At 45.3% G+C, this 144179-nt stretch overlaps 1 long non-coding RNA gene across 2 annotated transcripts; it reads left to right on the forward strand.

The window, feature by feature from the left end:
* Positions 1 to 7389: 7389 nt before the first annotated feature.
* LOC309871536 lies at positions 7390 to 109729 on the forward strand. 2 transcript variants are annotated; one of them, XR_014315333.1, is made up of 5 exons: positions 7390 to 7942; positions 10064 to 10197; positions 17831 to 17890; positions 18570 to 18635; positions 108598 to 109729. It is a non-coding gene; the product is annotated as an uncharacterized lncRNA (long non-coding RNA). The 2 variants fall into 2 exon arrangements; XR_014315334.1 differs by having other exon boundaries at positions 7390 to 7705.
* Positions 109730 to 144179: the final 34450 nt, after the last annotated feature.

Consider the following 144179-nt stretch of genomic DNA (forward strand, 5'->3'; position numbering starts at 1 on the left):
GTTCTGAGGAACCAAGATTCCTGTTTACAGGTCTAAAACCACCAAACTCACACATGACAGAACAGAATTATAATGAGTTCAGACCAGATAGGTCTCATAAAGTTTATCTCTGACACGTCTGTATTAGTTTCTCTGTTGCTGCTGTAACAAATTGCCGTAAACACTGAAGCTTGAAACAACACAGATTTATTCTCTTGCAGTCTGGATATCTGAAGTTAGTCTTAGGGGGTTAAAAATCAAGGTGTCAGCGGGGCTGTGTTCCCTCTGGAGGCTCTAGAGAGTCTGTTTCTTTGTTTTTTCAGCTTCTGGGCACAGTCCACATTTTTTTTTTTTTTTTTTTGGGCCAGGGGCCCCGTCCTCCATCATCAAGGTGCATCACTGCAACATTTGTTTCCACCGTCACATGGTCTCTCTCCACCACTGTCATCACATAGCCTTCACCTTCCTTCTGCCTCCCTCTCAGAAGGACCCTTGTGAGGACTTTGGGCCCACCTGGGTAATTCAGGCAACTCTCCCATCTCAAGACCCTTACTTCAGTCACCTTTATGAAGTACATTTTGTCATGTGAGGCAGTATATTCACAGGTTTGGGGGGTTGGGATGTGGACAGCTTTGCAAGCTCAATATTCTGTCAATTGCATATCACTTCCATATAATCATTTGCAGGTTATGTGATTGTTTACATTGAAAAAGCCAAGATAATTTACAGATCATTAGGATTAATATGAGACTTTAACAAGGCAGTTCTATGGTTTTACTATGGTTTAGACACAAAGAGTTGGAAAGTATAATTTTAAAAAGATGTCATTTACCAAAAAAAAAAAAAAGATGTCATTTACAACTTTAAAAAAGAAATTATACCTCAACAAATCTAGAAAAAATTGAATTCTAAAGAAAATAACATTTAAAAGGACTCTAGTAAAAAGTATAAAATACTTTCCAATAAATCTACAAAATGTTTAAAACCTTATGAAGAAAATTATAAAAATGATAGAAAAAATCTTAAAGATGAATTAAATAAACAGGAAAATATATTGGGACATGGGCAGAAAAAGTGAATATGATAAAGAGGTCAATTCTCCACAGGAACATGTGGATTTTCTTGAACTCCAGTAGAAATCCTGACACGTTTCTTCGGGAATGGGATAGGACAAGCTGAATCTAAAATGGGAGCGGAGGGGCGCCTGGGTGTCTCAGTTGGTTGAGCACCTGCCTTCAGCTCAGGTCATGATCTTGGACTCCCGGGATCAAGTCCCGCATCAGGCTCCCTGCTTGGCGGGGAATCTGCTTCTCCCTCTGACCTCTCGCCTCTCATTCTCTCTCTCAAGTAAATGAATAAAATCTTTAAAAAAAATAAATAAAATGGGAATGGAAGGGTCCAAGAATAGTAAAACACACAAACACACATGAAAAAGCAGCAGAGGATGGCAGACTCATTGTAGCACACAAGACTTATAACATGTGGCCATTAAGACTGTGGCATTGAAACTGGGGCAGAAATTGAGACCACTGGAGCAGAACAGAGCTCAGGAACACAGCCATAGATGGACCGCAGATACAAATGACAGAGTGGCTTTGCAGATCAGTGGAGAAAAGACAGTTAAAACAATGGTAATGAGTGATTGGTTATTCACAGAGGAAAGAATAAAACAAAATTGGAACTCTTGGGGCACCCGGGTGGCTCGGTTGGGTGTCTGCTTTTGGCTTGGGTCTTGGTCCCAGGGTCCCGGGATTGGGACCCACGTTGGGCTGCCTGCTGGGGGTGGGTTTGCTGCTTCTCCCTCTCCCTCTGTCCCTCTCTGCATTCATTCTCTGTATCTCTCTGTCTCTCAAGTAAATAAATGGAATCTTTACAAATAAAATAAAATAAAATTGGAGCTCTTCTTTGAGTGAAATTAAGAAAAAGAAAAAAAAAACCCAAGTGGAATTCAAGAACCTAGAAAGAAAGGAAAACTTCTAGAAGAAAATATGAGAGCATATCATATGATCTTTGGCTACAGCACAGATGTAATAAAATACAAAAGGCACAACCTAAAAAAAAAAAAAAAAGAAGCACAACCTAGGGAAGGAAAAATAAAATAAGATGAAAACAGAAAGGGACAGGACGGGAGGCAAACCATAAGAGACTCTTAAGCCTCAGAAACAAACTGAGGGTTGCTGGAGGGGAGGCAGGTGAGGGGATTGGGTGATAGGCATTAAGGAGGGCACTTGAAGTAATGAGCACCGGGTGTCGTATGCAACTGATGAGTCACTAAATTCTATCTCTGAAACTAATAATACAGTATATGCTAATTAAATTGAATTTTTAAAAAAAGTACAACCTATACAGAAAAAAGCCGATAAAGTCAACATTATTTAAAATTAAAAATGTCCGAGTTTGAGAGGGAAAGTGGGGGTTTGGGGGGATAGGGAAGGAAAAAATGAAACAAGATGGGATTGGGAGGGAGACAAACCATAAGAGACTCCTCATCTCACAAAACAAACTCAGGGTTGCTGGTGGGGCAGAGGGAGAGGGTGGTTGGGTTATGGACATTAGGGAGGGTATGTGCTATGGTGAGTGCTACGAAGTGTGTAAGCCTGATGATTCACAGACCTGTACCCCTGGGGCTAATAATACATTATATGTTAATAAACGTAAGTCCTTATACAAGCAGAAAAAAAATTAAAAATGCCCAGGTATCAAAAGACATTATTAAAAAGGTGAAAAGACAAAGTGCAGACTGGGGGGAAATTTTTTGCAAAAATACGTAATTGACAAAGGATTCAAATACAGAATATAAAAATAGCTAATAAGTCAATAATTTAAAAATTCAATAGAAAAATGAATAAAAAATAAACAGGTAAATCACAGAATAAGACACCAGAATGGCTAATACATGCATGAAAGGTTGCTCAACCTCATCATTAATCAGAGAAATGCAAACAAAACCATAGTGAGGTACCATTTAAAATCCATCAGGTTGGGAAATTAAAGTCGACAGTTTCAAATGTCGGTGGTCTTATGGAGAAATGGGAACTCTCCGACCCTGATGAAATAAGTGTGAATTGGACAAGCACTTCAGAGACCAAGTAGACAATATTTAAAGGTGGAGATGTATAAAGATGCATATACCCTTTGACTCGGGATTTCACTCACCAGTATATGAATCACATAGGTTGACATAGGTCTATATCCTAGGTTCCCGCACTTGTGTTTGAGGAGATATTTATAAGAATGTTCATTGCAACCCTGTAATGATGAAAATGGGAAACAATCTAAATTTCTATCAACAAGAACAGGGGTAGATGCATTTAGGTATATTCAAATAATGAGCTCCAGGACATCAGAAGAAATTAATGAACTGCAGCAATGCATGTTATTGTGGACGATTTTTTAAAAAGAATTTTTAAAATTTTTATTTATTTGACAGAGAGAGATCACAAGTAGGCAGAGAGGCAGGCAGAGAGAAAGGGGGAATCAGGCTCCCCGCTGAGCGGAGAGCCAGATACAGGGCTTGCTCACAGGACCCCGAGGTTATGACCTGAGCAGAAGGCAGAGGCTTTAACCTACTAAGCCAACCCAGGCGCCCCTGTGGATGATTTCCAAAAACATAATCTTACGAAAAAAAGTTTTAGGAAGTATTGTGCCATTTTTATAAAACTTAAAAACATGAAAAGGCAATATATTTGGCAATACTAGATATGTCTATATCTAGTAACAATATTTAAAAATGTATGGGAATAATAAACACTGATAAAAAACACATATGTTGGGGTGCCTAAGTGGCTCAGTGGGTTAAAGCCTCTGCCTTCGGCTCAGGTCATGATTCCAGAGTCCTGGGATTGAGCCCCCCATTGGGCTCTCTGCTCAGCAGGGAGCCTGCTTCCCTTCCTCTCTCTCTGCCTGCCTCTCTGCCTACTTGGGATCTCTGTCTGTCAAATAAATAAATAAATAAATAAATAATCTTAAAAAATGTTTTTTCTCTGGCAGGGGAAGTGAAATCAGGGAAGGTAACACAGATCTTCAGCTGTAAATGCGATGCTTTATTTTTTAAGGTGGGTGATGGCTATTCACTATCAGTTATCTTAGATTGAAATACGTCACTTAAGTAGCACTGTATGCTTACTGTTCAGAAATATGGACAAAGAGGAAATAGGAATTGGGAGGAGGAGGTGAAGGAAGGTACAGAAGACTTTTTTTTTTTTTTTTTAAAACCTTGCACTCCTGGTTGACCTTTTAAACCATACACAGTTGTGGCTTCTATAAGAGTTGACATTAAAAAATAAAAACAGTTTGAGTCAGGGAGTGATATGTGATATATCTCTGTAAGATTTTCATTTGTAGATGCTTTATCTCAGTGCTATTCAAATATGGTCCTTAGACAAGTGTGGGTTGGTGATCTAGTCTGCCATGAACTAAATATAAAATCAAGCCTAAGTGTTTGGAAGCTATTACAGCAATTTTATTTTGTTTTATTTTTATTTTTTATTTTGTTTCATTTTTTAAAGTAGGCTCCATACTCAGTGTGGAGCCCAATGTGGGGCTTGAACTCATGACCCTGAGATCAAAACCTGAGCTGAGATCAAGTGTCAGATACTTAACTGACTGAGCTACCCAGGTGCCAGCTTTTACATCAATTTTACGGAGATTTTATGTATGTTAAATATAATAATTAAAAATGGGATTATATTCTATATTGCACTATAATTTCTTTTTTTATTTCTAGAAATAAACTCTTATTTTACAGAAGTGTTGGAGGGCAGTGAAGTGAAAACAAACCGGTCCTGCACAAATAATTGAAGATCCATTGCTCTGCCTTAATGAAAATTGATATCTACATGATTTCTTTTTCTATAATGTGTAACTTTTCTTGTTCATTGGGGATCTTGTGCTCTCCTCGTGAAATATTAATGTTCAGTGTGGGAGTCCAGAATTGTTTGGTTTGGTTCTGGATATGTGCCTTGCATATAAAGATGTGGCTATTCTCTGCATGCATTTCCCCCAGAGGCACACATATATATAGTTGTAACTTCCTGTTAGTAAACAGTAAGTCTTTAAATTTAGAATTAGGTGGGGAGGCTGGCAGGCAGAAGGGTAACAAACTGGATGGCTTTCAAAGTCGTGTCTTTTCTGGTTAATTGTTAACTCCCCCCTGGGCTGCTTTTCTTTTATCAAATATCACACAGTGTATGAAAACACTACAGATAGGGTTTATGGCAGTTCATGGAGTTTTTGCATGACAAATGGACCTTATACTACAGGGGAATGAAAGATATACATTAATAAAACATTATCGGAAGAGAACAACACGAAACCAAATCTCTTCACCAGTGCTTGACAGCAAACCTCCAGAGAACTTTCAGGCTGTGTGTGGCCGCTAGCCTGGGATCCAAAATCTGCATAATGGCTTGTGTAGACAATAGGAATCCAGTCTCCATGGGATTCTGTCTGCAAGGTGCGGCCGGGAGTCAGGGGTGGGGTTGTGAAATGTCCAAATATACCTGGTTTAGATCTCCTTTTCCCCTCAAGAAAGACTCCTTTTTTAAAAAATTACTTTTTCTGAAGCCAGATTACTCACTTCCAGGGTTCTCTTACACCTGCCACTTTCCAAGGGAATTTTTTGGGTATAAGCCCTTAATCTTTCTGGAAGGCTAACAAAACATTGCATACAACTGACTTTCGCCTCCGAAACACCCTATTCTTTTCCATCATAAGGGTTTTTAAAGGACTTTATTGTTCTCTGAGTTCATTTAACTCTATTAACATATCCATTTAGCATCTTTGCTCTGTTTTCTTGTTATTTCTCATTGCATTCTTTACATGTTACTTAGGACTTCAGTGTGAGTATAATATCTTCCACTCTCATACCAAAGTGCCATTCTAGGATTCTCATAATTAATATTTAGCTTGGCTTTGCATTTCATTCTCATGCTCTCTTAATTTTTTCCTAAAGCTCATTTGTTTGTCCCTACACCCAAGGTGGGACTTAAACTTGGGACCCCAGCTCAAGAGTCGCATGCTCCACGGACTGAGCCAGCCAGGCACCCCTTTCTCCCACTTTTAGAAGGAGGAAAATAAGGTGGAAATCAACAAAGATAGACCTTCGAAAGCTTTGTACTACCAGAGGTCTCGGCAGCAGATTCCCTGCTTCTGCTTTTTCAAAGCCTCCTCCCCTCAGGGCTATCCCAACCCACGGAGTTTAGTTTAACTGAGATGGGAGACGTTGATGATGGTGTCACCAACCCGAAAGGTTAGGGGATGTAGCCCCCCTCCCACATCATGTTTCTGAGGCGACACGGTCATGGGTGAAGACCAGGTGGTAGAGGGAGAACAGGTAGTGGAAAACGTTCCCAAAGATGATGGGTTTCAATAGCCGATTCATGGCTTATTCACTAAAGCTCTGGAGCAACTCGAGTGGCTCAGCTGGGCGGCTGCAGAGGCCAGGGTAGAAGAGCAGGATGACGTCCTACAGCGCCTGCAAGTTGACACGAGGTCACGGAGAGCCAGGACGAGTTTAAGTATATGCAAACATGCTGGCGGCGCCGCGTCGGGCCAACGGGGACAGCTCAGGACCTGAGGAAGCCAGTCCAGAGGTCGAGACCAGGCGCTAGCAGGAAAGCCTGCCCACAGCTCGGAGTCCCTCCTCCAGCAGGTGAGAAACGAAGCCCCAGAACGGCTGACAGCAAAGGTCACGTGACGGACCCCAGTTCGACTCTAATTGGCTATAGTGGCTCACGGCCTCTCCCGCGGTTGTCACGGTCCCTTCGGAAACTACATTTCCCAGAAGGCCCCGCAGGGCTTAGCTCTTCCTAGCTGGTTAGATGCGGGCCGTACCCGGTGTGCCCAGCCTCTACGGGGCTTTGAGAGGCAAGGAAGAAGGAGCCCGGGGGGCGAAACCTTCTGGATTAGAAGAGCCCGCACGCTGGAGGCAGGGAGCAGAGTCGGGGCTCGGCTCCCCTCCTTTTGCGCACAGACCTTTGGGAAATGTAGTAACACCTAGGTTTCTGGGGCTTGTGGCTCTCCCCTCTCCCCGGGGTCGTTCCTAATGGAGCGGAAACCAGTGGGAAGGCGGAGGGTCGCGGCGAGCCTTCCACACTGGCTCTTCCTTCTCCGCCAGGTGGCACAGCGCGCGAACGTCTGCCCATCCACCTCCTGGTTATCCCATGCTGGGATACCCTTCTACACTATCGCCCTGAGAATTCTGCAAGCTTAGATTTCCACGAAGTACTGTTTAGAGGGATCTGCTGAGCAATGGGAAGACTATTTTAAAAAGAAACAAATGATGGCGGCCCTACATTACTCCCCCCCCCTCTGTGTTGCTCCCCGGACGCGTTATGAGGGGACGCTGAACCATGGCGCTACGCGTATGGGGGATCCATTTTATGTTTGGACTTCCCATCGGGCGCTGATTTCCGCTCCCCGGGGAGGGTCAGCTGGTCCTGCCGGTGTTCTCAACTCCGGGCTGCCCTCTTTTGGGCCACCACGACCGTCGGCTGTAGCCCAAGCCTGCCTTGGGGGGCATTCGTTCTGCCAGCTGCGGGGGTGACGGTCTTATTTTCCTGAAGGGAAGCCTGAGGGTGTGGTGGGTAAAAGGTCGTTGACGGGTCGGTACGGCGAGTCGTGCCGTCCGCTCGCTGCGGCTGGAACGAATTCTGACTGCTGCCTCACGCCTGTCCTGTCCGCCTCGCGTGGTGGTGATCCCCTTTTCTCGGTTTTGCTGCCTCAGGTTAAGTCATAATCATGCCGGCCATTCGAACGGTCCCATCCCGCCAGTGTTTATTGGGAGTGTGCTTAGTGCCGGGCATTGCGCCTGGGGACCTTGGGGTTGAAAGGGGGTGTGGGGGCGACGCGCGGCCCCACCGGTGGGGGAGGGGGACACGCGGCCCCACCCTCACGGAGTTTACCGTCTAATGGGGAAGACAGTGGTTACAGCACACAGATAGGAGTAAAATGTCAAATTGTGGTAAGTAGAAAAAAAGAAACAGGGTGCTACGAGAGAGAATGATGGAGGGAGCCCTAAGTCAGACTGGGAGATTCCGGAGAGGAAGAAATACCCGATCTGAGACCTGGAAGCCGAGAAACAGGAAGCTCTGTGACACCCAAGAAACGAGTAATGTAGGCGAAGGGAACTGCAAGTGCAAAGGCCCTGGGGTAGAACTTAGTGTTTTGTGATTTGGGGAACTGAGAGGGGGGCACCTCTCAGTTGGCTTAGTTGGTTAAGCATCTGCCTTTGGCTCAGGTCATGATCCCAGGGTCCAGGGATGGGGTCACGGGGGGCTGGGTGTGGGGTCTCTGCTCAGGGAGGAGCCCATTTCTTCCCTATTTTTGCCCCTCCCACCTTCCCCTCCTCCTCCTGCTCTTTCTCTCTCTCTCAAATAAATTATAAAAATAAAATCTTTTTAAAAAGGGACGAGAGAAGCCTTTTGTGACTGGAGCACCGTGAAGTAGGGAGCGAGTAGAGCAAATAAAGGCTGGCCTCCCTTCCTCTAGTCTTGCCTCTTTGAAGGCAAGCATTGGCAATATAGAAAAATTCTCAAAATTCAAATACGATTTTACTCCCTTTTGGAGGCTTCATTTTCCCTGCAAGTCAAACTCCTTGGGCCCGGTGCTCAAGGACCCGCATCACTGGATCTACCTTGCTCTCCAGTCTCCCTTTTTTGTCTCTGCTTGGTATGCGTTATCCCACGTGCTTGCTGAGCAGGCTGACTTCCATTCGCCCTTCCTGTCCTGGTCACAGAATTGCTTCCTCCATGCTCTTCTCTGGTGCGTGCCCCACACTAGCTATCTAGTGACTGGTTTGCCTACTAATCTTTAAGCTGCTGCTCTCAGGAACTTGTTTTCTTTGTCTGTATGAAGCAGAAGATGAGGCCAAGCAGTTGGCATTTTTATAACAAATTTCCACGGAGAGACTGAGTGGGACAGGTAGCCATCACTAGCCTCCACGTGATACCCGATGAGAAGGCGATGTGGGGCTCCTGTCCACAGCAGAGTAGAAAGCATCCAAAGGGGGCAGAAGACATGAGTAAGAAATCTGCACGTTTCATGGCCAGGCACTGTCTCATCCATTGTCTCATTTAACCCTCAGACAATTGTGGGTCTTAGATTCTTTTTGCAGGCAAGAAAGCTGGTGAGCAGAGGCTTGCCCAGAGTTCACCCAACTGGTAATGAGGAACCTTGGATAGCACCCTAGATCTTTCTGACCTCAAAACGTGAGGCCCTTCATGCTCCCTTTTCTTTTTTTGCCCCTATTCTGGGTCCTTTCACCAGCGCAGGAGCCTGAGAAGTTTTTTTTTTTTTTTTTTAAGATTTTATTTATTTATTTGACAGATAGAAATTGCAAGTAGGCAGAGAGAGAGAGAGAGAGAGAGAGAGAAGGAAGCAGGCTCCCTGCTGAGCAGAGAGCCCGATGTGGGGGGCTCGATCCCAGGACCTCGGGATCATGACTCGAGCTGAAGGCAGAGGCATTAACCGACTGAGCCACCCAGGTGCCCCTAGGAGCCTGAGAAGTTCAAGGAACTGACCTCCAGGTGTCTTCTATCTTAAGTAAGTAATTTTCCCCCAAGAATATCAGATCTGGAACAGCCATTGCAGTGGGGCTCCAGCCCTTCCAGAAACCAGTGACTCATTTCAGTCTCTGCTTTTATTAGTATTTACAGGGCTTAGAAGAACTGGTAAGACTCAGATGTAGAAAATCCAGGAAAGAACACTCTTGGATTTGCTATCCTGTAGAATTCTGCCCTGTGGAATTCTCTGAGATGATTAAAATGTTCTACAACTATGCTGTCCAGTGTGATAGGGTTCCTACTTAGATAGTAGCTTGATGTCCTCACTCCCCTGGAAGTCTCTGACTCCAGGGTGTCCGAGACAGCTCAGTCTGAGACTACAGACCCATGGGCTAGATCTCCAAGGGCCCTCCAGATCCAAGCTCTCTACCTTAGCTGTCATGTCTAAGAACACACATCGGGGTACAAATGGATATGGCCAGTGCATTGTTGATCTCGCCACTGCAGCATCCTCCAAGAGACTGGCCCAGAGCGGATGCCAGGTTTACACTGGATGAATGAATTTACTTTCTCTGCCCCAGGCTTCTACAATCCCTCCCTATTATGTGGACGAAGGGCTTCCGCCTTCCAGGGAAGGTGAATGAAACCAGTGTTTCATCACCGTCTCCTCCATCCTGACTTCCTGGGGTGTGTGCCAAGGTGCAGCTGAAAACCAGTGAGTAATAATTCCTTGGAAACCTGCTGGATCCAGCATTTTTATGTGACCATCTGATTTTTATTTTGAAACTATGCAAAATGAAAGCCCATATAAGCATCTGCTTTGTATGATTAGAGGCAGTGTGGTTCTGGGGAAAGAGGGCTAATCTCAGAATCACCCAGGACCTAACAGGCTCTGTTGGACAAGGGGCTCAGTGCCTCTTGAGCCCCAGTTTTCTCATGAGTAAAACCAAAACATCAGACTCGACTCTTCTTCCTACTGTTAATGTGAAGGCTTAAAAAATGGCTCACGCCTGCAGTGAGCCCACATGAAGTACCTTTCAAGTGATCATTTGCCTGAATCCGGTCTATTTTCATGGTTTCGTTTTTCTAACACCTTTCGCTTAACCCTTCTACCACCGGTGCCTTTCTCATTTGCAGCGTTTTCACTAGTTTTTGGCTTCTTTGGATTCCAGTAGATCGTATTGGATGCTAGCCATTGAATCACCTGCTCCTTTGCCCTACCTGGAGCCTCTTAAATGCCCAGCATTCTGAACTTCCTGACAAAGCACTGAGAGAGGCTTCCGGTTTCCCTCCTCTTCCATTCCTCCCATTCCTACTTCCCCGGAAAAAACCCAACAAATCAGGAAAAATCCCGGTTTCTATTTTGGCAGTTAGCACTCTTACCACTAGATGGCGCATGTGCGCAAGTCATCAGTCTTAAGACAAAGACTTTTTTTTTTTAATGTTTTTATACTCCACCTCAATACACAAAAGCTTTGAGAGGAATTATACAAGTACAAAATATGCAAAAGGATAAAATGAAAAGTTGAAGGGATTGGAGAAGAGGGAGAGGTAACTCCAGGATGGGTCCTCGGAGGAAGGAGGACACTGAACAGCGAAACAAAACCCAGTGACTTCCCTGGATCTGTTTCCGTGGGTCCTTCCATGCAGGCCTGTGATGTGATGGTACATGAGGGAACACAGTTCTCTGCGACGCGGACACCAGGTTACCAGGACCCGGTGAATTGACTGCTGCATGCCTTTGTATTTTCAAAAAGTGAAATTTGTACTTGTCCCCCACTGAGGTTTGGGTGGAGTTTGGGACCAGGAGGCTCTCCTTGAGGCTGTGGTCACAGTCCCCAGGATGGCACCCCATGACCACCCTTGCCTCCTGGTTTTCACACCCGGTGGGAGTCCTGTCCTCTTCCCCTCCGCCGGCCACATACCAGGGGGTGGTTTGTGTGACCAAAAGAATATAAGAGGAGTGATGGCATGTTGTTTCTGAGGTTGGGTTATAGAAGACATCAGACATCTCTTGGTGTCTCTGTGTCTTTCTTTGTCTCTGTCTTTCTATCAGATCATTTGCTCTGGGGAAAGCTAGCTGGCATGTCATGAGGAGCTCTCTGGAGAGACCCACGTAGCAAAGAACTGAGGCCTTCTGGCAATAGCCAGCATTCATTCGCTAGTCATGTGTGCAAGCCACCTTGGAAGCAGATCCTTCAGCCCAACAGACACCTTGACTGAAATCCTATGAGAGACCCCGAGCCAGACCATCTGGCTAAATCCATCCTCAGTTCTGCGAGATCTTAAGTGTCCTTTTCAAGGGCTAAGTTTTAGTGCTAGTTTGTTACACAGCAATAGCTAACTAATGCAGAGGCCCATGGAAACCCAAGGTTGCACTGGAGGTAATTTTGCATGGGTGGGTCAACTTGGTTTTAGAGGCAAGGAAATATTTTAGAAGCAATGTGTATGGGCTTTAAATCCGATAGACGTGGGCACCAATTCAGGCTGTGTCTGTGGAAAGACAGAAGTAGAAGTCCCCACGTGAAATGTCTGCAAAGGTTTCTTTGCAGGGTGGTAAGGGCAAGGACCTCAATTGTCTTATTCACTGGGGCACCCTCATGGCCTAGTGCAGGGCCTGGCACGTGATGGTCATCCTACAAAAAAATTTTTTTTAAGATTTTATTTATTTATCAGAGAGAGAGACAGAGGGCATATGTGCAGAGGGAGAGGGAGAAGCGGATTCCCTGCCAAGCCGGGAGCCTGATATGGGGCTCAATCCCAGAACACTGGGATCATGACCTGGGCTGAAGGCAGACACTTAACAACTGAGCCACCCAGGTGCCCCTCTATGACTCTTTCTTTAATGGATACATGAATGGTGAGCTATAACTCTGACTGAGCCATTTAATTTTCTGGAAGACTCATTCATTAAGCTCCTACTGTGTGCAAAGTACATAATGTTGGTTAAGCTTCCATGGAACTTTTGTGTCCTCTGCAGATGACATGCACTTTTCCCTCCATCATGTCTCCCCTCACTCTGTATTTTCTCCTTGGAATTCTTTATTATTTTTGTAGAGCCTTGCATGGGCTTTGGATTGCACTCTGAAAACATTCTCATGAGAGTAGTGTTCTTAGACCGTCATGACAAGTAATTTCTGGTTAGGAGAAATTTTTCCAACAGGAGATATATCGACCCAGGTTACTGGATTTATTTTGTGTAGTTGTGTTTTAGGGCCTGCCCTAATTTTTTTCTTCTTCCTTTCACCCCTTTCTTAAAAAAAAAAGGATCTGAAATGGCTAATGCTAAGTTATAGTAGTTCAATTTCCCTGTAATAACTTTCTAGAGTCTATTTTCCCCCTTTCATCTGACTTGGGCACTGATTTTAACCGGATCTTCCCGTAACAGAAACATTCTGGGGGTGAAGGAGAATCAGTGATTTGCCTCAGACCCGTGTCCACCCTGCCCCCTCCCAAGTATAAACAGTTCTTCCTCGGTAGCTAGCTCTGCAGGACTTCCCTGTGCCCCCTCCGCCGCCCCCGCCCTGTCCCCACACAGCTATTATTTATTGAGTGCCCGCCACACGCCCATTCCTGTGTTATGCAGGTGTTCCACGCCTTATTGAATCTGCACTGGAGACTGTGAATTGCCTTGCCGGTTTTGTTAGTCCAGGTCCTTCGAGGAGCAGACACCAGGATGGGGTTAATTGTGTAAGGATTTTACTAGGGGAAAAAAATGCCTTTCAAAGGAAATAGCGAGACGGCTTAAAGGCCAGGAGAGCCATCAGACCCCAAAGGAAGGGGGCACAGGGAGACAGTTGGGTACAAGTGTCCCAGTGTACGCTGCATTTTCAGGAAAATTCGGTCTCACGAAGTTTTGGGAAAGCTGTCAGGGAGTCCTTGAGCCAAAGCCAGTCAGCAAAGGAGTCGGGGCCTTGTGTCTCGAGACTGGGTCTGACTTTGCCGCCAACCATATTCAGTCACCGGTGGGGTACAGTGCATGGGAGGTGTGGCCAATGAATGTCAAAGCACAGCAGCTGGTGTCCTCAGCTCCAAGTAATAGAAGTCTGTGGGAGCCCACTTCTGTGGCTGCCCCCTCTCCCCGCACTTATTCTCCTTTCTTTTTAAGTAACAGAAGCCTGATTTGTTTGGGTGGCCAAGATGTGATGCCGAACTGGGAGATCTTAGGTCCCTGCCTTCCTTGCAACAGGTTGTGGCTCTATGAGTGTATATACAAGCAGCAGTGTTGGGATGACCTACCAGTAACGCTCCTTGAGGGGATCTGAGTCAGCCGGGAGGTGCCTGCCATCTCCCCTTCTCTCTGCCAGGACTAATGACAGAATGGCTGCTGCCTCGGCGGTCATTTTGTGCCAAGAGGCAGTTTGTTAATAATGGAAGGACAGATACACAAATAGCAAGAGTCTACGTCGCTAACGAATAGAGACCTCACGCGCACTCTGGATGGCCTGGTTCCAGACTTTAGCCTGAGAGAAACACCCCCCTTTTTAAAGGTCATTGTTACCTTGTGTTATAAGCAGGTAAATCTAATCCCAGTTGGTACAGTATCTAATCTTCACCATGCCTCTGCCATGCAGGCATATTTATGCCCATTTTACAGATGAAGAAAATGAAGTTTAGAATGAGTCAGTGTTAGATTTAGAGCCCGGGGTGGTATTGAGGATCCTTTGAGCTGCGAATAACAGAACAGTGTTGGTCGGTCTTTCCGGAAGACAAGAACTGCCTGGGAACTTGCTGAACGCACAGATAGCCAGTCCTCTCCCCTGGACGTCCTCGTTCGACAGGTCCAGGTTAAGGTCTGAGAAGCTATTTTATCTGCGATGGACAGCCCGGCCCATCATTACCCTCTGGCAACAGGGTGAATCCCCTTGTGGGTGAGGACCGACACCAGGTAGCTCAAACAGCGAGGAGGCAAACGCTTCCTGTAAGAAGACTTCTGTGAGCCCAAGAGTTGTGTGGGGAGCTTGACAAATACAGATTCTGGGTTTTCCTTTCATAGGCTGGGAATCAGTAGATCTTTGTGGAACCTGGGAGCTGGCCCTTTTCAGATGCTTCCCCAGGGGATCCTGATGCTTCTGGTCCAGGGACTCTGGTTTCACTGCCAGGAGCACAGCCCTGGAGTAGGATGGGGCTGGGTTTGAGTCCTGAGGCTGCCCTTTATTGGCTGGGTGACCTGTGGGTCATTGGTTTTGTCATTTTGGATTTGAAGAAAATGGTAAGGGGTACCTCACCGGCTAGTTGTGAGGACTCAGTGACATTGAATTCCAGTCTGTTAACTTGCAGTGTTATAGAAATTGACAGAGGGTTTAGTTATGGTGGGCAAGTTACACAAATCCCCAGGGAACCAAGGTTCCCAGGAGGGTGGTCCTGGAGCTGGGACTCCCCCTTTCTCTGTGCAGCTACTTCTGGCCTTGAGAGCGACCGTTGTGCCTGTGTATGAAGAAGCTGAGTAAAGGTCTTCTAGAACATGCTCCTGTGTTCCCCCGGCTGCCACCTCCCTCCCTCTGGTCCCCCTCTCTGCAAGTCTGCCCAAGAGTCATCTGCACTCAATGGATCTGTCTTCTCCCCTCTGGCTCCCTCCTCAGCCCACTTCAATCCAGATGCTGACATCACTGCTCTGCTGAAGTGGTTCTCAGGGCTTCTGTGTTGCCAAATCGGAAGACAATTTTCATTAATTTTTTTTAAAGATTTGTTTATTTATTTTAGAGAGAGCAAGCGAGCACACCTGTGAGTCAGAGAGGGGGCAGAGGGACAAGAAGAGAATCTCAAGCAGACTCTGCACTGAGCACCAGAGTCTGAAGTGGGGCTCCACCCCATGACTCCGAGATCACGACCTGAGCCAAAACCAAGAGTCGGCCGCTCAGCCCTCCCAGCCACCTGGGCACCCCCACCAGTGGACATTTTAAAGTCCTCATGTCATTTGAGCATTTATTGCTGCTGTGTCCTTGTTCCTTCTTGGAACTTTGCTTTCTTGGCTCCTGGCACTTTCTTGTTCTATTTCTTCTGTTTTGTGGTTAGTGCTTTTAGCTTCTGGGGAGCTCTGCCTCAGTCTTTGTCTTACACGCTCTACTCTTTGCCCTTTTAATCCTCTATTTGCCTCTAATTCTTTCCCTGGTATTCTTTCCCTGATCAGAGCCCAGTCATTGAGTTCTTCTAAGTCCCAGTGAATCATCTCCCTTCATGGTCTCATGTAACCTTTTCCTTCCTTTCTCCACGGGATGGCTAAAATCAGGCCCAAAGAGTGCTCCCAGGTCTCCTTCACATATCATCCTACAAGGCCTAGTAATATCCTGGAAAATGGAAAAATGAGACCGGATTTGTTGTGGGTCAGGACCCAGGAGGACCCTGAGAAACACTTAATTGTTCCAACTTATACTGGTATTAGAGACAGAATCACTCTGCAGGCTGAGTACATAACCCTTCATGGCCTTAGCTGGGATTCTGAGGCTTTCTGTCCAGGTCATTACTCCTTTCAGAGGAGTGGGAGCCATTCCTCCTTCTATCAGGGACTTGTTTGACTTTGGACCTAGCTTGTACCTTTCTGGTTTCAGTTTTCTCATCAAAGAAATGCAGGAGATGGACTAATTTTCTCTGAGGTTTCTTCCAACCACTAGCACCATCACAACCAGCTTTTTGATTTCACTCCCAGGAATCTATACAGAAACAGTCTTCCAAGGGCTTAAAGACGTATTTATGCTCCCCCGTAATAACCCAAGGGCCTATCAAGAAGGGATTGTTTGGGGGCGCCTGGGTGGCTCAGTCTGTTGAGCGTCTGTCTTTTGATTTCGGCTCAGGTCATCATCTAGGGTCGTGAGATCCAGCCTCTCTTTGGGCCCTCTGCTCTTTCCCTCTTTTCCCTCCCCCACTTGTGCTCTCTCTCTCTCTCAAAGTAAATAAATGAATCTTTCAAAAAACCAAGGGATTGGTTAAATAACTTATGGTGTATACACTCAACGATGGCATTGCTCAAAGTAGGCATTCTATTTGTTATTAGTCTCCTGGGAGATAAGGCGTGTGAGCCAGAATGTCAAGCAATGACTTTATCAAGAAGGTCTTACTAACAATAACAATATGTATATATGTAAAAGCAGCTGAAGTGAATAGTGTGTTTAGAGACATAGTTGCTTTGCATTCTGGTACAAGCTCTCTCTTACTTTTCTCAGGCCAGAACACATAGGTCCTGGATTAGCACTGGTACACAGTAGTGCTGGGGAGAAAAAAAAATTCCCCTCAAGTCTTCTAAGTTCTTTGACTGGTTTACTAATTAAATCCACACAGGGCAGACTAACAGAGCAAAATGAACCAAAAAGTGTTATAATGTGCATATCTCCTCTATCCGTGGAAGAGACTCAGCAAGACTGAGTAATCTGCTGAAATGTCCAAAGCCATCGTCTTAAATACCATCTTCAGTTAGAGACAAAAGAAGATGATAAGGTTGGGGAGTCAGATATGGGAGGTCACCAAGAAAAGTAGAGTGAGTAAGGGTAGAGTTGTCATCCAGATTTAAATCCATGTCTTCTCCATTGATAAGAGCTTTTAGAGATCTAGACTCACTGCCTGCCCCCCACCCCCCATTTCTTGGTACAGCTAGGGAGCCATCCTTACAAAAGGAGGTTTCCCTTATACAAAAAGGTAACTTCTATTTGGTTTCAGAACGTCTCTTATGTCTGCATTTTCTTAAAAATAACCAGTTTAGGGCACCTGGGTGGCTCAGTGGGTTAAGCCTCTGCCTTTAGCTCAGGTCATGATCTTGGGGTCCTGGGATCGAGCCCCGCATTGGGCTCTCTGCTCAGCGGGGAGCCTGCTTCCTCCTCTCCCTCTGCCTGCCTCTCTGCCTACTTGTGATCTGTCTCTGTCAAATAAATAAATAAATAAACAAATCTTTAGAAAAAATAACCAGCTTAAAATAATCAGTATGCTAAAGAGACAGATCTTGGGGTGACAAAATTTGCTCCCCTTCAGCATCATCACTCAAGCTTCACAAAAATAAAGTAGCCCCACTTTTGCAGGTACATAAAGATGTCTCAGACGCATTGTTTAAAAAAATATGCTGCAGAGCAGTATGGTGTTTTCAGAAACAGGGATCTATACAAAAAGGGATACCTAAGTGCACAGATGGGCCAATAGATGCATAAAGCATTTCTGAAACAAGTTTTGAGAAATTAACTGTACTTCCATCTGAGGAGTGAAGCTGGGATTCTGGGGTGAAAAATCTCTTTTTTGTCATATATCCAGACTGCTCTTCAGTGGGTCATCTCTGGTACAGTGTCTAGAATCTGTTCCGATTGTTCTATGCCCTTCTTGACACAGTTGTTAAATATTTTTGTCTTTTATCTTTTTTTTTTTTTAAGTGAAATCTACACCCAGCGTGGGGCTCAAACTTATGAACCGGAGATCAAGCTTTCTACCAAGTGAGTCAGCCAGCCACCCCAGTTGTCAAACATTTTGAATGTAAATCCTCTTTTATCCTTTTTTTTAACCTATGTGTGTATCACTATCATATTTTTAAAAGATTTTATTTATTTATTTACGTATTTATGTCTTTATTGAGAGAGTGTGTGCATGAGTGGGGGGAGGGGCAGAGGAAGAGGGAGCGAGAATCTCAAGCAGACTCCTTGCTGACCATGGAGCCCTATGTGGGACTTGATCTCATAACCCCAAGATCATGACCTGAGCCAAAATCAAGAGTTGGTCCCTTAACCGAGCCACCCAAGTACCCTTCACTTTCACATATATATTTTTTTATTTTTATAGATTGATTTATTTATTTTGTGTGAGAGAGAAAGAGCACATGGTGAGGGAGTGTGGAGAGAGAAAGTGAGAGAATCTCGAGCAGACCCCCCCGACCCCCGCCACTGAGTGTGGCGCCCAGCTCGGGGTTCATCCTCACGACCCTGACATCATGACCTGACCTGAAAGCAAGAGTTGGTGCTTTAACCAACTAAGCCACCCAGGCGCCCCCCTCACTTTTGTACTTTTAAAACAAATTAGTTACAGAGCAAATCCAGATGCTTCTTGAGTCTCTATTTGCTGATGACAAGTCTCCATTTTTTCATTTTTTATGAACATTCCCTCTGTTCTCACCACTAGGCCTGTGAACAAGGCAGTTCTCTCCGTCCTGTGCCTCGGAGCTCTTCTCCCACAGTTATGTTCACAGTAAGTCATTTTGGTTCACAGCTTAGAGATGAAGAAGGCCCAGGGGCCAGAGGACTGATTACAGTTCTAATTTACAATTATACAGTGATTTTTCACACTGCTCATGGAAGTCTTACTTCCTCCCTGTTTGCGTTGGATAGTTAGAAGGGTCCGATTTGATTGAAGTAGTCTAGGCTGTGATTAGCGCAAGACTGTGGCAGCTTCAGTTGAACTGGGAAGGATGGGGCAACAAATGCAAATTATTTCCTCAACCCACACAACTGTGTACTTACTGTGTGCAGCCGACCCTGTGTGGAAAAGGGAACTGACTTTTCCTTTCCTTTGGAATGGGAACTGTTGGGACATCTAAGTGGCCCCATTAAACTCAAGATGCAAACAGCCGGTGCCGCTGTAGGAGTCTGGGGGGACCTGAGACAATGTCCCTGGAGTCTGAGAGTTTTTGATTCAAATGCTCAAGGCCTGTTTACTGTGGTTTTTGATGGAATTAAAAAAAAAAAAAAAAAGGTTTGCTTTTAAATATATTTTGTCTTATTTCTGTGTTAGAGAGAATGTGGTTGGCTCTTGCCCCTGGTTCCTGGGGAACAACCTCTCAATCCTTAGAAAGTCCTCTGAGTAATGAAAGACCCTTTGTTATCTGTTGTAGGTCCTGGGAATTTATACTTGTAAGGTGACTCAGAGTGGGGACGGGCCAACCCAGAAAGACCAATGCTGTGATTAGAGGGTGGGGCTTTGAGCCCTGTGATATCAGCTTGACCCAGGGAAGAAAAAAGGGGTGTGGCCAATGAGCCAAACAATCATGGCTACGTAATGGAACAGGACACTGAATTTTGGCTGAACGTCCCTGGTGGAAATGCTCTGTGTATGGTCACACATACACAGAGTGTAGGAGAGGGTAACGGGTCCTGACTCCAGGGGGAGAAAACATGCGATCCTCCCAGAGGATCCCCCCCCCCAGGGGGGATCCCTCCAGGGGGAGAGAACATGCGATCCCCCCCTCTCCTGTATGTTTCTTCCTTTGGCTGGTTCTGATTTATCCTTCTCCTGTATAAAACTACTTATAACTATGGAGGTTTCCCGAGTTTTGTGAGATGTTCTAGTGAGTTATCAGATCTGAGGGTGTAGTGGGAGCTCCTGAATTTGTAGCCAGCAGGTCAAGATGTGAGGGTGGCCTGAGGACCCTCAAACTTGTGGTTGGTTCTGAAGTGAAGGCAGTCTTATGGAGCGCTGTGCCCTTGTAAATTCTGGCCCAAGTCTGGTAGTGGGCCTTAGAAGTCATTGCAATTTTCCTATGTATTTTAAGAAATTTAAAAATTAAGATTTGTAAGAGTAGTGCAATGAATACTCATAAAGCCTTCACTTAGAGTCTCCAGTTGGTTTTTCATTCCAATATTTGCTTTATTTCTCTCCCTTCTTACATTAAACTTACCTCCCCATCAACCAGTAAAAAGTTATAGACATAACATCCCCAGACACTTCGTGGCATATACTTCCTGAGAACTAGGATATTGTCCCACATAACTCCAGTGTCATGATCACACTTAAGAAATTTAGCATTGATATCATAAATACTCTCTAATATATCGTATTTGTTTCCCTATTGTCCCCCAAATATTATAATAATGCTTTTTCTCCAGACTTATGATCCTATCAAGGGTACATATTATATTTGATTGTCATTTTTCCCTCCTTTAATCTAGATTCTAGAACTGCCCTCTAGATGTATTTTATTTTTGTCTTTCAGGACATATTTTTGAAGGGGCCAGGCTACTTGTCTTGTATATTATCCCATGATCTTGATCAGTCTGACTGTTTCCTCATGATTAGACTCAGACTATATATCCTTGGCAAGAATACAAACTTGGTGTGGGCCGGGTGTGTCCAACGACCCAGAGGGTGTCCCATAGGATGAGCCAAGAGTGTCCTTGGCTTTGCACAGGATAGAAAGCAAACATGAGCCAAGAGGAAGTGGGAGCAGAGTTTACTGAAGATTGAGAGAGAGAGCAGATACAGACAAAGCATCTGGGAGACTTGGAAAGGATAGAAGAGTGGGTGTCATCTTTGCTTGGGACCTGGGGTTTTTGTTGAGGATGGTGGTCTGATACACCTGTCCTTTCAGGCATCTAGGAACTGGTCAAAACACAGACAAGTGCTCGGATGTCCTCCTTAACTCACACCCTGCAGCCAGGAGTTGTAGTGTCCAGGTGTCTGGAGTTGGTGGTAGAATGTTCAGGATGACCTCAACCAGTTGCTCCTTAGTTGTTATCTACTGTACTGGAAGACTCCAAAGAGATCGGTAACTCCTTGACCTTTCTGAGGAGAACCTACATCATAGGTGTGATAAGGCATGTGTGAGATGCGGGTGCATGTCCTGGCAAGAATAGAGGCAGGAAAACGAGCAAGAAGTAGTCCTTTGTGGGGTCCCTTCAGTTTTCCTGTCTCAAAGTTACGTAGATGATGAAAGGTTTGGGCTGGAAAAGGGATAAAGTACATCAGCAGTGAAGTACAGATATGCCCCACCGGGCACGTGGGAGAGCTGCGTGGGCCCAGTGGTACGGATGTCACGGAGCAGGAATGTTGGGCGGTCGCCGGAAGCTCCTCCTGTCTTCTCACTCTTCTGACATCATCTCATCCCTGCCCACCCCACGGTTTAGCAGGTTCTCACATGTCCACCTCCAGCACAGACCGCCTCCCCAAACCCAGTCCCCTATGTTCATCTCAAAGCTGTCTCTAAGGTCCCTCAAACCCAACATGTTCAACACCGAACTCTAGAGTTTGTATACCAGCCCCTCACTACGTGTGCTCCTTCTCTGCTCTCCGCTGTCTCCAGGAACGGCCGCACCCCCACTCAGTTACCTGAGGTGGAAACCTGAGCCTTGTCCATGACGCACGCTTCTCTTTCCCCTCCTCCTGTAGCCAGCCCAGTGCCCACTCCTGCTGTTTTGGCCACTTAAATTCCTGTCTGATCCATCCACTCTCTCTGTCTTCTGTGCCACTGCCTTAGTCTGAGCCCCTACCCCCCTACAGTCCCCTAACTGCTTCTCAGGTTTCCACTGAGGCTCCCTTCTGAATTTGCTCTCCACAGAGCAGCCAGAGTATCTTATTAAAATGTAAATTAAAAAAAAGACTTTATTTATTTGAGAGAGAGAGAGGTAGAGAGCGTGAGAGCGCACGCACAAGCGCACAAGTGCGTGGGGGCGAGGGAGAACTAGAATCCCCACTGAGCGGGGGGCACCCTTGGGGCTCCATCCCAGGACCCCAAGATCATGATCTGACCCGAAGTCAGATGCCTAACCCACTGAGCCACCCAGGCGCCCCAAAATGTAAATTTTCTGATTCATTCCCTTGCTTAGAATCCTTCATTGTGTTGAAGAACAAAAATTCAACCCAGTGAATTTGAAGATGTAATTGGCTTTATTAAGTGGTTCATGAACGATCTCCTCTAGCAAGTACGGCCTTGTTTCAAGGAGTCGTACAAAAGGAACCTTTTCATAGATAGGAGGATGGGGCAAGAAGGTTATTAGCAAAAGAAAAGAAAGGATTATTTCTGATGAGCACATCTTTTGGGGGAGAGGGGAAGGGCATGACCGGGTTGTTTATCCTGCAGTTGACCTCACTGGTACTGATCAGGAAATTTCCCATTGAGGCTAGAAGGTCTCATTCCTGGGATGGGTTGAAACTGTAATGAAGTCTTGGCTTGCTTTTGGGAGGTGGGGGCCGGGGTGGGCACAGATGAACCCACTTGAGCTTGTTTCTTTTTTGAACCAAATGGATCCTCATTGCTCTTTCAACAAAGACCGAAATCTTTGCTAAGCCCTCTGGCCTCTATGTGCCCTGTTCTTCCTGGTGCTCTCTGCTCTGTGGCCGTACTGCCCCCCTTTTCAGTCTCTTTGACCCCAAACAACTTGTCTCCTGTTCCCTGGGATGCACGCACATGTGTCTCACATGTGTTTTCCCTTCACATCTTGTCTCATTAGCCCTTTCCCTCTGGGAGTCTTCCCTGTTATACAATCTTAGAGCACTCTGTTTTTCTCCCCTTTTAGCCCGCATTATAGATCGTGTTTCTGCGGTCCTTCCGTGTTTCTTTAGGATCTGTCTTCCCCACTGCCAAGTGCTCACGGGCAATGCCCGTATCTGACCTCTCGGTCGCCCCAGCATGGAGGGCACAGTGCTGCAGTCGATAAACACCTGGGTGTGTGGGTGTGCAACCGGCCTGCCAGTGGGCCTCCCGAGAATTTGCGTGCTCATGCAAATGCGAGAGAATTCATTCCACACTCTCTTACAGTCTTGGTAAGTTTGATAAAATATTATCTATTTTATCTGCTCAGCCTGACTTCAAAAGTCCATGGGGAAATTTTTATTTCAAAGCAGTTCCTATATTTAAACTTTGAAAAGGAAGAACGACGAGCGAGCGAGCGTTTCTCCCATCTTCCCACTACGTCTTGAGCCATCTAAGCTCGGAGGGGGGCCAAGGCAGCAAATGAAGTAAGAGGCCATTGATATGCAAATATGCCATTAAGATCGGAGGCCCCGCCCCAGAACTCCATCTCCGTTCTTTCCAAGTCAAAGCCAATTTGCATTTAAAAAAATGAATCTCCCAAACTTGAAATTATTCTTCAAAGCTAAAATGCATGGAAATTAAACTATTGAAAATATTGAGCTTTCAATATAACACATTGCTGTTTTGGGGGGAGAAAGCTGACTGTCTTTCAGAAATTAGGTTCTGTTGGCTTGTGATGGGCTACTGGGTTAGGGATGGACACTCTTGACCTAGGACGGCCCCCAGTTTCTCTGGAGCACAGACACACCGAGCAGTTAAGGGAGGGGCTGCTGGAGACATGGTCACACTGGACTCTTCTCTTTCGAGTTATGGAAACTGAGACTCAGAAGATCACTTGATGTATTTGAAATACAATCTAGTCTTCAGATCACACGTATGGAGCACCTCTCTCAACGCTTCTTAAGCTGTCAAAGGGCTGTCATTCTCTGTAGAGCAGAGACCAGACCTGCCAAGGCTACTCAGGCCCGCTCTGCCCAACAGATTTCACAGGAGCTTTGGAATGTATTTCTAATCTCATAGAAAGGAAGCAAAGCAAATTCCTTCCAGGTAATAGCAAGAAGGTGGGGGAGCCCTTCATCTGTCCGGGTGCCGAAACCGGGCTTCACACAAAAGCCCCCAGGTGCCATAAAATCACTCCGGTGGCTGGACGCCAGGGTCAGAATTGATGACTTGAGAGTCAGAGGAGTACAGCTGCTGTGATGAGCTTAGAAAAATGGGATGTGGCCGCGGAAGCCCAGAGCCTGCTCACTGCAAACCTCCGCTCTGGTCGCCAGCACTTTCCCCTCCTGGTGGGGGCCGGGGGCTCCCACACCAGCGGACAGCTCCCATCTCTGCTTTGAGCTTGAAGCCATGTCACTTTTGGGATTAGAATGTTGTTCTCTGATTGAAATGATTGCTTTCTTCTCTGCAACAGGCTCACGGCAAGGAAGCATGTGGTAGGCAGGACAGTAAGTTATGCTGTGCACCAGCTCTGTGGTCTTTAGCAAAAGACTCCTCTGACCCTCAGTTTCCCCATCTGTAACCACAGACCCTATCTCATAGGGTTCCCATGAGAATCAAAATGAAATACTGTAATGGGAAATCTTTAGCTTGGTGCCTGGTGTCAAAGATGAACAAAGCTGGGCACTGGTTGAAAGTGGTGGGCGCCTGAGTGACTCAGTGGGTTAAGCCTCTGCCTTCAGCTCAGGTCATGATCTCAGGGTCCTGGGATCGAGCCCCGCATCGGGCTCTCTGCTCATCAGGGAGTCTGTTTCTCTCTCTCTCTGCCTGCCTCTCTGCCTACTTGTGATCTCTCTCTCTCTGTCTTCCCACTACGTCTTGAGCCATCTAAGCTCGGAGGGGGGCCAAGGCAGCAAATGAAGTAAGAGGCCTCTCTGTCAAATAAATAAATAAAATCTAAAAAAAAAAAAAAGTGGTAAGGACTGATTTTAATCAGTAACATACTATTGCAAAAGAGAAGAGTCCAGTGTGACCTAAACTCAAACTTTGGTTTGTGCAACCATGACTGGGTGTTTTCAAGGGAGAATGTGGGGTTAAGGAGAGGGATAGCAGGGGTGGGGTGGGGGGCTCAGTAGAGTAAAGACGTGAAAATTTACAAAAAGTTGGGGGTGGGGTTTATCCATGTGAAACCTGTTTGCTCCTCCACTCCAACCAAGGCTGGAGACCAGAGCCCTGTCTTCAGGTGTCCTCTGGAAGAAAGGGTCATTTCTTTTTGAAGCCTTGGATTTTCTCAGGCAGGCAGTTTAAGGGGATCTAGGGTCATCTCAGGGCTGCAGCCCTGATGGTGTTAGTGTTTGCTCAAGTCTTTATAGGCCCAGCCAAGGGCCTCGCCGACAAGAGGGCTCAGCTGGAGTTGGGTCGGGGAGAGAGTCTGTCACTGCTGGGCAGCGGTAAAGAGAGAAGGTAGTTATTATTCATCTGTAAGTAAGTTAGAAGAGGGACCACGTGCGGGAACAGTGAGTGGGGACACTGGGATAGGGTGTGGGGATGCTGTGTGAGTCACTGCATGTCGCTGTGGGGGACACTGCGTGGAGACACAGTATGGACTTTTGCCCGAGGGTGCTATGTGGGGAACGCAGCCTAGGGATGGTTTGTGGCAAACAGCACCTTGAAAGTAGAAGCCCAGGAAGCTGGGGCCAACTCTGCTTTTGTAACCTCGGGGAAAATGTTCAAGCAAAAATATGAAGGGGACCAACGTTACAGGATAGCTTCTGATGGCCTGTCCACATCCTGGCTGAGCGGGCTCTCGGATCCAGGTGTGGCTGACTCCAGGGCTAGTGAGCGACCATCGCCGCAGTCCTGCGGGACGTCCTTCACAGTGGAAGGTGGGAAGACCTGGGCAGTCCAGGGATACACTTCCTGATGCAGTGGAGGAGTGGGCAGGGGAGAGTTAAGGTGAAGGAGTTCTGGCCCAAGCTATGGCAGTTGCTCTGAAGGCACATGCCGCTTCCCGGGAGTGGCTCTGACTCTTCACTGTGCCCAGGCTACCAAGCACTGGGACCCAGGAAAGCCTGCATTTGAGCTTTAGAAATAAATAGATGCACACATTGTCCTACCCAAAATCTCTCTAACCCATGGTCAGCAATTTTCGGCCACTGCTTCTAGTCCTTCTTCGGAAAGCCTGATATCCTCTGGGAGGAGCATAATGAAGTCCTTTTATAGCTCTTTCCATGTCCCAGGCCCTGTTCCAAGAGAATTATATTTATTAACCCATTTACTCCCCCCAGGAGTCCCAGAGCTCAGAGCGGTTGGTATCTTTGTCTTAAGAGTGTGGCAACAGAGGCACAGGGAGGCCAACTAACCTGGCCAGGGTCACACCTTCGTGACAGGAAGTCAGCTCCTTATCCCTGCTTTAGGCCATGGTGTGCATGACAGCTGTTCTCCCCATCATGAAGTCGAAGGGTCCCAGCCCTTCTGTGAGCCAAACCCTGCCCCTCAAATCCCTGTAGAGCCAGAGTGGGCAGGTGGTGCCAGTTAGCCAAGGGACTCTAACCTAGGATGCGGGGCAGAGAGGATGTGAGGTTGTGGCCACGGGCTGCCCTCTTGGAACCCGGAGAGTCAGGTGTGCCTGGGAAGGCAGCTGGAAGGGGCAGGTGAATAGAGCCCAGCAGGGGTGACCATGAGAGGTGGGTCCTGACTGTATTCTTTCCCTGTGGGTCCAGGTGTGGCTGACTCCAGGGCTAGTGAGCGACCATCGCCGCAATCCTGCGGGACGTCTTTCACCGTGGAAGGTGGGAAGTCCTTGTAACCAGTCTCCGTAAGCTTCGTGGCTTTAATCAACACGAATCCATGGTCTGAGAGTCGTGGAGATCAGAAGTCCAAAATGAGTTTCACGTCGCTGAAACTGAGGTGTTGGCAGGGTTATACTCCCTCTGGAGGCTCTGGGGAGGGTGACCCTTTCAGCTTCTAGAATTCCATGCCAGGGCTCCTGGCTCCTTCTTCTGTCTTCAAACCCAGAAGCGTAGCATCTTCAGCTCTCTCTCTGCTTCCCCCTGTGCCCTGCTTTCTTCTCTGACTCAGAGCCTCCCATGAACCTCTTTCTGAGGTCTGTTGTGATTACCCTGGGCCCACCCAGCTAACCCCGAATAACCTCCCCATCTCAAGAGCTTACACTCAGTCCCAGCTGAGGAGGGCCTTTTGCTCTATCAGGTTAACATCCATAGGTTCCAGGGTTTGGGATGCAGATGCATTTGGGGGGGCCCTTATTCAGCCTCCCACACTGACTGTCTCCTTGGTGGGCCATGCCCGGCTGGCAGGGCGGCCGCCCTGGGGAGGAGACGTTCTCATCCAGCGTCCCCTCCTTGTGCTGGGGCCATGCGGTGGAACACACAGCAGGGATGACAGTGATGCAATTGACTACAAACTCTGGAGTCCTGGCTACCGTTCAAGGACAGGCATTGCCCTGAGTGCCACCTCCATCTGCTGGAGTCATCGTGTTGCCACATTCCCAGCCCCTCTAAGCCTAACCTCACACCTTCTCCTGAGAGGCGGTCCGGGCTATGCTGGCTTGCAGACTGTGGCCAGGTGGAACTGTTTCTTTTGCACAGAACTGAAAACGGGAATTTGGTCTCCACAGTTTCCTGATTCTCCTGCTCCTTACAGAAATGGGGTGAGGGCAAGGAGGTAGGATACAGGCTTTTCAAGGGAGCCAGAGGCAGAAAACTGGTTAGCCCAAAGAAATCAGTACTAATGCATTACAATAACATTCTCCACAATGACATAATACTGAACACTCATTGGTATTGAGTGATAAGCCCTTTATTTACATTGTTACTTATTTTCTCAAAACTGATGAACGTAAAATTGAAATATAAGTTCCTCTCCCACCTGTCTTTGTTCCCTTCCTTAGAAGCAAACGTTGTTTCTTATATGTTGGGTCTAGAATTTTTTTAAATCCGGGAGCAACCACACGTGGGCACGCCCTTCAAATAACAAAAAATGGTTGCATCTCATACATTTTCTACAGCTCCTTGCTTTTTTGCATGTAACAGTATATCTTAGTGATTTGTCCATGTTAACCCAAATAGATTTATTTTATTTATTTATTTTTAGAGCTGCATGGCATTCCGTTTTATGGATGCGTCATAATTTCTTAAACCACTTTCCTTTTAAGGGATTTTTATGTCGTTCCCAAGTCTTTTGTTCTTACAGAGAACAGGGCAATGAAAACCTTTCTGTGTATTTCTTTGGGTGCAAGTGTGAGTTTATCTGTAGAAGAAATTCCTTAAAGTAAAATCGCGACGTCTTGTCTCTTTAGTCCTCACAGCAACCCTGGGAAGCAGGCGCTCTTGTTATTTGCACTTAATATACAGGGAATCAGACATACAGAGAAGTTAAGTAACTTGTTCCATAAATTACTAGCAGAGATTAGATTAAAGCTAATTCTGTTGAGCACTGTGGAGACTACAAAAGGTATCAAGAGCCTGAGTCTTCTAGAGACTCTAGACTTTTCTCTCCTTTTTTTAAAAGTAAGCTCAACACCCATCGTGGGACTTGAACTCACAACCCTGAGATCAAGATTTGCATGCTCTACTGACTAAGCCAGTCAGGCATCCCTAGACTTCTTGATATTAGAAATTTGTCTTTTCTTTTCTTTATTTTTTTAAAAAAGATTTATTTATTTGACACAGAGAGAAAGAAAGAGATCACAAGTAGGCAGAGAGGCAGGCAGAAGGAGAGGGGGAAGCAGGCTCCCTGCTGAGCAGAGAGCCCAGTGTGGGGCTTGATCCCATGACCCTGGGATCATCACCTGAGCCAAAGGCAGAGGGTTAACCCACTGAGCCAACCAGGTGCTCCTAGATTTTTTTTTTTTTTTAAAGAAAGCATTCTATCTTCTTTGCTCAGGACCATATTAATTATATTAATCATGATAGGAGAGGTTATGCTGCTATAACAAATCAGTTTTCAAATCTGAGTATTTTAACGAGACAAAAGTTTATTTTTTGCTCTTGCAAAGTCTGATGGAGCCTGTGGGTGCTGTCCTGCATCTGATGATTCAGGGACCCAGGCTCTCTGAAATATTCCCAAATCCACATACAACTGTCAGTTTCCCTCAGGAGGGAAAGAAAACTAAGAGGTATGTAGGAGGCATACCAGCTCCCACTTACCTACGGGCTTCAAGTGATGCAAGTCACATTTGTTCATGTTCCATTTACTAAAACCATTCATATGGCCCCAACCCAACTGAAAGGGAGACTGGGAAGTAGTCTTCTTTCTTGTGTCCAGGAAGAAGAAATGGTACGGTGAGCCTTAGTTCAATCATATTTGTAAATAACCCATCCACCTTGAACAAGGAATTAAGGAATTTTAAGATGCTTTGCTGTACAATGTGCATAAAATTCCCATCTCTGTTGCCTAAGGAAACTTAAGGAGGGATTCATTTGTCTTTCAATGTCTTGAGAACCAGAACCATAGACATAAATTTTTTTCTGATGTGACACGGGTCTGAGACTAGGAAAAAATGTCCTAGCATCATTTGAGTTTCATTAACAATATTTAAAATATCAACGTATTAAGTGATTTACTTAAATTGGGACAGACTCAAGATTATTCATCCAATGCGTTTCTCACTTACTTGATCCCACAATGCTTTTTTAAGAGGGAGGCAGAGAAGGTGAGGTAACTGCAGGAGTTCTAGCTTCCTTTGTGCCTAATTCACTTCCATCTTGTTTTTGTATAATCATACTAAATGAGGTACTTACAGGTTCTTAATCAATAGCTTTGGAAATTACAAATTATTTTAGTGTTTTGGTTCTCTGAAAATTATTTGTTGCTAACATTTCAGGGTCTAGCCTTCGGAGTGTGTTGGAAATGTGCATGTCTCCCATGGGAGCAAGGACAGTGCAAATGGTCCCCAGGAAGCTGGGAATCTGTTGCTTGAGGGATGTATTGTTTCTTTCAGTTGCATTGCGTTCTCTGGGAGGATGAGTGAGCAAAGATGAGAGTTGAACTGAGATGAGAGTTGAACTGATTGAAGGCTGGGGTTCTCTTGGGTAGAAGAACTAAGGGGGTAGATGTTAAAGAGTTAGCAAGGATGGAGGAAGGCATGCTTCAAGGGGTCCAGACTGAAGAGGGAAGAAGATGAGGTGGAAATTTTGTAAGAAAAGCAGGAGTCCTGGGGCCAAGGAGTGTCAGTGAGATTCAAGAAGAGGTATCATGGGGGTAGGGAATGGGGTGAGAATGGAACATGGGCAAATATTGTTGAAGTCAAGGAGCAGAGTCAACATGGAGGGCTCGATGGGTCTTCTCTGCGAATATTGAATTCTCCCAAGATTTTTTCAGGAGCGCTAAAGATAACCAAACTGTAGAGGCATGAGCCTCACAGCAGAAAAGTGAATATGTGGTGATCTGCTAAACTGTTCACAGTGGGTTTTTTTTTTTTTTTTGGTGGGGAGAGAGCTATTGTTGGCTCTTTATTTATATACTTCTCTATTAATTGGCTTGTCATAATGACCAGAATTAGCTTTTGTGGTCTGAAAGCAAATCTATAAAGGTCTAGAAAAAAAAAATGAAGACGACTAGAAAAAATTAAAAAAGAAAATTGATGGTCTGAAAGAAGTGCTTGCCACATCGTAAGTGCTCTATAATTGGTAATTAGCAACATTACCACTATTGTCTTGGTTAATGACAACACTCTTCCTGCTAGCATCTAGAGCAGACTCTGTCTCCTGATAAAATTCCTGCAGCACCCTCTCCTCTATCTCCCAAATTCCATGCTGGTGGCGGGGAACGGAACTCTGCCATGCAAGTGTTCCCCCTCCATGCTCGCTTCATCATACTTTGTACTGAGTTGTGCGCTTGTACTGTGCAGTGATAAGATCCTGATATTTGGATCTGGGCTCGGGGGAGAGAGAAGACGCCCTGTAGGTCCCATAAGCAGCTGTCCCTCCTCTTCATTAGCAGGCGTGTGTTGTCACTGGTAGATAGCCCTGGTTTTCTACCCAATGCCCGTTCTCTGATTCTTCTCTGCTAACAGAGTCTTGATTTTGATCAGGCGGCAATGTGCCCAGGTTCTGTCCTCTTACCTTCTGACAGGGATTGGTCTGGAGGTGGACCCTGGGACTCAGCTCTGGTGAATGAGATAAAGGGATGTCTGCCCAGGCTTCTGGAAAACTACCTCTCCGGTGAGATAGAGCGGGCATTTAGCTGTGAGCCCCCTGGGTTCTTGCTTTTGTGCTTTAACCTGAGAGGATGATGAGGATGTGATGGCTTGTCGCAGCCCTCCCAATAGCATGACTCGAGGATGGCAGAGTGGAAGGATTCCAGGAGCCTTGCTTCTTGGGGACATTGAGTTGCCCCTCCTCCAAACCACTTTTGAATTCCTTTAGTAAACCATAAACGTTCTCATGGTTTAAGCTATTGTTGGGTGGCCTTTCTGTTCCTGCAGCTGAAAACATTTCCAATGGTGCCGGACCCTGTGCTGGAGGGGCTGGAGTGGGGGCATCCAGCTGAACTGGATACTCCTCCTGCCCTCTGGGAGCTCGTGTCCCAGTGGAGAAACACCTCTTTGTGCTGCATCTGGGCCTGAACGGAGTGCATGGACAGTGCTGAGCTGGGAGGTTTGCTGGTGCAGAAGGCTCAGGCGCCTGGCCAGTGGGACATGCAGGGGCCCACTCACCCTTGTGTCCCATCACTTGTAATCCTACCCGACTCTCAGGACGCGAGCCGTGATTGCCAAGGACTAGGTAGCTCTCTTTTTGAAGGCAGACGTTCAGTTTTCAGAGAAACATTCAGATTACACTAGGGCTACAAATTAACACATTATTTTAGGCCATTTCTGGGCCATAATTTTATCCTCCCCTTAGCTATTTACTGCAAGCAAATTTTCCACTCCATGCAAATCACTCACTTTATGCAAATCTTTTACCGTATGTTCCCCAGCCCCAGCACCTGCGCCGGGCGGAATCGAATGATTCAGGCCTTGGAGCATTAAAGTGCAAACACTTAACTCAAGTAATCTCTCAGGGGGTGCGGTGGGGGGAGAGTCATTGAGCATCGGAGGCTGGGGACAGCAACCTTTGCAAACAGCCTGCTTCCCTTCCAGGGTGTGCTGAACTCTGCTGCCTCCCCCACTGCCTCCCCTAGTTATCTGCAAGCCCATTCCAGGTGGTAATGACTATTTGGAGTAAATATTTTGATGTGAATGGAATGATTAAGTCCCGGCTGGCTCTGCACAAACCTTAAGGCAATTAGGTTTCCCAATCAGTGCAGGCGAGAGCATCATTGTGCCTGGCTGGGCTCAGCGAGGTGCATGGGGGAGACAGCTGCTCTGCGGAAGGCCTCCTGGGGGAGGGCGTGACGCAGTGACCACCTAACCTTGGATGCATGTTGCAATCACGTAGGGAGCGTGAAAAAATACTCCTGCCTGGGTCCCATCTTTAAGAATTCTGATTGAATTGATCTAAGTTGTTATTATGCCTTAGGTTTTATTTTCTGTGGCCGCATCATACGGGACACAGGAAAATGTCACCCAAGACACTTGACTGTTGTTTCTCTGGTGTTCCTCCCTGCCCTCCAGTGGCCCCAGCACACAGAGCCTCACAATGTTGGCCCCTTCTGTGGGCACTGGGCAGGAAGAACTCCCGAAACTCTTCTGTACAGCCTGTAATTTATTCACCCCAAGGAAGATTCATTTTATTGGTGAGGAAATGGGCTCAGGAAAGTGGCTCACCTCAAGCATCCCAGCTAGCAAGCTGCAAAGACGCGTCTGGCAGTCAGAATTCCTGCTCCCATGTACACATTCTGTCCGTCAGTCCGGAGACTCTGCTTTTTCTAAGATTTAAACCCCGTGAGAGCCTTCCTAGGCATGTTGCACATTAAAATCTTGCTTCTCAGGCTGTTGCCTTGACTCTCTGTAGATGGGGGTTCTGGGGCTCCTCTCCCCGGTCCTGCGGCCATCAGGAGGCTCAGCAGCACCTGAGGGCCAAGCCAGTGGGACGGAAAATGCCTTCCCATCAGCCCCAGGAACCGTTCCTGCAAACAGCAGAGCTGCCCGCCCGAGGAAGGGCCATGGAACCAAGGGGTCCTGTTATTGGGGGGGGGTGCTCTAAGTGGAGGGGATTAACAAAGACAGTGGAGGAGGACGACCTTGGAAGCCAACCAACCAGAGAGTTCCAATCCTTCGTATGACCCTGGAGAAGTCTCTTTACCTCTCTGAGCTTCAGGTTCCTAACTGGTAAGGTGAGGATTATGACTGCGTCTTCCCTTCGGGACTGTGGGAGGTTAACCCAAGACTATGGATGTTATGCCCCTAGAATAGCACCTGGTGCCCAGTAGGTGTTCACCTTATGTTAATTGCCTTCTCTTCCTCTTTCCCTTTTCCCTTGATTTCCTTCGGTACAGATGACACAGACTATAATTTTTAGAAAGCTTATAACTATGTAGCAAGCAGGACACAAAGGACGTAATCACAGAGAAGCTGAAATGGGGACATTATTGATTTAATTCTTTAATGTTAAAAAAATTAAGCTCCTGAAAGAGCCTTTCAATCAAGCACATTGTACGGTTCTGAAAACCCCAGCAGGATGAGCACAGTGCCTGCTGTTCCATCCCACATCACAAATCTGCCTCCGCTGTGTTGTTCTTAGGACAGCAGTGATCGAGCAGCTCAGGAAACCCCCAGCTAGGCATCGCCCCACCCCCAGGAGGCCCCACAGCCCCTTTCTTCTTTGCCTGTCCTGGGGAGTGGCCTGTGAACGTTTTGTGACCATGCTGGTGGTGGCCACTGAAAGGCCTCCGCAAGCCTGACCTCACAATACCGGATCCAGGAAGGAATGACGGAGGGAATGCACGCTTCTCAGGTCTTGGAGCCACAGGGGAGTTTCCCCATTTCCAGAAAGACTAGGGTCCTGTGGTTTTCTGATCACAGGGACTGGCCGGGTTTGCTAAGCGTTGACATGTTCTGTGTGGGATGCAGAGGGCAGCCCCTCTCAGCCAGCCTGTGCTGGGGCCGTGCAAACAGGAGCTGCTCTCAATCCTTGCCTTCTCCAGATTCCTCTAGTCTACAGTCCTTTGTCTGTCTGGTCTTACTTGTATTTCCTTGAGCACACAGAAGTCCCTTAGGGCCCTACATCTTCCCAAATGGCCCAAGTGCCCCAGTGGCAGATCTCTAAATGACATTCTCCAGGGGCCCAGGAAATACACGCCTGACTCTGATTTACGTTGCAAGGCCAACTTTGCTTTCCTCTGTAGAGATGGGTGCCATTTGGGCAACTTCTCCGAGGCTTTGGCATTTTCCGATGACTGGGAATGGTCACCCGGGTGTTATGGTATTTTCCGATGACTGGGAACGGTCACCCGGGTGTTATGGGGTGGTCATGTAGCCAGGAATTGCCACAGCCATTTGCCCCGTGAAGGTAACAGTCTCAAAATAAAGCCAACGTACAGACGTGGGCGTGGTTTAGGGGGTTATGAAGGAATATAGCTTCAGCACCACATTAAGCTGGTCCTGGATTTCCTCATCGACCAGGCCAGCTTGAGCTGGTTTTTCTGTAACATGCAGCCGAAGGCATTCTAAATGACACAATGATGAGGAACTTCTGGCTAAGGACACTGGATTCTTGATCTGTATTTATCTCTTTTCCCTTCGGGAACCCCATTATAGAAAAAGGAATAAAGTTCCAATGACTCAAAGAATGGGAGAAAGGGCATTCGTTGGGAAGAGATTTCAAGAAAGTTCTAGTAGTTGGGAAGGAGATGGCGAATGGTGCCTCAAGCTGTTGCTTGAGTCCGTGAGCCCTGAGCATGCCAGCTACAGTGGAGGGTAAGAAGGTTTGTGGCTGAAAATGGGAATTAAGCAAAATTTCATATATAGGGAAATACACTCTCCTCCCTCTACTCAGAAAGGCCAAGGGGCAAAATGGATGTTCTTTTCTTGAAAAACTGGATGGTCTCAGAGAGACGGCCACTGGCATCTGGGTTGGGTAGGCTTATCCCCTAGGCATAGTGTCTAGAGCTATAGAAAAATATTATGTTAATATTTTTAGAGGTTCCCAGAAATGTTTTAATTTTAATTTATTTTAAAAATCAGAAAAAAATAAGTATAAAAAGAATGAATACAAAAATAATGAATCCATTAAATAATAAATCCATCAAAATAAAGATGAATTATTTTATCTTTATACCAACATAGTCATACATTTTAAAATAATATTTTATGGAGGAAGAGACTGGGTAGGCAAATGTGCCTAAGGCCCATGAAAATCATAATGTGGCCCCGATCCTGGGTCCCCTTGCCTGAGGACCAGTTCCCAACCCATCACTCAAAACTAAGCCCACGCCGATGTTTCATGTCACACTATTGAAAACTGAGATCAAAGTCTCAGTGCACAGTGATGCACAGTGACACGCAATGCATCAGCACAAATAGTAGTCACTGTGGACAAGGCTGGGTTCAAAGTCTTCAAGAAAAAAATAGTCAAAGTACTATTTTCAGGATTAATAAAATATGCATCCTGGAATAAAAGAAGTGCTGTATAAATGTTACCTATAATTATTAGCTCCACGTGTTTGGACTATGGACGGCCATTTCTTCCACCTCCACTGGTGAGCTGTGAGCTATGCCCCTCTCGCCTCTGTGTCTCCCAGGACCTTACACCATGTAGGTGCTCACTAAAGGCATATTGGATTGCACAGACCTCTGAAAGGATGGTACATATAATCAGTTAGGCATTTTCTTTTCTTGGTTCTGAGAGAAGGAAATTGAGTTCCTTCCTTGGGGTGATGTCTCTTGTTGCCTGAGATGCAGGTGAGATGAAGATGGGCAGTATCTGCAGAGTTCTTCCTGGGGCCTGGTCCCCTTGCTAGGTACAGTCACACCCCTGCTTCATTTGCTCCTCCCTATAGAAGAGTGGCAGAAGTTTTCATATCCACTTAATAAAGAAGGAAACTGGGGCTCAGAGAAGCGGAGAGACTTGCCTGAGGTCACTGAGTTAAGTGGCAGAGTCAGAATTCAAATTCTAGGCTTATCTATTCCAAAGCCCGTGGGCCTCTGTGGTGGGACCTAGTATTCAAAGGCTATTCGTGGGCTCAGCTTCAGTAGTCCTTCTTGTTCTTGCTTCATCTTTGCTCAAAAGACCGTGTTTAAAGATGGTCTCAGAGCTTATCAGCCCATCAGCTCTGGTCCTTTCTCAAGCTGATGAGTGTCCACTGTGGTTCACATTCCTTTCGGCCACGTTTGTTGGGCTGTCCATCTTCTCTCGACTGTGGCTTGGTTTAATTACTGCAGACTGAAAGTGGACAGGGGGCATTAGTTGTGTGCATTGTTATATGCAGATGGGATGAGGCTGCCTGGGTCGGCTGAGTCTTTATGCCCACCTGGACTATGTTAGTCAAGAGCCTCCTGGGTTTGGATGGGGAGATTGTTGGGATTAATAGCTCTGGACATAGTTATGGAAAAAGGAACAAATACAGGGACAGAGGCCCCTCCACCTACCAGGAGAAGTGTCCTCAGGGAGTAGGGAGCGTGGCTGGAGACAAGACAAAGGCTCCAACCTGGCTGGCGGCTCGACTAAAGAATAATTGTGAGAAAGACTCAGAATGGTGTCTATTAAAAACATTCTTTTTTTCTTCCATGGCAATCCACCCAAGTTCTTTGGCATGGAGGATTAAACAGAAAGAACCCCCGTCACTCCTTTGGAAAGTGAGACAAAATTGCCAATGCAATTTCTGGAGGGACACAGCCCTATCCCTTTGAACTTTGCCGTTCTGTGGGGAAGCTGCAGTTTCCGACTATAGCCACCAGATGGCAGAGTGAAGAGTAGCGCTTGTTACAGGATAGATGGAATTCACCTGTAAAAGAAAAGGGGCGGGGCTCGGGCTTCCAGGGACGCTCTACTGAGGCCCCAAGTGTGGTCTGCTCAAGCAGAGAGGAGCACTTAGTTGTTCCTCTGTCCCCGGATCAGGGACTTGCCTCAGAATTCCGGGGGTTGGATTCTGGGAGACCAGCATCCCTGGGAATTTCATGGGTCCTGGTTGCCCTCCCTTCTCCCACCTCCACTGGGCTCAGTCCATTCACCAGAAGCCTCAATCGGATGAGAAAGAAGGAGCAGTTTAGCTTTGGATATGTGTGTCCACGTTGCTTGGAAACGTGTACCAGCATCTACACTAAGGCCAGCCTGTCCCTCAGCTGTCCACTAGCTCACGACTAGGGGTCTCAATTAACTGCTTTCTGATCTCTCAGAGAAGGGTTTGGCAGCCCTCTGAAGACCAGATCAACCAGACTATTTGCTTTTGTAATTTCATCAAATAAAAGGGCACGGGATGCACAGCAACAAAATTCACTCTTTCTTTCATTCGTAGAATAATGTGTCTGGAAATGAATTAGAAACTGATTTGACATGGATTTTGAAGGGAAAGGTCAAAGGCATCGCAACACAAAACTTTTCCCTGTTTAGTCAGGCCTGACAGTCTGTGTCTCGAGGGCTTCCTGCCAAGAGGGAGGAGGAGACACTGGTGCTTATGGGTCAGGCAGGGGGCAGGTGTTTCATCTGTTTTTCTCTCTGTGAAGTGGGCATTATTATTATGATCATTCCTGGAGAGTGGGGCCCGGAGAGTGTATTAGTTATCTATTGCTGTGTAACAAATCACCCTGAAACTTAGTAAGTATTTATTATCTCATACAGTTTCTGAGCATCAGGAATCTGAGAGTGGTTTACTTGCATAGTTCTAATTTAGGGTCTCTTCTGAGGTTGTAGTCAAGATCTTGGCTTGGACAGTAGTCATTTGAATGCCTGACTGGGGCTCGATGATCTGCTGTCACGATGGCTCTTCATATGGCCGTTGGCAGGAGGCCTTAATTCCTTGTCATGCGAGACGGATGAGTCTTCTGTAGAGATCCTGAGTCTTGGTTTAACATGGCAGTGGGCTTCCACCAGGGCTAATGCCTTTTTATGAATGAATCTCAGAAACCACGTCCTGTCACTTCTACCATATTCAATTGGTCGTGCAGACCAACCATAGTACAGTGTGGGAGGGACCCTACAAGGACTTGTATGCCAATAGACAGGGATTGTTGGGGGCCATCCTGGAGACTGAGAACTTAAGTAACTCGGCCACTGAGTGTAGAGGCTGAACGTTACTCAAGATCTTCAAAGTTCCCTTTCCAGTATGAGCAGAGGTCTTAGAATGGCATTCAGATGGGCTAAAGATTTAATGATTCATGTTTTGTCCATTCTATGGAAAAAATTGAAAAATGCTAGTAGTTCTTATTTGTCAGCATGTGGGTAAATGGTCACTTTCATTCACTGTTGGCGGAAATATGATCAAAACTTGAACTTTCTGTATCCTTTGACTCAACTACCCTCCTTCTAAGACTATATCTATCTATTTCAGAATCTATCAACCGATAGATTGATCTATGGCAGGATGCCACACATACAACACACAAGTTTTTATAAAGGTATCATTTATAATAGGGAAAAATTGGAGACAAATCTGGTATTGGTTAGATAAATATTTGTATATTATTATAATGGAATGTCATAACCACTAATGTCCTTTTTGGACTCAGAATCCAACCTAGGACCCTGCATTTAGTTGTCATGTTTTCTGAATCTTCTCTAGTCTATGAGAGGGTTGTTTTTTTTCCCCTCTTTTTTGCCTTTTATAACTTTGATACTTTTGAAAAGTACTGGCCAATTATTTTGTAGAAACAGACCCTTAATTTGGGTTTTGTCTAGTGTTTTCTCATTGAAGTTATGCTTTTCTGGCAAGAATACTGCGCAAGTGCTGTGCCCCCTTCTCAAGGCATCCTATCACTGATGTTGATATGTCTTATTATTTGGGGTATTAACCTGGGTCTGCCAGGTTTCTTCACTGCAAAGTTACCATTTTCCTGTTTGTATTTAATAAGCATCTCGTAGGGGAGATACTTTGAAGTTATGCTCATATACTATTTCTGATTGTACTTCCAGTGGTACTTGCATGTGACTGTTGTTTTTTTAAATTTAATTTAATTTTTTCAGTGTTCCAAGATTTTTATGTGCTACACCTAGTGCTCCATGCAATATGTGCCCTCCTTAATACCCACCCCCAGGCTCACCAAAGCTCCCATTCACCTCTGCTTTCAAAACCCTCAGTTTATTTCTCAGAGTCCACAGTCTCTCAAGGTTCCCTCCAATTTCCCTCCCTTCACTTTCCCCTTCCTTCTCCTAATGTCCTCCATGTTATTCCTTATGCTCCATGAGTAAGTGAAACTGTATGATAATTGACTCTCTCTGCTTGACTTATTTCACTCAGCATAATCTCCTCCAGTCTTGTCTATGTTGTCATAGAAGTTGGGTATTCATCCTTTCTGATGAAGGCATAATCCTCCATTGTATATATGGACCATATCTTTTTTTATTTTTTACCATATCTTCTTCTTTTTTTTTTAAAAAGATTTTATTTATTTATTTGACAGACAGAGATTATAAGTAGACAAAGAGGCAGGCAGAGAGAGAGAGAGAGAGGAAGAGAAGCAGGCTCCCCGCCGAGCAGAGAGACTGATGTGGGGCTTGATCCCAGGACCCTGGGATCATGACCTGAGCCAAAGGCAGAGGCTTTAACCCACTGAGCCATCCAGGTGCCCCTACTGGTGAATTTCTATTTCCATCATTCCTTCTGTATTTACTAACTAGTATTCTTCAGTAAGGAAGAGCTCTTTCCCCTAATTTATTTATTCAGTGATGTACTTATGCCAATATGGAAAAGAAACATGTTTTAAAAATCTATTCTCGTGACACTTGGCTGGCTCAGTCAGTAGAGTATGATCTTGAGAACATGAGTTCAAGCCCCACACTGGACATAGAGTACAGTTAAAAAAATCTATCTTTGTAACATTAGTACAAATTTCAAATCTTGAATTTTGAGTTTCTAGAACCAATAATATTTGGTAAAGCAATCCCCTGTCATCCAGGGCAAGACAGAGCAGGGGCTTTGGGTAAGAGTCTAGCCCTGAGGGCCAGAACAGAGCACGGGCCTCCTTCCAGCATACTGATTCTTAATTTCATTTTACAGATCTTCAAATCTGTAGAAGTTAATTTGGAAACCATGCTGGAGCCAGGGTTAGAACCCATGTCTGTCTGATTCCAAGACTCTCACCCTTTCCACTATCCTCCTGTAAACATCAGAAGGAGGTGAGCTGGAAGGTCCCCAAATTTCTGCACCTGGGAAGTCTCCCAGCTATGTTTGCTGTAACCCCTTCTCTTCCGCAGGAGACTCAGGCTAAAGACTCACCATTTAGCTGTTGTTCCTTTTTTTTTTTTTTTTTTAAAAGATTTTATTTATTTGAGAAAAAGAGAGAGCATTTGCATGAATGAGGGAAGGGGCAGAGGGAGAGGGAGAAGCAGACTCTCTGCTGAGCAGGGAGCCCAACCAGGGGCTCCATCCCAGGACCCTGAGATCATGACCTGAGCTGAAGGCAGAAGCCAAACTCACTGAGCTACCCAGGCGGCCCGTCCAGTTGTTGTTCTATGGACTTACCTTGTCTTAACCTCAGAGACTGTTTTCTTTCAAACAGCTTTTCCATTCTTCCACCTGAGCATGACTCCATCCAACTGCAGTTCTCATCCACACATAAATTAATTCCTCTTCAACACCAGGAGGTGAGAAATCAATTGTGCACCATGTGTGCAGGTGCGTTGCATATGTGTGTGTTGTGTGGCGGTTATGGTGGCGGGGGTGGGTGGGGGACAGGGAATCAGACAAACACCCCCCAGTATGGAGGGCAGTTCAAATCCTCTTGTGCCCAGCAGTCATCGCCCATCAGGCTTGTTGAAATAATGCACAGAAAGCTTATGTCCTCTCTGCTTTTCCTGGAAGCCAATGCAGACTTCCAGTTCTTGGCTTGGACATCATAGAGGAAGCCTCACTTGGGCCCCCAGGATGACATCGCTCTCCCCACCCCGTCACACTGGCTCATGGTGCCGGTGTCCTTCTTCACAACACTGTCACAGGGAACTGTTTCAGGGATTGACTTAAGCCTGACATCCCTATGAGACAATAAGCTTCACGGAGGACAACTACCATATTTCCTCTTTATGAGCAAGAAACGTGTGCCTCCACAAGCAGAGAATGCACGACTTGAGAAGCGCCGTCTTTCTCTGGATCGCACCTGAGAATTGCATCCCAGTGAGCTCAGCGAATGTGGATTTACTGTGGGAAGCTCTGAAAATTTTCTGGAAACACAATGGTCACGTGGCATCGAATCCACACCGAATTCGGAGATTTTTTGTTTTGTTTTGATTTTTTTTTTTTGATATTGGCAAAGGGTGAGAAGTGGGTCAGATTGTTAAATAGCAGGGCAGACATTCTTATGGAGAGATCCCAAAGCCGTGAATTCTCAGAAACCTTGTGTTCGACACACCCAGACAGGTGAAGGGACTGGAACAGCCGTGGAGCATTCTCAAAAGAGCCACAAGATGGCACTGCGGCTGCTCCTGAAACCTGACCAGAGAGAGACCCAGCGAGTCGCCGCCGCAATAATTATAGTGAAGAGTGCTCTACAAGTTAGAAGTGATTGCCTAATGGAAAGCCTGCTTGATTGGCCTTGAAGTTTGACTAGTGATGGAGACGTCCTCACGATGAAGACTTTTGGAGAAGGTTTCAGTGAAAGGCCAGTCTTGGCTGTTTGCTAAAGCCTGAGTCTTCGGTAAGAGGAGATGCATGGCTGTCTCCCCTGGAACCGTTAGGAGCAGCGAGCCTTCTAGCAATGGAGCTCCCTCCTGTTCTCTCCAGCCCAAACCTGTGTCCAACGTGTTTGCCCACCCTGGCCTTTTGCATCTTCTGCTGTGGGTCCCGCTTGCATGTTAGGGGTTGTAACACTCGGCAGGGTCTCGTTGGTGCTGTGAGGGTCTGCTCTCATGTCTGAAGTCTGCATGCCTGTGTCCATCCATCCATCCATTCATTCATTCAGTTTGCACTGAGTTCTTGCTGTGTGCTGGGCACCATCCTAGAAACCAGAGTTACAGCTGCAAATAAGACAGCCAGGGGTTGGGACTGAAGGCTCCCCTTTGGCTCCTGCCCTTCCCCGGTCCAGCCTGATTTGGCCAACCCTTGCCCATTGGGGGGACTCCTTTCTCTCGGCTCCAGTTTCCAGCTGGGGTCTTGCTGTGCCTGAATGGATGTCTTGCACAGTTTGATGATCTGAATGGGAGCTTTAATCTTGTCTTTGAGCTAATCCCCAGGGGGTGTTGCCTATCCTTGGGCACTCATCTGATGGACAAGAAAGCTGACCTGAGCTACGGAGATTATGTGACCCCATTGCTCGGGACTGGGAGTGGGTATTCCAAGATGTAGAACTTTCATTTTTAAAACAAGGACTGAGGGCTTTCCTGGGATGTGGGACTTTCAGGACTAAAACCTGGAAAGTCCTGGGTAAATTCTGATGAGTCGGTCACCCTACACCAGTTTACCCAGTCATGGCTGGGAGGCTGGCCTTCCCTTTCCTCCTACCAGACAGGGTTTCTGAGGTCCCAGCTCCTAGGCTGGGAGAAGCATGTCAGACCATGGTGAAAGGCTTAAGGGAGCTGAGAGAGTGGCCTAGACTGTGGGAAGGCCCCTGCCTTCCCTGAACTGCAGTTTCTCTCCATTAGGCAAGCCCTGAGCACATGCCTTGTTGATCATTGGTCCCGAGACTCTAGAACACCCCCCAACCTCTGCTTCTGAGTCCTGCTCTTCCACGTTTTTGATGATGATCCCTGCTCCACGACATGCTCCTGGGGTCCGACCTGGGGACTGCAGTGGGAAAAAGATAGTTCTAGCAGTGGGGTGGGGCATGGGTACACTCAGACATTGGGACACTCCAGGCGGAGTCAAGGGCTTATACCCCCTGTCCCCGGTGCCCCCTGCTCCTGTCACCAAACCCTGGCTCTGCCCTGACAGCTGGCAGGTCTCTCCCATGCCTCCTACACCACTGGCCCATGAAACATGGGTGAGGTCTGTGGCCTGTACTCAGTCTCCCCGCCTCCTTCCTTGCTCTGACCTGGTTCTGTTCCTTCCACTTCCTCTTTGTTTCCATGACCCTGCCTTGAGTGCAGACCAGGGTTTGTTTGTTTGAACCTCCAGATTCTGATGTCTTTTATTCCTCCTGCTGTCTTGGATAGGGCTTGCTGCTCAAGATCTGTTCCTGGTGGCTGGTGGTCACCTAGGACAGCCAGTTCCATGTAATCTATATGTGTGTATGGGAAGGGGTCTTGGGGTGTTTGTGGGCAGCACAGGACTTGGTAGAAGCAGAATCAAGGTTGGATCAGGTCAGCATGAGGGGTCCTGGTGGAGAGCCAAGCTATAATTAATCTCTGACTGTCAGCCTAGGGAAAACTGGTGGGGCGAGGATCCTAGCAGGAATTTATCCCACAAGGGCACTCCAGGGCCAGTCAGAAACTCCCAAGTTCAAGATTTAGCCAAGTTAGGAAGCAGTGAGATGCCTGGCTGTCAGCGGTGAAGGTAGGTGACTAGTTAAAGTGACGCGGTGAGCAGGGAGGGATTTTATCAAATGCTTTGGTTCAACAGCATCTTTTCCCCTTGGACATGATGCTGGAAGGATATTAAATGGTGCCAACTCCAAAGTCCTACCTGACCCAGCTGCAAGGAATGAACAAATACCCTTGTTGTTTGAACCTAATGAGAGAGCCGTAGCCTCAGTGGGGAGAAGCCCCACTCTACAGCCATAGACAAAGCTCCGGGGTGCAGCTGCGTGGGGCCCCTGGGAGGGGCAGCAGGGGTCAGCATCACTTTGAGATGAGATCAGGGATGATTAATGTGGAGAGCTTGAGAGCTCCGTCAGTGGCCTGCCAGGGAGAGGGACGGACGGAGGGGCTATTTGCTGCTGGAAGGAAATGGAGAACAGAGAACCACAGAGAGGAAGGAGGTCCCCCACCCCCGGATGCGCTGCCTGCTAGCCAGACCCACTCCCACCAGGCAGCCTGCGACCCCTGGGTGGGCTGCAGCCAGGCAGAGCTGCTGTGGTCATATTTCTATGGAACCACAGCTCTGCCCTTTCAGATGCTGAATGTTATGCATTATTGGAAAAGGACAGAAGTCAGCGTGGGTCCCCCGGATTCCCACCGAGGAGGCTAATTAACCTCCAAGAGCCTCAAATTTTCTCATCTGCAAAGTCCTTTCTTTTCTTTTCTTTTCTTTCTTTCTTTAAATAAAAATGTCCTTGCAAATTTGCTCTGAGGGTTAAATGAGATAAACAGTTCTAATAGGTCTGGCCCAGTGTCTGGCTCACAGCGAGTGCCCAGATTCTAGACGTGCTGAGCTCACAACTCCAGATTGGTTTCATCAACCTTAGGGTCACACTCATGTTGGCCTGCTGGGCAGAGTCAGCCTCACTGCCCCTCTACCTCACCCTGCCCAGCACCACAGACTCAGTCTCTGAACTCACAGGTGTTTGTGAAGGTGTCGGTGCTAACAATGGATGGGAATATCTCACATCTCTGGGGCTTACCAGTGTTTCCACATCTTTGATTTTAACTTAAGAAGCATTAAATCTTTTTTTTTTTTTTTGGAACAAGGATGGGGTATAAGTGAACTTTAAAGCAACCCCACTTATATCATCTTTGGAAAAACCTGATTTGATACTATTCTCATTTTATGTATAAAAAAACATTTACCTAGTTGTAAGACTGGGGGTGGTTTTGTATATCCCCCCACTCCCCTTAGTTTCTCTTCCTGAGAACAAGATTCTCTGTTCCCCTTGCCACTGCTGGGTCAGTCCTCCTTGCCTCTCCTTTGGAGCATTTTATAGTCTCTGCTCTCCCAACTTCAGATTTTCATCCCTCCATCCTACTGCCCCCCCCCACCTCCCGCCAAGCATTTGCCCCGGAGTAAAAAGTAATCATGCAACTCCTGTTCACAGAGACACAAACCAGTCCTGAACACCCACTGGACAGAATCCACATTCTTCTTCTTCTTCTTCTTTTTAAAGATGTTTTTTATTTATTTGACAGACAGAGGTCATGAGTAGGCAGAGAGGGAGGAAGAAGCAGGCTCTCTGCTCAGCAGGGAGCCTGATGCGGGGCTTGATCCCAGGACCTGGGATCATGACCTGAGCCAAAGGCAGAGGCTTTAACCCACTGAGCCACCCAGGCTCCCCCAGAATCCACATTTAGTATGGCACACAAGACTCTCCATGATCTGGCACCTGGCTACCTTTCCAGCCTTATCTCTCATCACACCTTGCCTGGCTGCGCATTTCATCCTAGATGCTAGGGTAGACTGCACAGCCTGGTAGCATACTGGTTTATCTATTTTATTATTAATGACTTTTGAAATAGGAGCTCTTACAGCTTTTAAAAAATAACTAGTTGAGCTCCTTTTCTGTTTTCAAGTGAATTAATTCCTGTTATCTTTAGTTATTTCTCCTGTCCCCTCTAGTTAGGATTTCTTGGCTGTGTCTGCTCTCTGTTCTGCTCCCTACTTCAGGTGGGCTCGGTTTTCCTTGGCAACAGTGGGAGTGGGAAGGGCATCACAGTAGAAGTCTTCTCTCCGTGTTTTGATCTTAGAGTTTGCCTCCCCTGTGCATGGTTACTTCTCTGCAACCACAATGCCAGGTAGAACAGTCACAACTGTGTTTATGCAAATTTTGACGTGCTTTGACTGGCGGGAGCCAGTAAGACGAAGTCCGTCTGTAGTGTCCCCAGAGTTCTGAAACCTATAGATTTGGTTTCACACATTTATAAAACCCCAAATCTTCCTATTCCCCCCCTCCATTCAGGTCCCCATTTGTATTGCTCTTGGGGAGTTTTCCGTTGCTACTTATCCTGAAACCATATTAGGCAGGTCCTTCTGGTTTCTCTTATCGTGCTATTTTTAAAATGGGGTTTGTGGTCCTAGACAACATTATTTGTGGTCCTTGGCAACCTTGTTTGGCATCTGTACAACAATAATGAGAATGCTCTAAATCCTATTTGTGTAGGATTTGGTAACAATATGGTACAATATATGGTAACAATAACTTGGACAGGTGTACAGGGATGCATGCTTGAGAATGTTCCTTGGAGCAGGGTTTGTCATACCTGAGGGTGGAAGCAACTGAAACATCAGTGACTAGTTGACTTCTTAAATGCATATGACTGCACCCTAACATTATGTCACCACCGAGAACAGCCTATATGCATTAATAGGGAAAATTGTCATTTACATGATTAAGTGAAAACAATGAATTTTATGTCAAGTATGAAAGTGTGATTCCATTTCAGTTAACAGAAGATTATTACATACATATATACTCTTGTGACTAGCCTAGAAAAAACTGGAAGGAACGTTTAAACTGTAACATTAGTTAAGGGAGTGGGAGGTGTGGTGGGGGTGGAATTACAGATAGAGGACTTTCTCATCTAACTCATACATTATGGAATGTATACTTTTTTACTTATAAAAAATAATATGTTGCTTTCAAAATCAGGAAAAAAGTTTTAAGTCTTCAGGAATGCAACCAAAGCTATTATTAGTGGAAAATTCATTGCCTTTAATAGAAGAATTACTAAGCAGAAAGAATGAAAACAAGTTCTAGATAAATAAACACAATATAAAAGTAGGACTCACAGTGGAAATGAATGGACACAAGGGGCTCCTGGAGGGCTCCGTTTGTTGAGAATCCCACTTTTTATTTTGGTTCAGGACATGATCGCAGGGTCATCAGATAAGAGTCCTGTGTCAGGCTGCACACTTGTTGGGGAATCTGCTTGAGATTCTCTCCCTCTCCTTCTACCCCTCCCTCCCACTTTATCTTTCTCAAGTAAATAAATACATCTTTAGAAAAGAGAAGTAGGTGGACATAAGCAAAAGGCAATAAAGAAAGTGCAATTACATATGAGGACAAGTAAAAGGACCCGGGAGAAACTAGAGTCCGCAACACAAAACGAGAAGGAAATCTCACATCTATCTAGTTATGCTGCTGTGCAAAAAAGGGGTTTGTAACAGACTTAAAAGGAACAAGCAGGTCTTAGAATTTGTGGAGCATATAGCCTAGCTTGCACCACTGCAGTTAAAGAAAAACAATCTGAGGGTCTTGAAGGGGTGGGGGGTGGGAGGTTGGGGTACCAGGTGGTAGGTATTAGAGAGGGCACAGATTGCATGGAGCACTGGGTGTGGTGCAAAAATAATGAATACTGTTATGCTGAAAAAAATTATTTATTTATTTGGGGAGAGAGAGAGTGGGGAAAGGGGCAGAGGGAGAGAATATCCACACAGACTCCCACTGAGTGTGGAGCCTGACCCAGGACTCAATCTCATGAGCCATGGGATCATTACCTAAGTTGCATCCAAGAGTCTGATGCTCAACTGACTGAGCCACCCTGGTACCCCAGCACAATTTCAGTTTTGATTTTTGTTTGAAATAAAAATTCTCCGAGAGAGTTTATTTCTTAATTATTTGGCTTTTTTTATTTTCTTTGCTTGTGTCAACTTTTGTGTTAGTTTTTATTAGGATTTACTGTATTATATGTGAAAAATATGCCAAGTGCAATTTCTACTTTTGTGAATTTACTAAGATTTTTTTTTTTTTTTTTAAGAATTCTGTAAATGCTCCATGTACTTAAAAAGAATATGCTTGTTTGGAGGGTGTAGAGTTTGAAACTTACCAATGGATCCATCTTACCAATTTGGTTAATCGGGTTGTGTATAGTTCCACATTTTTTAGTTCCTCTGATCTGTCTTAGGATAAACACTCTGAGTCCCTTTTCTCCCACCAGGTTCTCCTTGTATTTACAACAATTTCTGTGTTGTGTATTTTGATGACACCTGCTACTTAGTATGTAAAATTTCAAAATGTCTACATTTTCATTACTGGATAAAACTTTCATTATAATTGGCCTCATTCTTACAGCTTCTTATCTTTTAACTTTGGATTAAATTTTGATCTCATTATGGACAGCATTGATTTTTGAAAAAATATCACAGCCTCACTGAGATATACTTCATGCACTATACAATCCACCCATGAAAAGTATAAAACTTGATGGGGTTTAGCGTATCTAGAGAGTCATGTAACCATTGTCACAATCCGTTTTAGAATATTTTCTTCACCCCAAAAAGAAACCCTGTACCCTAATTAGCAGTCACTCTTCCTTTTCCCCAATCCTTGAAGCCTTATGCAATCACTAATCTGTTTTTTGCCTCTATAGATTTGTTCATTCTGTACATTTCATGTAAATGGAATGATACAAGATGTGGTTTTCTGTGATTTTTCACTTAGGATGATCTCAAGGTCTATCCCTGTTGGAGTCATAAAGTGATGACAATTTATTTTCTTACTGATGAACAATGTTCCATTGTATGCATATATCACATTGTGTTTATAGACACTTGGGTTGTGTCCACTCTTGGGCCATCAGAAACAATCCAGCTAAGAGCATTCATGGACAGGTTTTTGTGTGGACATATGTTTTCTTTTCTCTTGGATATATACCTAGGAATGAAATGTGAAATCCTAGGTCATGTGGAACTCCTTTTTTTTTTTTTTTTCTGGTGTTGTTCATTTTCCCCCTTACTTTTGGATAAGAGTTTTCTGTCTTTATGAGTAATGGTAACCTTTTTTCTGTAACATATGTTGAAAGTATTTTTCTAAGTTTATTTATTGGTCACACAGAAGGTTTACATTTTTATGTAGTACAATCTGCCAGTCTTTCCTGTTTGGTTTCTGTTCTTGATTTGATGTTTGAAAAAAATGCCCTCGCCATCCTGGAGCCATAAAACTATTTATCTAAATGTTCTTCTGGTTTTCTTCTGCATACCCTTTCTATGTTTATGTCTTTGATTCATTTGGTTTCTATTTCGGTGTACGAGTGGGATCGGCATCCAGCTTAATTTTTTCCCCAAAGGACTAGTCAGCTGGGAGAATTTTAGCAAAGCTGTTTTCCTTTATCTTTTCCTGCATCTTGGTCCTGTGATGGTAGCAGCTTTAGCTCATTTCTGGCTGCTCTTTCTTGCATCCTGGGGCCTGAGGAATCACCCCAGATGAGGATTGGAGTGCCCTAAAATGTTCACAACCCCCTAGCTGGGCAGTGAGCCTAGCTTGTCAAGGAGGGTGCACCAAGGTTTGGCAAACCCTCTAGGGTACTTGGGTTTCTGTGGGCAGGTGACAGTGGGGCTGTCAGTATCCTACTTCCTCTCTGCCTGGATCAAGGTGAGATGGGACTGGGTGGCACTTGTATTCCATTGTGTAAATTTCAGAGAGGTCTATCAGCACCTTGCTTTTTTATTTCTTTTTATATCAATTTTTTTTTCTTGCCTTCCACAAGGCCACAGATCTCAGCATCGCCTCCCTGCCCCACATCTTTCCAGACCTCTAGTAAGGTCTGCACAGCCTGCTAACACCTGTTTCCTGCCTCAGACTATAGGGGGAATATTAGACTGTTCAATACAATGAGGCTGGGTGACTGCCAGAGAGAGGAAGTGACTTATCTACAGTCATTCAGCAAATGTGTGACAGACATAGGGATACAGCTTAGATGCATAAATTCCTGCAGACCTAGGGCTAAAGGTTGGGTGCTTTAACTCCTAGATAAAGGGTTTCTTCTACTATGTTACACAAGCCACCATTTATGAACACACATTCTAGAACAAGTGTGCCTGGGTTCATATTCCATCTCTGTTGCTTCCTAGCTATGTGAATTTAAGTAAGTTACTTCCCTTTCCTGAGCCCCATTTTTTTTTATCTGTCCAGTGAGGGTAAAATATTACCCATAGTATTGTTGTGAGGATTATAAACTACCTGGAAGTCACTTAGAACATTGCCTGTCCATGATCGATGTAAGTGTTAGCTCCCCCCCTCTTTTTTTAAGATTTTATTTATTTGATAGAGATGACAATCAGGCAGAGAGCAGGCAGAGAGAGAGGAGGAAGCAGGCTCCCTGCTGAGCAGAGAGCCGGATGCAGGGCTCAATCCCAGGACGCTGGGACCATGACCTGAGCCGAAGGCAGAGGCTTTAACCCACTGAGCCACCCAGGCACCACAAATGTTAGCCCTTTTATTATGTGGCTCTGGATACAAAGTACACAGCAGTGGGAGTTCTTGTCTTCCTCCTGTCCATTGTTAAGAAGTTTTGATGGTTTGCAGAGTTCCTTAATTAAAAATCAACAAATATTTGTACAACTTTGAATGCCCTCAAAACAAATAATAAAAAAAAAAAATAAGAGTAGACACTGGCTATTTCACATGCCCATCTGGAAATATTGGGAGCAAGAGATATGGATCTACACGGTTCCCTTGACTATAAATTGCAAAAGCCAAGAGAACTCATGAATAGATCCAATCAACACTACTCCTTGCTCAATTCCAAATGCAAATTGCGAAAAGAACTGGGTTGGAAAACCCTCAAGCATATGCTCAGACAATTTCCAAAGTTTGTTTTCGGTCTGCCTCCTAGAGGACTAAGCTTTGACAAGAGAGGGAATACATTCCAGAGGGGTGGGGGTGGTGGGAGGGTTGGGGGTGTGTCTTCAGGGATTAGAGGTGTCGATGTTTCCTTTTTTGTACATATGCAGCCTACTGACTGTTTAATAATTGATTATTCAACACACTTCCTATTGGCTTCCTTTCATTTTGAAATGTCCCCAATTTTCGTGCGTGAACACACGCTTCCTACCTCAAAGAGCCGAATCTGTCACTCTCCTATTAATGTCACACTGAAGTTAAGACAGAGTTCATCTTCTTACCACAGTGTAAGATCAGCTCAGGGAGAGGGGGCTGGTCTTTGTAGTAAGTTTTAGGGTAATTCTAAGACAGTCAGGGATTCTCTTCCCATAGAGGCAGGAATGTATACGGTGCAGTAGAGCCTGCCTCAGCCTGGAACTGGAGGGGCCTGTTGTAAGTGAGTTGGCGTGGCGTTCCCTTACCAACGTGTATTGTGGTTGTGTACTGTGAGTCCCCAGTGAAGATGCTGTAAAGAGGTGTGATGTGAGCTGGAGGCTGGGAGGAAATGGGGGATGTGGTTTGTGTACAAATGAAGAGAGAGGTTGATAAACAGGGGAATGATAAATGATCAAACAAATGGCAAGAGGAAGTCAAGGTTCTAGGAGTTAGTCTAGGGTGGACGAGTGGGGGCAGGGTGTGGGGACAGTGGGGCTCAAGAACCCTGTGTGGGTATAGATACAAGGGCAGCCTGGGTCAAGGGTGCGGACTCTTAGAACGCTCTTCTTTCCTTCCTTCTCCAGGACCTGAGGGGAATGGGTACTGACTGGGTCAATATGGGATTAGGGTAGGGACTCTTTTTTTTTTTTTTTTAAATTTTAATTTTTTAAAAAATTTTATTTTTATTTATTTGAGACAGAGAAAGCATGAGACAGAGCATGAGAGAGACAGAGACAGAGAGAGAGCACAAGCAGGGGGGAGAAGTAGAGGGAGAAGTAGACCCTGGGATCATGACCTGAGCCAAAGGCAGATGCTTAACCAACTGAGCCACCCAGGTGCCCTCTTTTTTTTAAAGATAGAAAGAAAGAGAGAGTGTATATGTATGGGGTGGTGGGGGTGGTGATGAGGAGGGGCAGAGGGAGAGAGAGAATCTTTTTTTTTTATTTAAAGATTTTATTTATTTATTTGACAGACAGAGATCGCAAGTAGGCAGAGAGGCAGGCAGAGAGAAAGAGGAGGAAGCAGGCTCCCCGCCAAACAGAGAGCCTGATGCAGGACTCGATCCCAGTACCCTGAGATCATGACCTGAGCCAAAGGCAGAGGCTTAACCTACTGAGCCACCCAGGTGCCCAGAGAGAGAGAATCTTAAGCAGACTCTGAGCTGAGTGTGGAGTCTGATATGGGGCTCGATCTCATAACCCTGAGATCATGACCTGAGCCGAAATCAAGAGTTGGATGCTTAAGTCACAGGATAGGGGTCCTTAACTTGGTGTTCACCAAAGGGTCTTAGATAAACCTAATGGGAATCTGTGAACATATGTGGGATAAAACATTTTTGTTTTCACTAACATCTAAATGAAATTTACCATTTCCTTCAATTACTGAATATAGACAACAAACTTCCATAGTATTAGCACTATTTGTGACTTTGCTACCAAAAATAATCTCTGATATCTTAATTTAATTTCACATTGAAGCTGTTACAGATGTCTCAAACATTATTCATGCTCATCACTACTTTCAAATTATTTAAGTTATTAGATAGATCTCATTGTTTAATGCATTAATAAAGGAACACATACATTTCTACACCCAATTTTAAAAATACATTGATAACTGTATTTCAACATCTTTGGATTTTTTTTTTATTCACTGTGTTTTATTTTATGCATTTAAAGATATTATTCTGAGGGGCGCCTGGGTGGCTCAGTTGGTTAAGTGACTGCCTTCGGCTCAGGTCATGATCCCGGAGTCCCGGGATCGAGTCCCACATTGGGCTCCCAGGGGAGAGGTTCTGGTCAGAGAGAAAAACAGGAATCCACCCTGGGATGCTACGACCCACGTGTCTGCACACTGGACCAGCCACTGCTGGTACACTCTGTTCCTGGGTACCCCTCAGGCCTGCCCTAGCCCCCCGAGCAGAAGATGGAGCTGGAAGGATGTAGGTCCTGGGGCCGTTGTTCAAGGCTGGTGGGCCTGGGTCTGGGAGACTGAGCTGGGGTGCTGACTATCTCATTGGTCCCAGAGTCTCCTTTTGGTGATTGAGCTGGCAAGTCTGAGATCAGAGCCAGGCTTTGGCCTGGACTGACTGCATCCCAGCTGTGGGACTCCTGAGCCTGGATTGCTATCTCTGGATTGCCATTCATTCAACTCACTTTGATTAAGCTCCACGCACTGTGTAGGAGGACAATGCCTCTTTCGTCGCCGAGGCGATTAGATGAGATGCCACGTCTGACAGCACTCTGAAAATGGATCTTCTCCTTGAAGAAGTTTTCCTAAAAAAAATTATCCATCTCTTTTCATTCTCAGTCAAGTCGCCCTTTGAAGAGAAGAGACTTGAGCCCATCCAAAAAGGGTCCAGGCTTGGGAGTTTGGTGTGCTGCTGGGCTGACCCTTCCAGTCTTTCTGATGGTGCAGTGTCAAGTGTCAGGACCAAATTCCAGTGGTTTCTACCAGATGAGACCAGTCTGCTGGATTCAATTAGGGCTGTCAGCCTGGCTAACAGGGTGTGCATTTTTATTTATGCACTGAAGTACCCTGATAATTAAACTCATTCAAAGTCATGATGATTGGTTACTTAAGAGGCCCGAGTGATCACAAGTGAGGACTGTAATTTGAATGTACGTCACACTGTTTGGCTTAGCAGTGCAGCACGGTTTGTCTATTGCAAAAAGGACAAAGGAAAAAAAAAACGTTCACATGTAGGAGGCCGAGCAGGAATGTTAGGGCAAGTGGGGCAAACCCTGCTGTGATCCAAAAGTCACCTCGAAGCATAAAGATAGCTCATTCTCTTGGTAGAACAAAAAGGGCACACCAACCCCTAAGAGCCAATAGAGTTCTATCTCCCCTAGGCGAAGACCTCCAGGAGCCTAGATGCTAGGACATCGCTGATGATGGAAACCCTTGCTGGACAGCACCTCTTACGCGCCTACCTTCCAGCCCTGGCCACCAGCCCCACCAGCTGTAGAGATGATCGAAGGTGATGCTCTGGGACCAGATTCCTCAGATCCCACCTCTTCCACCCACTGGCTGGGTCACCAATGGCTAGTTGCTTAGCCTCTCTGGGCCTCAGTTTCTTTATCTGCAAAAATGGGGATATTGGGTCAATTTTACTGAAAATTAAGAAAGGGAATGATGATAAAGCACCTGGCCTACAGCAAATGCTAAATCTGCCTGAGTGGTTATTGATGTCATTGGAGGGGGCTGTAGGGCAGAAGCAAACTCATCAGGCCTTCTCTGGTTGGGCGATAGTCCCCTTCCTCTTTCTTCTCAGGCAGCCCATCTTCTGCACCTCTCTTGGCTCCCTCTCTCCATTCACGGCAAAATTTGAGCACATTCCTTTCTTGCCCGTCAGCTTAAAAACTTGGCTTCCATCCTCCCCAGGAACAGAACAAATGGATCTCTGCTTATGAGCGCTACAGGATTCTGATAGGAAAGTTGTCGGAATCTTGGGGCAAGATCAGGAAATGCCACCTGCTTATCTCAGTGTTTGGAAATTAGCATCAGTGAGAACAGGGGAGAGGAGGGACTTGGCCACGTTTTAAATTGAAGGGACCGTTGTACCTCTTGTGAGTGGTGAAGTTCTTGGATGACATGGCTAAACCTTTCTGAGCCCTGGGCTGACGTGGTTGGGCCAGCTCTTTGTCCACCACAAACTCACTGTCCCCTTTCCACAGTGTGTCACTGAGCAGTACCTGTCCAGCCAGAAATTCCTCATCCCGGTGTACTTATATGGAAATGGAGCCATATGACTCCTTCTCTCCAAAGGATTTTGAGCGGTAGTGAGGTGTGTCCCTTCTGAGCTGAGGCTCTCTTTCTGCTTCTCCTGGCAGGAGACAAAGGACTCCCAGGCCCCGAGGGATGACGGGGCCACAAAACAGAAGGTACCTGGGTCCCTAATCAACGAGTAAAGGAAAGCCACCTGTCAACTGGGAACACTTGCGTTGGCCTTTTAGGTGAGTGAGGAGTACCTTCCTAGTGGGCAAAGATGGTGACGATGTTGGGTTTGTTTGTTATAGCAGCTGGTGTCACAAGGACTAATAAAGCTGTCATGGGTAAGGTGGATGTCCTGGTTTGAAGCGCTCCACAAACTCAGGCTGCAAATACCCCATTCGTTGATTTGTTCACCTGCCCATTTGTATAAATGAATATTTATCGAGCACCTATTCTCAGGCCCTGTTCTGAGAGCTGGCAGGTGCAATGATGGACAAGACCGACAATGACGAGGAGCAGGGCAGACAAAGGCCCTGCCCTTATAAGGAATTTATAGGCTGTTCAGAGAGAATGCAAACAAATAAACTCATGGAAGTCACTTTAGAAAATGTTCAGGGCAACGAAGAAAGCCAAAGAGGGCAAGGTGATAGGAAATGGCCATATTTTGGTAGCAGGTCAGGGAAGGGCTGTTGGAGGAGGTGGCATTGGAGCTGGGACCTGGCTGGGGGGAAGCATCTCCTTCCCCTCTTCCCATCCTGATGATGCTTCAGCCTCAGCAAATTACTTGCTCTTCTAGACCTTCCCTGGCACTTCCCTGCCTCCATGCTACTGGACCATCCTTCTCATACTGTGAACTGCGCCAGCTCATAGGCCCTACTCCCCATCGGCAGCTCCCAAGAAGAGGGGGACTCCTCTGGCAGAAGTAGCAGCTCCCATCTGTGTGCCTACCTCTACGACAACCCCTGTGTTGTCTTCTATTTTTTTTTTTTTTATTCATCGATTCCTCCTAGCAGCCTGTGACCTCTTACTCATTTGTCTTTGTATTCTAGACTGTTGCACAGTGCTGGGCACACAGTGGGGGCTCACTGAGTATTCGTGGTGTTGATTTGACAGGAAACCCACCAGAAATGATTATTTAGTTCTATCAGGAGCCTGTGCAATGCACTGTGTTTTGAAAGTGGCTTTTGTTCAGACTCGGTGTCTAGAACAGCAGTCCCTTTAACTGTGTGCATATGGCGGCTGAGCCAATTTCAATTAGTATGTGCATAAATACTCATATTTCTCAGACACAAGGCAGAATCTCTGTTTTCTTGTTTCTTTCATTTTCTTTTTTTCTGGTTGCAAAATACATCCTCTCTAGTTCATGGTAAACCTGACAACACTTCTTCAGGTTGATGAAACCATCCATTAGATCCTCTACAAGGGGGGGGGGGCGTGAGGGTTTGGGATAGAGGTAGGATGAGATGCATTTCCATCTGTGAAGGCCTAGCCTTCCCCCCGCCCCCCTTAAGTTTTTAAAAATTCTAGTTAACATACAGTGCACTATTGGTTTCTGGAGTAGAATTCAGTGATTTGTCACTTACGTAGAACTCCCAGGGCTCAGCATAACAAGTGCCCTCCTTAATGCCCATCCCCCATCCACCTCCAGCCGTCACCCCTCAGTTTATTCTTTATCATTAAGAGTCTGTCATGGTTTGTTTTCCTCTTTCTTTTTCCTTCCTCCTAGTCTCATATGTTCATCTGTTTTGTTTCTTGAATTCCACATGTAAGTGGAATCATACGGTATTTGTCTTTCTCTGACTTGTTTTGCTTAGCCTAATATACTCTAGCTCCATCCGTGTCATTGCAAATGGCAAGGTTTCCTTCTTTTTGATGGCTAAGTAATATTCCCTTGTAGATGTACACACCACATCTTCTTTATCCATTCTTCTCTCAAAGGATATTTGGGCTCTCTCCACAGTTTGGTTTTAGTGGACATTGCTGCTATAAACATCAGGGTACACGTGCCCTTTCAAATCTGTATTTTTGTGTCCTTCTGGTAAATACCCAGTAGTGCAATTGCCGGATCAGAGTAGCTCTAATTTCAACTTTCTGAGGAACCTCCATGCTGTTTTCCAGAGTGGCTGCACCAGTTTGTGTTCCTATCAACAGTGTAAGAGGGTTCCCCTTTCTGCTTGTCCTTGAAGGCCTAAACTTTGATCTTCCTTCTTCAGACTCAAGTCAGACCGGCAACCAGAGGTACATGGGTGAAGATAAAATCATACTTGAGAAATCTTCTCTTTTTCTGATAAAGATCGATCTGTTGTCATTCCCTGGGGAACCTGCTGCAGGAAGGTGGGGAGGAAGAAGTGGGAGCTCTTATCTGGTGAGAACTCCAATTTCTAAAACTTCCCAGGTGTACAGAATGTCAACAAGATAGGTCACTGCTGTGGTGTAATTTATGCTTCTAGCCCCCATGGATCAGGGCAAGGCTAGACTTGACCCCAAACCCTATCTTTCCTGGGGTCTTCTTCTTCCCTCCCTGCCTTCCAGGTTTCTCCTGAGTGCATTCCCTCAATGGGTCCTATTCATCTGAATCCCTGGCATGGGTCCCACTCCCAGGGGCACTCACCCCAAGATATCTGCTTTGTGCCAGGTGCCATGGTAGGTCCTCACAGCCAAGGCTTAAGGAGGGAATGCCCCACCTTGCCTCCTGGCCACAGAGAGGGCTTCCAGGCTCCTCTGAACCCCTTTGATGGTTTGGAAACTCAACTTGCCAGACTTAATATTCACTGGGCTATCTCTTGCTAGTGAGTGAGCTTACTGCGTGGCAGTGAGTCAGGTCTCTGCTTTGCCTGCGATGGGTAGGTAAGGGACTGGTCATCCAGGCCCATATGACTGCCTGGTGGGTTTCATGGCCCTGGGTCTGTTCTGAAGACTTGGTCATGTAGCTTTCTTCCTATGGGAAGCATACTCATTCCAAGATAGAAATCTGGGTGCAGGAGGTAGGGGGTCTTACTTGGAACTCTGGACTTCTCTGTGTTCTCCAGTACCTCCTTTTCTAGAGATCTTTGCCCTGGACTCTACACGTTTATTGCAGCCAGGACTCTGTCTCTTGCCTGTTTGTGGATTCTCTAGCAGTTTGTGGATTTCTCAGCAGAAAGCCAGAGGGAGAAGAGGAATGAGTGGTAGGGTTTAAGCAACCAAGCCCTATCCTGAACGCCTAACAAAACCCTACAAAATAAATATGATTTCCCATTTGATGGCCAATAAGCCTGACTCACTGAAGCTTAGGAAGTTTAGATGGCCCAAGGACGCAATTAATATTGTCTGAGCTGGGATCTGAACCTTGGATGGTCTGACTCCTAAGTTCAGGCTTTTTCACCCACCACAGAGGTTGACAAATTACAGGTAAAATTCTGAGTTATTAGAAGACAGCCCTGCTTCCTCAGTTTATGTTGTGTTATGGCCGTCCATGTGCTGTGGCAGTGGAGATGAGAGGTGCGACAGGGACCATTTGGCTTACAAAGCCTAAAGTATCTGCTACCAGGAACATTCCAGATTGCTGGAATGTCGACACTCTACTCCCTAAGGGAGTGTTCTTTTTATAATCCAGGGACCTCAAGACAATGAGGGATGGAAAGATATGTGATCTTAAAATCAGAAGACCTGGGTACCATTCTGGCTGTGCAACCCTAGTCAGGTCTTGATCATCTCTTAACCTTGACTTATTTGTGGAGATAAGAATAGCTGTGATATAGTTTTGTCTTGAGGGTCAAATCAACTAACAATGATAATGATTTCAGTTAAGGATTACTGAGTGCTGGGTGCCTGGGTGGCTCAGTGGGTTAAGCCGCTGCCTTCGGCTCAGGTCACGATCTCAGGATCCTGGGATCGAGTCCCGCATCGGGATCTCTGCTCAGCGGGGAGCCTGCTTCCCTCTCTCTCTCTCTGCCTGCCTATCTGTCTACTGTGAACTCTCTCTGTCAAATAAATAAATAAAAAATCTTAAAAAAAAAAAAAAAAGGATTACTGAGTGCTTACTATATGCCAACAGTGTACATACAGACACTGTCTCTTTTGATCCTTGCAAGTGCCCGGCACATGGCGGACACACAGCAAGAACTTGTTGGACAGATAAGTACTGTTATTTCCACTTCTCAGATGAGGAAGCTGAGGTCCAGAGAAATGAAGTGACTTCCTCAGAGCTTGGCTGCTTGTGACAGTAGAAGCTTGGGTTCACAACAGGCATGAGGCAGGAAGGATCATGAAGGGCCGTGTTTTTGTGCTGGGGACAGGGTTTTTCCTCCTCCTGAGAAGACCTGTGACTTGGGGGAGGGCTGGTTTCCACTGGGGGTGATGAAGATTGCTTCCTCTCAGCTTCTCCTCCTTGGTGGAAATTCCGCAACTTAATCAGATTCTATTCTGTCCTCTCAGTTCCCCCTGCATTTTCTAGTGACTGGGCTTGTCAGCAAACCCATCATCTTCTTGTTGATGTGCGTCAGCAAAACAAAGATTAGCTGCTTCAGAAAAGTGAACACTTGGGAGTCATAATTACGAGACTCGCTTTTAGTTTTGGGTCCGTTTGAATGAGTTTGAGCCACATGCATGACAGACAGCGGCTTGAAAACCTTTCTCGTTGAGGCACTGGTTATTTTGGTCATAGGAAACGAGGTGGAACAGTGACTCCACCTTCACAGGGCAGACAAAGCCACCCCTACTCACCTGCTGCCCTTTACCTCTGTGGACACTTAGAGATGGATAAGCTGAATTCCTGAGAACGGCTCAGGAATGTTGTCACTTCCATGAGACAAGCATTTTGGTTCTAGGAAAAGGGGAAAGAATTGAGTTGATTGGGGGAAAGATCATTGCCTTGGTTTGGGTCTCCCTGGAAGCAGGCTCTGAGACATGGGTTGGAAAGCAAGTGCCCTGTTTGGGATGGGATTCCAGGAAACACTGGCAGGAAACAGTGGGAAGTGAGACAGGAGGGAAGGAAGCCTATAGAGGGTGCCTTCTCAAGCACATTATCACCCTGGGCAAATGAAGATGAATTCCACTGGGAGCTCGGAGAGCCGGAGCAGAAACACATTTCAGAGTTACCTTCTCAAAGGATGAGGGAGCTGGGGTTTTCACAGACTAAATCCCATCAGTCACTAGTTGAGGTCTGACATTTTTAGGTTGCTTTGCTGGTAGACCACAAAGATAGAAGTTGGTTGCTATGTCCTAAGAGGGTAGAGCTCAAGGAGATGTGGTGGGCCACCTACAGAATCTGCCACAATGTCTGGGTCTGAAATCAGACTGCCTGAGTTCTGACCTCAGATTCTCCTTCCTATTTGCTGTGTGACCTTGGGCAAGTTACTTAACCTCTCTAGTCTTTATCTGTGAGTTAAGAAATATTCATTTGTGGGGCGCCTGGGTGGCTCAGTGGGTTAAAGCCTCAGCCTTCGGCTCAGGTCATGATCCCAGGGTCCTGGGATTGAGCCCTACATCGGGCTCTCTGCTCAGCGGGGAGCCGGTTTCCTCCTCTCTCTCTCTCTGCCTGCCTCTCTGCCTACTTGTGATCTCTGTCTGTCAAATAAATAAATAAAATCTTAAAAAAAATATATTCATTTGCTAGGTTATGGTGAAGATGGAAGGAGATAAGGCATGCAAAACACAGGGCACGTGGCATAAAGCAAACACCCAATAGATCTTAGCTATTATTATTATTAATTAGTATATTTGTTCTATGAAAATTGGTTGAGGATCCTTCAGGCCTAGAAGATGTTATTGGGTGAAAGGGTCAAGGAACAATGACCAAGAGCTATGTGATGTGATATAGAATAAAACCATGAATAGATAAAGCCCCTGGGGGTCAGTCCTTATAGAAGTAGGTTGTTTTGAGAATGGTAAACAGGAAGCAGCCATGGAAGAAAGGGTAGTGGAGGCAGCCACATTCAGCTCAAATGTATTCTTTTTCCTGCCTACAGTGTGGAGATCTATGCACCCCCTTCTTTCATAGGGATGAAGAACCCCACCTCTGGAATCTTTCGGGTTGCAAGGAGCCACAGTGGTAGTTAGGGATAGAATTAGTTGCAGTAGCAATTGGAACATAGAAGTCATATTACTCAAGAACTTCAAAGATATGAAATTGAACTCCAAAGACAACGATCTGTCGGCGGGAGCTAGCATTGCCTATTGAGGGTGAACTTGTAAATTCTTGAGCTGCCTTTCAGATCTTAGCTTGCTCGTAGTCTTCTATACAGTTAATGGTGCCCATTTAGCTTGCATTAAAAGCTTCTGTACCCATGGGCTGAACTTGTAGGTGTAGCAAACTGAGTCGTGTACTAGGGCGTGATGTTCAAGATGAGGGAAAAGAGCTGGGACGAAGGTCATTACCATGGTAACAATGGGTCACACTTACTGAAAGCTTTCTAGGTGCCAAACCACATGCAAAATGCTTCACAAAATTTTTCCTTCTCTTCATAATCAAAGGAGGTGTCTCTACTATGACACTCTGCATGTCTTCCTTCCACAGGGCATATTAAAATGCCCTTTCTTTGTACCCAGTGGCTTTCTCAAGGGCCTTTTCTCCAGCTGGCCTTTCATCACAGACCCCCCAGGAGCATTCAGAGGTGCTAGGCTGGAGAAGGAGGAGGCATTCTCTTCACCCAGCTTTGGGTCCTGCTCTCTTTCCCAAAGAGTCAATGTGCCCTACCGGGGTGGGAAGCACTAACTCATTGTCATGGGCAAATCTGAGGCAGGGGGAGGGCCATTTTGTTTCTGGGTTCAGCAACCCTCCTAGTGGTTAGCAGACAGCAGCATAATGGCCAACCAGTGTGAAACTGTGCAAATTGCCTCATAAATAACTCGTAATGCACAGGCAACAGGGAGAGACCATAGCTTATGGATAAATGACTCCCTGCCATTTCGGGGTATTAAACCAGGGCTAATCCAGACCTCTCCATGGGGATTCATTAACTGCTATGGGTTTCCTGCATGCAGACCTGCTGGGACGTGGGCACCTCACTTGGCACTTCTCTCGGCATTGCGGTGGGGGCAACAGACTTCTGATCGGGGCCATTAGGAGGGGAGAGTAAGTACCTTTAACAAACAAGCTGGGGGGAGCCCTGCGGGAGCAGCACATTTTCTCCAGAGAACTCACTTTCTGAGGAAGTCTCTTTGTGGGGTAGAGGAAAACATAACAATAACAGCTAACATTTATTGGGTGCTTACTCTGTGCCAGACACTGTACTAAGTCTTCTCACACATTAGCTCATGTAATTCCCACAAAAATCCCATTAAGTAGATACTATTATTTGTTTGTTTATATAGAGGAAGGAGCTAAGGCTCGAGGAGGCTTAGTTAACTCGCTTTAGGTAATGCAGCCAGTGTCTGGTGGGTGGGTTAGTTAGCTTTGCTATGTTGTGTTAACAAATGAGCCTTAAAGCTCAGTGGTTTAAAATAATAGGATTTTTTTTCACTCCAGTCCTAATGCCACTCATAGATCAGGTGTCCTACTCTATCTGTCTTTATCCCAGCATTTAGGCTGAAAGTGTAGCCCCTATTTGGGACCAGCTATTACTGTGGGAGATGAAAAGCAAAAGAAAACTGGTAGAGCCAGCCGGGGGCTGTTAAGGCTTCTGCTCAGAATGGACACAAATCACGTCTCCCATTTCATTGGCTACAGAAGGTCACGTGACCCTGGACGTTTACTCCTCCCATGGGGAGGTACTGCTTAATGAGGAGGGGGGAGATACTTGATTCTCTTACAGGGAGGCAGAGAATAGAGAATCATGTAATCCACACAGGTGGTTGAATTGGGATCTCTGCGAGTATTTATTTTGTGCTTTTTAAAAGAATTAAAAAAAATTTTTTTTAAATTTCTTTTCAGTGTTCCAGAATTCATTTTTTATGCACCACATCCAGGGCTCCATGCAATACGTACCCCCCATAATACCCCCCACCAGGCTCACCCAACCTCCCACCCGCCCCTCCCCTCCCAAAACCTCAGCGTGTTTGTAATCTCTGACTTCATGGATTTGGAGTTGAGAGGCCTGGACTTGGGTTGTGGCTCAGCACTGAGAAGCTGTGTGACTAAGAGCAGGTCTCCTCCCCTCGCTGGTGTCCCTGTTAGTTAGACACCTTCAGAAGTAGACCCGGAGACAAAGACTTGAGTGCCAGTAGTTTATTTGGGGAGGTCCCAAATAAGGTCCCAGAAAGCCCCAGTGAGGGTGGGAAAGTAAGACAGGAAAAGAAGGGAAGTCAGTAAGGGTGTGTTATGGAGCAGGCGACCCTCAGAGCAGCCGAGACCCAATTCTGCTGAGAGACACACACCTGGTGGGTGGGTGAGGGAACTCATTCCTCTGAGTTCTCTCACCTGAGGCGGGGAGAGCTGGGCTGTTGATGGGCTAGCTCCCCGGCTGTCATTGGTTGAGGGCTATTTCTGGGGGGCATTTTGGCTCTCCTGCCGCCAGAATAAAGCCTTTGGGCAGAATTCTGTGTTTGGAATAAGCATCCCTTTGTGTGCCGAGGTGAGCTAAAATCTCTGTCTAAACAGTGAGCGGTGGTGCCTAGAAAAGCTTTAAGGTTTTTGCTTTTAGTCACCTGTGCGCACAGCCCTGTCCAGCCCTGGGCCAGGACCTCGGTGGTCTGGCTGAATGTGGGGGCGATGGGCATCTGCATTTCCCCTGCAGCCTCCTGCGATGCACCCTGACCCCCTAGGGCTCTCCTTCTCCCCTTTCCACTGTGAAACACTCTTTGCTTGGCAGGATGCTCTGTCTCCTGCCCTTCTGTCACCCTGTGTGCTGCGACTCTTGGTGCCTCCTTGCGCGGAGGGAGCTCTTTTCCCCCACATACCATGCTTTCCGTGGTCACAGGGAGGCAGCAGCCATGATCTGCCTGGTTCCCGCCTCCGCTTGCAAACCAGGCTCTCCCATTCTATGCAAGATGCCCTTTGGCTTTGAAGCCCTTGGGTAGCACTCTCCCACCCCTTTGGCTCTCCTCCTCCATTAGCCAACCCCCCTCTCCTGCCCCCAAGCTCCATCCACCTAAGGCTGGCTCCCAGCCTTTCTTCCCCATCTGAACCATCACCCTGGGCGTCCCCCGGTCTACAAGGTTAATGCCTTCCACACTTGGAGTTTTTGCACCCATGCCCTGCCTAGCTCAGGCCGCCTACACCTCCCACCAGGACGATGCAAATAGCCCCTTTACCGGGGCATGAAGCCCTGCCTCAGTGTTTGCCTTCCTGTTCATCCCCACTTTGGTTAGAATGACCTCTCTAAAAGTAGGTAGGGAAGTGAGCAAAGGATAGTGGTTAAGAGTGGGGACTCCAGAGATGGACTGACTGGGTTAAAATCCTCTATCTGCCACTTAGGGAGTTTGGGCAAGCCACTGACCCAGTCTGTGCCTCAGTTTCCTCATCTGCCAGCTGGACCTACTTACAGGATTGTTGCAGTCATAGGTGACTTGACATCCCTTACGTGCTTAGACCACCATTGGGCTTGCTAAATAAATCAAGTCTGAGGATGATGCCTTCTCCCTGCCTCAAAGCCTCCAGCCTCCCTCCCAGGCACCACAGAGCAGAGTCTGAGCTGAGCAGACTCTTGGGGCTCTGGGTGATCGGCCTCCCTTTTCAAAATCACCCCCCTCGGTGCTTTAAACCCACATTTTATGATCTAACTGTTTATCATGTAAGTCTTTGGGCATGCTGATCCCTGCCTTGTCCACTTGCCCATTTCCTACTGACTCTCAGACCCACCTCAGGCTTTGTCTCCCTTAGAAAGCTACCAAGTCTGTTCTAATAGAGAGATAATTGCCTTCCTCCTGGTAGTGACTGGGCCATACCCCTATTTTAGGGCCAGGACCAGGGCAAGGAAGGTGGGAAACTTGCCTCACGGGAAAAATTGAAGGGAGTTTCAAAAAACTCAATAATCAAGATAGAGAATATTTGAATATTGGACAAAAATTGAAATGGCTGCCATAGATCTATGTTGAACAAAATATCAAAATTTAAAATAAATAAATGATTTTTTAAAAAAGATTTTAGTTATTTATTTGACAGAGAGCACAAGCGGCAGGCAGAGGGAGAGGGAGAAGCAGGCTCTTGGCTGAGCAGGGAGCCTGATACGGGGCTCGATCCCAGGATCCTGGGATCATGACCTGAGCCAAAGGCAGATGCTTAATTGACTGAGCCACCCAGGTGTCCCTTGAATTTTTTTTTTTTTTTTTTAAATATAGCATTCAAGAGGGCCTCGTGATTTCTCTGGGTTTTTTTTCTCCCCTCTATGGTATAGCAGGTAAAACAGACCGTGATGCACAGGCTAATGCCCTTTTCTGGGCCCTCTCTACTTCCATGCATGCTAAAGAATTTTTCTTTGTAGCAGGGTCCACGGTCAGACCTAAACTATGATGTGAATGGCGACCCCTGGAGTTGAGCAGTGCCCAGGCTGTCCAGCCGTACATAGCAGCCGTGTCCTGAGAGATTAAGTCTGGCTGAGCAAGGGCTGCAGCAAAATGGAGGAAGGGAGATAGATTTGCACATGGGAGCTGGAGGACCAGAGGGAGGGAGGCTCCCAGCCTCCTCAGCTCCCCTTCTCCAGCAGCTGCCCCGCGTTTGGCAAATCCAAGTCCTGCCCCAGGCCCCTCAGTCTTGTGGCCCTGGAGGCCTTGTGGGTATCTCCCTGAGCATGGGATCTGCTCCTGGTTTCCTGACTTCACAGACTGTGATGGCTAACTCGTTCTTAATTCTCAGTCTGGCAAGGCAGTATAGGTGAAGACGGTTGCCAGGGTTCAAAATCCCAGTGGTATCTCTCACTTGCCACACAACTTTGGGCAAGGAACTTAACCTCTCTGTGCCTCGGTTCTCCGGTTGTAAGATGGGCCTGGAGCTAGGTTGGTAGAGGGCTGCACTGGGCCAGAGCGCGGGAAGGCACAGTGGTGTGTGCTGCATGTGAGCACGGTATCAGTGTTCTTCTCCTTCCTTTCATTTTGGCTGCCCGAGGCCCTGATGCGAGGCTGGCTGTCGCAGCACCTGCACCCAGGCTGAGCCTCCTGCTTCTTGTCCGCGAGCACCGTGCAGCTCCCAGCTCCTTCTCTGTTCTTCGAAGGGCTTGCTGTACTGGAGAAATGTCCTCGGGCAGGAAGCAGGTCTGCCGACTCCATCCCCCATGCTTCTGCCCCCCCCCCCTTACCAGGGCTCTCTCTGAGCCTTTCGCTCCTCGTTCAGCCTCATCAACGCTTTATTATAAAATCCTTCTCCAGCTCTCTGTCCAGAGTCATCATAATTATAATCACTGCTGTAATCACTTCCAACTTCTTAGCCCCCCACCGAGGTGTGAAAGCATCGTCACCGGCCTAAGAGGCCCGTCTGTCCCACCTCGGCACCCTGGGAACAGTGTGGCTGTCCCCTGCCCCCACCCTATCCTTCCTCCTGTGGTCGTGTTTGTGGGGCCTTGCCCTCACCCTCCGAGATACCTCCTTTCTTCACATTCTCTGTCCCCAACCTCGGCCCCCTGGGACAGCAGTGCCCGTAGGGCCTGGCGCTGCACTGTCAAACCCTCTGCCCTCTGGGTGGGCCTGCGCTGAGGAATGTGGACGGGTGTCACACCAGGTGGGGGACGACAGGTTTTCTCATCCTTCTGTGACGATCTTAGGGCGTTTCTCCTGCTGTTCCTGACATGGGTGCTGACTGGAGATGTGAAAAGCAGACAGGGCTGCTGATGGGGGGGATAGGGTGGGTCTCCCTTGGGTCCCGGGGAGGAGGTGAGATCCCTGTGGCAGGAGAACATGTTCTGCCTTCACGCCACAGAATGGGGGGTGCTGGCATTTCCGGGGTGTCCAGACAGTGCTGCATCTCCAGGGTCTCTGCCCTTTGAAGGACTTTGCCCGCTATTAGGGGCTGAACTGTGTCCCCTCCAAATTCATGTGCTGAATTCCAGACCCCCAGGACCTCAGAATGTGGCTATTTGGAGATAGGGCCTTAAAGAGGTAACGGAGTTAAAATATGGCTCATGGGGGGGGCCCTCCTCTGGGGACTGGTATGTTTATAAGAGGCAGTTAGGACACGGCACCAAAACACTTGGCTTTCATCTCAGACTCCTAGTGCCCAGAACTGGCTGGAACACAGATTTCTATTGTGTAAGCCCCCTGGTCTCTGGTACATTGTAATGGCAGCCCTAGTGACAAATACACCTGCTTTTTGCCCATTTCCCTTTGGGCAGGTAGGAGCAAGGGGCCAAGTGGGTTAAGTGTTGGCTGCAGGGAGATTTTTCCACTGGCCGGCCCACCCACACCACTCAGGATGCCCTCTTGTGGCAGAGGGTTATCTGGGAGGCAAATCAGCCATTTCTTGCTTGTAGAGCTCATTAGCAATTCTTTTTCAATTCTATTCTTTGTGCAGGGCACTGGCGCCCTCCTGACCAGCGTTGTCTGTTTCATATTAACGATCCAGTGAGGCAAGTTCTATTTACGGCCTCATTTTCTGGAGAAGGTAACTGAAGCTTACAGAGATTCAATAGCATCCCCAAGACCACCTTGGCAGGGAGTGGCAGGGCAGGTATGTGAAGCCAGCGTTGTGTCCTGCGGAGCAGGGACTACATTATTGGCACTTGGAGAAGTCCTGGAGGTCACTCCTGCTTCCCACAAAAAACTCCTTTCTGATGTTCTGTCTATGTAACTTTGCTTTTCTTTCATGGGCCCCCTGAAGGGGAAATCTCACCGAAACCCTGGAAGATGCTGGGAACAAGAGGTGAGTGGCCCAGGGGCCTGTGTATTGGCATGTGGCCAGCGGTCAGGGACCAAGGTTCTCCCCCATTTGTAGACTGTGCTATGCTGGTGGCTTTAGCTGTGTGGGGCCCTTCCATATGCAGTGGCTCGAATCCAGTGTGGCTTCTGGCCAAGGACAGAGGTCAGTGTCCGTGGCTTTGCCAGCCTAGAAGTCTCTAGAGCAGACCCTGCCCTGCGGCTGGGACAGAGGCAGGAGGTCACTGGGACAGCTGGGTGTGATGTCCCGGGTGGTGAGATTGTCACCCATTTTTATGCTTAGCCTGCTGTGGCCTGGAATTTTGGCAAATATTAATAACGCTGTAAAAACAGCTCCTTGAGCATTTGCTCCGTACTTAGCATGCCCCCAGGCAATGTGTTAATGTTTCTGGTACTAAGTCATTTAATCCTAACAGTGCTGTGCTGGGAGAGTTATTACCAGCCTCCTTTCAGAGGAGCTTAGAGAGATTTAAGTAACTTGTACAAGGTCACTGACCCGAGAAGTGAGGAAACGTCCCCATAAAACCAGTGTCTATCTTGAAAGTTCATGGGTGCAGCTGCCGGCCACACCTGTCCGTGACTATGAACCTGAATGCTGGACTCCCGGTGTGGGTGGGCTCACGGCTCCAACGATAGGAATACACCTACTGTGGGCCATATCATGCGGTTCATGCAGTCTAATCATTATAACAAGGCTCACAAAAGCTAACGAGAGGCAGGTAGTGACAGCCTCATTTTGCAGAGGAAGAAACTAAGACAGGACGCGCCACTTGCTCATAATTACGTGCAGTGACCAGCACAGCTGGCGTTCGGACTCGGGCTGTCTGACTCAAAAGCCTCTTCTCCTCTCAGCCTCATGTGATGGAAACAGCAGGGAGGGCATCCTCGGAGAGGTTTGCCAGGAGCCCCCCCATCACCCGATTTCTTTCAGCTGCTTTCTAAAAGACCCAAGGCAGGGTCCGGGCATCCTGCCTGTGCCGTGGGCAGAGGGCTTCCCATGGCAGCCCTGAGAGCCTACACCCAGCCCACACGTGGGAGGGCTGAGCTGCTTCCCTCTCCGCTTTATTGATGTGGAGTGAGTTGAAGGTTATTGCAATGAATAATAAATGAGCTATCATAGCGAAGCCGATTATTCCGAAGTGTTACCGATGTTTGTGCTGATAAAAATGAATAAATGGCTAAGTGTTTGCAGGGAATGGAAGAGAAAAGGCATAAAGAGGAAATTCATATGTGCCTCTGATAGTTAGAAACAATGAGTCTTGAAACAGAGGCAATCAAGGAATGGGATAAAGCAGCTTTGTGATTTGTTATGTAGGGAAAATAATGACAGAATCTTTCATCTTTGGCCATGTTGGCTGCAAAGTGGAAATAGACATTGGCTTTGAACAGAGAAGATAAGAGACCAAGAGGAAAATAAAGTTCAGAACAGTGAACACGAGAGCCAAATTGTTGCTTCGTTTTTCTCATAGACCAAAGACATATAGAGGAAGGACACAGATGTGGCTGTGACGTCTTTGCACATAGAGAAGAGGGCTCCCCTGGCCCTCAATGTGACGGAGGGTTACTTTCAGGTTGAGGAGCCAAGGTCCTCCACAAGGCAGGGGGATTGTGAGAAGTCAGACTCAGTGGATGGGGTCAGTCAGCCACGGAAAGTCTTTTTGTACTGATCGCCCTTGTCCAACTGTTTGCACCTTTTCCCTCTACTGAGACACCTTCCCGGGGTCACTCCCGTCAAGCTGGCCACAGCTCTTTTTCTTTCTTTACCGCTCAGAAAAGCATACCAGAATCTAGGAGAGTGTGGATGGGGCTATGTCTGCAGTCCCCAAACTGTGTGCCAAGGTGCCACGGAGCCCCACCGCAAGCCCAGAAGGGTGCCTGGTGGATATTTTAAACATGTTGAGGGAAACTTCAGTGTCCTTTGGACATCGTGCTACCAGCTCAAGGTAATTCACAGTTTCAACAATAGGTCGCGCTACTCTCCTTTTGATGACATCATATCTTTGCAAAACTGGGTTTGCAATTATTACTGTGATAAGAATCGGGTCTGGTGTGGAAATCGGTGTGAGTGGTCAATGAGGGTGGTGGGTGTCCAGTTTGATCCCAAGGTTGGAGAAGTCATACAGTGCTCAACAGGTACACACACCCCGTTGCTAAGTAATGTGTTTTCTGTCCATTTTTGTGGATTATTTAAAAAAAAAATCACTTACTGGGGTGCATGGGTGGCTCCATGGGTTAAAGCCTCTGCCTTTGGCTCAGGTCATGATTCCGGGGTCCTGGGATCAGGCCTCACATCTGGCTCTCTGCTCAGGGGGAGCCTGCTTCCCTCCACCACCACTCCCCCCCCCCCGCCTGCCTCTCTGCCTACTTGTGATCTTTGTCAAATAAATAATAAAATTAAAAAAATCTTAAAAAATCACTTACTAACACAGTTACATGAGGACATAAATACTTATTAATTTATTAGAACCTAACTACTCGGTAAACTTGATTGGTAGGTACTTCTGTTGGCTTGGCCGTCTCATGGAAAAGACTGCAGAGACACTAAGAATTCTGCAGACAGACACTTTGGGGACATGTGTGTTAAGTATCAGTCAGGTCCTAGTGGGAAGCCAATGGCACCCTCCAGCTGGGTAATTTGAAGAGTTTAAGAAAATAATTCTTTCTGGGGCGCCTGGGTGGCTCAGTGGGTTAAGCCGCTGCCTTCAGCTCAGGTCATGATCTCAGGGTCCTGGGATCGAGCCCCACATCGGGCTCTCTGCTCAGTAGGGAGCCTGCTTCCTCCTCTCTCTCTCTGCCTGCCTCTCTGCCTACATGTAATCTCTCTCTGACAAATAAATAAAAGAAAATAATTCTTTCTGAAGGTGTGGACAACATATGGAGAGATCACAAGGAAGAGGCCGTATCTTGGGGTTAGTGTTGGGGGGGGAAGGGGTGGGGGTGAAGGTGTAGGAGGAAGAACTACAACCTGTAGAGAGAGCTGTGGGGACAGTGAACATGAACTTCAGCTGAGCAACATGGTCAGCTTCAGCCCTCTGCGTGGAGGAACCACCAATGTGCTACGTCTCACAGAACTCAATCGGTAATGTTGGTCTGGCAAAGCCTCCTTGCGCCAGCGGTCCTCAAACTATGCCTGTAGGGAATCTCAGCTGATCACATCCTTTCGACACTAAAATCACCTCACAGTGGTCTTTTCTAAGCTCACCAATAACATCAAGGTCTCGGACTAGAACTTGCTCCGTTTTAAGTTTTTCCTCCCATACATTTTCTATAAACTGAGCCCCAAATGAATGAACAATAAATATTAATGAGAAATTTTAAAATGGGTTTTTTTAAAAGGAGTATTTTATGTATTGTTATTTTTTTGAGATGCAGAAACCTGCATGCATATAATATCGTCATATTTTCTGCCAGTAAAATTGTTCCTGACTCGTGTGACAGAATTAAGTACATCCGTTTTTTTTTCCATGGGGTTATGCAGAAAGCATACCCTCTTCCCCATGTCTGGATGAATGTGAAACTGTTTTGATAGAAAATTTGCATATGGTATAAGATTTAAGTTCTAGAACACTATCACTACTAACGTCGTCTTCCCCCTCCTCATCATTATTGTATCATCTCTTTGCAAGGGAATCCTTATGTGTCCTCTCCATATTCTTCATTACATTAGTTTAAACGGTGGTTTTTATAGTGAGGCCCCTGGACCAGGAGCAAATGCAAAAGCATTCCTTGCTTGCAGGCTATAAAAAAACAGGTGGCAGGACAGATTGGGCCTGTGAGCTTTTGTTTTCTGACCCCTGTACTAGACCATGACCTCTTGAAGGCAGAGGGAATCTGTTTTGCTCACTAGTATACACTCAGCACCCAGCACAGTGCCTGATACATGGTGGCCACAAAAAAAAAAAATCTGTTGAGGGGTGCCTGGTGGCTCAGTTGGTTAAGCCTCTGACTCTCGATTTCGGCTCGGGTCATGATCTCAGGGTGGTGGGGTCCAACCCCATGTTGGACTCCGTGCTCAGGGTGGAGTCTGAGGCTTTCTCTCCCTCTCTCTCTGCCCCTCCCCCTCCCTGCCCCATTCTCTCTCTCTCTAAAGTAAATAAATAAATCTTAAAAAAATGTCTGTTGAATATTTGAAAAATGGCTAAATGAATATGGTCTGTTCTCCTTTGTTTCCTCTTTTCTAAATTTGTGCAGAAAAACTGAAGCAAGGAAGTTAAGAAGGTGTAATCAGAAGGTATTCACTGCCTTCTCTTATCTACATTTTAAGTAGAAACTTAATTTTAATTCTTCTTATTTTAGTGAATGGAAAGATTAAACAGGAGTTTCCTATAAGGAGTTCCTATAAGCCTGGGTGGCTCAATCGGTTAAGTGTCTGTCTTCAGCTCAGGTGATGATCACAGGATCCTGTGTTGGGCTCCCTGCTCAGCAGGGAGTCTGCTTCTCCCTCTCCCTCTGCCCCTCCCTCCACTTGTGCTCTCTCTCACTCTGAAATCTTTAAAAAAGTTTCCTGTAAGGATTTTATTGTCAATCTGTTAGGAAGCTCTGAAACTCTAGATCCAGAGCTCAAATATGCCAGTGTTTTTAAAAACCTAGTGCATCCAGAATTATAAAATTGTTTTGTATTTAAACCCAGAGGCAATTTTAAGGTTAGATTAAGCATGATGGTTTATCTTTGAAAGTTTGTAAAAGTGTGTTCATATAAGAATTCTGTGGTTTTACCTGTTCTAAGTTGTGAATTTTTTTTTTAAGATTTTTATTTATTTGAGAGAGAGACGGTGAGAGAGAGCATGAGAGGCAAGAAGATCAGAGGGAGAAGCAGGCACCTCGTGGAGCTGGGACTTCCCCATGGATGCGGGACTTGATCCCAGGACTCCGGGACAGTGACCTGAGCCGAAAGCAGTTGCTTAACCAACTGAGCCACCCAGGCTCCCTGTGAATTATTTTTTAAGTATATGATAACTCGATATGAGTAGTTGGTATTGGGATGGGATTGCAGTTTCCCTAAAAGGTTATTTTAGGCTGTGTACTCCAGCCGTAAAAGGAAATAGTGGCCAGGCTGGAGGCTAGAGCTGAGCTGGTGCTGAGCCTTCTGGGAGCGAGTGACATCAGTGAGCTCTAACCAATGAAGCATCCTGGAGAGGAATTTCTGAGAAATTGAAAAAAAAAAAAAAAGAGAGAGTTTCAAAGAGTGATTACAAACATGGGAAGAGTAAATAGGAAAGAGCCTCAAATGTTGATTTCCTTCCTGGGATAGGACCTGGGTCCTAACTCACCTATGGGAAGGGAGCAGAACAACCATGGCCCCCGAGATCAGGGTTGTGGGTGTTAATAAATGTATGCTTGTTGTAACTTCCCACTGCTCCATGCCTTCCTTTTCTGGTTCATTCTTTTTTTTTAAAGATTTTATTTATTTACTTGACAGATAGAGATCACAAGTAGAGCAGCAGGCAGAGAGAGGAGGAAGCAGGCTCCCTGCTGAGCAGAGAGCCAGAATCAGGGCTTGATCCAGGACCCTGGGATCATGACTCTAGCCGAAGGCAGAGGCTTTAACCCACTGAGCCACCCAGGCGCCCCATTTTTAGTGGCTCATTCTTAACCACTATTATTTAAAAATAGAACTTCCCTATGACCCTGCAATTGCACTCCTGGGTATTTACCCCAAAGATACAGATGTAGTGAAAAGAAGGGCCACCTGTACTCCAATGTTTATAGCAGCAATGGCCACGGTCGCCAAACTATGTAAAGAACTTCAACGGACGAATGGATAAGGAAGATGTGGTCCATATACACTATGGAGTATTATGCCTCCATCAGAAAGGACGAATACCCAACTTTTGTAGCAACATGGACGGGACTGGAAGAGATTATGCTGAGTGAAATCAGTCAAGCAGAGAGAGTCAGTTATCATATGGTTTCACTTATTTGTGGAGCATAACAAATAGCATGAAGGACAAGGGGTGTTAGAGAGGAGAAGGGAGTTGGGGTAACTTGGAAGGGGAGGTGAACCATGAGAGACTATGGACTCTGAAAAACTACTATTATTACATTAAAAAAAAAAAGATTTTATTTATTTGAGAGGGTGTGCACAAGCAGGGGGAGGGGGAAAGGCAGAGAGAGAGGGAGAAAGGACCCTGGGATCATGATCTGAGCCAAAGGCAAGACAGACATTTAACCAACTGAGCCACCCAGGCGCCCTTACTATTACATTTTAATAATTCAATGCCGTGTGTGTGTAGAAAGAGCTTAGCCAGGCAGAAGAAGGAGATAGTCACTGTGCTTATGGGATTCCCTTCTGTTCAGATCATCATTCCGCAATCCAAGGGCAGTGGGAATCCTGACTCTTTCTCCAGCACCGCCCCCTTCCTCCCTCATGTAACTGAGGGGGCTCCCACCCTCTGGGCCAGGCCAGGACACATGATCTGGCTTAGCCAGTCAAAGCGTTTCACCGTCCTGGCCCTAGTGATTGGTTTAAGGGTGAGCATGTGACCTCGGCTTGACCAATGAGCACCATTCCCAGGGCTTTGGCGCACAGACTGAGGAAGTGGGGTTCATTCAACGGCTGGGGTGGTGAGAGGACAGGACTGCTGATAGGAGATGGTACGCCCGTGGTCTTGCGGATCATGATGGGGGAAGGGCCTCCTGAGAGAGGGGGCACCCCTGAGGGTGGTCGTTGTCAATTTGTTTTACCACGTGGAGCTTTCCCTTCCCAGTCTTTAAAGTGGCGGAGGATACAGCCTGTTTCACAGAGTGGTGTTGTGGATCAAATACCAAATACTGAGTAGCGGAAAGGCGTTTCTGTCTTCCTTTCCATCCCCCTCTCTCTTCCTCCTCCCCTCTCCTTCCTCGCTTCCTTCCTCTTTTCTTTCTTCCTTCCCTCCCTACCCGCCTCCTTCTGTTTGACCCGGAAAGGGAGGTTATGGGGGCACAGACTCAACACCTTTTCTTAGTCACTGCTCTCCCATGGGGCTGGGGCAGCCGTGGAACTGTCACTTTGGAGGCCTCTGCGAAGGGGGCGTTTGCAGGGCTGGCGTGGCCACCCCGAGGGTGCTTGGCTGAAATAGGTGCAGGGTGGAGGTTCAGGGGAGTCTTTGTTGATCAGAGGGAAGAAACTTCTAGCCTAAGGGCTTTACAATAAAGACACGGGCATCTTGGAGGTGGTGAGTTTCCATTCCCGGGGGCATCCAGCCGAAGCCGGTTGGCCCTTTATCAGCGATGCAACCGAGGGGGACTTAGGCGAAAGGGGCTGTTCGGACTAAGTTTCCAAGATGGCTTGATGAGTTGTGAACTGTGATGTATGACTTCCTCATCTAATGTTGGAACAAGGTGTTCCCTTCAAGCTGGATTGAGAAGAATATCAGGTGGTAAGGCTATTATTTCCCTACGGCAGTGCTGCCCAGACTCTACAGGGCATCAGAGTCACCTGGAAGACTTGTTAAGACACAAACGGTTGGACTAGGACCCCAGGATTTCCGATTTAGCAACTCTGTGCTAAAGTTGCGGGGGGAGGGGGGGATGCAAATTTGAATTTCTAACAGATTCCCTGGGGATGTTCATGCTGCTGGTCCAGGGACCACACTTTGAGAGTTACTCTCCCGTGGGGTCACTAGTTTTATGGATGAAAGCTGGTGAATTATTGAGAGAGCACCAGGCTAGAAGTAGGAGGAATAAGTTCTTGCAGCTTGCTTCTCCATCTGTCTGTGCATCTTTGGGCAAGTCACCTGCTCTCTCTGGGCCTCACTTTGCTCATCGCTGAAAATGAGACTTGTTCATCTAGGTCACTGGTGTCCACCTTTTCAGCACAGTGTGCCTCCTGCAGCGAGCTTTCCTTTTTTGTGGGCACCACAGGTTTACAGAAGATTTTTCCCCCAGAAAAATGTAATGTGTAATTGAAGAACAGCGTGGTTAACCTTATTTCTTCGCAAATCTGATTTTTTTTTTAGGGGGGGGGGACCTTTTTGACCAAAGACAGTTCCTCTTGGATAGTAGCTCAGGCATCTGTGTCCATAACACTGAGTTAAATGACATTTCTAGTTTCTTCTCACAGTTCCAAGTGTGACATTCCAGAATATTCAGGACACAATGCCAAATCTTGAGTTCCCTTTTGGGAGGGTGGTGAGCCTCGCTCTGGCTGTTGGCCCACTGCTGGTTGAGAATATAGCTGGAAACTTTCAGGCATTAGTGGGAAGTATGAGTGGTTGGCTTCGAAAGCCTCCTCCGCTGTTCTCAGGCTGTGGTTTTAGGTCCCCCATGACCTCTTACGGGTCATCTTTTGAGGTCCCACAATTGAGAGCTTGGGACTGGTACAGATGCAAAGGTTTTTGGGTTCATGAGCTGAGCCTGTTCTCCAGGAAAGCTGCTAGTTTTCAAAAGTGATGAAAGAATTAAATGGGGTTAGATGTTTTCTGTGAGGGTTGATTTTGCTTCTTGTTAATGTGAATGAGAGCAGACGTGTCTTATGTTGATAAGCATATCACCTGTGCCTTCACACACCCGGAAGGGATGGCTGCTGAACACGGTGGCCTCTGCTAGCTCTGCAAACCCTGACTCCACCACTTGGCAACACCTCCATACCCACATCTTTTCCAGCTAAGTGAACTGTTAGCTTACGCGGAATACATGTGCGAGCCTGGTCATTTGCATGCAGGGCTTGGAGCCGAACTGCTACTCTCTGTTGGTAGAGAGAAGGAGGGCTTGCTGCTCTGAATATCTTTTTCTCTTTGGGAGCATGTAAGACCAGATGTGTCTGTGAACTGGCTTCCAGGCATTCCCCATACACTCGAATTGGTAAGATTCTTTTTTATGCCCTGGTTTCCTAAGCACTAACTCCTTCCCAGGCTCTGTGTGAGGTCTTGAGAAGAGCCTGTTCCCTCCTCCACGCTATGCGGCCATCCCTCAGAGCTGAGCAGGGCAGCCAGTCTCTAAGCAGACATAAGGGAAAGGCTAAGCAGGGCCTGATGAAGAGCATGGCCTCCCCGGGGCTCTCAGGAAAGGCTGCTCCTCAGATAAGCAGAGGAGCGAACTTGGACGATGATGTGAGCAAAGTAGAAGGTTGGCTCTTCTCATGGGAAAATGAATTGACACCTTAATGCTGCATCTTTGAAGGAGGTGGCGTTCGCCAAGCAAGAAGGGGGAGGCTTTCCCAGCGGAGGGAGTGGCCTGGGCAAACCCACAGTCTGCTCCAAGTGGGTCAGAAGGCTGCGTGCTGGGGTGCAGATGGAAGGCGGGGAGGTGGGAGTGTGGGTGCAAAGCTCAGGACCAGACTGCAACGTTTCCTTTGTGGCATATGCCTTAGAGCAGCGGTTCGCAAACTTGAATGGGCCTCAGAATCACCTAGAGGTTAAAACTCAGATTGATGGGCCCCTCCTCGAGAGGTTCTGATTCAGTAGGGCTGGGTGGGGCCTGGAAACGTGCATTTCTAACAAGTGCCCGGGTAAGGCTCTTGGTCTAGGGGCCTCACTTTTGAAAATCGCTGCTATAGAGTTTGCATCTTTGAGCAGTTGGATGCTTCTAGAAATGTTGTAGGGAGTGCAACCATGGGAGACTCACATTTTAGAAGGAGCATTCTGACAGCAATTGTGGAGGCCATGTTGAGTGGGTGGTTAGGGGACAAGAAGATCAATGAGATGGTGATGGAGGTAGTTGAAGCAACAGATGAAGGGTGAGGCCTGAGGTCGGCTTCAGGGAGTGGATATGGGGAGGTGGGATGGGGCTCTTAGCTTGGAATTCAGGATCTTGCTGGCATCCAGTTTACTTCCTTGCTGGTGAGTCATTCTGCAGATGGGATCATTGAGGCTCTGAGTTGTGCACCGGGTCCATGAAGGGCTGCACGGAGGGCACAGCACTGCCTCTCATTGACAGGAAATAGATATTATTTTTAGCCAAAATCTGCAGGATGATCTATTGAGGTTTTCATTTTCTCAGCACATTTTATTCAATTTTATTAGGTCATTTAACAAATAATTTTAATTTTCTGCTTAGATCAGAATTTCAGAAAGTAATGTACTGTTGTACTGTTAATGAGTCCCCTAATAGGCTCTAGGAGAATGCGATTTGCAAATCATTCTTAAATATAACTGTCACTCAGCCTGGTTGCCAATTAGCACAGTCCTTAGCCGTTCTCCCTGAGAGGGCCTGGAGAGTTCTGGAAGATTCTTATACCTGACTGAGCCTCCCAGGAGGCCTCTGCAGGAGGGGAAGCAGATAAGGGAGCTGGAGCTTACTTCAGTGCTGAGCTGTGACACCTGCTGTATTCTTGTTCCCTCCACAGACACTTGGTTCATAATATCAAAACTGAATGGCACTCCGGCTTTGGGGGGATCAAGTAATTGTAACAGTTTGGCAGGTTAACCATGAAGGCATCCTGGGATTTTAGCTGCGGGATGATGGTGGACAGAAAAAGGGACAAGACACAAAACATATTGAACACTGTTTTATGCTGGATGCTGGTGTGGGATACTCTGTTGACTAATATTATTTTAAATGAAAATAATACATTAAAATGTTTTTTTGCTGTAAATGATTTTTAGCAGTAAACAATTCATTTCTCACTCTGCTAACAGGGTTAAGAGGAGCAAGGTCGGCAAACTATAGCCCACCGGCCAAATCTATTCTGCAGACATTTTTTGTGAATTAAGTTTTATTGGAACACAGCCGCACCCATTCGGTTATATATTGTCTGTAGCAGTTTTCATGGTCCAAGGGTAGAGTTGAATGGTTGTGGCAAAGACTGGATGGCCCACAGCTGCAAATATTTCCTATCTGGCCCTAATAGAATTTTGTTCAACTCCTACTTTAAAATATGGACTCCCTGCTTTTCTCTATTGATTTATATGCCGGATAATAAACTCTATTTAATTGTGCATATAGGGGCGCCTGGGTGGATCATCAGTCTGTTAAGCATCTGCCTTTGGCTCAGATGGTGATCCCAGGGTCCTGGGATTGAGTCCCTCTTTGGACTCCCGGCTGCACGGGGGAGCCTGCTTCTCCCTCTGCCTCTCTCTTTCTCTGTCTCTCATGAATAAATGAGTAAAAGCTTAAAAAAATAATTGTCCACATAACTGAGGTTGTACCATAGGCATTGTTATGATACTTGACTTTTTTTTTCCTTGATTATGTTCTTGGGAATCATTTCATGGCAGAATATCATTTTATTGATTTGAATTTTGTGGCTGCATAGTAATCTATAATAAAAATATCTTGTAATTTATTTACACTTTCTTTTTTTTTTTTTGTATTTCAGGCAATTATCTTCACCAGTTTTCTTAAATATACTTTATTTTGGAACAATTTTAGATTTTCCAGAAAAGTTGCAAAGATAGTACAGAGCTCCTGTATACTTGTTACCTGGTTTCCCCTCTTGTTAGCATCTTATACTACCCTGGTATATTTGTCAAAATCACCAGTGGTACTATTTTTTGTTTTTTGTTTTTTTTTTTTAAGTTAAGTTGACACACAATGTTATGTTAGGTATACAACATAGCGAATCCACAACTCAGAGCTTAACGCAGTTCTCCCCACAAGTATAGATACCATCTGTTGCCACACAATACTATTACAATAGCAACACTGGTACTATTTTTTTCAATTTTAATCCAATTACCTTTTAATTTTTAATCTTTTATTCTGCTCAGTTAGCCAGCAGGTAGTACATCATTAGTTTTTTTTGTTGTGTTCAGCAATTCATTAGAGACTCTGGACTCCGGGAAACAAACTGAGGGTTACAGAAGGGAGGGGGGTGGGGAGATGGGGTAACCAACATTGGTCTTATTTATTAATTTTTAGTTACACCAGTAATGCATCAAACCCCTTCTTGTTATAAAATAAAACAGGATAGGTTAGGCTAAAGTTCTCTTTGACCTTCATCCTAACCTCAGGACCCTCACCCCATTCTCTGCGGCAACCCTGGTGTTTATCCTTGAAGACTTCTCTATGCAGTCACTATACACACAAACACATGGGTGATATTGAAGTGCAATACTGCTTTGTGGTTTAAAAATAGAAATAGTATCATGTTCCTGCTTATCATTCGCCAACCTTTATTTTCTCGAAAGGTCTTAGACATCTGTTCATGGTCATGTACAGAGATTGGCCTCCTTCTTTTACTGGCTGCATAATATGAATACAACATAGCCTGTTGAGCCATTTTCCTATTGATAGCCATTTGGGCTGTTTCTTTTTTCTTTCTCTCTCTTTTTTTTAACTGTTATGAACAATGCTGCAATCAGCATCCTGTACGTTCAGCTTTTTTTTGCACGTGTGTAATTATTTTTTTTTTTTTGAGGGATAGATTCCTGTAATTAAAATCACTGGGTCAATGGGCATGTATGTACATTTTTCAGTAGATACTACAAAATTGCCATCTGAAAAGCTTTAGTTTCATGTATCTCCACCACTATGTGTTTAGGGTACCTTCTTCTAATAATTGTCACCAATTAAAAAAATTTTTTTTCCAGGTTGAGTGATGCTATATTAATAATACAGGTAAATTAGACTTCAGAATGAAGAAAATTACCAGAGGCAGGGAGGGACATTACAGAATGTTACAAGGGTCAGTCCAATGAGAACACATAGCAGAGGGCACAGTCATGTTGTATGGATGTGGCTACAAAAATGTAAATTTTCCAAGCCTGGATAGAGACCTCAGAGAGATGGGTGTGTACGTCTACCATACACCAAAGGCAAAGACACGTAGGAGTATGTTCACAGCAGCACTCTTTACGATAGCCAGAAAACAAAAAACCACCCAACACTGAATGGATATATAGACCACAGAATTTTCATGCATTGGAATACTACATAATGATGAAAAAGAATGAATCACCATTACACACAGTGACACGGTCGGATATCAGATGTTACGCTGATGAAAAATGCTAGTACCAAAGGGCATATACCAAAGAGTAATTTTGAACTTATGCGAAAGCTTATGCGAAAACTTATGCAAAAACAAGGCAGGAATATTAATCTATGGTGTAAAAGCCAGTATGGTGGTTCCTTTGTTTTTTTAAAGATTTTATTTATTTATCTGGCAGAGCGAGAGAGGGAACACAAGCAGGGGGAGTGGGAAAGGGAGAAGCAGGCTTCCTACTGATCAGGGATCCCATGTGGAGCTGGATCCCAGGACCCTGGCATCATGACCTGAGCTGAAGGCAGACACTTAACCAACTGAGCCAGCCAGGTGTCCCAACATTGTTAATTATTTACTTTATGCAGACAGTCCTGACCTATAGTCCTCTGCATTTCATCTCCTGAGTGGCAGTTTCCCCTCCTCCATAACCCTGAGCACACCTGCCTCAGTTTCTTTTCTGCATTCTAACTCCTTGCTGGATCTGAGTGTGTCTCCTGGGATTTCAGCCACGTGACTGGGCTCAGATACTCAGCCCCTGGCAGTGTCCCAAACCTGGGAGGCTCTTTGTGTCTGCATGTCCAGTCATTGCTTGGTCAGTGCTTCGAGGACATCCCATTTGTTCCTGTCTGACCATGAACATTCTTTCTGTTTGAGAGGCTTGCTGCTGATCGCAGCTGTGGAAGGAGGCTTCTCAGCAATCCACTAGCTTGCATATAACACCTGGTCTAAGAGGAACTGGCCCCTTTGCTGAGGACCCCCAGCCCAGCTTACTGTTCCCACCATCTCTGCTCTCCACCTTCTCTGCTGCTGGACCCTCCCTGCCCAGTGCCTGCACACACCATTGCAGGACGCCGCTCTCAGTGATGATAAACCCCTCTCCGTGGTGCTTCACAGAGCTGCTATCTCAGTCACAGGCGTCAGCTCGAGTACAGCTGAGAGCTGAGATGGTCCCACTCATGTCCCCACTAACTTCCCTTCTAATGAGCCTCCTGATTTTAGGGGCGCTATTTCCTGTGGGGCTAAAGAAAGATGAGATCTTTACCAAGAGACGTGCCTGAGCCTTATCATTGCTAGGGAAGCCCCCTGGGAGTCTTTGCTGCAAATGTGCCTATTGGTTATTTCACACCTTTTCTTGGAGCCCCAGCTTTGCTGCCGGGAATGATCAAATCTCTTCTTGCAAAGCTGTTGCTGGAACAGGTAGCTGGAGAAATGACCCCACTGACAGCCCATTACTGTACAAATTAAAAAATGAGGGGCGCCTGGGTGGCTCAGTGGGTTGGGCCGCTGCCTTGGGCTCAGGTCATGATCTCAGAGTCCTGGGATCGAGTCCCGCATCGGGCTCTCTGCTCAGCAGAGAGCCTGCTTCCTCCTCTCTCTCTCTCTGCCTGCCTCTCCATCTACTTTTGATTTCTCTCTGTCAAATAAATAAATAAAATCTTAAAAAAAATGATTCAGCAGTTTGGGGATGAGAGCTCCATGGGGGCACAAAGTGTTTTCGGCCTTGGCTGTGGGGTGGGGTGGGGACCTTGGTCACTGGCAGGTAGTGCCAGGTGCTTTGTTCCCGTGTTCCCAATGTCCAACAAAAGACTAGCTGGGGGACCCCTGGGTGGCTCAGTGGGTTAAGCCTCTGCCTTCAGCTCGGGTCATGATCTCAGGGTCCTGGGATTGAGCCCCGCATGGGGCTCTCTGCTTGGCAGGGAGCCTGCTTTCTCCTCTCTCCCTGCCTGCCTCTCTGTCTATCAAATAAATAAATAAAATCTAAAAAAAAAAAAAAAAGACTAGCCGGACCCACATGCGGGCCAGCCCTGCTGTCTCTGGGCTGGAGGACCCAGGTTCCTTGTTCTTAATTGCTTTCTCTTGCTTTTTTCTTGGGAAGAGGAGTGGTTTAGTAGCTAGTTCATTTTGACCAGTTTCCTTTTCTTCACTACCCTGCAATAATGTGTAGTATTTCTGGAACAGAAGCAGCAGAGGGCTCCTCTGGAATGACTACTGGTGAATCAAGTTTCCAAAACAGAATGGTTATCAGTGAGGCAGGGTAAGAGGTACGTCTGTGTGCTACAGGACGTTGGTTATGCAGAGCTGTCTTTGCGGGAAGGGGGTGGCCAATGAATGCCTGTATCCTGGCAGTAATCTGCCACCAAGACACCAGTGTGCTGGGCCTGGCTGGACAAGACCAGGGGACCAATTTCTAGCCTTTCAATCTTCAGTAAGTCACAGAAAGACATGTTTGCTGAGCTGGAAGGGCTCAGCTATGGCTCGTCCCTTCTGCATTTGCTTTGCTTTTCCATCTTATATCTATTTGGGTGTTTCTAAGACTGGAGCCCTCATTACCTCTTTAGAGGAGCCTAATTCTATGGCCAGAAAGTCTGAATATTACACATAATGGAGTTCATTCATTCCTCTTTTGAGTGGGTGTTGACTGCTTTTGCAACCACATCTCTAGGTTCACTGACTTGATTTGAGAGCATAGGTGGGCATGAGATTTGAGGAGGAGGAGGGCTCACGTTCCTGGTAGCTCCAGCCTACCTTGTTCCCAGCAAAGGCAGCAGATGGAACAACTGGCCAAGATCAGTTCACGCCCCAGCTCTCCCCGACACTCCCCACCGGTTCTCATCTTCTCTCTAGAAACTACCATTTCCAAATCTGAGTCCAGGAAGAATGAAACTCAAATCCATCCCAAGAGACTGAGGAGACTGGCGTCATGGACGACGTGGCATGGGACCACGCAGTGGGCACAGATGGGATAATCTGGGGCTTGTCGACTCCACGGAAGGAATCAAACTCTGCTGGCCTCGTACCCTCCTCCATTCCACCGCACTCCTCCATTCTTGTTCACCTTGTTGTTAAAGTCCGGGTCAGGACTCCCAGAGGCACTGGCCACAGGTGGCCAGGAGGCTGTGGGACTTATTCAAGGGGATCCTAAAGCAGAGATGCCAGAGAGAGAATCTGAAGGTTAGATAGAGAGGAGGCAGAGCCTGTGGCTGGGAGAGAGGGTGCAGGTCAAGTGGCCAGAATTTGGCAGACTTGAAAGCAGGCTGGGCAGTGGGGGACAGAGCTTGTCGGGACGAGCAGTCAGAACAGCAAAGAGGGCAAGGTTGTGTTGGAGGCTTCTTGTCATGCTCTGTGACCGGGAGTCTGGGTTGGCCTGAATGATGGTAACTAGAGCCACGGAGGGATGGACGCTTTCATTCGATAACGTACCAATCTGTCGGGTTTGATTTTGTATGTTTCTAAAGATCAGTGGGACATCCCCACACATACATCCCATATCCCTACATAACCATGTCTCCGCATAGCCCCTTCAGTCTTACATTCCAACAGAAGCCATTACTCCCTTCCTCGCGTTTCCTGCCCTGGGAAGGGCACTGCCATTTACCTAATTCCCCAAGGCGGGAATCTTTTCCTTTCTTACTTCTTGTGATCTCTTGCTAAGTCTGTTTTCCCTCCTAAATATCCTTTGAAGACCATCTCCTGCCCTCCCTGCTTTGTGTCCTCCACTTCCAATGTTTCTCTCCTGGGGCAAATCAACCCCTGAGATTTTTCTGTTCCTGCTCTCTCTCTCTTGCAGATCTGCCTTTTAGGTGGTCATCTTTCTGTGCCCAAACCTTAAGCATGTCACTTTCGCACCCAGGATGAATCCTTGCTGCCTTCAGGGTAACATCCAGACCTTGCAGGACTCACGAAACACTCCCAGAGTTGCCAAAGTCTCTGGCTCCATCTGCCTCAACGTCCCCCTAAGCACTCCTATTCCTCCTCCCCGCTAAAATTTATTGAGCACTTTATGCCTGTGGAGTCCTGTGCTGAGAACTCTACATACATTTTATCACTGACATCAGTAGGTCTGCCTGAGCCTGACCACCGCAGGGCGTGGCTTCCTCTCTGGCTCAGACTCCTCCCAACAAGCCATGTCTTTTGGAAAGCAAACATGGACACAGACTTTATACCAGGCCGAGTGGATTTGAATCCTGCCTTTTTCACTTAGAAGCTGGGTTACCGTGTGCATGGGATTTAATTTACCAGTGTCTCCGTTTCTCCATCTGTGTGATAGGACTGATGGTGGTCCCTTCCTTGGAATGGAGCGCCCTGCACAGTACCATCGTGAGGACTGAAGGAGAACATACCTGCAAAGTGCTTAGCACGATGCCTGGAACACCAGAAGGACCCAGCAAATGCCAGGTGTGACTCTGTGTGCTCTCTAGACCCATTCCTCCTTTGGGGCATCATAGGCCCCCTGGCCGGTGTGGTTCACTTTCTGCTCATTCCTCAAACTCATTCCCTTCCCTTGAAGACCTTGTGCAACCTCCTTAATGGCCTCAGAGGGTCCTGTGCTTACCTCCTGTACCATATTCCTTTCTCTGGGGCAGCTGTGGTTTTTTGGTTTCTCTGATGTTTGAGTCTCTCGAAGGTAGGTTCTGTCCTTGGTCATTGCATGCCAGGGGGCCAAGCACAGGGTCTGACACAGAGCAGGCCTTGGAGAGTGCTTGCCAATGGACAGAAGGAACTAGCAAGCACTCTCCAGACTGCAGACAGAGGAGGAATGCCTTCTGTGTCCGCTGTTTCATTGAGTGCCTTGTCCTACAAACTGACGTGTGACAAAACTTGAGAGGCCTGTCACACCTCTGACTTATTGTCAAATGTAAGGTAAGTTTGGGGCTGTCTTTATCCTGGATGCCTCCCCCCCCAGCTCCTAGATGTCGAGTCACATTTGCATACTGCAGCCATGATCAAGTTAAAAGAATAGTGGAGATGAAAGGAGCCAAAAGCCAGGTCTCTTGGGCAATTTCCCTGGTAATGCAGGAACAGAATTATCCAAGGAGTGATTGACAAATTAGAAGCACTTTGCACCTAATTTTAATGCATTTGGCTCCTTGAGAGGAGGAATATGTTAAACTTAAAATTATTCACCTTGCAGTAGCTTCTGTCTTTCACATCAAAATCAATCTTCATGTGGGGTACTAAATCTTAAGGAAACAAATTGCTTTCTATGGTACATTGCACTCTTTAAATGGCTTTATTTGGAGGGCCAGCTGAACAAGTTAATTTCAGCAGCACAGCTGGCTGGCGATTGTGGAGTGGGCACATTCACATGTCGTTGGAGAGGGCCTGGTCTGGTGCTCATTAACCACCCTTGGATTAAAGAAACCGTGAGAGTAATTGGTACATGCACTGGACCATGGGGTGGAGGTTAAGATGGAGTTTCAAGACCCAAGTCGGCGTGTTGATATACAAGATTGTGAACTTGATCTTCAGGACATCTCTTTTTTCTCCAGTTCCATGGCTCCTGGACATGGCTGCTTTCCTAGCTCAGGACCGTTTTATCCCCCATGTCAATCACCGCGGAAACCCATCCTTGGGAAAGGATTTGGTAGACGCATTCACATGAAGTTGATTATATCTGATAACAGCTTTAAGGATCTTTTTAAAAAAAATATCAGTTGATAATTTAGTATCGTAAGAAGATGAAACCAGAGGAGTTCATCTCTAATTTCTCTAATTAGGGAATTTTTGGCAAGAATTGGTGAGTAGAGACTGGTGCTAGCTCCTGTGGGGTTCTCTACTGCAGAATCATTTTTGAGTAAGAAGGAAACATCAGGGTTTTTCTAGTCCAATTTCCCACAGAATGCAGAAATTCCATTATAGAATACTTCAATAGTTACCTATTTTTTGTTTGAATGTCTTCAGTGATGGATAACTCACGGCGGCATAAGATAGCCTATTCCGCTGTTGGGTAGTCTTAATTAAAAAAAAAACCCACCTTCTTTTCAACTAAATTTGATCTCCCCCAAACTTCCACCCATTTGATCTAGTTCTGCACTCTGGGCCAACTGTCTTCTGAATGACAGTCCTTCAGATGTTTAAGGGTGATTTCCGTGTCCCTTTCCCATCCCTCACTTGTCACCTCTCTGGGTAAAACACCCCCTTTCCTCCAGCCGTCTCTCTCACTAAACATCTCCCAGCTGTCTTTGGGTCCTGGCCCTTTTCCTTAGGACACATTCCAGTGTGTTCCTGTTCTCCGTCAAATGCAGTTAATGTAATTTCTGTAACTGTAGCCTGACTTGGGAGGAGATCATCACATCCACGAAGCTTTGAAGCTGAGCCTGCCCATTCTGGAACAGGGCAGATAGGTTTCATGGTAGATCTTTGTCCTTATGCCTGTTATTTTTTGATTTGGTCTGTTCTGGTCATCATTCCCTGCCACTCTCCATGACTGCTCTTCCTCTCAGCGACTTGCCATCCTCACGGTTGATGAGCTTTCTTCCTGCCAGTCTCTCTGATGAAATATGAAAGGCCATTAAGGATAATTTACTTGGTAATAGGAGGAGGTGGCAGCTGCAGCAGCAATTAAAAAAAAAACAACAACAAACCTTCTTTTAAAAGTCATGTATGTTTACTTAAAACAGAAACACAAAGAAAATAACAATTATAAAAAAGCCATTTCTGTGCATATCCTTTCATAACACATTCATCTAATGGGTTTGTATATATTTTGCTTTTTCACTGAATCGTGACTATTTTCCCCATGTTGTATGTATATGTGTTTTTAATGATTTTATTTATTTATTTGAGAGAGAGAGAGAGAGAGAGAGAGAGAAAGAGCACGAGCTGGGGGAGCTACAGAAGGAGAGGGGGAAGCAGACTTCTAGCCGAGCCCAGAGCCTGACGCCCTGCCATTATGACCTGAGCTGAAGGCAGATATTTAACCGACTGAGCCAGCCAGGGGCCCCTTTTCCCATGTTGTTAAGCAATCTTCTACAAGACCATTTTAAACGCCCTCATTGTATGGGTACACTATAATTTAATGAATCCCCTATTGCTGGGCACTTAGGTTGTTTTATAATTTGTCCCTCTTGTGACCTGTGTGCTGCTAGGGTCTTGCACTCATCCGCGATAAATTCCTAGAAACAAAATCGCCAAGGACGATGGGTAGGCAAAATTTTTGACACCTGTTGCCAAACTGAACTTCAGAAATATTGTTTAAAAGTACTATTTTATATTCCAAGAAGGAGGAGCAGAACTAAACGCTCAACCTAAAATTCTTGCTTTAAGTATATATATTTTACTTTGTTCTAGAATATCTTTAGTATTTTAGGCTGCCATTTTAGTAAAGTTTATTTCTTTAAAATGAAAAAAGACGGTGGGGACTTTAGAACTAACATTTGAAGATAACGTTTCTCCTTCAGGCCGCATGGATGTGATGGGCAATGATACGATCAGTATTTCAATCTTCAGACCCAGGATCCTAGGGGTTTTGAGGAAGTAACCTGGAAGATTCACCTTTTCTAAAACAAACCAAAATATCCAGTTTTACTCAAAACGGGTCGTACTAATTTCTGGGTCCTCCAAACTGGAATCCGCTTTTTTATTACTTTTGCAAAACACAGGGAATACACTGATTCCAACTAAATATAGTAGATCTAATCTTTCAAAGAATGAGTATAAGGCAGTCAGACAGCTGCTGATGGTCCAGGGAACTGGAATTTCTCAAGTTCCAAAGTAAGTTGCTAAAATGCAAATCACTTCTTTACACACATATGAAAACTATTAAATTCCACAGGGAAACAAATCTTTGTTTTAGCCATAAAACTCAGAAGATGTTTCTAACTTGTGGTCCGTCTGACCACAGAGGGCATGGTCCAGCAGCTGGGATTGCCGGTGGCATGTAACAGAACCCTGTTCAGAGTGGTTTAACCAGCTGGAGTTCATTTTGTTCCCAAGGCAAGAAGTCTGGGGCTGGTATAGCTGGCTGAAGAGGTTGCCAGGAATCTAAACGCCACCTAACTGTTTGGTCCACCCTCTCTGCTGGGAGATTTTTATCATCTGGGTTGCAAGATGTCAGGAGAATGGGGAAAAGTCAAAACTGTGAGTAAGCTAGTTATGTCTCTTTGGATTAGAAAACTAATCTGTTTCTGGGGCACTTGGATAGCTCGGTGGGTTAAGCAACTGACTCTTGATTTCCGCTCAGGTCATGATTTCAGGGTTGTGAGACTGAGCCCTGCTTTGGACTCCACACTGGGCGTGAAGCCTACTTATGCTTCTCTATCTCCCTCTGCCCCTCCCCACCACCTGGCCCCCCATGCTCTCTCTCTCTCTCTCTTTCTCTAAAAGAAAGAAAAAGAAAAAGAAAAATGATCAAATGATCTGTTCCATCTCATTGCCTCAAATAGGGTCTACATGGCCACTCTCTAGCTGCAAGGGAGTCTGGAAATAAGAAATGGGTCTCCCTTGTGTTATGTCCTTCTCTGTTTCTCTCTGCCTTTCCTTTGTGATGTTTTCCCCCTTCTCAGCTCTTTCTTTCAGTGACCATGTTAGGAAATTTAGAAACCAATCTGTTTGCTAAGATTATACACCAGACTTCTGTGTTTCTCATTGTAAAATGACATTGACGTGTTTTTATTTTTATTTTGTATTTATTTTTTGACATGTTTTTAAATCTGAATATGTAAAACACAAACCCATTCCTTTTTTTTCTACTATTACAAGTTGACTTTTACTCAAGTACAATTCTGAATCACTTTTTCTTGTCTAGTGCTTTAAAAAAACCATGAAGAACAACTTTTAATGATCTGCTAATCAACAACTCAATTAAATACTTTTTCAATCTCGTTAAAAGTACAGTATTGGAAACTGTGACTTACCAAAGGATCAGTTTCTACTCATTAGAGTCATTCACTTTTTTATTGTGGGTTTTTAAAATTAAGCCCTTTATTTTGACATGATTATAGATTCACATTCATTTGTAAGAAATAATACAGAGAAATAGAGTTTTAGGAATAATACAGGGTTACTATAGTACAATATCATAACAAAGATATTGACAATGGCATTCCTAATGCATTGAAAAATTTCAGCCAGATATCCAACATTTCATAGCTTTTTTTTTAGATATGAAGGGGAGGATACTTTTTCCATTATTAAGGTTAAGGAAACAGTTATTGGGCCCAAAGCAGATATGAGAATCCCTGCCAATTCCTGTTTCTCTTTAAATCTGTCCCCACCTTTTGTCTTCCTAGCACTTCCACAGCTGGGTCCTTTCTTTTTCTTTCTTTCTTTTTTTAAAGATTTTATTTATTTATTTGACAGACAGAGATGACAAGCAGGCAGAGAGGCAGGCAGAGAGAGGAGGAAGTAGACTGAGCAGAGAGCCTGACGTGCGGCTCGATCCCAGGACCCTGGGATCATGACCTGAGCTGAAGGCAGATGCTTTAACCCACTGAGCCACCCAGGCGCCCCAGTTGGGTTGTTTCTTGTTTGAGTAGAATGAAAAAGACAAGGAAGGTCTAATATCTTGCTCCTCAAAAATGTGGTTTTTGAACTAGCAACATGGTATCACCATGGAGCATGTTCAAAAAGCTGGGCCATGAGAGGCACCCGGGTGGCCTGATGTGTGAGACAACCTGGCTGAGCCCTGAAAACGCTTTGTGAAACAATGAAAAAAGCCAACTACTACAGACCCCATGTTGTATGATTCCATTTATAGGAAATGTCCATTCTAGGCAAAATAGACCCAGAAAGTAGATTAGTGGAAGGAGCATTGGGAAGAGTGAGGGAGAGTGAACGCTAAGAGATGTAGGTTTTGTTGTTGTTGTTTTGGGGGGGGTTGGATAATGAAATGTTCTTTAAAACCGACTGTGGTGGTGGTGGCATGTAGTGAAAGTCATTGAATTATACATTGTAAGTGAGCGATTTTTATGGCAAGTGAATGTCTCTACAAAACTGTAAAAAAACAGGGGTGCCTGGGTGGCTCATTCAGTTAAGTGGCTGCCTCTTGCTTGATTTCAGCTCAGGTCCAGATCTCCGGGTCCTGGGATCGAGCCCCGCATCAGGCTCCCTGCGCAGCACGGAGTCTGCTTGAGTATTCTTTCTCTCCCTTGCCCTCTGCCCCTCCTCCCTGCCTCGCTCAACTCTCTCTTTCTCTCTAAAAAGAAATAAATCTTTAAAAAACTGTAAAAAACACACAAAACAAATAGAAGAAACCTACAAACCTATGTGAGCAAGTCAGCAGTCTAAAGCAGGCATTCCCTGTGTAGGTTCTGTACCCCCTTCTGCCACGCCCCACCAAACTTTGAAATCAGAGGCTCTCACCACAGGCTCTGATGCCCAGCACCCCCCACCAGTTCCGTTCGATGCTCTGGAGTGGCGCTGGGCATCAGCAGATTGTAAAGCTCCCAAGTGATTCCCAGTGTGTGGCCATGTTTTGGATGAAGAAACTTTTCCCAGGCTTGGCTCTGTGGGCTCGGCTGCCACGTATCTCTGGTCACAGGCTGTGATCTACGTGGAACCTAAAAGATTTGGCATGAAATTTTGATCAAAGCAATTACCTATATGCTTTTCCAGGGGAGGTTGTCTGAGGCGTAGCAGTCAGAGAAATTGAACTGTCAGAAACTAATATAAGAGTAATAAGGGAATATTTCTTCTTCATTGGACATCCAAGATGAATAGCAGGTAAAATAAAAATTTAAATTAAATTGAATATGTATACGACTTTACTTTTTTGTTAAAGGACTATAACATGAATAATGAACATATTAAAAGGAGACGACCAGACCCTCAATTTCTTTCAATAATGTTAGTGTTGTATATCCTAGCTTGAATAAAACACATTTCATACAACACCTACACAGTTCTGCAATGCATTATGGACGGCCTCTCTGGAGAAATCTTACATGCCTTTCGATTTTGACATAGTGATATGGTAATAATAGAAGTCTTTGGCATATAATTCTGCAGGCATTTTTATAACTTTTAGCTTTACTGATTGAAAGCTACGGCTTACTTCACCTGGGTACTCACCTGCAGTCGTTTCGGAGAGGTGAATGGAGTAGAAATGACCCTCTTCTGCTCCCCGTATTGGTGGGATTGTGGAGTCAAAAGCTAAATGGAAATGTATTTGAAATCGTACTAGTCGGGATGGAGTTTCAGCTGATTGAAGAGAAACCCAGAAAGGCAGTGGCTTAATAAATGAGTTTATTTTTCTGTCACGTGAAAAGCCACGATGGTGTGGCTGCTTTGTCCTTTTCTAGTGCTCAGGGACTCAGGCTGCTTCGACACTTGCTGCTCCTCCATTTCTAGGAAATTGCTTGTCTCTGTATGATCTAATGTAACCCCCCTGCCCCCCCACTGTCTGCTGAGGGAGGCGAGCTCGGACAGAGCACAGGTGCCTCTTCCTTCTGCACAGGGAGAGGGACTGGAAGTCGCATACACTTCTGCTCACGTCCTGTGGGTTAGAACGTAAGCACCTTAGCCCTATGTCTACATCTAGCTACAAGATGGGCTAGGAATTGTCATATTTATTTTGGTTGGCCAATTATATGCCCAGCTGACTCCAGGGTTTCTATTACTATATAAAAAAAGGAGAAAATGGATATTAGGGCATAACTAGCAGTTTCTGATAAAGGGATAATTCAGGGCTTGAAATCAGGCATTTTTTAAGAGTACCATGAGTCATCTAGTGTCATCTCTTCATCATCAAAGGAGGAAAAGGATCCAGTTAGCTCCCTCCTTTCTCCACTCCCCTCACTGAAAACCTGTTGAGGGCACAGTCTGTGATGGGCTGTCACTTAGGACAATTCCATGAAATCGTTGTTATATCTGTGGGCCAACAAAGGGCGGGTGATGTTCCCAAAGTCACACGGCTGGCTGAGATTCTAACTGGAGCATCTAGGTTAGGGAGTTCCTAACTTGCTCTGAGGCAGGAGGAGGACTGGGAAGGGCTTCCCAGATGAGAATGAGGTCGATCTTTAAGGAGACCACAACTGGGGGGTTGGGGGAACATGGGGTTCCAGAAGAGGTACTAAGAGCAGGGGTAGTAAGACAGCAGAGCTAAAAGAACTTCCATAGAGCAGACATCTAGGGTGTGTGTGTGAGAGCAATGGGATATGAAGCAGGACACCCAGATGGCCTTTTAGAAACCCGCTCGAGGAGCCAGGAGGCCATCTGGGACCTGGAGAAAAAAACCTGAGCGAGATATGATCTAACAGCTTACCAGCGCAAGTGGAAACTTAGGGATGAGGCGACAGATACCAAAGAGGTCAGATTACAGCGCTGATGTAATGCAGGGGTGAGGGAGGAAGAGAATTGCAGGATGTGTAGTAGGATGGCCCTAGGTCTATGGTGTGGATGACTGGGGTGGTTCTATTCATGAAGAAGGCTGCAAAAATCATGGTTCCAAACCCCCTCCTGGCAGGACATTATACAATTGAGAAACTCATGGGAAAAATAGGACCAGGGACCGGGGCAGAGGCCAACTTAGGAAAACGCCTATGAATGCCTTTTCTTCTCACAAAATGAAGGCAATAATAGCACCCTGAATAAAGGTGACATCAATGACATTTTTTGCATCTCGAGTCGGTCACATAGCCACGATAGGTACCGTACCATTGAGTTCCATTTAGCGCAGCTCCCTGGAAATCTTCGGTACCGTCCTTCCCTGCCGTTTGAGCGGAATGTGTGCCCATCCGTTTTGCTGCATTGGAGATAATAAGCATATTCAAAGACATCTTCTTTTAGTGTCCAATCCTCCATTCCAATGCTTAAAGCGCTTCTGATTTTATGATTTGGACTAAGTCTGCCTATCTAGCTGAAGTGACTCAGAGGTAACAACTAGTAATTCGTGCGCAAACTTGATCCAGATATCTTTTTTTTTTAAATAAATTAATTTATTTATTTTCACATATGATCTCCCTGATATGAGGAAGTGGTGATGCAACATGGAGGCTTAAGTGGGTAGGAGAAGAATAAATGAAACAAGATGGGATTGGGAGGGAGACAAACCATAAGTGACTCTTAATTTCACAAAACAAACTGAGGGTTGCTGGGGGGAGGGGGTTTGGGAGAAGGGGGTGGGATTATGGACATTGGGGAGGGTATGTGCTTTGGTGAGTGCTGTGAAGTGTGTAAACCTGGTGATTCACAGACCTGTACCCCTGGGGATAAAAATATATGTTTATAAAAAATAAAAAATTAAAAAAATTTAAAAAAATTTATTTATTTTCAGAAAAACAGTATTCATTATTTTTTGACCACACCCAGTGCTCCATGCAATCCGTGCCCTCTCTAATACCCACCACCAGGTACCCCAACCTCCCACCCCCCGCCACTTCAAATATCTTACAGCCACAGTAGAGGCCTATAGAAAGAAGTCCATCTACAAAGGCCAGGATTTGGAGTAAGGGAGGGATTGTCACATTTTGAAGATTGTTCAGAGGACCCTAGCCCGTCCAAGTAGGCATCATTTGTTTGTTCCCCTCTGGTTCCTTGCCCTTCAGGCACCTGCTTCTGTCCCCTTGACTCCAGCTGCGGGCTCAGCCTTAGTGCAGTCCTTCAACAAGGCATTGGGAGATTGCTGGCCTGAGATCCACGTTCTGGGTTTCCACTGCCGATCCTATTACAGCCAAGCTGCCCTTGACTTTACAATCAAGCTCTGACAATGGCTTGTCTGCCTTGTTCCTGAGAAAGAGAGAGAAGAACTCAGGCTCTGCCCTCTGTTGACCTGGGGACCCTGAGTAAGCTGTCCACCACCACAAAGTCTCAGTTTAGGGGGGTCAGGGAGAGCTGTAACTGCAGCATCTCTATTAAGTCAGGGATGAAATCTGCTGGAAGCTTGGGCAAAGGGAAGAGTGGGCTCGTCTTGGAGCTGCATTGATGTGGTGAACTCTCTGTTTTTAGTTTCCTTATATGTTCAGCTCAGATAAAACCACCGAAGTTTTCTAAAGGTGCATTTATTCATACTTCATATAAGACTGAGAAACATACATTTGTCTGTACCAAACAATGAGAAAATCATAGGAAATTATATCAATAGACAATTCAGCAAAATAGCGATGTTCATCTCGGTTCCCTGATGGAATGATACATGGCGATAAATACCATATATTTATCTCACCTTCAAAAGGCCCGCAGAGGCTGAAAAGTTGCAAAAGTGTGATGCTTCAGTTATGGTTGGAAGCAAATGCTTCAGTGATCCCTGTGCAAGCTCTTCTCTCTTTTTGAATTTATAACTACATCAGTTTGTTCTGACATGACTACTGCTACCCTTTAAGAAATTTTCTCATAATCGCAGGCAGGAAGAAAATGGTTTCACGTGCTATGGAAGTAATTGACAAAGCACGCCAATGCAGGATGGCAGAAAGGAGGTGAAGTGGGGTGGGTGCATGGGGGAACGCTCTCCCGCCCCCAGGTTTGTTGGAAGGATTGAACAAGATGATGCCTGTGGAATGTCCAACATCATACACAGTAGTGGCTCATCTAATCTATAATTAGAATTAATTTTTCATGACCCGTTCCTCACTCATTCCCCAATTCAGTACTTACTCTTGTCTCATATTGATAGAAATAGACATCCCCAAGATCCCAAACCCCACATTCTTGACCAATTTCTTAGGAAACCATGCTTCATCTGAATCATAAAGGCTCTGAGAAGTCCCGCAGGAAAGAAAATCATGGATCTTTGTTTAACGCAGTGTTTTCCAATCTTTTTGGACCGCAAATCCATCTATCATGTCTTATTGTTTTGTGATGCACCCCTGGTTAGGTTAGCATTTTCTAGGAGAAGAGTTCTATGGAACACTTGATGGCAAAATGATAATTTTACCATCAGCAGTTCATCAACCTAGGGAATCCTAGGGAATGAGTCATTGTAAACTTTTTACAAGAAAAATTAAGTTCTCTTTTCTTCATCAATCAAATGAAGGTCGCCTGACTTTGTGAATTGTATTTTATGACAGATGAAGTGGCGTAGTCTGACTTGATGGATGGTACTGATTTCCAGCCCTGGAGGTCAAGGGGGGAGGCAAGGTGATGAAACAGCAGGCTGCACGTTGGTCTTGGCATTGTTCTGCAATTATCCTCTCATCATCCTTCACACCTGAACAGAGTTCCAAGGTTCTCAGTCCCATTTACTCTGATTCATCTTCTTTGACCCTAACAACAGCCTTAGGGAGGAGGAAGGTGTTAGGTCCTGAATGTTTGTGTCCTCTCAAAATTCATGTAGTGAAGACTTAACTCCCAGTTTTATGGTATTTGGAAGTGGGGCCTTTGGGATTTAGCTGAGGTCATCAGGGTGCAGCCCTCATGATGCAATTGGTACTCTTAAAAGAAGAGGAAGACAGATCTTGCTCTCTCCCTGTCTACACACTGAGATGAGGCCAAGTGAGCACACCATGAGAAGACATCCATCTACAAACTAGCAGGAGAACTCTTACCAGGAGCTGAATCTGCTGGCACCTTGATCTTGGACTTCCCAGCGTCCAGACCTGTGAGGCAGAGTGTGTATTAAACCACCCAGCCTATGGTATTTTGTAATAACAGCCAGAGATGACGAAGATAGCCGGGTAGGAAATGGTTGATCGCTTCTTCTACGCAAGGAAGCTGAGATGCCAGGAGAGGAAGCTATGGAAGGTTAAAGAGCTAGAACCAGAACCTAAGTAAGCCCCTTGATTCAGTTGAAGTTGACAAGCATTTATTTAGTACCTACTGTGTGCCAGGTGCTGTGCTAGGTTCTGGGAGTACAGAATGACAAAGTCAGAGACTCCGCAGAGTTTAGAAGGAATAGATGTGAATAAAAGTACAAGAATAGACTCAGAGGGGATGAGATGGTTGGGGGAAAACACAAAGAAAAAGCAGCTTATGAATTGGGTTTTGAAGGATAAATAAGAGTTTTTTCAAGGGACACAAGCAGGGAGAGGCTATTTCTATAATTTTGGTATAGTCCTCCTCCTCTCCACCAACCACACCGGGAGGCTGGGTCTCAGGGGGTGTGGGTTGTGTCTGTGTTGCTGAGTGGGTGTGCTGTATGTGGAGTCTCTGAGATAAAATTCAGAGGATTTCTTCATTCCTTTCTACTTATTTTTGGATAAAATTGGAGGCCTGAGTGCTTTGTGAGAGTCACAACCCATTAAAGCATGATGACGGATGGGGGAAATTCATCAATGTTGGCTGAGAAATTCATCTATGAGGTTAAAGTTTAAAAACTTTAATAAATCAAATCTCGTAAACCTGGGATTGAAAAGCCAGTGAAAGGGACAGATTCTGGCTCTGGGCTGTGCACGGTTCCACTTCATTTGGTGAGGGGCAGGCCTTTTACTTGGGGCTGACTTTGCTGTTCCAAAGTTCCAGCTTCTGGAACTTTCCATCCAAAGCCCCCATTTCCTTGCTTAAAGTGATTATCTTGTTTTCTTGGTAACTCAGGACCAGTATGGAGCAATGGTCTGCGAAAACACCCCCTGCAGCGCTTTTTGACAGGGACCTCATTGGGACAGACCAGCTAACTGTGGCTGGCACTCAGGGAGGCCACTTTTAACAGCAGCCACGGCAGCCGCCACGGCAGCTGGTAGCATCTCCACCTGCCCTTCTGACAACACGGGAGGCCATACGAACTCAGGGTGGCTGGACCAGACAGCCCCAGATGGTCCTGGGCCTGAGTGGCATGACTTTTGTAAGCCTGCATGGAAAGGGCCTGATTTTAAGGATGCCTCCTGGGTGGAGTCAGAGAAGGTCAAGACACTGGGAAAATGATCAGTGGATCTAGGGATGAATAAAGGTGATGTGTGCAAGCTTGAGTTGCTCACGGATATTTCTGTTTCTTCCCCCAAGGAGGCAGGAGGGTGGGTAAGAAGAGGTCTGCAGGTACCAGGTGGCATGAGCCGTGCTTTGCTTCCCTATGAGTGGAAGGCATTCTGTGACTCGGGGAGGCAGCCAGAGACCAAAGGACTGGTTGGAGCCTGCCAGTGGCCCGGGAAGTACTGCTTTTAATTAAAGCTCTTTCTTTCTGTTTCATTGCAGTGGCTAAGAAGTCAACTTCTAAGAATTCCCACCATCTAGCTTGTTAGGACTCTGTCTTGGCTGGCTATAAGAAATGTTTCCTTCCAAGAACATCTTCCTTTGTAAACTTTGGAAGAGGGGGATTTGTTCCACCTTTGAAAGAAACTGGTCACAATTTGGTCAGACCTTGTCGGCCAGCCTGGATGTGCTGGTTATTCCGTGTTTGTCTCACCCCCCCTCTATCCCCCTCACAGTCCACCTTGCACACATTTCAATCCTGCTCTGGGCCATGTGAGGCTATGTGACCTGTAGGTTGTACTTTCCGGCTTCTGCTTGGCTTTGGCCAATGAGACGAGATCAGAGGGAGGTGAGGCAGACACCTGGGTCTTTGTGGTCCCTTGGTGTGTGGGTGCCATGGCTTTGATGTTAGCTGCCCCTTTCGTGTCTGTGGCTCATGGGCCATCCCTCCTCCATGGTTCTGTTTCTTACTGGGCTTTACTACTGCTATACCTGTACCCTCCCCTTCTGTCTTCAGGCCTTGGGTAGTGAGACTTCCTGGGATGCTGGTTTCTGGGTGTCTTTCCATCCTTTTCCCCCTCCTTCCCTTTTGGTTGGCGTGAAAGCCACATAACATATAATGAGCCATTTTGAAGTATACAATTCAGTGGCTTTTAGTGCATTCGCAAGGTGGGGCAAACACCACCTCTCTAGTTTCAAAACCTTCTCATCACCAGAAGAATACCCATGAAGTAGTCACTCCCCATTCCATTCAGCATTTCCCCATCTCCTGGTAACCATGAGTCTGCTTTCGGTCCTTATAGATTTTCCCATTTGGATATTCCATTGGATACGAAAGGAATCTTCTGGTATATGACCTTTTCTGTCCGGTTTCTTTCCCTTTGCATAATGTCTTCAGGATTCACCTACATTGTAGCATGTGTCAGCACCCTGTTTGTTTTTACTGCTGAATAATATTCCATCGTGTAGGGAGACCACAGTCCCTGAATTCTGAGCTCTGTGAACCGGGGGTTGCCAAAATGTAGTCCCCAGACAGGCAGCATCAGCATCCTGTGGAATTTGAGGGGAGAGCAAATTCTCAGGCCCCACCCCATCGGGGAAGCCAGCAACCTAGTTTTTAATAAGTCCTCCAGGTGTTTTTGATGGACCCTCAAGTATGAGCCCTGCTGCTGTAAATGGTCTCTTTACTGAGGTCTTCACTTGAATGGTCTGGGGGTGCTTTCATGTCCTGGGGAGACCCTGACTGATAGACTCTTCTCCCTCAGCTGGGGTCACTGGCAGCATTCCTTATGTTTGGTTCTGGGGACCTCCTGAGCATGGCAATGAGGTATCAACAACCTCGGTCTTAGAAGTAGACTTGAGCCACTTGGATTTCCTCTTCCTGTTGGGTGTGTTCAGGGGGCCCATGGGCCTCTGTTTGCCCAAGACCAGCCCCTCCAGGTGGTAAGCTGTAGGCATTGCTCTGGGGATTCCCTTGTTTTCAGGGCCCAGAAGCACAAGCCAGAGCCAACCATATGGCCAGATGCTGGACTTGATGCCTGGAGAGGGAAGACCCTCATTCCCTAGAGACCAAAAGGAAGCCAGGGTGGGAGGATGGAGGTCAGGGTTTCTGCCTGGTCAGAAAAACTACCCTGGAGAAAACTGCTCTTATGCGATGGGCAACAATTCACAGAGAAACCACCTCCTCTGCTCATGCATTTTGGAGTAACCGTGGCCCCAGCTCTATCAGAGCTGAGGCTGAAACATCGTAGACTTGCAGAAATAAGGAACCAAGACCATTCTACACTCTCTTGTACTCATCTCCACTGATGTAGATTTCAGGAGTCTCCTGCAAAAGAAAGTGAACATGGTTCATATTTGGGGTTCAAGTGCATCTAATGATCCTGAGGCAGGACCATCAGAAGCTGAATTTTCCCAGCAGGGACATCTGGTCTCCTGGGAGAGAACTCATCATGGGAGGAGAAAGCACAGAGCAAATGTGGTAGTCTCTGCCATAGGACAGGGAACTGGGGATCTCAGTCCCAACACTCTCCCAATCACACTGTGAGCATGTATGTTTTCTGGAAGAGGAGAAGGCTATGCGTGTAAAAAAAAAATACTTAGAAGAATGCTAGCCCCTCAGAGTCCAACTGACTCTGGTGTGGGATACCAATAAGAGGAGGGAATAAAGAAAGAGAAAGGGTGTCCCTGCTGGCAGGTTGAAGGAGGGGCACCCATGAAACCCGAAACATCAGAGAAATCTGGGGTCATGTCTGCAGCAGGCAAATGTGACCTGAGCGTCATTCAGGTCAGTGTCTAGGCTAAAGCCAGGGGGCAGAAGGGGCAGGTGGGGATCTAGGATGACATGGGACCTTTTGTGAGATGCTCCTTGGGAAGTGTCCAAGAGGGATGTCATTGTGTGTGTATGTTTGTGTGTGTGTGTGTGTGTGTGTGTGTGTGTGTAAGGGTGGGGATAAGGGCCTGATTTCATATAGGGGAGGACAGTGGAATTCTGAGTTTGCTGCTCCAGTGACCTCCTTTGTACCCTCCAAATGTGGAGGAGTGGAGAGCATTTGAATTACACATGAAATAATATATGACCTCACTAGAAATCAACGAAATGCAGGTTAAAGCAAGTGTGAGATGTTTGCACATTGGGCTGGCACATAGTAAAAGAATCATGTATTAATTAAAGTAATGCTACCTGCTGTAACAAACACACCAAACACCTCTCATGGCTCAGAAATTAGTTTCAGTTCTGGGTGTCACAAAGACCAGAATGGGCATTCCCAGTGGGTGGGGAGTTCTTCTTTAACAAACAATTCGGGGAACCCAGGTTCCTTTCATCTTGAGGTTCTTCCTTCTTCAACTTACAACCACTGTGATCACTTGGAATTACTTTCCTTTGAGACACCTGGAGAAGAGAAAGTGTGGGGAGAATAGTCCGTGTGAGGAGTTCATGGGCTGAGCTGGAAATGATGCGCGTCTCTTGCTCCCATTTTACCGGCTAGAATGTAGTGTGGAAGTGCCAAGGAATTAGCAGCCCTTAGGAGAGCCCTCACCCATGACTCAGAGTTGCTGGATGAATATCCCAGCCCCCTTGCTCCTTGGGCAGGACAGCTCTGTTATCTGCACTTGTCCAAAGTGGCTTCTAGAGCTCCCTGGTGGGACTGTGTTCCAGTTGCCCAGAGTGGAAACTTGCCTTAAGACACACTGTCCAGTAGCCCCCCGTCCTGATTTCCTTCTTAGCGCCTCTGCCCCTAGCACACTCCTTGCACTTGAATCCTTACCTCAGGGTCAGCTTCTGGGGGACTCCAATCAAGACCTCAGGTAATTGGCCATTCTTTCAGGATATGGGTAAGAGATCTTAGGAGTCAGATAACACACATGCTCTTGCAACCCTGAACTGATGGAAGAAGGTGGTCTTTGGGGTAAACTGGGTTAACAATGGAGTTTAATCCTGTTAAATAACTGTCTGCTCCTAGCTTCTTGGCGAAGGCAACCACATGGCCCTGTTTGGGATTCACCTTGAACGTGTGTCTAATTTTGCTTGTTCTGGGTTGCTACCATAGTAACAAGAGTAATTAACTTTAATTACTACATCTCTCTGTTTTTGCTCACCACCTCCTTCCACTCCAGTTCATTCTGAACTTGCTTTGAAGAATTTTAGTGAAGCAGTCAGAACTCCTAACTACCTTCACTGGCACATTGATAATATCCTCTTTCTGATTTTTTTCAGGCTACATCGTCCTGTTGTACGTGCATCTATTTCTTTGGTGATAAATCATGTATTTATTGCAGCTTAGGCCTTTCAAAAGGGTTCAGCAATTAGCAAACACAGAAGTGATAGCATCTGGGGCAGCGTTTGGTCTCCCCCTCCTTGTCAACTCAGAACATCTGTTTGGCCAATGGGGGCCCCTTGGTTTATTGCTGCCATTAGGAACCGTCAGCCAGAAGAACTGAGACCCGCATTTCCCACGGAGGTGTTGCATCTTAAACACCTACGTTTCCTACAAACAGTTCAGTCTTCCTTCACATTTTTTGAAGAAGAAGATTCTTAGTTTGTGTTCCTAAGTGTGCATTGAGTTCTAGGAGTCATTCAATAGGCAAATGATGGTCTTTTTTTAAAAGATTTTATTTATTTATCTGAAAGAGAGAACACAACAGGGGATGGGAGAGGCTGATGGAGAGGGATAAGCAGACTTGTGCTGAGCACAGAACCCGATGCGGGGCTTGATCCCAGGACCTTGAGATCATAACCTGAGCCAAAAGTAGATGCTTAACCATCTGAGCCACCCAGGCGCCCCAGTGATGGTCCTTCTGGATAGACACCTCCCACCAAAAAGAAATAGACATGATAAATTATAGCAGGTTCTCATGGTACTCTCCTCCTGCTACAGACCCTCAGCCTACTTGATTTCAGAGCTGTTGGGGTTCCATGCTGGTCCATTTGTATCTATGTTAGTACATCCATACCGTGGAATGCGATGCGAGTTAAAAATATAGGTAAGTCTGCTCGTCCACCCGATAGCATCTGACCACGTGATAGGCTCTTGGAGATAAAAATGAGTCAGGCATCATGCCTCATATGGTGTAGTTACAGTCTCATGGGGGTTGATGAACACAGAAAAGGATAATTAAAATATACTCTGACAAGTTCAAGGGTATATAGGAATTACGGCATGTTGGGATGATGGGCACATTTTGGGCAGACAGCCCAGATCACAGTATGTAAGTTGTGGCAAATATCATCAGAGACCAGACCCGAAGTGTTAAAAGATTCAGCCTCAGAGGAGACAAATGAACTGCCTGTTGTCCATGGGACTTTTAGCTTCGAGAGACCTTCAGCTGGTCCGAACTTTGCTTGGCTCCTCTCCACAGAATCTCTGCGAGGTCATCATCCAGCCTTGCTTGGTGTCCCCTAGCGCAGTGTATGGTGATGGTGTGTCCCCTGACTGGAGAGGACATAAAGGATAAAGCGCTTCCTTGTGACTTTGCCCCGGGACTCTGGGTTCTCCCAAGTGCACCTGCTTCTTCCACATAGCAACCCTTGGTATTTGGGCTGGGACGTTGCCCCTTTAGAATGAATAAACCCTGGTTTCTTGAGCAGTTTATCAAATGACATTTTGCAGGGCATTCAATTCTTCCTCCTACATATCTCTTGAGTCTGGTTTCTTAACTTCACCTCCATAGTGCATTCGTGTAGAAAATAAGACAAAAGCCATCTGGCCTTTATTATCAGTCCCTTGGTTTTGGACTTCCCGCTTCTCTGGCTTAGACAAATTACGGCCGTCTCCTAACTGGCCTCCCAGCTTCCTTTTTACTATAGGCAGAGCGATTCTTCCAAAAGGAAACAGGAATATACCATTTCCCTGTTTAAAACCAGTCAGTGAGGGGCATGTGGGTGGCTCAGTCAGCTGAGTGGCTGCCTTCGGCTCAGGTCATGATTTCAGGGTCTTGGGATCGAGACCTGCATCCGGCTCCCTGCTCAGCAGGGAGTCTGCTTCTCCTTTTGCCCCTCCCTTTCCCCCTGCTTGTGCTCTCTCTCTTTATTATAAACAAACAAACAAATAAATAAATAAAATCTTTATTTTAAAAAACCAGTTGGTGGATTCCTGTGGTTTTCACATTAAATACTGAAAACCTAAACTGGCTCTCAGTGTTCGCAGTGTGGGTCCTCTCCAGTCACACCTCTCAGTGCTCCTTCCAGCAGCAAACATGGTGGCCATTTAGCAAGTATTTTAGCATCTTGATCATGCCATCATGCACAAAGATGTGTCCCTTCCAGATAGCTTCTGCTCCCTTTTTCAGGTCTGAGTTTATAATAATTTCCTCTGGCAAGCCTTTACCGAGAGGACCCTCCCTCTTCAGGTCAGAGGTCTATGGCAAACACTTTTTCTTTTTTTAGTAAGAAAACTTGCATATACTTAAGTGGACCCATTTTAAGAATATAGCCGTTCAGGTAAAGTGGTAATGTATCCGCAGCACCTCAAAGGCCCCCATATGTTTCCTTTAGAAGCTACTTTTCAAAAGCACCTGCCATTCTGACCTTGATCACCATGGATGAATATTGCTTTATTTTGAACTTCATATAAACGGAAGCATGCTTCTTGTAGGTGGATGAAGGTAGATGAAGCATTCCGTCTTGTAGGTGGCTCCTGTGCTCATCTATGTTGTTGAATGGGATGGTAGCTCATTCTTTTGTTTTTTTTTCTCTGTGTTACTCCTTTATATGACCCATTGTATGAATATGCCACCATTGTTGGATCTAGTCTACTCTTTGTGGGCATTTGAGTTATATCCAGTTTTTGTTTGTTATGAATATCGCTGCCATGAACAATTAGCATCTCTTGCTAAATTTATGCATCAATTTTTAAGAATTTTTATTTTATTTTTACTTTTTAAAGATTTTATTTATTTATTTGACAGATGGAGATCACAAGTAGGCAGAGAAGCAGGCAGAGAGAGAGGAGGAAGCAGGCTCCCCACTGAGCAGAAAACCCGATGCGGGGCTTGATCCCAGGACCCTGGGATCATGACCCGAGCTGAAGGCAGAGGCCCCAACCCACTGAGCCACCTAGGCGCCCCTTAATTTTTATTTTTAAATTTTTATTTTTTTATTAACATATAATGTATTGTTAGCCCCAGGGGTACAGGTCTGTGAATCATCAGGCTTACACACTTCACCACACTCACCATAGCACATACCCTCCCCAATGTCCATAATATGCATCCACTTTTTCTTATCTGTATATATTCTTATATCTTTCCTAAGTGTATTCTTATATATTTCTTTCTTATATTTTTATTTTTTCAAAATATTTTCTGGCCGCTTCTTTCTGGGCTTTTCTGAATTAGACCCATTCTGGGAGGAGGATGTTAGTTTCCACCAGTCACCAGGGCTGGCCCTGTGACCTGTTTTGTCCAATGAAATGGGATAGAATATATGCCACTTCTGATTAGAAGCTTTAAGAGCCACTGCATGGTTTTGCTATTGTGCTTTTCCCTCTGATAATGTGATTGGCAGAGAGACTGATCTTCCATTCTGGGTCCTAGAATAAAGGGCAGGTAGGACAGAGAGCCACTGTTAGCCCACAATGGACATCAATGAGAGTGTGAAGTAAACCTTTACAGTTATAAGCAGTTGGCACCTAGGGATTGTTTGTTACTACAGCAAAATATAGCCTAAGCTGACTGATACAATGCCTCTCCTGCTCCGTCAGCACCTTATGAATTAAAAATGGGATACATTCTAATGAGGCATTGTTTAACTTTCTCCCATTTGCACCTTTCTTTCACACCCAGTCAGTAAGAGTGGAGACTCTGCATGTCTTTTTAAAAAAAATTTTTAAAAAGATTTTTATTTATTTATTTGACAGACAGAAATCACAAGTAGGCAGAGAGAGAGATTGGAGGAAGCAGGCTCCCCACCGAGCAGACAGCCCGATGCAGGGCTCGATCCCAGGACCGTGGGATCATGACCCAAGCTGAAGGCAGAGGCTTTAACCCACTGAGCCACCCAGGTGCCCCTGCATGTCTTGATCATCATTGTAAACCCTGCACCTAGTACTCTGATGAACAAAGAGTGGGTTTACAGTACATATTCACTCAATGGGAATAGCTTTTAACTTTTTGTTAATGGGAAAGTAAATTTTCCTAGGTGTTCTTGCCATTGTGGGAGGCCTGAAATAGAGTACCTTTTCCAAGTGTGGTCTGATTAATGAGTTTAAGATAATAGGTCTAACCTCCTTTCCTGTGAACATGCTACTCCTAATAATATGGCTAAGTGGCTTTAGCCTGTACGATAGTGATATCCCACTGTTGGTTCATACTGACTTCACCGTTGACTCCAATTCTAGAATTTCTTTTATAGCAGTGCAGCTAAGACAGTTTCCCCATCCTGCATTTGGGCAGATACCCCTGATAAACTTATTGATCTTTATTCACTCTGTCAGTAAGCTTACTTCCTCATTTTTCCCTGGGGCTCGAGCTTACTTGTTTGTTTATTTATTTTAACCATGCCTTTCTCACTGTTTTCTCATTTTCTGTATCTGGTTGTTCTATCTCACCCTGTCCTCCAGCAACACCAAATCACTCCATTTCAAATCTTATCACTAACCTCTGTCCACTTCTGATTGATGTGGGCATTTATCAGCTCCTAGCAAACTGAAATTCATTGTGCTGGAGTGTAGAGGTGGTGGAGTAAGAAAGAGCTTGGTAAAAAATTAGCTCTTGCTATTTTGGGCACCTGCTATTGTAACTTTTCTTTTTTTAAAGATTTTATTTATTCATTTGGGAGAGAGAGAGAGTGTGGGAGTGGGCACACAGGCAGGCGGAGCAGCAGAGGCAGAGGGAAAAGCAGGCTCCCCACTGAGCAGGGACCCGATGAGGAACTCAGTCTCAGGACCCCAGGATCATGGCCTGAGCTTAAGGCAGATGCTTAACCAACTGAGCCACCCAGGCGCCCCTGCTATTGTAACTTACGATTCAGGGATCTACTTGAACACTGTATTTTCCTATTGATTCGTAGATGTTCTTTACATAGTCTTGGTATTAATTCTTGGCTGGCCGTATGCATCATAAACAGCTGATCTCACTTTGTCTAGTCTCTTCATTTTTGTTTATAGTATCTTTTTCTTTTCACAGAGAAGGTTTTAACTTTAATTTGTCAATCTTTCCTTTATGGCTTATGCGTTTTAATCTCTTATTTAAGAAATTCTTACCAACCATGAGTTCACAAAGAAAATGTCCACTTTCTTCTAAAAATACTTTTTCACATTTAGGTCCTTGATCCACTTGCAATTTTTTAAAATTATACATGACATAAATGCAAAGGTTTAATTTTCATTTTTATTTCTGCACGCAGACGTCAAACTGTTCCCAAACTGTCGAATGGCTGTATCAATATGCAATGTTCTCATATACTTTGTTCACATACATGGGTAGGTCTGCTTTTCTCTCTCTGTTCTGTTCCAGGGGACTAAGGTTTTATTCCTGCCCCAATACCATTTACTGCCCCAGTTACTATCTGTTCATCATATCTTTCCCTATCTTTTAAGATAAACTACTTCCCTCACTTCTTCCTTCTCTGAATTGCCTTGGCTAGTCTTAGCTTACTGTTCTTACATGTGAATTTTGGAATTAGCAGAAGTTCCATGAAAAGCTCTACTTGGATTTTGATTAGAACCGTTTGGAATTTATGAATTAGTTTGTGGAGAACTGGCATCCTTACGGTAGGTCTTCCTTCCTATTCATAATAGAACCTGCCATTTAGTCAGACCTTCACAATGGGTTGTAATAGGTTTTGTAATTTTCTTCATAAAGTTTCCCACTTTTTGGTTTAGAGTTACTCCCAGTTACCTTGTGATTTTTGACTCATGTGATGACTATTTTTTTTTTAAATTCTATATACATTTTCTAATTTAGCTTTATTTAGTGTATAAAAATAACTTGGGATTTTATTTTATTTTATTTTATTTTTTTTTAAGATTTTATTTTTATTTATTTGACAGAGAGAGATCACAAGTAGGCAGAGAGGCAGGCAGAGAGAGAGAGAGGAGGAAGCAGGGTTCCAAGATTCATTGTTCATGCATCACACCCAGTGCTCCATGCAATATGTGCCATCCTTAGTACCCAAGACCAGGCTCACCCTCCCCCCCGCCCCAAACCCTCAGATTGTTTCTCAGACTCCACCATCTCTCATGGTTCATTTCTCCCTCCCGATTTCCCCCAATTCACTTCTCTCCATCTCCTACTGTCCTCCATGATATTCCTTATGGTCCAGAAATCAGTTGCTTTCTTATACACACACGAACATGGAAAATATAGAAAGGGGAATTAGAGAATTGATTCCATTTACTATAGCACTAAGAACCATAAGATTCCTGGGAATAAACCTAAACAAAGAGGTAAAGGATCTGTACTCGAGGAACTACAGAACACTCATGAAAGAACTTGAAGAAGACACAAAAAGATGGAAAAGCATTCTGTGTTCATGGATCAGAAGAATAAACATTGTTAAAATGTCTATACTGCCTAGAGCCATCTATACTTTCAATGCTGTCCTGATCAAAATTCCACTGGCATTTTTCAAAGAGCTGGGACAAAAAATCCTAAAATTTGTATGGAATGAGAAGGGACACTGAATTTCTAAGGAAATGTTGAAAAAGAAAAACAAAACTAGGGATATCATGTTACCTGATTTCAAGCTTTACTGCAAAGCTGTGATCACCAGGATAGCAGAAGAACAGACACATAGACCAGTGGAACAGGGTAGAAAGCCCAGATACGGACCCACAACTCTATGGTTAAATAGTCTTTGACAAAGCAGGACAAAATATCCAGTGGAAAAAATTTTGAATTTAAATGAAGCCACTGAACTCAAATATCTCATTAGTTTTAGTAGTTTTTAGATTTTCTGGGATTTTTAGGGCAGCAATCAAATTGTAGGCAAAGCATGACAATAATGACAACTTTTGCTTTCCAAACCTTGTGCCACATACTGCTGCTTCTTCTTATTTTTACTTGTTTACTTGCCTACTGAAGTGACAAAAACCTTCAGAAGAACAGAAGGGGAAATACCAGGCATTTGCATGTTGTTACTAATTTTAATGGAAATTTCCTTGACATTTAACCATGAAGTATTATGTTTATTATGGCTTTTATTATCATTATTTTAGGTATATATTTAGGTTAAAAAAAAAAACCCTATTTCTCATTTGCTTAAACTGTGCGAATGTTGAGTTTTATTGAATACTTTTTCTGCAACTATTGAGATAATATAGTTTTATGTCCTAACATACCAATGTGGTGCATTACTTCATCAAGTTTTCTGACTTTTAACCACTCTATTTTTTTAAAAAAGATTTTTATTTATTCATTTGACAGAGAGAAATTACAAGTAGACAGAGTGGCAGACAGAGAGGAGGAAGCAAGTTCCCTACCAAGCAGAGAGCCCAATGTGGGGCTCGATCCCAAGACCCTGGGATCATGGCCTGAGCCAAAGGCAGAGACTTTAACTCACTGAGCCACCCACGGGCCCCATAACCACTCTTGCATAAACAACTTGGCATAAGTTCTATTTGACCATGTTTTGTAATTTTTAAAAAAATTAGATTCGATTGACTTTTGTTTAAGACATTCAGGTTAATATTTATAAAGGGAAATTGGTCTATAATTTGCCCATGCTATCTGTGGAGGATTGTGTTCTTGTTAACCATGCCTGGACTCTACCTGCCCTGTAAGAGGATTACATGTTTTCAGTGTGAACGTGTTGCACCCTTGTAGCTGGAACTTCCCTGCAAAATGAGCCTTTTTCTTGCAGGGGACATGCCTTCAGCCTGTGCCCCTGAACGTGAAAACACGTGGAACAGAGATGCAGACTAGGGCATGGCTCAGCTGACCTAGAGGTCACATGCAATATGAATTCAGAATAAATCGTTTTCTTTATAAGTCACAGAGAGTTTTGGATTTTCTCTGCATTAGTAAAGCTGACTAATTAATTATCCATATCTGGTTTTAGAATCAAGGATAATCTAACCTCATAAAATTGGCTAGTACCCTTCTTTTCTCTTCCCTAAAAGAGTTTGTATAGTACAGAAATATTTTGTTCCATGAATGCTGGTAAAATTCAATTATAAAACTGTCTGGGCCTGGTATTTCTTTTGGGATGTAGAAGAATTTTGACAAATGATTCCATTTTAAAAATAGTTATTGATATAATCCAGGTTTTCCATTTTTTTGTGTGTCAATCTTGATGTTTTTTATTTTTATAGAAAATTTCTCATTGTATTTATGTCTTATGTCAACATGTAGTTGCTTATAACAATCTCATGATTAAAAAACAAACCTTTTCTGTGTTTTAATTATGATCAAATGAGAATATTATTTATGCCTTATCTCTTTTTTGATTAATCTTTTAATAAGTTTGCCTACGTAATTAGTATTTTCAGAGAACCAGTTTGTTCTTTGTCAAAACTTTCTGTCAAGATTGTCAAAAACTTTTTGTCAAAACTTTTTTTTTCTATATTATTAATTTTTGCTTTTATTTTTATTTTCTTCTGTTCTACTTTTTAAAAAAGTTTTCCTTCTGGCTTTAAAAGTGAATGCATAATTTATTTATTCTCCATATTACATATATTAGAGCATTATAGCATTAGCTGCAAAGAGCAGAGACCCAAAATAACAGTAGCTTAAATAAAATGATAGTTAATTTTTCTCACACATGAAAATTTAGAAGGTAGGAAATTCAGGGCTGGCATGTTAACTGTGCTTTGCAAAAGCCTCTGGGACTCAAGAGCATTCTATTTTGTTGTTTTAGGGCATTGCTCGTGTCTGTCTGATGCAAGAGAATTCATCTCTATGTCTGTGTTCCAGCCAGAAAGAAGGAGGAAGGGGATAAAAAAGGATTTTTCCCCTTGAAGAAATGACCTGGAAGTTACATACATCACTTCTCTTCATACCCCATTGTCAAGAACTCAGATTTATAGCTGCACAAGAGAGACTGGAAAATTTGATGTTTATTTTGAGAAGACGTATGTCCAGCTAAAAATTATGGGATTTATTACTATGGTGAAAAGGATAATGCATATGGGAACAACTGGCAACTGCTGCCACAGTCCAGCCTTTGTTACCCGAGCATCTGCATGTACCCATCTTCCCAACCGTCCCAACACCAGAGGGGACAATGCTACTGCCCATTGTCGTTACTGAATCCAACTCAGAGTTCAGAATCGCTGGGTAATGCACTGTCCTCTCTGTTGGGTCTAGATGTGGTTCATGCTCGGGCAGGGACTTAAAAAGTACATTGCACCGCTAGGTATTATTCAAAGGATGCAAAAATAGTGATTCGAAGGGGCACATGCACCCCAGTGTTTATAGCAGCAATGTCCACTACAGCCAAACTTTAGAAAAATCCCAGATACCCATTGACAGATGAATGGATAAAGAAGATGTGGTGTGTACACACACACACACACACACACACACACAAACACACACACACACAATGGAATATTACTCAGCCATCAAAAGGATGAACTCTTGCCATTTGCAACGATGTAAATGGAGATAGAGAGCATTATGCAAAGCTAAGTAACTCAGTCAGAGAAAGACAAATACCATATGGTTTTATTCCTGTGTGGAATTTAAGAAACAAAACAGATAAACAGAGGGGAAGGAAAGGAAAAATAAGATAAGGTGAAAACAGAGAAGGATGCAAACCATAAGAGACTCTTAGCCCTAAGGAACAAACTGAGGGTTGCTGGACGAGAGATGGGGGGGATGGGGTGACTGGGTGATGGGCATTAAGGAGGGCACGTGATGGAATGAGCACTGGGTGTTATGTGCAACTGAAGAATCACTAAATTCTACCTCTGAAACTAATAATACACGATATGTTAACTAAGTTAAATTTAAATAAAACTTCTGTAAAGGAAGGTCCATTATCAACCTTTCACGATGAAGTAGGATGAGGAAAACAAAAAAAAAATCCCATTTGGATAGAGGAGAAGGTCAGACACCCAATGGCTGCTGCTCTGTAACCATGACTATACCCCACCCCCTATCTGGCAGCCCCTGATTCTCACTCTTGGAGGAACTCTTCATTTCTTCATCCTCAATGTCTCCTGGTGTTACCTTTTTGGATGTTCTTCTCTGTCCTTTATCCTTCTTGGCCACATCCATGGTGGGCCTTGCAGAACACATTCTCCTGGGGGATGAGAAAGCTCTTGGAGCTCACTTCTGGCTAGTATGTGTCAAGTTGATTCCATGGGAAACATCCCCAGCCAACTCTTTTGTTTATTTATTTTTAGTATTTAAAAAAAAATTTATTTAAATTCAATTAGCCAACATCTAGTAGTCCATCATTAATTTTTGATGCAGCTCTCTTGTTTAGAAGTAGATTTTCATTCTAAGTGGTGTAAGGTGGTATCAGTGTGGTTTTAATTTGAATCTCCCTGATGGCTAGTGATGATGAACATTTTTTCATGTGTCTGATAGCCATTTGTATGTCTTCAATTGGAGAAGTGTCTGTTCATATCTTCTGCCCATTTTTTGATATGATTGTTTTGTGTGTGTTGAGTTTGAGGAGTTCTTTATATATCCTGGATATCAACCTTTTGTCTGTACTGTCATTTGCAAGTATCTTCTCCCATTCCGTGGGTTGCCTCTTTGTTTTGTTGACTGTTTCCTTTGCTGTGCAAAAGCTTTTGATTTCAAAACCTGTTACTTTTAAAATTTTTCTTTTAAAGGTGCCTTGCTTATTGCTCTATCCCCTCAGTGGAGTGGGCACTAACAGGTGCATCTAATACAGAGACTTGGGTGGAAAAGACATCTCCATTAATTGAACAGTTTCCTCCATGCCAGCTCCAATTTTATGGCAAAAGCATCTTTTTAAAAGAAGGTGTTGATAAAACTTTGGGACCATGATATTATTTCCTGCTAAGTCTGGTAGTACACAGAGCTCTCAACCTTAATAGCTTTAGTGTGGAGGTATACAAGAAATTGACCTTTTCCATCCTGAAAAGTCCCAAATGGCCAGACTCCTGGTCAAGTTAGATTGTAAACCACAGGCAGAGAGGGCTTCAGGGCTGCATTTCCTTCCATTTTTGTAACACACTGGCTAGCTTTATCTTGGATTTCTATCCATTCATTAGGATTTCGCTGAAATCCACAAGAAGCAGAAACACAGACCAAGATTCTTTCTATATTATGTATATATTTCCCCTAGTGCTACAGGCTCAGTGAACACATGGCCTGTCTTGCAAAGTAGAGCATTACTATTCTTCCAAGTATATAATCACTGCATAACAAGAATTACTAATTTTCTAACCTGTGCTATCTGAGTCAGCCATTCCTATCGCCCAGCCGGTAGTCTAAAGCCACGTAGATGTTTGCTTCTGATACATTCAGCCCTCTACTTTCAGGTATCCAAATTAGGTGGATCTCTGTTTAACAGAAGTCATGGCTTTCACAAGATAAATGTTTATTTCTCATAGAAAACACTAGAGGTGGCGGTCCAGCCCTATGCGGAGGAGGTTCTGCTCCATGAAATCCTTAGGTACTCAAGATTTTCCTGTCTTTTCCTTCACCAACCCTTAGGGTATTGTCCTTGTTCCCTGTCACTACAGAAGCTACACAACAGAGAGGGATCTTGTCCTGGTTGGCTTGGGACTTTCTGGTGGCACTGAAGGTCCCATGTCCCAGGAAAACTGGTAGAGTTGTTTGCACTACTGTATTTCCATGACAACTGGATGTATCTCAGTTCCATTCTGATGCTTACCAGCCCAAGTCAGCATCAGAGCTCCCAACTTAAGAGCTCATTCTTCCCCAAGATCACCTCCACTTTAGGCAGGTGGTGTTCCCAGGCCATCCCGAGTTTTTGACCAATTGCTTACCAATCCAGGAGGTTCCTATAACACCTTGTGGGTGGGATAATTGGCTCTCATGATCCACAGAACTCAAAGCTCTCAAAGTGAAATACTTATGATGGCACTTTTCTCCTGAAGGGAACACACAGGAGGAAGTAGGAGGATCCTGAATGCAGGGCTTCCAGGCCCTTTCCCTGTGGAGTCAGGGTGTACTACCACTCCCCACATCATTGTGGACGCCAGTCTGGAGGCTCCTCTGGGCTTAGAGTCCAGGGTATTTAATTGGGTTTAATTTATGTAAGCACCATTGATTGAGTTATTGGCCACAGGATTAAACTCAATATCCAGATCTCCCTTCCCTTCCCCAGAGGGTAAGTGGCTGAAAGTCTCAGCTCTGGTGACTAGGTCTCTCCCCACCCCCCCATCCTGAATGATCTAGGGCTTACCTAGCTTCACTTATCTTGCATCAAAGAGCAGCTCTCTGGGGCGCCTGGGTGACTGCCTTCAGCTCAGGTCCTGATCCCGGACTTCCAGGATCGAGTCCCGCATCGGGCTCTCAGCTCCTTGGGGAGTCTGCTTCTCCCTCTGACCTTTTCTTCTCTCATGCTCTCTCTCAATAAATTCTCAAGTAAATAAATAAAATCTTAAAAAAAAAAAGAAAAAAAAAAAAGAGCCGCTCTCTATCGCTTGGGACATCCCCAGGGTTTTGGAAGCTCTGTGCTTAGACATAGCCAGGCAAATTATTTATTACATCACAGCAAACCCACTGCTGCCATGTATATATTTTGGTCAGCAGGAAGGTGAGAAGCATCAAGGAGTCAGGCTGCGGGAAACGATCAGAAAACTGTATGTATTACTTCTTTTCACAATCCTTTGACCAGAACTTCAATCCTGATCATTCTAACTGTGAGGCAGGCTGGGAAATAGGGCCTGTATGGCCTGTATGGCCTGTATTCTGTAGCTATGTGCCTGCCTAGAAATCAGAGGTTTAATTACTATAGGAAAGAAGAAAGATAGATATTGAGGTATATTTACTAGTCTGAACCACAGGTTTTTTTTGGTTAAGATTTTATTTAATTATTAGAGAGCGTGCCCAAGAGGGGGTGGGGAGTGGCAAGGGGTAGAGGGAGAGGAAGAGGCTGACTCCGTGTTGAGCAGGGGTCCCAATGTGGGGCTCCATTCCAGGATCCTGGGATCATGACTTGAGCCCAAGGCAGATGCTTAATTGACTGAACCACCCAGGTGCCCCTAAACCACATATCTTTCTTTGATAATGTATTAAGCCTACACAGTTTCTTTGATGTCCTGCCTTAGCTCTAGCCAACAAGATTGGTGTGCAGTATTTTCATTGCTTCTCAGTTCTAAATATTTTATAATTTCCCTTGTGACAATATGATCTCTCACCACTATGTTGATCAAAACTCTGTATGTTTTTCACAAAAAGTAGAATCCTATTGTGTATATGTTATCTTGCAAATTTCTTTTTAAATTGTAATAATGTCTTATAAAAATTTCTCCATGTAAGTACATGCGACTTGGGGCACACCCTGAATTATTTTATTAAGATAAATTTGATGCATGGGATTGCTCCTTCAAAGACATGGTCTTTAAAAAATGAATGATTGGGAGCACTTGGGTGGCTCAGTGGGTTAAAGCCTCTGCCGTCAGCTCGGGTTGTGATCCCAGGGTCCTGGGATCGAGCCCTGCATTGGGCTCTCTGCTCAGCGGGGAGCCTACTTTCCTCTCTCTCTCTGCCTGCTTGTGATCTCTGTTAAAAAAGAATGATTGCCACGATTGTCAGGGTGCCCCCCCCCAGAGAGGACAAACCAGATTTTACTCCCTTCCGTCTTATAGAACGGCACCCATTTCTTGCACCATCTTGAGCACCGCATATCATATTTTCATCTTGGCTGATGGTCAGACCGAGTCCTTTCCCTCGAGAACAGAGAGAAACTTGAAAATGTCCAGCAGCCGGCACAATAAAGCAGAAGGAACTCCAGGAGTGGATCCTGACTCTCATTTCCTGCCCAGGACGGACAGTGGAAAAATGACGAAATCCGGCTGTGCCTCTCTTTCACAACCAGAATTTTAAATTCTAAAATTCTTTTGCTCTGTCTAGCTCCAACTGGGCTGAAATTCTGTGGAAAAGATGTCCTTCTCCTGAGGAACGAATCACCCCTGCTAACATCTGTGCCTCACCCAGGACGCCGGGCTCGACAAATACTCTTTTTAGCCAAGTGTGTTGTCTTAGCTGGAAGTTGGAGAACCATCAAGTCTCTCCTTTGCTGATGTGCAGCTCAGCTGGGGTCCTTATCCCTCTTGTCTCTGCCCAAATGCTTTTATGACTTCCCTTCCAAAGCTGGCAGCACTGGGGCCACCCACCTATCCCAGTTAGGGTTATTGGTCCTTTGGAAGGAGAAATGTAGCCACTTACAGGCGGAAGCCAAAATAACAATTGAACTTCTATACTCCTGATCCCATTTGAGCCTCGCACCACCCCGTGAGCTAAGAAGGATTATTGTTTCCCTTTGGTCGATGAGTGCACTGAGGGATAAAAAAGCCTAGGGAAATTTTGTTGGCTTATGCAGTCAGAAAGAGGCCTTCCCTGACTGCTTTTGCTGTGGAACCTGTGCGTTCTGTCACTATCTATATTACTCTATTTGAACATTCCGGATCGCAGTGTGATTTTGGTCTTCTTTACTTGTTTCCTTATTGTGGTAGACAGTCTCCGAGATGGCGCCCAGGGATCCTCACCTCCCAGTATTTCTGTCATTGCGTATCTCCTCCCACTCTGAATCATGCTGGGTTGTGCACCTACTGGAGTCTAGCAGAAATGACATAGGACTTTTCAAGGTCAAATAGGGGATAGCTTTGCCCTGCTTTGGGAAGACATCTGCCTTGTGATAGGGATTCCCAAGCATCCCATGGAGAGGCCACATGCAGAGGGATGGGGGCCTCCTACTCACAGCCAATGTCAGCTTGCCAGCCACATAAACAGGCCATCTTGGAAATGGATCCATCAACCCGGTCCAGATTCCCAGGAGGCCTTCCAGCAGAATTGCCCTGTCAAGTGGCTCCTGATTTCCTGACCCCTTGTGTCCCCCTTTGAGATATTGGAATTGAAGTGTGAGATATAATGGATGTTTAATGTCATTGGAAGCAAGGAATGGGTAATTTGTTATGGGGCAATAGATAGGGAAGACACTATTTGTCTATTTCTCCTGGTAGGACTAGACACTGCGAGGGCAGGGCTCATGTCTCTCTGATTCACTTGCCCTCACACCTGGAACAATGCCAAGCACATAACAGCAACTTCATATTTAGTGGATAAACGAAACCCTGAAAGTGGTGGCAAGAGGATTAAAATCTTTATGCTCTAGTCTCACCTTCTCGCCCTTTCCCATGATGCTTCTCTGTTGATTCTCCCTCCTCATCGAGGTTGAGCCACACAGCCCTACATGGCGGGGTGGGTGGGCTTTTTCCTGTTGCCTACGCAGCAATTCATAGTTAATTAAACCTTTGCATAAACAGTAGAAGGAAGGATGTAAAAGTAATGAGCTGACAGCCCAGTGTGTATTATGTGGGGCTGAGAAGAGAAGTTAATTTAGAGAAGAATTATGCACAGGCGGAAGAGAAGTCCATTAAAACAAACCAACTGTCTGGAAAAGAAATAAAGCAAAAATGGATTCTGCATCCTGTGAAGTAAATGGCAAAGCTGCACATTTAGGGTGCTTTGGAATCTTTGGAGCTGAGGCCCACGATGAGTGGGAAAGGGGAACGTTAGGTTACGTAGGCGGGAGTGCAGAGGGAGCTCCTCCACTTCTGGTGGGGTGGGGTGTGAGAGGTGTCTTGCGGGAACATAGTTCTTGTTCTAGAATTGCTTTGCTCACAACCCTTGTGTCTTAGCATGGGGTTCCCCCGGAGAGGATTCTGAGCCAAAGACTAGAGTACAAGCCCTTCAGTGGGAGGTGCAAGGAACACGAGTAGGTGAGGAGAGAGGTGATCCAAGGCAGGAAAGGCAGCAAATAAAGAATGAGTTACTAATCCCCTAGGGGAAATTTGGAGGGACCTCAAAAACCCCTTACCTCAGGTTTCTTTTAAAGGGTGAGGGAGCTGGGATAATTATACCACAGTACACATCATGGGGATATTAAGTTTCAGAACCAGGTAAATCAGTTCATTGGCGAAGCATGAAGGTTCAGGCTTCTGACAAAAATGTCAGTGTGGCTACTAGTAGTAAGGCTGATTTGGACAGAAACAATAAGGGCACCTGGGGATTATAGCTACAGCATTAGAGAGAATTGTCTAGACCTTTCCTAAATCCTAAAGAACGTGCAGATTTTGTTCCTGGGCCCTCAGATTCCAAAGACCCCAAAGACCTTTTTTTGACTTTTTTTTTTCTTCTAGAACTTCTTCATTATCCAACTCTGTCCCAATAATAAATCAGTTCCAGGTGCTGGCATTTCCCTTGTTATTTTTCATATTCTCTCCATTCTTTTGACCTTAATTCGTTTTACCTAGGTCACTCATTCATTCCACAGAGATTTATTTCCAGCCCACTGATCCAGGTGCTGGGGACATGGTGTGCAAACAGATGTGGAGGGAACAGTCTGGGTTCCACCATCTACAGTAACTCTTTAACAGGCTCCCAGAAGAAACAAGTTGGATTACAGGTTTACCCAAAGCCACTCAACTGTGCAGGGCTCCCAAATTCATGCTATAGACCCAGAACATGCCAGAAGAAAACTAGCTCCTGAATCGGCCATTCTGTCAGAAGTACTTGCAATAATCATGGTTTGGGGAAACCCAGTCTCTCCTTTTCCCAATGTGTCTGTAGCCTGAGCCTTCTTCCACCTTTAATACTGAAGTATTTATTGCAAAGAGACGCTACAATGCTATTACCTTTCCAGGAACCTTATGGGGGCAGATAGCCAATTAATACCTTAAAATAAAGCCTAATTCGCAATGACATCTGTTGCTGCTACAATGGCTTAAACATTTTTTAAGTTCCCAGACTTTGTGGGGAGAGATGTAGAAGCATCTATGATATATGCTGAAACTGAGAAGAAATTCTAAAAAATGTTGAATTTTTTAGAGACAAATTAACTCCCAATTAAAGAGCCCATATGTATCAAAGGAAGAAGACAATGTTACATTCATTTATTCATTTAATGAAGAAATATTTATTGTGCACTTACATGCCAAGCCTATGCTAAGCCCTGAAAATTAGCACTCAACAAAGCAAAGGGACATTTGAAAGGTCAGTAGGGTTCGATCACCTAGGCTATGGTGAGGCTCTTGGATTTTATTCTATATGAGATATTGTTTGGTTGATCATATTGGTGTTAATGACCCTGATGAAGATTAATGATTCACATTTATGATCCCAATTCTTCACTCCTCCTTCTATCCATGATTGTTGCCATATGACATAGCACTGCCTTTTCATCTGATCCTGGGTTTGGCCATTGGGTTTCCATCTGATCCACTAGATTTTGCTTTGACGAATGGTATGTTAGCAAACAAGATTCAAGGGGAGGCTCACAACACACTTGCATGATCGGGCTTATTCATTCCGCTCCTCTGCCTTGGTCATGAGAACCTGCCTGGGCTAGGGTGCAGGAGGGTGGAACCGTGGAACCGTGCTGAGGCAATCCACATTATCCCAGCGGAGGCCATCCTAGACCAAACAGCATGCAGCCGGCCCCCCACACGTTGAGCGAGCCCAACCAAGAGCATCTGAGTCCAGCCCAATGCACAGAACCCCACATAGTCATGGTTCCATGCTCTTTCCAGTTCGGTTATCAGTGTGTTCAACAGGGTCCTCTGGTTGCAGCATAAATAATAAGTTATCAAGAGGCAAGGATAGAATCTGGAATTTTAAAGATTATTCAGATATCAATGGCAATCCTTGGGTGGACTCCTATACACATTGAGAGTTTCTTATCATTTTTTAAAAAAGATTTTATTTATTTTGACAGAAAGAGATCACAAGTAGGCAGAGTCAGGCAGAGAGAGAGGAAGGGAAACAGGCTCTCTGCTCAGCAGGGCTCGATGCAGTCCTCAATGCAGGGCTCAATCCCAGGACCCTGGGATCATGATCTGAGCCGAAGGCAGAGGCTTTAACCCACTGAGCCACCCACGCACCCCTAGAGTTTCTTATCATTTTCACAAGAAAATAATAGTTTGTTTAGGGGATGTCTAAAACCTAGGAAAGAACCTGATAGGATATCAAACACTTAAGCACACCCATTTTGGTTGTGATCTGTCTTTCTACCTGAGATAAATTTCTTGAACTGTTAAATGCCAGTTCTTTGGAGAAACCCTTCCTGACACCCCCAGATGAGGTTAGATCACCCTGTTATAAACCCTTCCCCAGTATTTACCATAGTTGGGATGAAAAATGATGTAATTTGTTTACTATCTACCATATCTCACTGGGAGCTCCTGGAGGACAGAGACCGTGCTGGTCTTCTGTCCAAAAAATCTGACACAGCCTCTGGCACACAGAACCCATTCAATAAAGATTTATGCTAATGATAGATTCTAACTCTTTCCTGGGACAAAATAGTTACATATTGATCAGAATAGGCAAGGCAGCAGTAACAGCCAAATATGTGATGGAACACAAGAGAACGTCTTTTTAAAAAATTTTATTTTAACTCCAGTGTCGTTAACACACAATGCTGTATTAGTTTCAAGTGTGCAGTACAGTGATTTGACAATTCTATGTATTACTCAGTACTCACCATGATAAGTGCTCTCTTAATCCCCTTCCCCTAGCTCACCCCTCCCCTACCCACCTCCCCGCTGGAAACCATCTCTTTGTTCTTTAATGAAGAGTCTGATTTTTTGGTTTCTCTCTCCCCCTCCCCTTTGTTTTTTTTGTTGTTTTTGTTTTTTTGTTTTGTTTCTTAAATACCACATATGAAATCGTATGGTATTTGTCTTGCTCTGACTGGCTTATTTCATGTGTCATTATACTTCTAGCTCAGCCATGTTGCAAATGGCAAGATTTCATTTGTTTTTATGCTTAAGTATATTCCTTTGTGTGTGTATACAGTATCTTGTGTATGAGTGTATATATCTACATAAGAGATATATACTGTATCTTGTGTGTGTGTATATGTAATGTATGCATCTATATGTAAGTATATATGTATGTGTGAATATCTATACATACAAATATATATATATATCCATTCATCAATCGATGGACACTCGAGCTGCTTCCATAATTTGGCTATTGTAAATAATGCTGCCATAAACCTAAGGGGACATGTACCCCTTCAAATTAGTGTTTTCGTATTCTTTGGATAAATATCCAGTAGCGTGATTACTACATGGTAGTTCTCATTTCAACTTTTTGAGGACCCTCCATACTGTCTTCCACAGTGGCTGCCTCAGTCTGCATTCCCAGCAACAGTGCACGAGGGTTCCTTTTCCTCCACATCCTTGCCAGCACCCATTATTTCTTGTGTTTTTACTTTAGCCACAAACACAATGTCTTTGTAATTTTTTAAAATAATCTAAAATTTATAGACAATTTGCAAAAATTGAACAAAGGATTCCTGTATGCTCGTAAATTCTCCAATTGCTAACATTTTCCCATATTTGCCTCAAAATTCTTTCCCTTTCTGTCTCTCGCTCTGCGTGCTTTTTCTGAACCATCTGACAGTAAGCTGCAGATATGGCTAACTACCTCTAAACACTTCAGCGGTATTTTCCCCAAACAAAGGTGCTCTTTTACATCAGCTCAGTACAACTATAAATAAGGACATCAACACCGAGGCAGGAACACCACCCAGTCCACAGAACCATTCAGATCTCACCTTGGGTAACTGTCCGTTACCAGCACCCTCGCTTTCTGGTCCGGGATTTACCCAGGATCCTGCACGGCACTTACTAATCATGACTCCTTGATCCTCTTCAGTCTGGATGAGTGCGTCGGTTTTCCATCCTTCCGTGACCTTGGCATTTTTGAAACGTACGGGCCAGATTTTTTCTAGAATGTTTCTCAGTTTGACTCTGTCTGAGGTTTCATGATTAAATCCTGGGGATGCAGTCATCTGTGTATATTAAAAACTGAGTCCCCTCCCCAGGTGTCTCCGGTTCCAAACGAACTCCTCGCCTCCCTGTCCAGCAGGAGAAACCTGGCTCCCCTTATGCTTGGCTGGTCACATCTTTTCCCAATGTGCTTTAAGCAATCTCCTGATTATGCAGACTGGCTCCCTGCCTTGAACTACTCCGCTCCCCACTCATCAGAATCATGGGCTATGTCCTCCCTGATTTCACCAAGGCTTTGCTGGACAAACCCCCACATCCCTGCAGGCACGATGAACCCAGACCCCAATTTCTTCGGAATGTGCCATCTAAATGAGCATTCTCCCTGCTCCAGGCCCCATGGCTGTTACTACTAAGCGTTCATGTTTTGTTCAAGTAACAACCTTGGGCAAATAAAGAGTTCTCAGGTGTTGGAGGAGGTCATTAAGAGGACATGACCACCCGTTGACCCCAGGGCAATCAGAGGCTCCTCCCCCCCTTCCTTGTCCTTGGAATATAGCTCCACCCACCATTCCCACAGTGGGAGTTATTTTCAAGGTTGTACCCTTGGGGGATCGAGGTGTTGTTGAGGTCCTCTGGTGGGTACGTGTGACTGAGCCCTGTTAAGGCCTCTGTGAACTGTTAAGGTCCCGGCAGTCAGGTGCTGAGATCTGCTGGCTTCAGGACCCCAAGACAAGCATCGTGTGTAAGTTCCCTTGCTTTTTACACCTGCTACCTGCTGATGGGGAGCGGCCTCCTCCCTGGATCCCCGCCCTGCCCTCCAGGTCTGGGCCAGTTTCAGATTTTACTCCAAGCTCCCGAGGTGAGTCCCCAGAAGTTCCACATAGAGGTTAGATCCGACAGGCAGGATGATGGTATACCGCTCCCTCCCCAGCCTGAACTCCCCTGGCCATAGTCTCATTCCCATGAGAGAAGTTCAGCCCCTGTGCGTCTGAGGCGTCTTGGTGACCCCCGTCACTTTTCCTTGCAAACTTGCTACGCCTCCCCTCACCGACTCCACGATCCCATGATGCCCCTGTTCTGGGTGGTGGCACACGGAGGGCTGCCTTGGGAATTGGCTTTTTATTTTCTCTTGCAGGCTCAAGGGATGAGGAAGAGCAGTAATGAGGAGGGATTTGGCATCCCAGAGTTCTCGGTTCAAATCCCAGCCGCGAGGCTTACTGGCCGTGGGACTCTGGGTGAGTAACTTCACTTTGCGGGATCTTGTTTCCCTCCCTGTAGAATCAGTCCTCCCTCCCGGGGTCATGGTGAGGCTCGCATAACCGGATACCCGGAGCGGGCTTCATGGGGTTCTTGGCACTCACTGAGCACTTACTAGTCCCACTCCTTTTTCAGTCCACTTTTTTTTTTCTATAAAGTTGTATTTAAGGGATTGCGACACCTGATGTGGGGCTCGAACTCACAACTCCGAGATCAAGAGTTGGAGGCTCTGCCGATGGAGCCAAGCCAGTGCCCCTGGTTCACTTGATTTAACATGGGTGTTGAAATGGGCTGTCCACATAGTAAGCATTTTATCATGTTCTCCAAGTGCAGCAGATTAAAAGTTGTGCTGGAAGCCATCTCCTAGCTGCCTCTGGCTGGCAGTAAAGGGCCTTTACTGTTCACACCGATGGCACACGTGAGCGTGAGCTCGCGGGGACGCGGGCGGACACCTGCCCCAGGCTCTTCTTCTCCATGTCCCACCTGCAGGCCTCCCAGGCTTCAGCTGTGAGCGGTCGAGCGGGCATTTCTAGGGCTTCCTTGCAGGGCCAGCGCCGGACATGAAGGCTCTTCTAATTCAGCTTCAGGCCATGAAGAGGCCCTGGTTGTCCATCCAGAGGGCTGGCTCTTTCTAAGGGAGGTCTTTGGGGAAGCAGGAGAGGGCTCAGGCAGGGGCAGAACCTTCCAACTGGGCAGACCACTGTTGCCCTGCAGGACTGCGCTCTGGCAGACCCCAAAGAGGTTGTCAAAACTCCCTCTGAATGGGGAAGGGAACATGGGGAACACAGTGCTTCCTGACAACCAGCCACTATGGGGGTCCCCTCTTCCCAGACTCCCCCCTTGGAGCTGGTGTCTATGTCTCCCCTTCCTGTCCACCACCCTGAACCTGGGGGTGGCGCTGAGAGAGGGCTCAGTGAGCACCAGTGCCTGCTGCAGGTTGTATCGGCAGGTGCTGGCTTGTCCTGGGAGTCTCCATGGCCCTCCAGGCCCGGGACCTGTCCAGAGATTGTGCGTGGATTAGCAGACCATGTACTCTTTAACTGGGCCGGCTTCCTCGGGTTTGAGAGGGGAAGCCCAGGACCCCTGGATTTGGTCCGGGATTACTAGTGCGGTTTGGGCTGATGGCTTTTCTTCCATGCTGGGGCCTTCTGTGCAAAGAGAGAGCTACAGGCAAATTAACCTCATAGGCTGACCTGAAATTGCCTTGGCCACTGACAGTTATAATGGAGCTGACTGGGAAGGCAAGACCTTGTTGCCTTGTGAACCTGGCCATGTTGCTATGGGAACCAAGGTTCTGCTCTCCCTCTGGCTCCCTGGAGTTAGGAAGTATCCCCCCGGGAGCAGAGGAGCCAAGGTGGACAGGGGTGTGGGTAAGAGGGTAGGAAGCAGGAGGTTTGGGAGGTGAGATTAGGAAATAGGATGGGAAAAATGCCACTAACCGAGGTGGGGACTGGGTCCCCATTCTTGGTTGGGCTCAGAATTGAGTCCCAGGAACCTTTCCTTCTGGAAACATTCCCTGCCCCGGGGCTTCAGAACAGTGTCTTGGTATTCCCTTAGCCAAGGAAACTCCTAGCAGAATGGGGTCCTGGCTGACTTCCACTCTCAGATAAGCCCTCAGACAACACAGACCAACCAGAAGACTTGCGCGAGGTCTCGCCTGACTTGTACTAATTTGGACCTCTCTGTGCCTCTTTCCTTCCATGAAAAATGGCATGAATGATAAGATTCTTCCCATTTACCTCTAAGGCTCTTGCGGAGGTGAAAATACTTTACAAACGTTGCCGTCTTCAGACCCTGGAGGGTTGGTGACTCTTCACTTCAGAAAACCCTGGTTCTTGGTGGCCACCGCCTTTGCTGGGAATCCAGGTGCCTAATCTGGAGACTCAAGCCTGGCTTGATGCCTCTTTCATTCTGCATTTCTGTCTCTCTTTCCCCTTGTTTTCGTGGGCCACCTTCTCTACCCCTAACTAAACGCTCAGCTCTGTCCAAGCGGTGGGGGCACAGCTGCAGGAACTCATGAGATGGGCTCCCTCCCCACTCTGTGCACCTCCAACTTCCCTGCCCTGTGCCCTTTCTGGGCTAGCACCAAAGCTGATCCCTACTAGGAATGCAATAATTGCGACTCACATACATGGCACTTAAAAATCGAACCGATATTTATCATTATCTCAATGTCTCCCTCCCAGGAGAGGACCCCCGAGACAAAGATTCTGGGGCAGGTGGTGTTTATAGGAGTTGATGCCCGGAAGCACCGGTAGGGGAGGCGAAGTGGGTCAGGGAGGGGAGGGAATGGAGTCAAGAGGGTGTGGTCGAGAAAGCAACATGGGAACATTGGGGGCTGGTGTAGAGCCTACCTCAGTGTTACCCCACCCAAGGAACAAGGGAGCCAGGGTAGACCCTCTCTCATAGCCCCCAGTGTTGGAGGTCATCAAGAGCATGCGAGCATTGGTTGACCCTAGACCTGGACCCAGGCAATGGGAGGTTCTACGTGCCCTCTCCATTCTTGGAATGTGTGTTTTACCCACCCTTTCCACGGTGGGAGCCCTTTTCCAGGACAGAAACTTGAGGGAGAAATGTGTTGTTGAGACCAGCTGGAGGGCATAAATGTTGGAGCCCCACTAAGCTCTGTCAATGATCAGGATTTGGCAGGTGGAGGCTGGCCCCGTGGCTGCCCGGGATAAGCCTGCGGTGTAAGTTCCCTTGCTTTGTGAACCTGCCACTTACCACCCGAGTGGCCTCTTCTCTTGGCCTCTTCCTGCCCTCTGTCCCCAGGTGGCCAGTTTTAGATTTCCTCTGGGAAGCTCCTGAGTTCTCAATCCAACAGATTGAGGCCTCTTGGGGACAGTAAGTCCCTCAGTGAGGTGCTGTAGTTCATAAACTTAACTACCACTATTTGACCATCAGAAGCACGTGGTAGTGGTGCTGGTGGTGAGGAGTGTCTGTCGACATTCGGTTCCTGGGTGGCTCAGTTGGTTAAACGTCTGCTTTTGGCTCGAGTCCTGATCTCAGGATCCTGGGATAGAGCTTCCCGTCAGGCTCCCTGGTCAGCAGGAAGCCTGCTTCTCACTCTCCATCTATCGTCTACTCACGTTCTCTCTGTCTCTCTTTCAAATAAATAAAATCTTTTAAAAAAATTCAGATTCAGGCCTCTACTTGGAAGAGTCTAGCTTGGTAGGCATTTTAGCCTAGAGGACTTAAAAATAGGGCTTAGTAAATGTGCAATTCAAACAAAATATTTTGAAACATCTAACTTTAAACAAAATAACTTTCTAGGGAAACTTCCAAGGTAAGCTGATTTCAAAAAATGTAAATATGTTGACTTTCGTCAGTTACCATTTAGTATGTAACAAAGCAGCCAAAACCTCAGTGTGAATGCACAGCTGTTTACTAAGCTCACAATTGGCAGGGATGCAGGGCGACACTGGGTGTTTCTTATGGTCTCCCCTGGGCTCAGTCCCAGCCTGGGGTGGCCCGCCTGCCAGGTTGGCGGGGAGCTGGCTGATGCCAGATGACTTCAGCTGGGATGGCTGGTCTTGTTTGACATGGTCTCTCCTCTCCCAGAAGGCTAGCCTGGGCTGTTCCCCTGGTGCCTGGGTAGAGTTGTGAAAAAGGAGCTGTGAAGGTTTCTTAAGATCTGGGCTTGGAATTGGCATGGCCTCATTTCTGTCTCCTGTTTTGTTCACTCTTTAAATGAAAATCTTCGTTTTGAGACCATTGTAGAGTCACACGCCATTGTAAGAAGTAACACAGAGTGATCCTGCGTACCCTTGACCCCCATTTCCTCCCGCGGTGTTACCTTAGGAAACTGTGGTCCAACACCGCAGCCAGGATCCAGGCACTGATCTGGTCAAGGCAGAGAACGTGTCCATCGGCATGAAAATGGTCCATTTTATAACCATACCTACTTGCCTCCTTTCTCACCCTCTCCTCCATCCCGGAGAACCACTTATCTGTTGTCTGTTTCGACAATTTTGTCATTTTAAGAATGTTCTAGAAACAGGATTGTTTTGTGTCTTTTGGGGATTGATTTGTCCTGCTCAGTGTAGTCTCTGAAGCTCAGCGCAGGTCATCACACGGATTAGTAGTTTGTTCATTACTGTTGCACAGTATTGCATGATGCGGATGGACCCCAGTTGGTGGAACTCTCAGCCCACTGAAAGACGTTTCGGTTGCTTCCATTTGTTGGCCATTAGGAGTACAAACTCTATAAACATTGTATATTGCTTGCGTGAATGTTGAGTTCTCCTTTCTCTTGGATAAATGCGCGGAGCCTATGGACTCTGAAAAACAATCTGAGGGGTTTGAAGGGGTGGAGGGTGGGGGAGGTTGGGGGAACCAGGTGGTGGGTATTAGAGAGGGCACGGATTGCATGGAGCACTGGGTGTGGTGCAAAAATAATGAATACTGTTATGCTGAAAATAAATAAAAGAAAAAAAAACACGCGGGAGCATAATCCTTGGGTTGTATGGCACCGGCGTGTTTAGATTACTTTTTTTTTTTTTTTAAAGATTTTATTTATTTATTTGACAGAGAGAGATCACAAGTAGGCAGAGAGGCAGGCAGAGAGAGAGGAGGAAGCAGGCTCCCCGCTGAAAAGAGAGCCCGATACGGGACTTGATCCCAGGACCCTGAGATCATGACCTGAGCCGAAGGCAGAGGCTTAACCCACTGAGGCACCCAGGTGCCCCTAGATTATTTTTTGAAAGAGAAACTGCTAACGTGTTTTCCAGAGTGGCGGGATCATTTTCATTCCCACCAGTAGTGTGTGAGTGATCCTGGTGCTCGACCTCCTCCCCAGAATCTGGCGGTGTCACTTCAAAAAAAAATTGAGTCATTCCAATAGATGTATAGTGATATTATGATTTTAATTTGTGGTTCCCTAATGGCTAATAATGTTAAACATCTTTTTATGGGCTTATAATCGCCCGTATTTCTTCTTAGTGAAATGTCTTTTCACGTCCTCTGCCCATTTTCTAATAATATCTGCCCATTTCTAATAGTATTGTCTTTTTTTCCCTTCCCTTACTGTTGATTTTGAAAGAATTCTTTGTGTATGTACGTGTATATACACACACATACCTACATATATATGTATGTGTATATACACACATATATGTGTATGTGTATATACACATACATATATATACACACACACATATGTACACATATTACATATATATACACATACACATACATATATATACACATACACAAATATGTGTATATGTGTATATACACATACATATATATGTATGTGTGTATATGTGTATATTCTAGATAGTATAACTCTGTTGGCTATGTGTTTTGCAAATATTTTCTCCCATCCTGTAATGTGTTTTCATTCTCTTCACTTGGTCTTTCACAGAGTAGAAGCACTTAATCTGAGCGGAGTCCAGTCTATCAGTATTTCTTTTTTGTGGATCATGCTTTTGACGTCAAATCTAAGAACTCTGCCTATCTGTGGATCCAGAAGATTTTCTTCTATAAAAATCTTATAGTTTTATGTTTTCTATTAAATAAGTCTGTTCTCTGTTTTAAGTTAATTTTCATCTAAGTTGTGAAAATTAGGTCACGATTCATTTTTCTTTTGCCTATGAATGCACAATTGCTCCAGAATAATTTGTTGAAAGGCTTTGTTTTGTTCTTTTTTTCCATTGAATTGCACTTTGTCAAAAATCAGTTGGGCAGGGGCTCCTGGGTGGCTCAGTGGGTTAAGGCCTCTGCCTTCAGCTCAGATCATGATCTGAGGGTCCTGGGATCGAGCCCCACATCGGGCTCTCTGCTCAGCGAGGAGCCTGCTTCCCCCTCTCTCTCTGCCTGCCTCTCTGCCTACTTGTGATCTCTGTCTGTCAAATAAATAAATTGTTAAAGAAAAATCGGCATATTTGTATGGGTCTGTTTGGGACTTCCTTGTTTTAATATCTGATCTGTTTCATTTACCCTCCTGCCCATTCTACACTATAGTGATGACTGTAACTATATAATATGTCTTGAAATTGCATACGAATTGATCCCACTTTAGTCTTTTTCAAGATGTTTTAGTTATTATGCCTTTGCATTTTGATGTAAATCTTAGAATAATTTTATCTATATATACAAAAAGTCTTGATGGGATTTTGATAGTAATTGCATTCAACCTGTATATCAATTTGAGGACAATTAACTTTTACAGTGTTGAGTTTTCCAACCCAACACATGTTTTCCATTTCTTTAGATCTTCTTTGATTTCCTTCATCAGGGGTTTGTAGTTTTTAATCATACAAGTCCTGTTCATGTTTTTATAATTTTCCTTCAACCATCAAACACAATCAGAAAACTCAAGAGAAGGAAAGTATACTGTAATTCCCCACATTCTTCCTTGCTGATGTGCTAAGGTTCCCTTTTTAATTATTTCATTTCTATTTCTAGAACTTTCCTTAGCTGTTCTTTTTGGGTAGGTCTACTGGTGAGAAATTCTTACTTTTCCTTTATCTGAGAAGGAAAAGTAAGAAGTTTTGATTCTCCTTCATTCTTAAAGTATGTTTTCACCGAATAGAACATAATTTCAGTGCTTGAAAAATGTGTCACTTCTGGCTTTCATTGTTTCTAATGAGAAATTTGCATTGAGCATTATTTTCAAATTGCAAATGAGCATTAAAGTTATTCAGGATTTGCTCAACTTCTTGAATCTGCAAGCTTCCATCTTTTACCATATTTGGAAAGTTTAGTTTTTGTTTTAATATTTTAATATTTTATTTTTATTAAAGAGTTGATTTACTCATTTGCCAAAGAGAGAAAGAGAAATAGCACAAGCAGGGGGAGGGGTAGGCAGAGGGAGAAGAAGGTTCCCCACTGAATAAGGAGCTCAATGCAGGATTTGATCCCAGGACCCTGGGATCATGACCTGAGCTGAAGGCAGCTGTTTAACTGATTGAGACACCAGGTGTCCCCATATTTGGAAAGTTTTCAGCCGTTATTTCTTTGAGTACTTTTTTGAAAAAGAAAGAGTTCTCTCTCTTCTCTGTTCTGGACTCAACACAAATGTTAGATCTTTTGTTAAAGTACCCAAAGTCTCAGCGCTTTCCATTTTTTCCCCCTCAGCTTATTTGTCTCTCTCTTGCCCAGATTTGGTAATTTCTACTTTTATGCTTTTCAGTCCACTAATTCTTTATCTTTTATTCTGCTGTTGAGACCATCTATTGAGTTGTTAAAACTTGAACTATTGTATTTTTCAGTTCTAAAACCTCCAGTTCATCTTTATCTCTTTTTTTTCTAAGACTTTTATTTTTTCCATTTGCTTCGTATCTGTTCATAATTGCTCATAGAAGCATTTTTATTATGGTTGCTTTAGAATTTTTTAAAAATAATTCTGGGGTGCCTGGGTGGCTCAGTCATTTAAGCATCAGACTCTTGGTTTCAGCTCAGGTCATGATCTCAGGGCCCTGGGATCGAGTCCTGAGTTTGGACTCCCCGCTCAGTGGGGAGTCTGCTTGAATATCCCCTCCTTCCTCCCCATCTCCACCTGCTTGTATGCATGTGCACACACACACTCTTTAAAAATAGGTAAATGAATCTTAAAATTCTTGACTAATTCTACTATTTCTTATTTCATCATTGGCATCTATCAGTTGTCTTTTATTTTTTTTTTTTCCATTTAGATTCCTGGCTTTTGTTATGATTTATTTTGTACTGAAACCGAAACAATTTGGGTATTAGGAGACTCTGGATCTTATTCAACTCTGTTTTAGCTGGCTTTTTTCTGACACCTCCCCATTAAGGGGTGGGAGGATGCTGCCTTATTCATAGTCGGTGGGGGTTGACCTCTAGCTTCCCACTTAGATTTTGTTGACAGCCGAGTTCTTCTCCAACATTCTTTTGATCATGCAGGTTATAAGACCAATTCAGATTTTAAGAGTAAAAGAGAAGACTCTACCCTCTTGATGGTAGAGCTTGAAATTCACTGAAAAAGGACATGGACACAGGGAAGGAAATAATTGTGGTCCCTTGCTTTAATGACTATGGCTATTAGTAGATAATATTGGGAAGCAGCTACCAAAAGAATAGCTTTGGTTTGGGAATAGTTGATCGTAAGTTATTTCTTCTGTCAATGACTTCATAGCAGGGACGGTTGTATCATAAGTACTTACTATGTGAGAACAAAAATCATGTTATCAATTTCTAAGAGAATGTTTCTTTCTTTTTTTCTTTTTTTTTTTGGCCTCTGTAGCTGGTAGATCTATGTCGATCTTACCCAAAGGCATATTTGAATTATTAAAATACCAGTTAAAAAGGAAGGTGGCTAGAGCATTTCCTGTTTTGTTCTCCCACTGAAAATTATCATCTTAGCTGTCAGGACTTTATTGACTCTGTCACACAGTATTAGGGACTGTTTTTACATGAGCATAAATAACCAGGGATGCATACTGATCTTCTGTAACTCATGACCCATTTCTGTCTACAGAAGAAAAGACCGTGAAAACTGCGATCATGTGTTCTTTGACCAGAGTTCTCTGTAAGATCGTCTTACCCATAGTAGAATAAATAGGCTCAGTGATTATGTCTCCTGGAATATTGGCTGCAAAGGTGGGAGTGGCCCATGCCTGCAAGATGGCAAGAGTGAAGCAGATGGGTAAGAGTTAGATTTTCTAACCAACACAGTCTCAAATGGTCCTGGAAGTAAGAGATATTTGGCACGAATTTTTCAGAGTTTGAGCTTTTAAAGATACTTTATTTTTGAAGGAATGTCTTGAAGAGACAGGTAGCAAGAAGACCTGGGTCAAAAGTTCAAGGCACTTGACTTTGTTTTTATTTTTATTTTTTTAGAAAGATTTTATTTATTTGACAGAGCAAGAGTTCACAAGTAAGCAGAGAGGGAGAGCGGGGAAGCAGACTCTCTACTGAGCAGAGAGCCCGATGCGGGGCTTGATCCTAGGACCCTGATACCATGACTTGAGCTGAAGGCAGAGGCTTAACCCACTGAGCCACCCAGGTGCCCCTTGCCTTTGTTTTTAAAGGAAAACCTGAGCCATTGTTCCAGCTTTCATATTTCCTTGCACTGGAATCCTGGCTTGCTTGCGTTCTGTGACCCAGCTTCCTCACTGTAGCCCTTAGGGGCCCCTGGTGTTTTTTTTTTTTTTTTTTTAATCTCCAGATCTATATCTCATCCCTTCCCTGGACACACGCACTTCATGAATGTTTTCTTATACCTTGGAATGTTCTTCCTCTACTTGTCTCCTTTGCTAAATATTACTCACTTTCAAGACGCTGTTCATGAGTCATACCCCGACGCAGCCTTACTGACCCATGGTACAGAATTAACCACCTTGTTCTTTGCATCCCGTATTGTGATTTTCCATGGTTTCTCCTAGAAGACTCTATACTTTCCCATTTCATTGTCCATGTCCCCTTCTATAATGTGAATGTTTCTAGGGCAGGGATAGAGTCCTCTCCAGGTGCCTAGTGACAGCCACCTGATTATCAACCTGCCAGGGATCTCTTGGCCTTGATACGGTTTTCTCTTTAGCAGATCTGGACCCTCCACTACACAGCCTCTAGGAACTGCTCCTCACAGTTACTACTCCGTCCTGGGCTTCACGGTCAACCTTCCTTCACCCCAATCTGCCTTCCAAGAAGGGGCCTGTGCCTCTTAACTTGTAGAAAGGTCTTGCACACATTCTTAATTACATTTTCCAGATCAATTCCTGGACGTGGAATTACTGGTTCAAAGTGTGTGATGAATTTTACAGCTTTTGAAATGTATTGTCAAATTGCCCTCCAGAAGCATTCACGCTTTCCTTTCCTTGAACACTTGCTATCACTCAGTGTTATCATTAAGAAAAAAAGAGAAAAAAAAGCCTTTTCCAATTTGGTAGGCAAAACAATGTTCTCTTATTTTTATGCACTAAACTTCCATTAGCAGGATTTCCCAGAGGATCAATAGACATTTGTCTAAATGCCCCCTCCCCTCCTCCTGATTTCCCCTGGACATCTCCAAGTTCCACGAGGCAGCTGAAGATTGGGTTTCCTACCAAGTTCAGTCTGTGTGCCCAGTTCTGTCTTAGCCCTCCAATCATTCTCAAACTGTCAGGCACTGTTGGAGGATCTCTTCCCTTGTGTTCATGGGATACTGGGAATTCCTCCACGTTCTGCTACGGTCGTGTAGCTCGTCGGCTCCGGGCTGAGCTCTCTGGTCTTGTTTGGTATTAGGAGGAGATTAGAAGTGGCCTCCACAGGTGGCGAACAGAGCAATAACTATAACTGGGAAAACAAGCGAGATCAATATCTAATCCTGTGCAGCCAGCCAACCCTTTCAAAGCCTCATCTGTATTGATTTCTGTGGGTGACACTTCCCTTTCTGGGGTAATCAGTCCCTTTGCTCAGCAGGGGAACAAATGAGCGTACTTATTCTGGCTTTTGTAGGAGCAAGGATGGCTGCTTAACTTCGAGCTGCTGAAGAGGAGGGAGAGAGGACCAGGGCGGCCTCCTTTGGACTAAATTCTCTGTTCAATGGCCTGGGTGACATGGGTATTTATGGGGCCTCATCCCTGTTGACTGAAAGCTCACATGCCCTGGGGGGAGGGGAGGGAGGAATGTCAGAAGGATGTGGCTGAGCAGGAACACGGTGGGCAAAAGTTTAGAAAGTTCTGTGGAAGAGAATGAACTTGATTACATGCCCACTGGCATTTCCAGTGAGATCAGCATCAGGCTTTTCATTCTACAGATGAAGAGCTCGGTTCAGGGAAGACAGGTTGCTCACCTGAAGTCACAAAGCTGGCCGTGTCAAAATCAACCCAGATCTGGAGGACACTCAAGTTCCTACCCAACCCTATATCCTACACTCTTAATCTAAGGACCTAAAATCTAAAGTCATGTCAAAAAACTCTCTGGATGAAAATATTTCTGCAGTATTGACAAGACACTAATGATTTTTAAGTTAGGGGCAAGGGGACATGTCCTCGAGTATCTGAAGGACTGTGGTACGAAAGAGAAGTCAGATTTTTGTTGTTGTTGCATCAAAGGGCAAAACTAGAAGGAGAGTGGAATTTACAGGGAGGCAAATAATGCCTTCACAGAAGGAAACACTTTCTAAGCAGCTGTAGATTTTTTAAATTTAAATTCAAGTTAGTTAGCATAGTGTATTATTAGTTTGAGGGGTAGAATTTAGTGACTCTTCAGTTGCATGTAACACCCAGTGCTCAGTCCATCAAGTCCCCTCCTTAATGCCCATCACCCAGTTCCCCCCAGGTACCCCCCACCGGCCTCCCCACCAGCCACCCTCAGTTTGTCCCCTAGAGTGAAGAGTCTCTTTCAGTTTGCCTCTCTCTATTTTATTTTTCTTTCCCTTCCTCTCTGTTCATCTGTTTTGTTTCTTAAATTCCACATAGGAATAAAATCATATGGTATTTTTCTCTGACTTATTTTGCTTAGCATAATACCCTCTAGTTCTATCCACATTGTTGCACATGTCAAGAGTTCATTCTTTTTTGTGGCTGAGTAATATTCCCTTATCTCTATTTGTGTGTGCGTGTGTGTATGTATGTGTGTATGGACATATGTGCATCTGTATACAGTTGTAGATTTAAAAAAGAAAAAGGAATGGATGCCTAAGAGCTTCCCTAATATGGAGGCATGTTTTGCAGAACTCTATAGTTTTAACAAAGATGTTCCTTTATCCTGGGGTGCATGGTGAACTCCTTCTCATCCTTTAAGATTCAGGGCAAATGCCATCCATCCATCCTCTGTCCATCCATCCATCTGTCTATCCAAAAGTATTCACTGAAAACCTCCTATGTGCCAGGGACTGTATTAGAAACTGAGGATCCAGGATGGAAACAGACCCAGTCCCCGGACTCATGTAGTTTATGATTTGCAGTAAATCTCTCTGTGGCTTTGTTGGACACCTGCCTACATGAGAGCTCTCCACTATGCTCCCACTTCCAACTGACTGAGGTTTCCTGTGGCAGCTAGAACCTGCTCCACTGGAAAAGCTCGGCAGCCCAGAAGAGCTAGAGAATTAGCCCCTTCTGGGAGCACCCCTTCACTGGCGCCTAATGGGAATTTGTATGTTAAACACTTGGGATCCCTCATCCTCCAGGTGTGCTCTGCATTGACTCCCAGAGTTCCCCACTATGGTTAAGGTCTGGTTACCCACCATGAACCTGGTTGATAATACACCAGACACTGGTTGCCTCCCCCCACTCACTTTCCCACTCCCCCATTGGGGTTTCCTGAGATCACCTCCCAAATAAATTCCTTAACCTTGCATCTTCTCAGCGCCTACTTCTGGGAAAACATAAGCTAAGATGCTGTTAAAGGGTCCTAGTGCTTAGGAGGAGAAGAATCCCATGACTATACCCACATCGATAGAGGCAGTGGTCATTGCACCCAAGGCATGATTGTGGTACACGATTTTGTGGAGGTGATGATGTATTTGCTATTTTAGTTTCGTTGGTAAGAAAATCAGTGCATGCACTGATGGTTTTCCTTTTCCCTTGAAACCATAAAGAGAGTGCAAGCCCACCCAAAGAGATGAAGGCGGACAGATCAGGGAATCAACATTTTCTTTGGTGTCTGGCTGTCTTCCAGAATGTGAGCTCCGTGGGGGCAGTGATCATATTTTCTTTCCTGCTGTAATTCATGGACCTACAAAAGCCCTAGGTTCAGAACAGGCAGCGGCGTTGTGGAATTGCCTTGTAAATTCAAGTATTCTCTTTACGAGTTCCAGGGCTCCACCACCATCTTTAACGAGAACAGCTGCTACAACCAACACCCCCAAAATCTATAGGCGATTTTTCACGGGTGATGCACTGTGGTTGGTGCTGTGTACGTTCTCTCAGTTAATACTCCCAGTGTCTCTATGAGGTGGTTCCTGTGGCAGATGCTGGTCATGCCCCATCCTCCCTCCCCATGGCCCACCCGAATTCGCCTGCAGCTCTGATTCCTGTCTGTGAAAAGACTCTACTTCAGGCACCCAAGGGCATTACCTGTCACCATGGAAACTTGGCCAACTGCACTGAGAAAAGCCTGAAAGCAGAAGATAAGATCTTGGGGCAGGGAGTGGGGGTAGCCCTCAGCCAGGGAGAAGGTGGAGTCAGCAGGTAACCTGTCCCAGCTTCTGGCCCGTGTGAAGTTTCTGTGGGGCGCATTTTGTACCATTGGTCAGAGCTCCCCTTGTGGGTGTGAGCTCCCGTGGCCCACAGCAACAACCTTCTCATGAACTCTAGCTCAGCTCGATTTCACCTCAGTCTTTTTCCACCTTCCCACCCTTCATGGAATCACCAGCTTCCAAGTCCTTATCTCACGGTCCACCGTGAGGAAAACCAAGCTAAGATAACCATCCTTTTACAATGAAGGAAATGGATATTTAGAGAGGCCAAATGGCTTGATCGTGGCTGCTGAGTGAATAAATGGGAGACCCGGGGCACCTGGGTGGCTCAGTGGGTTAAGCCTCTGCCTTCAGCTCAGGTCGTGATCTCAGGGTTCTGGGATCGGGTCCTGCGTCGGGCTCTCTGCTCAGCAGGGAGCCTGCTTCCCCCACCCCCTCTGCCTCCCTCTCTGCCTACTCTCTCTCTCTCTGTGTCAAATAAATAAATAAAATCTTTAGAAAAAAAAGAAGAAGAAGCAGGAGACCCAAGATTCGAACTGTATTTTCTGAATATGATCATTCAGTTCCATGGTGTAGCTCAAAATGAAGACAAAAATTGTACACATTCATAAGCACCCACTATGTGCCAGGCTCTCCCTTGGGGACTAGAAGTAGTGAAGAGGGACAATGTCCAATTCCCAAGTGGATCAGAGTCTCACAGGAGAGTGTCTTAGTCACTCAGGCTGCTGTAACAAAATACCATAGTCTGGTTGGCTTAAACAATAGACCTTTACTTCTCTCGGTTCCGGAGGCTGGGACGTCCAAGGTCAGGGTGCAGGCAGATTCAGTTTCTGTTGAGGGCTCCCTTTTCAAGCTTGCAGATGGCTGCCTTCTCACCGGTGTGCTCACATGGTCTTCCCTCTGTGTGTGTGTGTGGAGAGAGACAGAGAGCGAGCTAGCCCTCCTGTCTTAAAAGGGCAGAAATAGTCCAGTTCAATAACTTAAGAGCACAGTGGAAAACTCAATGATATGATTACTAATCATCTCTCTCAGAGAAATAACTTGGTAATTATATTTTCATACATTCATTAAGCATTTAAACCTAATTCTTATACACAATGGGGCCATAACAAGGCAGTGTTGGTTGGTTCATTCTGTATTCAGTTTCCAAAGATGTTAACAGGCATTTAATAGTTTGGTAATTGATCTATGTCCTCCTAAATTATTGGTACAACCTTCAGTGGGGGGAAAGGGAAAGTATTTCTGGAAGTCCAGTGCACCATCAGTGTTTAATTTCTGTCCATTATAGAGAAAATTAGGTCACTCTAAATGCTCAAACAGTCTAGAGAATTAGCTGTATTCTCACCTTTTCATGAAATAGTATCAAAGGTCTTGGGGCGTAGCTCATTGGTCCTCACAACAGCTCATCTGGTTATTATATAGTATTTGTCATTTTCCTTCTTTCTTGTCTGTGCTCATTGTGATGTCCCCATCATCACTGATGATGCCCAGAGGTCACAGACCTCATGGCCTCAAAGCCCTTCTGGCTGCTGCCTGCCGATGTGTTGTTGGTGCTTAAACCTGGGGACCGGGGCACAGAGCCAGCGTCTTCCTTCTCTGGCTGTCAGTGTAGCTGACAACTTGCACCCTCCACGCCCCTGTCTCTCCCAGAAGCCTTGTCTTCCTGTTCCTGACTGACGAGGCAAGCTTCCATGGGGGGAACGCTTTTCTTTTTGAAGAGCAAACTCCACGTGTCTCTTCATCTGTAAAGTGGGGCTACTGGTAGGTTCGACCTTAAGAGCTGTAGCAGACACTCTGTGTGTTCTGCCCACATCTCTCTGGTGCATTTCTGTGCATGTTGGCCTCACTTTTCATTGCCAGCACCTGGATTTCTTCTCCTGGGGGCTTTCTGAGGCTGCCAAAGACATTAGCATGACTGTTTGAAATGCCAAGGAACCAATGTTCCCCGAGACTGGCTTTCAGTCAGTGACTAAAGGGAGTAGTTGTATAAATATCCCAGCTCCTTCACTCTTTTTTTTTTTTTTAAATTTTTTATTTTTTATAAACATATATTTTTATCCCCAGGGGTACAGGTCTGTGAATCACCAGGTTTACACACTTCACAGCACTCACCAAAGCACATACCCTCCCCAATGTCCATAATCCCACCCTCTTCTCCCAAACCCCCTCCCCCCAGCAACCCTCAGTTTGTTTTGTGAGATTAAGAGTCACTTATGGTTTGTCTCCCTCCCAATCCCATCTTGTTTCATTTATTCTTCTCCTACCCACTTAAGCCTCCATGTTGCATCACCACTTCCTCATATCAGGGAGATCATATGATAGTTGTCTTTCTCTGCTTGACTTATTTCGCTAAGCATGATTCGCTCTAGTTCCATCCATGTTGTCGCAAATGGCAAGATTTCATTTCTTTTGATGGCTGCATAGTATTCCATTGTGTATATATACCACATCTTCTTGATCCATTCATCTGTTGATGGACATCTAGGTTCTTTCCATAGTTTGGCTATTGTGGACATTGCTGCTATAAACATTCGAGTGCACGTGCCCCTTTGGATCAGCTCCTTCACTCTTTGAATGGGTGGCTGATGTGCCTCATCTAGACCATACCCCAGGGCTCCCTGCGGGTAATGAAATCCAGTTGCCCATGATGGTAACTGCAACAGTACACCCTTTTCTGACTTCCTCCCTCTCTGTCTCACTTCTCCACCCCTCCCACCCCCGCTAGCTTTTCTGGCAATCACCTCTTAAATAAACACTTGCATTCAAATTTTTGCCTCTGGTTCTGCTTCTTCAGGAACCCCAACTAAGGTCTAGGGTTGTCATAAAGATCAAATAACATACGCATGCATATCTTGTTGCACTGTATATGGTCATATTTGTCACCCCGTGAACATTCTGTTGGATAAGTATATGGAAATCTTATGGTTTTATCTGTTACTCTTTCTTTGAAGCCCAGTTCTGTACTTTTGTGGTTCCTGAATTCAACCTCCCCCTTACCTCAACTTACTAAGCAATTCCCATAATTAAATAATACAGAACCCACTCGTTCCTGGTTTTCTTTTGATGAAAGTTCATGATTTTCCAAAGTCAGTGTCCTGTGGTTTGTGTGAGGGTCTCTAACGGAAACATGCATGCATTTAACATGGCTTATCCCCCAATTAACATACAGCATGCATATCCCGGGAACAGTGGCTCTACGTCCGCACTGAAGACATGAACTTTGAGTCATCCCCTCATGTCTGTTTGCACAAGGACCCGATTAGCGTGTGCTTGTCCCAACTGTGTCAAGGTGACCCGCACATTACCATGGGGGTTTAGATGTCCTTACAACTGGACTTTGATCTTTATGTCCTGAGTTCAAGCTGAGGATCCACAGGCTAACAGTGGGTGGGACATGTATTTTGTTTTGGTATAAAGAGTGGAGGCAGCCTTTAAAAAGTGGGATTATTTCATTAAACATTTTTATTTATGGCTTCTCTTGAAAACACAGGACAATCCAGCAAACTTGGACCAAAATTTCTGCGTGGCAACCATCCGCTAGTGTTAAAGAGGCACCGATTCTTCTTAGTGGGGCATTTGGGTGTAGGCTTTTCCGTCTGCTACAGTCACTACCCGCCTGCCCGTCCCCTCAATCATTCCCACCCCCCACCCCCGCCTCCCAGTCTTTCAATTACATTGACCGTCTTCATAGTCATCCTTCTTGGCAACCATGGTTTCTTGGGAATGAAAGAGAATAGAACTATTTCCACCTCCCTTCATTCCCCATATTTTAGGGCAAAAAAAAAAAAAAAAAAAAAAAAGAAGAAAACCTACTTGCTAAAACAGGGCTACACATTTCTAGGTCTTAAAGAGGATTACATTAAACAAATTAATACGTTAGCACCCAAAAAATAGAATATAATTGTTCTTTACAACCTAATTAAGGAATTAATTAATTCATGGTGCATTACAGGTAGTGGGACCTGATAATGAGACACAGAATTAAAGCTGTATGACATTTGTCCATTTTCTCTGCGACTGGGTGTGTAACAATCGAAGAGAGTGCAGAAGACTGTGTGAGGCCTTTTGGCAATGGCAGGGGTTGGGGGTCTGGGAAACGTGGCCCTCTTGTCTTGCGCTGTAATAGTTCTTGTTTTAAACACCTGGTTGGGGTGCCTGGGTGGCTCAGTGGGTTAAGCCTCTGCCTTCAGCTCAGGTCATGATCTCAGGGTTCTGGGATCGAGCCCCGCATCAGGCTCTCTGCTCAGCAGGGAGCCTGCTTCCTCCTCTCTCTCTGCCTACTTGTGATCTCTCTGTCAAATAAATAAATAAAATCTTTAAACACCTGGTTTAAAGTCACTAATTTAACGTTGCTATTCTTTGCCTTTAATTCTGGAATACTCTTTGCTTTAATTCTGGAATACCTCCCACTCTCCTTGGTCCCTTGGATACATCTGGTATAAAACTCACTTGGGATAGAGTTATTGTTTTTTGCCTAAAAAAGAGGAAGGTTCTCTGAGCCTATCTGTTAGAAGATCACATGTTCCTGCTCTTTGGGTAGAAAGATGTTACATGTAATTTTCCCTCTGAGCAGCTGCATCCTGAATAATGCACAAAGGTTTGGTCTACTCAGGAATGTTAAACACTTGTTTATCTTTCTGTTCCCCACAGCCGTGGGGGATTGAGGCGAGAACAAATACTCTGCTTTAGGAAATTAAATCCACTCAGATCCGTGTAAAAATTCTTGAACATCAGGGGGTCTCCGTAAAACTGCATTTTCTTCCTTTCTTCATACCCCTTTTCAACCTGAACATGATCCTAAAATACACAGTATTGATGATCTTTAAACACAGTAGTTCCCAGCAAATGCCTTTGTGTTCTGGGTGGAACTGATCAGATCCTGCGCACGGATTAGGTATGCCGCGCTTCTCTCTCTCTTAATTTTACATTCCATGGTGATTTGGCTCCCAAATCATGAGCGCACTGTCAGATTTAGTGACCTCATTTCTCATCCAGGACAGCCTTAATGACACTCAAATATATCATTCATTTCCCCCCATTCCAAAATACACCAGCATTGTATGCTATCATTCACCCAACTTGACTTACAGGCTATTTTTTAAAAAATCATTCCTGTTCTGTCCAGACAAGGTTGGTAATTCAACTGGAACTTACATCTGCAGGAACTCAATAATTATCAAATTTGGACGAAATATTAATTCCCAACTCGGTATTTTCCTATTTTAATACGGGCCAGTTTTTCTGAAATTGGTGATTTTTATTATTATTATTATTTTAAGATAGGACAGATTTTAGATCCAATTTAACTTTTAATTTATCAGCATCCTGTTCAAAGGAAATAGATGTCATTTCCGTGTTTGAATTCATTCCTACTATACCGGAGTACAGATTTAAACAGTGGGCAAATAGCACTAGGAAAAACAATTTTCCCTCCACTCTGTGCCTGTCTTTAGCTTTGTGAGGGGACCACAGATGCTGCCTGTCTTTGCCTCATGTCCAGGTTAGCTGTCCCAAGAAAACAAGGGCATGAGGGGGGTCCTTCAGTTCTGGGCACATCTCCCAGCAAATTCTATTTCTTCCCCTTCTTTCTCTAGTCTCTTTGAGCCAAACTCCTGTGTCTTCATTCTCTTTCCTTTATGGGGAGTTTTTCTGCTCCTTCATGCTGCTGCTTTTTTTTTCTTTGAAGATTTTATTTATTTATTTGATAGAGAGAGAGAGAGAGAATGTGCAGTAGATGGAGAGGGAGAAGCAGACTCTACTGAGCAGAGAGCCTGATGTGGGACTCGATCTCAGGATCCCAGGATCTCCATGACCTGAGCTGAAGGCAGACACTTACCTGACTGAGCTACCCAGGTGCCCTGTTCCTTCATGCTTCTTGTGAAAGCACCAAAACATCCAGCAAAATAAGCACAGGGAAAAAAAAATCAAATTCCTTTCTAACACTCCCTCCCCCCACTCCCCTAACTTTTCTCCCTAGAAGAAACGATGGTTAATAATTTTATATGTAAACTTTCAAAGGACATAGCCTCCATCCTCCCTTACCATGTTGCATTTAGATGCTCCTAGCTCTTAGCAAGCTGGAACGTGATGCAGATGTAAAAGCCAGAGGATCAGTTACTTGGAGTACGGGTAATCAGTCCACTGTGGACTTGTTTTGAGATGATTTAGATCCTGCTTAAATTTAAGTATGGTGTGTATCTTTTTTTTTTTTTAAGATTTTATTTATTTATTTGAGAGAGAGACAGAGAGAGCATGAGAGGAGAGAAAGTCAGAAGGAGAAGTAGACTCCCTGTGGAGCTGGAGCCCAATGTGGGACTCGATCCCAGGACACCAGGATCACGACCTGAGCCAAAGGCTGTGGCTTAACCAACTGAGCCACCCAGGTGCCCCGGTGTGTATTGTTTTATGTTGAGGGATCCATATGTCTGCCACCACCATCCAAACTCCTATGTTCCTTTTGGGGCTCTCCACAATACTGCCTTCCTCTGGTCATCCTAATGGAGACAGACTTTAGGACCAGTCAGAGCTCTTGTATGTGATTGACAGGTGAATGCCAGGCAAAGGACAACTTCATTTTAGAATATGGGCCAAGTAGGGTTGAAGGGGCCAGTGGTTCTCTTTCCTACCATGAAGGAAGAACCTGCCTGAGATAGAAGGCCGAGCCCTGATGGTCAGATGCCAGAACAACTATAGGACTTGGAGTCACATGAGCTAACATGTTGCCTTTATTTTGATGTAAGCCAGGTTGAGCTAGACTTTTGTCACTTGCGATGGAAATTGTCCTGATGTGCATGCTAAGTGAGTCATGTTTCTTGCAAACTTCTAACAGTAAGAGCTACCCACATATGTTCAAGAGACTGAAGGGTCCACACACAAAAATGTGGCTTTGCAGGTGCAGCTTCTGTGTAACATGGAGGTAGCTGCGAAAATACATAATACACCTGGCAAATCTAATCCGAGGTCTTATGATAACCCATAGAAACCTATCCAGCCCAGAGATCTCCTAGCAATATTGCCGGGAGCTGGGAAAGATGGGAAGCTTCCCTGAGAAGGTATTATGGGGCTGTGGATGAGAGCTGGGTTTACCTTAGTGCAGACCATGGGAGTTGGAGGATGTGGTAGAATTTTTCAGTGTTCAGAAGGCTCTGATTTCTTGGGGGGAAAGGTTTGGATGAGATAGGAGCCATGTGGGATTAGGGCAGCAGAGAGGAAGCACAGAACAGCATGGGAATACAAGTCTGGAAGAAGACTGCTCAGAGAGGGGACAGGCCATGTTCACCAGAGTTATGAGAGATGGAGAAGGTCAACTAGCCATACAGTTTTAAAAGCATTTCATTTGGGAGGAGAGGGAGTGGCGGTTGGTTCAGTCTGTAGACGTTAAGGGTACCTATGTGATTTGGGGATGATTAAGTACTTAGGTTGAAAGTTAAAATCTACTGATCCCATGATCCCTGTCCATCTGTCCATCCGTCTATCCATCCATCTATCCATCCATCTTCCCAACCATTATCCACCCATTCCCAAACATTGACTGAGCTCCTATCATGTGCCATGGCTTGTATTACTTGGGAGGGAGAAGGATGAGAAGGTGTTCTTTTTTTAAAAAAATAATTATTTACTTTTTTAAAAATTATTTATTTATTTGACAGAGCTCACAGGTAGACAGGCAGGCAGAGACAGAGAGGCGGAAGCAGACTCCCTGCTGAGCAGAGAGCCCAATGCGGGGCTGGATCCCAAGACCCTGGGATCATGACCTGAGCCCAAGGCAGAGGCTTTAACCCACTGGGCCACCCAGGCGCCCCTATTTACTTATTTTATTTATTTGTTTATTTGTTTATCTTAAAGAAGATTCTATTTATTTATTTGACACACACACACAGAAAGCATAAGCAGGAGAGCAGCAGAGGGAGAGAGAGAAGCAGGCTCCTGCTGAACAGAGAGCCCAATATGGGACTTGACCCCAGGACTCTGGGATCATGACCTGAGCCGAAGGCAGATGCTTACCCGACTGAACCACACAGGCACCTCTAAAATATTTATTTGAGAAGGGGAATGAGGGAGAGGGAGAAGCAGATTCCCCGCTGAGCAGGGATTCCCAAGGCAGGGCTGGATCCCAGGACCCCAGGATCACGACCTGAGCTGAAGGCAGATGCTTAACTGAATGAGCCACCCAGGGGCCCGGATGAGAATACATTCTTATCTTTGGGGTACTTCAGTCTAGGGTGGAAACAGAGATATAAACAGATCATTGCTAAGTACAGTAATGAAGGCATTTGCAAAATGCCAAGAGAAGACATGTTGATTGTGAAGATTAAATGAGATTACATGTGTGAAAAGCACTTTGTGAGCTATTTAAATATTAGTCATTATTATAATCTTCATAACAACTCTAGGAGAAAGGCTCGGATTATTATCCCCTTAAATTTTTTGTTTGTTTGTGTCATTAAAGCTGCCTGAGTACCACAAGTTACAAAATAGAGAAAATAAGAACTCACCCACGATTCAGTGGCTTTAATGCTGATATTGTTTTACATTTGTTAAGTTTCATTAGTGTCTTTTCCTAGAATTTTTTTCCACATAGCAATCATGCTGTGTATGTCATGATACTAATTTTTCTCATTATGTTAAATTATCTACATTTTTCCAGTTCCTTGGGTCACCGATGGTGAGGGAGTTGACATAGCCTGGCTCAGTCCTGGCCCAAATCCCATACTCCTGGTTCCTTATGGGTTCCTGGGATGCTCCCAAGAATGGCCGTATAGATTCCCTGTCTCCAGCCATGCTCCGCTCTGCCAATTTAGGCAGAGAGCTATGCCTGATATGAATGTAATTTTCCTCTTTGGTTTCTTGCTGATGAGAAGCTACTCCTTTGTCCTGAGCTCTGTCGACACAGTGAAGGAGGAAGTGGCTTCTATATTCATCTTAGTTGCATTGCTGGACCAGCTTATGACTGTAGTAGTACCCCAGCAGGAGGAATATGCATGCTTGCCCCCACTTCCTATTCTCCTATTTTATAGCCAATCCCACCAGGCTTTCATATCCACCATACCAGCAATACAACTCTTTGTCAAGGTTACCAACAACGTCCATGTTTCCAAGTCTAGTGGCCAGTTCTCAGCCGTCATCTTACTTGACTCATCAGTAACATTTGACAGAGTTGATCACTTTTTCCTCCGTGAAGTGCTTTCTTAACTGCCAGGACACTACACGCAGGGTCGCTGCTTCCCAGTCCCCTTTGCTGGTTCCTCCTCATCTTCTTGACCTCTAAAGAGTGGACTGCTCCAGAACTCAACCTGGAGACATTTCGCTACCTAGACTCACTACTTAGGTGATCTCACCCATTCTCACGGTTTTATTTTTATTTATTTAGTTTTTATTTTCTTAACGATTTTATTTTTAAGCAATCTCTACACACAATATGGGGCTTGAACTTGTAACTCTAAGATCAAGAGTCACATGCTCTTTCCAATGGAGCGAGCCAGGCTCCCCCACTCCCGACCCTGCCACCAATTCTCATGATTTTAAACACAGGCTGATGACTCCTAAATTTATCAGTAGGAGTCTGAACTGCAGACTCCTACACTCAACTGATCACTCCACATTTCCACTTGGATGTCTAATAGGCATCTCCAATATTGCTTGACCAAAATCCAGCTCATGGTTTGCTCATGCAACCTGTTCCTCCTACAGTCCGCCCCATTTTAATAAGTGACATGTCTATTTTTCCAGTTGCTTTGGTTAAAAACCTTGGAGTTGTCTTGATGGTCTTTCTGCTTCTCTTCCATCAACAAATCCTGTAGTCTCTCTTTCAAAACATATCCTGAACCCAACCACTTCTCTCTACATCTGCTTTTATCCCAGTTGAAGCCCCTAGCATCTGTCATTGGATCACTGCAACAGCCTCTTAACTGTTTTCCCCACTTTAGTCCTTGTCCGCCAGCAGCCTGTTTTCAACACGGCAGCTTGGATGATGCCTTGGTCTTTTTTTTTTTTTAAATAATTTTTTCCTTTAGGGGGAGAGAGAGAGACAGAGAATGCACACGTGCACAAGCAGGGGGCAGAGGGAAGAGGAGAGACCCTCATGCAGGCTCCCCGCTGAGTTTGGAGCCCGATGTGGGGCTTGATCTCATGACCCTGAGATCACGACCTGAACTGAAACCAAGAGTCAGATGCCTAACTGACTGA

Source organism: Mustela nivalis (assembly GCF_964662115.1).
Source record: "Mustela nivalis genome assembly, chromosome: 8".
NCBI classification, from domain to species: Eukaryota; Metazoa; Chordata; class Mammalia; order Carnivora; family Mustelidae; genus Mustela; species Mustela nivalis.